The sequence below is a fragment of the Suricata suricatta genome, chromosome 5 (assembly GCF_006229205.1).
Source record: "Suricata suricatta isolate VVHF042 chromosome 5, meerkat_22Aug2017_6uvM2_HiC, whole genome shotgun sequence".
Taxonomy (NCBI): Eukaryota; Metazoa; Chordata; class Mammalia; order Carnivora; family Herpestidae; genus Suricata; species Suricata suricatta.
Window position 1 is genome coordinate 94,845,490 of NC_043704.1, and position 143,838 is coordinate 94,989,327.

General features: G+C 39.9%; 5 protein-coding genes, 1 non-coding gene and 2 pseudogenes across 17 annotated transcripts in view; 4 read left to right on the forward strand and 4 right to left on the reverse strand.

Moving 5' to 3' along the window:
* The window catches only part of LRRC31 (leucine rich repeat containing 31), a 28,334-nt gene extending 20,074 nt beyond the window's left edge, over window positions 1–8,260 (forward strand). Inside the window, exons 8-9 of the mRNA XM_029938745.1 lie at window positions 2,125–2,289; window positions 7,905–8,260. Of these exons, the coding sequence (XP_029794605.1) occupies window positions 2,125–2,289; window positions 7,905–8,260 (521 nt within the window). The remainder of the gene's footprint in view (window positions 1–2,124; window positions 2,290–7,904) is intronic.
* A 1,742-nt stretch (window positions 8,261–10,002) lies between these two features.
* LRRIQ4 (leucine rich repeats and IQ motif containing 4) lies at window positions 10,003–28,901 on the reverse strand. Of its 5 annotated transcripts, none has more exons than XM_029939920.1 (7): window positions 28,840–28,901; window positions 20,879–21,926; window positions 16,276–16,449; window positions 14,813–14,951; window positions 13,895–14,091; window positions 13,540–13,670; window positions 10,202–10,287 (listed from the first exon to the last, which is right to left on the reverse strand). In XM_029939920.1, the coding sequence occupies exons 2-6, from the start codon at window positions 21,896–21,898 to the stop codon at window positions 13,542–13,544; spliced, it is 1,659 nt and encodes a 552-aa protein (XP_029795780.1). In that variant the 5' UTR covers window positions 21,899–21,926; window positions 28,840–28,901; the 3' UTR covers window positions 10,202–10,287; window positions 13,540–13,541. The 5 variants fall into 5 exon arrangements, with proteins under 5 accessions (XP_029795783.1, XP_029795779.1, XP_029795780.1 ...); XM_029939922.1 differs by lacking the exon at window positions 10,202–10,287 and adding an exon at window positions 11,169–11,227; XM_029939921.1 differs by lacking the exon at window positions 10,202–10,287 and adding an exon at window positions 11,770–11,821.
* LOC115293001 lies at window positions 15,860–15,970 on the forward strand (annotated as a pseudogene).
* A 445-nt stretch (window positions 28,902–29,346) lies between the features above and the next one.
* Window positions 29,347–52,700, forward strand: LRRC34 (leucine rich repeat containing 34). 6 transcript variants are annotated; one of them, XM_029939925.1, is made up of 12 exons: window positions 32,500–32,760; window positions 34,160–34,280; window positions 34,782–34,900; window positions 35,001–35,065; window positions 36,366–36,449; window positions 39,437–39,565; window positions 41,276–41,371; window positions 42,953–43,107; window positions 43,515–43,670; window positions 44,629–44,755; window positions 46,186–46,371; window positions 51,507–52,700. In XM_029939925.1, exons 2-12 carry the CDS (start codon window positions 34,171–34,173, stop codon window positions 51,606–51,608), a joined length of 1,329 nt encoding a protein of 442 aa, XP_029795785.1. In that variant the 5' UTR covers window positions 32,500–32,760; window positions 34,160–34,170; the 3' UTR covers window positions 51,609–52,700. The 6 variants fall into 6 exon arrangements, with proteins under 6 accessions (XP_029795790.1, XP_029795789.1, XP_029795785.1 ...); XM_029939927.1 differs by having other exon boundaries at window positions 34,977–35,065; window positions 46,186–46,404; window positions 51,507–51,594; XM_029939930.1 differs by lacking the exons at window positions 32,500–32,760; window positions 51,507–52,700 and adding an exon at window positions 29,347–29,443 and having other exon boundaries at window positions 46,186–46,495.
* Window positions 52,701–56,765: 4,065 nt separating this feature from the next.
* On the reverse strand, window positions 56,766–72,569 carry MYNN (myoneurin). Of its 3 annotated transcripts, XR_003908769.1 has the most exons (9): window positions 72,144–72,568; window positions 71,007–71,303; window positions 66,145–66,938; window positions 64,998–65,157; window positions 63,054–63,232; window positions 62,111–62,194; window positions 61,023–61,109; window positions 59,070–59,390; window positions 56,766–57,475 (listed from the first exon to the last, which is right to left on the reverse strand). XR_003908769.1 is itself a non-coding variant. In XM_029939917.1 (8 exons), the coding sequence occupies exons 2-8, from the start codon at window positions 71,270–71,272 to the stop codon at window positions 59,128–59,130; spliced, it is 1,833 nt and encodes a 610-aa protein (XP_029795777.1). In that variant the 5' UTR covers window positions 71,273–71,303; window positions 72,144–72,567; the 3' UTR covers window positions 58,382–59,127. The 3 variants fall into 3 exon arrangements, 2 of the variants coding, with proteins under 2 accessions (XP_029795777.1, XP_029795778.1); XM_029939917.1 differs by lacking the exon at window positions 56,766–57,475 and having other exon boundaries at window positions 58,382–59,390; window positions 72,144–72,567; XM_029939918.1 differs by lacking the exons at window positions 56,766–57,475; window positions 62,111–62,194 and having other exon boundaries at window positions 58,382–59,390; window positions 72,144–72,569.
* A 1,161-nt stretch (window positions 72,570–73,730) lies between these two features.
* On the reverse strand, window positions 73,731–73,803 carry TRNAV-AAC. Its single transcript has one exon. It is a non-coding gene; the product is annotated as a tRNA-Val (tRNA).
* A 1,672-nt stretch (window positions 73,804–75,475) lies between these two features.
* On the forward strand, window positions 75,476–77,625 carry ACTRT3 (actin related protein T3). Its single transcript, XM_029939931.1, has 2 exons — window positions 75,476–75,780; window positions 76,521–77,625. Exons 1-2 carry the CDS (start codon window positions 75,578–75,580, stop codon window positions 77,437–77,439), a joined length of 1,122 nt encoding a protein of 373 aa, XP_029795791.1. The 5' UTR covers window positions 75,476–75,577; the 3' UTR covers window positions 77,440–77,625.
* Window positions 77,626–110,982: 33,357 nt separating this feature from the next.
* LOC115291357 lies at window positions 110,983–111,249 on the reverse strand (annotated as a pseudogene).
* Between the last annotated feature and the right edge of the window lie 32,589 nt (window positions 111,250–143,838).

The following is a 143,838-nucleotide window of genomic DNA, read 5'->3' on the forward strand; positions in this document are numbered from 1 at the left end:
GGGGCCAAGACCATCATCTTCAAGTTGAGGGAGATACTCTGAGGCAGAGGCACTTTATGTCATTTTACGGAGTTCACCACCCAAGGAAAGTACTTTGGGCGTACTTTGCCCTGTGCTGACAGCACGGAGCCTGCTGAAGTAAGAGTCTCTCTCTCCCTCTGTCTCTGCCCCTCCCTGGCTCCCACTCTCTCATGTGTGCTGTCGAAAATAAATAAAAATAAACTTTAAAAAAAGTAAATTGGATCTTATCACTATCCATTTTAAACAGACTCAGTGGCTGCCCGCATCACCTCTGGGAAACTCCACATCCCGTCATGGGGCCTAAAGGTGCAGGTGCTCACGGCCATTCTCCACGTGCGCCCTGAACCAGCCTCAGTTGGCTTCTTTCGGTTCCTTCCTGGCACTGAGATCTCCTTTGTCTCTAGGCCTTTCCGTTTTCTGGATGGAATGCCCCCCACACCCAATTTTTCCTGGGGAACTCTGACTTCAGCATCAATGCTCCCTGTTAATACAGCATCTCTGATCTAAATTAGGAGCCGTGTATCTTTCTTATAGCCTTTATCAGAATTTGCATTTGTGTATTTATTTGGGTGTTTTTCTCAATGTGCATATTTCCCCCAGTTTATAACCTCCTTAAGGACAGAGATGACACTTACCCTTCACTGTCTGTGCTAACCACGTTTTAGGTATTTCTGATATTAGCTAAGCAAGTAAAACAGAGTAACTTCTCGAAAGGGTCTGTAATCCCTCAAATGGTTAGGTGAACACATGCACACACACAATACATGCCATGCTAAGACTAATGTTCAGTTAGGCAAGCACCGCAAAAAAATAAATTTAGGGACAACATGATTTTTGCTAAAAAATTTTTTAATGTTTATTTTTTTTGAGACAGAGAGAGCACATGTGTGCAGGAATGGGACAGAGAGAGAGGGAGACGAGGATCCAACGCAGGCTCTGAGCTGACAGCAGAGAGCCTGATGAACCTCGAGATCATGACCTGAGCCAAAGTCAGACGCTTAACCAGCTGCGCCACCCAGTCGCCCCCCGCCATGATGTTTTATAAGTATACATTCTAGCTGGAAAAAACTGGATATCTTTTAAAGAAAATTTTGTTTTTAATTTTGTGTCTTCTGCCATCAGAGGATAATAGCTCTTTCCAATTATTGCTGCAAAATGAATCATAATCAGGTAGATATTACACTAAATTATATCAACTTGCTTTAAGAAGTAAACATATATTTCTCCACCTTACTTTTAGGAGAAACAGTTCCATTTCTTATTGATAGGTCTCTGTACCACGCAGGTAGAAATTTTCTTCTTAGATATTATAAAAGGATATATATATACATATACATATATTTGCCCCTTGGACATCTGTTATTCTTTATAAAGAAGATTGGAATTGAAGCATGATTAACTAGATATCTTGGCAATAGGTTGTTTGGTTAATTTCAACATTAGGGGCAACTGAGAATTGAGCAGAACCTCTTTTAATCTCCTTTGGAAATCTCTCCAAAACACACCAGTTCCCTTTCTTGTCTCTGTCACTGCAGGTAGGTAGGCACACATTCTGGTGTCTCAGAGTCCTGAGGAGACTCGGCCCCCTCTCTGAACTTTAGTGGTGACTGTACAAGGGAATATGTAAAACCAGGACAGGGGCACCTGGGTGGCTCAGTCGGCTAGGCGTCCGACTTCGGCTCAGGTCATGATCTCACAGTTCGTGGGTTTGAGCCCCGCGTCAGGCTCTGTGCTGACAGCTAGCTCAAAGCCTGGAGACTGTCTTCAGATTCTGTGTCTCCTTCTCTCTCTGACCCTCCCCTGCTCATGCCTTCTGACTAGCTATCCAGATCCTTTGCTTCTTTCTCCCTCCTGGATGTGAACTGAAGGAGAAAAACCCCAGTCAATAGTGAATTCCATTTCTTTGAGTTTTACTTTTCTAAAGTTTCCAACATTTCTCCCAAATAAAAATAGACAACAGAAGTGGTGGTCATGAATTTTGGGCAAAAGAAAACAGTTTCCACAACTGTCTTAACTTTAGTTCTATTAATAAGTTGCCCTCGTTTGCTCACTTTCAAAGAGGGAAGCCTAAGTGATTGCTCTTCTTACTATTATCGATTTTAGCTGAAGCCTCCGCTCACCTTGCTCTGGAAGTATTCGACCTTTCTTGGAATAAATGTGTTGGTGGCAACCTGAAGCTGCTCCTGGAATCACTAAAGTGCTCAGAGTCCCTTCAAGTGCTGAGACTGAGCAGCTGTTCCCTGGTGACAGAGGACGTGGCTCTCCTGGGTTCGTATCTACTGGTCCCAAAGCAGTGCCGGCACAGGGCTCCCAGTGCGCCCGTCCTGCAGGCGGAAGGAAGGTAGGGAGGGCAGCCAGACCTGTGGCTGAGCCCTCTGTGAAGCTTCCCTGTGCTCTGACACCTGCTTAGGAGAGATCTGGTGAAAACAAATAAGGGCAATTCAAAGGCCAGGAAGACAGTGGTGGGCATTTCACAAAGGGGGAGATGGGCATAGATGTGGTAATGGGTCATTCCAGCTTCTGCTCTGCATCTTCCCCACACCAGGACAGTCTTGGCCTTCCCTAGCCAGTTCCGTGTTGCTCAAATTTCAATTACCTACAGTGTACCTTCACAAAGTTTGCCCTGTCTGCGTTGTACCGGCACTGTTACTTAATTTTTTTTTCTTTATATTACATCTTTAATTTAAATGCTTTTATTTAAACAGGAAACTGAGGGGTGTCTGGGTGGTTCAGTCGGTTAAGATCAGACTCTTGATCTCAGCTTAGGTCATTATATCATGGTTTGTGGATCAAGCCCCTTGTCGGGTTCTGCACTGACAGCATGGAGCCTGCTTGGGATTCTCTCTCCCTCTCTCCCTGCCCCTCTCTGCCTCAAAAACAAAACAAAACAAAAACAGGAAACTGATCATCACTATAACTGAAATACAAGTATCACATTGTTAGGCTGTTGCCAGTTGAAAGCTTTGAACAGGGGTTAATTCTTTGTTAGAAAAGGGGGATAGAGAGCTTTAGAGGCATACTAGCATCGATCTGATACTTTCTCTATGTCACTTGAGAAAGATGGAAAGAGAATTGAATAAGGAGTAACTTTTGCACTGTGGGATTCAGAGTCCAGAATACCTTTTCCAAATATCCCCTAAAACCGCCTCTATATGCCCACTTCCCACTGGGAGACAACGACTTGGAGAGAACACCTGTGTCTGTCATCTGCCCTTGTCCCCACACCTCTGTCACTATGCAGCCGCCAGCTGCCAGGTCTCTGGAGCAATGAGCACCCCTCCAAAAACGTTTTAGTTAATAACAAGCATTATTGTGTGTGAGTAGCCATTGCCCCTTTTATATTGCTTTGATTATTTTAACAACATCCTTTAAGAATTTCTTAATCACTTGTAGCTTTTTTTTTCTTTTATAAATAACAGTACTTTCTCAGAGTAAACTACCTAAGTATTTCCATAACCTATGATCCTATTAGCCAGATTTAGTATACAGAATCTTTAAATATAAAACAGTATAAGAAAGTTAAAACAATGTCTGGGATTTGCTTTAAAATATAGTAATATGATCATCTCAAAAACCATATAATCATCTCAGTATATACAGAAAAAGCATTTGACAAGATTCAATATCCGTTCATGATAAAAACTCTCAACAAAGTGAGATTAGAGGGTACACACCTCAACATAATCAAATCCACATATGCCAAACCTACAGCTAACATCATATTTTTCCCTCAATGGAAAAGAACTGAGAACTTTCCCCTAAGGTTAGGCACAAGGCAAGGATGTTCATTCTTGCCACTTTTATTCACCATAGTACTGGAAGTCCCAGCCATAGCCATCAGACAAGAAAAAGAAATAAAAGGCATCTAAATTGGTAAGGAAGAAGTAAAACTTCAACTATTTGCAGATGACATAATAATATATCTAGAAAACCCTAAAGTTCCACCAAAAACTATTAGAACTGATACATGAATTCAGTAAAGTTTCAGGGTTCAAAATCAATATACAGAATTTTGTTGCATTTCTATACACTAATAATGTAACAGCAGAAAGAGAAATTTAAGAAAAGAATCCCAACTACAGTTGCACCAAAAATAATAAAATACCTAGGAAAAAACTTAATGAAGGAGGTGAAAGACCTGTACTCTAAAAACTATGGAACATTGATGAAAGAAATTGGAGATGACACAAACAAATGGAAATATATTCCTTACTCATGGGCTGGGAGAACAAATATTGTTAAAACGTCCATAGCTACCCAAAGCAGTCTACAGATTGAATGCAATCCCTGTCATAACACCAACATCATTTTTTACAGAACTAGAACAAATAATCTTAAAATGTATATGGAACCCCAAAAGACCTTGAATAGTCAAAGCAATCTTGAAGAAGAACAAAATTAGAGGTATCACAGCCTAGATTTCAAGTTGTAGTAATGTAAGCAGTATGGTACCGGCACAAAAATACATATGTTGATCAACAGAACAGAACAAAGACCCAAGAAATAAATCTATGCTTATATGATCAAGTAATCTATGGCAAAGGAGGCAGGAATATACAACATTGGGCAGAGGCAGTGTCTTCAATAAATGGCGTTGGGATAACTGGACAGCTACCCGCAAAAGAATGAAACTGGGCCACTTTCTTACACCATCCACAAAAACTCCACATGGACTGGAGACCTTCTGAGACCTGAAACCATAAAACTTTTGGAAGAAAACAATAGGTGGTGATCTCCTTGACATTGGCCTTAGCAACATTTTTCTAGATATGACTCCGCAGGCAAGGGAAACAAAAGCAAAATTAAACTATTGGGACTACACCAAAATAAAAAGCTTTTGTACAATGAAGGAAACCACCAAAACCATGAAAAGGCAACTTACTGAATGAGAGAAGATATCTGCAAGTGACATATTCAATAAGGATTAATATCCAGCAAGTATATAAAAATTTATACAGTTCAACACCAAGAATCCCAAATAACCCAATTAAAATTGGGCAGAGGAACTGAAGAGAGATGTTCCCAAAAAAGACATCCAGATGGCCAACAGACACATGAAAGGATGCTCTACATCACTAATCATGGGGGAAATACAAATCAAAACCACAGTGAGGGAGCGCCTGGCTGGCTCAGTCAGTGGAGCATAGTGACTCTGGATCTCAGGGTTGCATGTCTGAGCCCCACAATGGGTGTAGACATTACTTTTTTAAAAGTCCTAAAAAAAATCATACACATACAATGAAGTATCACCTTACACCTGTCAGAATGGCTAAAATCAAAAAGTAAACAAGTGTTGGTGAGGATATGGAGAAAAAAGAACTCTCATGCATTGTTTGTGGCAGTGTAAACTGGTGCAGCCACTGTGGAAAACCGTATGGAGGTTCCTCAAAAAACTAAAAATAGAAATATCATACGATCCAGTAATCCTACTACTGGGAATTTACCCAAAGGAAACAAAAACCCTAATTTGAAAGATACATGCACCTCTGTTTATTGCAGCACGATTTATAATAGCCGAGATATGGAAGCAACTCAAGGGTCCACAGATAGATGAATGGATAAAGAAGAGTGTGTGTATACATATCATAATTATTCTGAGCCATAAAAAAGAGATATTTTTTAAAGAGATATACAAACTTACACCTCCCTCTCTCTTTCTTAATAAAGTAAGCTCTATGCCCAACATGGGCCTTGAACTCATGACCCCAAGGTTGAGTCACATGCTGCACAGACTGAGCCAGCCAGGTGCCCCAAGAATGAGATCTTGCCATTTGTACCTAGAAGGGTTAATGCTAAGTGAAATAAGTCAGATAAAGACAAATTCTGTAGGATTTCACTTATATGTGGAATCTAAAATGTCAAACAAACCAAAAAACAGACTCTTAAATACCGAGAACAAATTTGTAGTTACGAGAGAGGAGGTAGGTGAGGGAATGGGTGAAAGAGATAAAGGGGAGTCAGAGGGACAAAATAAATAAGTCATGGAGATGAAAAGTGTAACATAGGGAATACAGTCTATAACATTGTAGGATAAGTAAAAATAAAATTTAGTCATATCTCAGACATATTGTGATTCAGTTTCAGACAACCGCAATAAAGTAAAGATTGCAAAAAAGCAAGTCCAGTCAATTTTCTGGTTTCCCAGTACACTACACTATATTCTATTAAGTGTGCAATACATTATCTCAAAAAAAGAACATGTATGCCTTAGTTTAAAAATATTGCTGAAAAGTGCAAGCCATCATCTGAGCTTTCAGTGTCATAATCGCTGATCACATAACAAATAAGAAAAAGGTTTGCAATATCATGAGAATTACCAAAATGTGACACAGAGACACAAAGGATACAAATGCTATTGGGAAAATGGTGGTTGATGGTGAGTTGCCACAAACTGCCAATTTGTTACTAAAAAAAAAAAAAACAAAAAAACCCCCACTATCTGCAAAGCACAATGAAGTGAAGTACAATAAACTGAGGTATGCCTCTACTTAAAAAAAAAGTAGAAGGATGGGAAGTAGGTGAAACAAGACTGATGTAATGAAAATAACTGTTGAAACTGAATGGTGGCGACACAGGAGTTCATGCTCCTGTCTACTTTTTGTACCTTTGAAAATTTCCACAGTATAAAAATATTTCAAAAGGAAAAGCATGCGTGTTGTCTTTAACACTTAAGTATTGAGAATATGGTGAATTGTGTTGTAGAGAAAGGAAGAGACACACACGGACATGGACACCCAGGAATGAAGGGCAGCTGTTAAGTCTAGGGAATGCTAAGCTTTCATATGCACAGTGGAACCAAACTGTCGGAAAGATTAAAGTGATGGGGATGGAGCATCCTGCTTGTTCTGGAAGCCAGGACACATGAAGAATGACTGATAGACCTGGGCACATTTAGTCCTAAAGGGGGAGAAGTTGATGGGATCAGATCTTGTCCAACACGCAGGGCTGGTGTGAGGGAGGAGGCGAGGTGTCCAGTAGGCTGTGTGGGCAATTGGTGAAAAGTCACTGGAAGGCAGAAAGGACCCAGAGGGAGGGCTTTCTCCTGCTGAGAGCCACCTCACTCTGTTGGGCCAACCTGAAAGGATGCTTCAGGCAGGAGCAGGCTGGCCCCCAGTAGAGGAGCCATGAAAGAGAGTCCTCTCCAGTCATTGATCTGGAGGTTGAATGAGGAGATCTCCAAGGTCCCTGCCCCCTTGAGATCCTGTGCTACTCATCTGCTCTCTGTAATCCATCCCTGCTTTTTGCTGGCAAGGGAAGCACACACTGTTTGCTTTGGGTAGCTCTCCTGTCTCCCCTTTTAAGTGTTATCATCTTTTCATTGCTTTATCACTATTATTTATTAAGTGCCATTTTAGATAGTACTGTGATATATGCTCTTCAAAGGGAAAGTTTTTGTGTGTATTAGAGGTCCCTAAGGGGGATTAGAAATTACCCAGGTGTGTTTGCGCATCGAAAGTCCTCAGTGAAATACTTGTTGAATAAAGAATGACTGAATGAGCTGTGAACATTAAACAGTATTAAACAGCAAGAAGACTATTTACAAATGGTCCTCAGTTAAAGCCAATGAGCCATCACTCCTCAGGAACCGCTGGGACTCTAGTTGAGCCAAGAACAGGAACTTGACAAAAAAGATATTTTTTGGGTTGGGATTTGGAAAGAGAAAAAGAACAAATTTCAAGCTGTACATGGGATGCACAGAGAATAGATTTGGTACTAACGTAAGTTCAGATGCCCTGAATAAAGCTGCTAGCTAATAACAAACCATTACAAATTGCCAAACTTATCGTCACTAATTTTGGAGTTACTGTGTTACGGGAAGTGGCAAACAGCCACAGTACAAAGTAGTCTTGTATTTTAGCATTTAGTGTGATTTCATTTTTCAGCATCGCTAATACAGACGGGTCATCTGGCCAAGCTGCAGAAGCTTATCCTGAGCTATAATGATAGTATCTGTGATGCAGGATGGGCCATCTTCTGCCAAAACGTGTGGTTCCTCAAAGAGTTAACTGAGCTGGACATCAGCCTTCGGCCATCAACTGCTCGGGACTGTGGACAATGGTTTGGACACTTGTTATGTGCTGTCACCAAACTTCCCAAGATCACGGACATAGGAATGAAAAGGTGGATCCTCCCTGCTGCACAGCAGGAAGAACTAGAACATTTTCACCAAGATCACAGACGTGGCATTCACTTTGAGCTTGGTGAATTTCAGGAAGCTGATTTCCCAAAGCTAAACTAAGCTATAAACCATTATCTGGAGGAGGAAGAGAACATGAATGAATCCCAGTGTAATCAAAGGAGTATCAACTTCTGGACTATTTAATAGGATTGATGTGAAAGCTTTGTAAATATGTATATAGTAATCTAATATGAGCATGTCTTTATTCTCATTTAGGATGGCATTTTCCCCTGGAGTTTCATTTGTTTTGAAACTTACTACTTAGAAGGGTTCTGGTTACACATTTCCTTTTTTTATTGCCCTGGAGATTTCTCCACTTCTTTTCCTACATGATAAATATTCTCAATATAAGGGTGTGTAAGTGTGTGTGTGAGTGAATATGAAATCCAGCAGCTATGTAATAGTTTCATGTTATCATTATTATATGGATCTTAATGTAAACTACTTGCATTTTTTCAGGAAGTGTGCCCTTCTGTGGTTTATTATTTTGTGTTCTGGTGCTTTTTATCACAATTATAAACCATGAACACTAATCATGGTCACTAACATAGATCTTAGTAAAAAGTGGTCAAAAAATTTGACCCAGCATCAAAAACATATCTTGATAAAATTTTTATTGTTAAAAGTAACTAACATACTGGCTCTGGGCATCTTTTGGCATGGTTTTTGCTACAGAAAACCTATTTAATTCATTAAAGTTTTTGCCTTGCTTTAAGTGATTTTTGAAATTTTGGGGTATCTTTTCCTGGAGCATGGAACTCACTGCATTGCCAAAGTGTGTGTTTGCTCACACATCTCTATTCTCATACACTCTAATCAATTATGTTTTGCTTTCTTGTTGCAATTATTGCTTGAAAGACAGGTAGAATTTTTAATCAATATTACTCCAAAATAAAGCCATCTGAATGAGAAGCTTGTAATGTAAGTGGGAAGGTTTTAGTAATTGTGGTATTCTTCATTCTCGGGCATCCCCATGAATTCCATAAGCACCTGTGCTCCCGGGTTTATGTGAACACATGTAAAACCTATGAATTAGCCAAAAAGCTGGAAACACCAATATCCTTCAGCGGGTGAATGGTTAAACAAAGCATCAGACTAGGTGATGAGACTACTCAACCAAAAATTGATACATCAACAATGTAGATGGACTTGGACTTCTGCTGAGTGAAAAAGCCACTTCCCAAAGGTTATGTACTCTGTGATTCCAGTTATAGGACATTCTTGAAATAACAAAATGATAGAGATGGAGAAAAGGCTAGGGAGCAGAAGAGGGGTAGGTCGTAGGTGTGACTAAAAGGAATAGAACAAAGGAGACTTGTGGTGATGGCCACATGAACTCCATGTGACATAACAGTGTTGAACTACACACACACACACACACACACACACACACACACACAAGCACACATACAACAGAAAGAATCTGAATATGCTCAGTTGGTGGCACCAATATAAATTTTCTAAAATTATCAGAGTTATATGAGATGTCAACACTGAGGGAAGGTGAAGGGGGCACGGACTTCCTGTCCATTTCTTTGGGACTTCCTGTGAGTCTCTATTTCAAAATTAAAAGTTGCAGGGGTACCTGGCTGGCTCAGTCAGAAGAGCACACAACTCTTGATCTCAGGGGCATGAGTTCAAGTCCCACATTAGGTGTTGTGATTACTTAAATCAACAAACTTTTTTTAAAAAGTTGTAGAGAGGGTAGTACAACGAATCTCCATTTGGATCCCCCATGCTTACCTCTCCTTGATACTATTCTGCTGCAGTTCCCAAGCATCATATTATTTCATCCATAAATATTTCGACGAAGTGAGAATCTTTATTTTTATACGTAACTATAATTCTGTGAATAACCTCAGGATGGTAGGTATCTAATTCCTAGATGTTTTTCCTTCTTAATCCATCAGGGTTCATTACCTCAATTCATTATAGAATTATTTCTTATTTTTCTTTACAGCTTTTCCTTTTCCATTTTTTTTCCCTTTCTTATCTTTTGGAGAAGTCTTTCCTTTCTTTTGCAATTTTAGTTCTTCAAATCTCCCCAATCCTTTCCGGACCATTATTCCGCGCCACCATGCCTGAATCTGAAAAAAGATAAACCCAAACAACATCAGCTGGTATCACTCTGGACTAGGGATGGTGATCTCTTTGTTCTGGATATTTAATTCTAAAGATGTGGAGAATGGAATGTCATTAGAACTTCACCTTATTTTCTCTCTCAACTGGCCAGTCATCTTGGCAATCTCAGTTCCCCTTGGCTTGAACTTTTTTCAATGCCGCTTATCACTTTCTAACAGACTATATAATTTTATGTTTTATATTTCAGGTCTTCTTTTCCATCACACTAGACTTTAAGCATTAAAAGGACAGAAAAAAATCTGTTTTGTTCACTGATGTACTTCCAGTGCCTAGAACAGTGCCTGGCATATGGCAAAAGGTCAATAAGTATTTGCTGAATGAATGAACAAATGAGTGAACGAAGCGGGTGAGCTATGCTGTTTTATGTAAGGGGGCTCACAGGGACGAGGAGATGTGCGCAGGGACTGAACAACGGACTGAACAAAGTGAGGGCCAGAGTCCTGTCCATATCCGGGGCAAGCATCTCTGAGCAGAGGGAGGAGCAGGCTTGGGCCCTGGAACAATTCTAAGGATCTGTTTGTGATGTGAAAACGGGACAGATAAGATGGGAAGTGACAGCAGTAGCACATCCGTTCAGGTGGGAATTTTCCCAGGGAACAGTATCGCCCTCTAGAGGCGTTCTAGACATTTACGGGGCTTTCTGCGGTCTCCAGATTTAGCAGTCTTCAATTGTGTAACGTGTACCCTGGTCTACTGAGACTTTTCCAGGGGATGCAGGCTTGGATAAGCTGGAGGCAATCCATTTCCAGAGCTTCAACTTGCATGCGCACCCCTTCCTACGATGTGTTCCTCGGAACCCAGCTGCTGGTTCTCCATTCCCACCTCTGCCTTCACAACTGCCACCTGAATCTGACTAGAGTGTGTTGCTCTAGACTCCAGAAACCTCTGGAACACCACAAAAAAGATAATACAAGGCAGTAGTATTGAAAAAACAAAACAAACAACAACATAAAACAGACTCTTAAATACAGATAACAGTGGGGGCGTGATTGGACTAGGTGAAGGGGTTAAGAGTATAAACTTCCAGTTGTAAAGTTAAGTCATGGAGATGAAAATTACAGCACCAGAATATAGTCAATAATATTGAAATCACATTGGATGGTGACCGACGGTGACTGTGGTGAGCACTGCATAATACACAGAATCGTCAAATCAATACATGACGTACCTGAAACTAATATAAAATTGTGTTGATTATATTTCAATAGTAAAAGACTAGTAGTATTGATATTGGCTCTAGAGACTAGGTAACCAATTCTTTTGTAAAGCAAGTGGTTCATAGCTCTTTGCCTTCAAGAAAATTGAAAGAAGACCAGTTGATTTGCTGGCTAAGAGCCTGTTGTCTGATTTTTTGGGACATAAATCTGGAAGAAGTTCAGAGATGTGTGAAGCAATACTATTTGAAACAAAAAAGGATGGGCAAAAAAAAAAAAAAGCTTCTTCCATTCTTGTCAACTTGGCCATGTAAACAAGGTTCATCTGTAAAATGAAAAATGGGAATAGAACTGATGTCAACACTGTCTCATTCTAGCAATAAGTAACATTTATGTGGGGATATACAAACTATGTGGAAAAGTCTCGTCTGTGTATGTATTTCTTCCCCCAAATCCTAGAAGTCAAATAATTATCCACCAAAATTTTTAATAGATTTTATACTCTTTTGGTCAATTTTATACTACTAATGACTCAATCCAAGACATAGGAAAACTTATGACCACAAAAAATTTTAATTTTAGAACTTAATGTGTATAAAAATTCGTGTTGCCTGAAAGTATGAAAGGTCATCTATAAATGACTTAAAATTATATATAATATATATATAACATTAACATCAATTCACATGAAAAAGTGAAATATACATGTTCAAGAAGAAAGTGAACATAAAATTTCTGCCAAAAAAAAAAAAAGCTTGCTCAGGTATTTGTAAATGGACATAAATTGATGTGACTGACATATCAAATCATAGTGTTATTTAGATTTCACTGGGTACATTTAAGGTACTGATATAAAAGTCCTATTTTAAGATGTCAATATTTAAAACTCACTGGCAAGTAAATCCTTGGCAATAATGTAAACTTAGTGGCAAAAAAATTAACAATTTTTCTATTTTTAAAAATAATTTTTAATGTTTATTTTTGAGAGAGAGACAGAGTGCAAGCAGGGGAGGGGCAGAGACAGAGGGAGACACAGAATCTGAAGCAGGCTCCAGGCTCTGAGCTGTCAGCACAGAGCCCAATGCGAGACTTGAACTCACAAACCATGAGATCATGACCTGAGCCAAGGTTAAATACTTAACTGACTGAGCGATCTAGGCGCCCCTAAATGTCAATTTTAAAATGTGCAAAAGGGCACATGGTTTTTTGCAATACTTTTAGGAAGTACCCAAAAAGTATTATTTTTATTCTTCCAGTGTAGCCATTCCTGAGAATATACATATTAAAATAAATAAATTACTGTGCTTTTTCCTTTATGTTGCAGCTTGGGCATTATTTTCATTTATTAAAATTATGTTTGGGCACCTGGGTGGCTGAGTAGGTTACATCTCTGACTCTTGGTTTCAGCTCAGGTCACAGTCTAACAGTTGGTGAGTTTAAGCTGCTGCTTGGGGGTCTCCATGTCTTTGTCTCTGTCTCTCTATCAAAATAAATAAATAAACATTTTTTAAAATTATGTGGTTTTGGTAGGTTATATTATCTGAGTTTAATTTCAGAAGAGGAAAGAAGGTATCAGATAATATATATCACCAAAGAGAGGATGTTAGGTTTGATACAGTTAAGGGCCATTGACAGCAGAGACTGAAGACTGACTCTTGCTCTGGGTCAAAAGGAAAATCATGGATTTCAGCAGAGCAGTGATATGATCTGACCTATGTTTTAACAGCATTGGTCTGACTGCTAAGTGGAAGATATACTGTAGGCAGCACAGATAAAGAAGCGAGGGTACTAGTTGGAGGACTAAGGTGGTCATCAGTCTGAGGGGCAGTGGGGGCTTGGACAGTTGAACAGAGAATACTGCACACCGACTGAAGTGGACACTGGCCGGGCCGGGCCTGTCTGGGAGCATCCCATGTCTCCATGGGCGAGGTGGGCAAGGAGGAGATGACAAGGTTCTTTGCTCTCCCTCCTTTTTAAAGGCTTTTCGATCCTAGCTAATGGCAGAGAAGAACTCTGGTCTCTATACCCCTGTTCCATCAATACCTTCACTTCTGATTTTTAAGCCTTATCTTAGTGACTTTGAAGCTTTTCAGTCCTTTGAAGAGTCCAAGAACTTTAGACTGTTTGGGGAATTTGAAGTTTTGCTTTCTTTCCCCTGTTTGTTGTCTTCTTATCTGACAAAGACACAAAAAACAAAAATGCAAAACTGCTAAGTTGGTATTCTGAGTTTCCCTTGCTTCATTCTGAAGGATATAGAGGAAATAAGAGTCTCTACTCTCGGTGAGGACAACGTATAGATGTGTAAAGAGCAGCCCCAGAATAGTCTGTAATATGTTTAACGTTAACCCCTTTCCAAAGCAACTGTGAGTGTGCTATCCAGAATATTTGCTGATTTTACCTTTGTTGCCTTTATATTCATGTTTCTTTTCATCTTCAAGTATTCCCAGATAGCCTGGGTGCCTTCAGCACACACTTCTCCTGGGGGTTCCTCCATAGGATTGTTCATCAGGGTCAACACCTTTAGACTCATCAGGCTGTCCAAATCCTCTGGAAGACAGGTGATCAAGTTGTCCTCAAGCAGCAATTCTTTCAAAGCTGAAACAGTTTTCTTTTTAATGATCAATTTATCTTAAGAACAAGTAAATTCAAACTGTAGATTTTAAAGAACAGCCTGGGTGGCTCAGTTGGTTAAACGTCTGACTTTGGCTCAGGTCCCTATCTCACAGTTCATGGGTTTGAGCCCCGCATAGGGCTCTTGGCTGACAGCTAGCTCAGAGCCTGGAGCCTGCTTTGGATTCCGTTTCTCCCTCTCTCTCTGATCCTCTCCTGCTCATGCTCTCTCTCTCTCTCTCAAAAATAAATAAAACTTTTTTTAAAAGTTTATTTAAAAAAAACCCAAAAATCCCCCCTTGCTGATTTCATCTCTCTGGGTCAACACTTTTCCTTTTATTCAAGTAACTTAGTGACCTAGTGCAAACCTACTGTAGGACCCCCAGCTCCAAATTCTGGCATGTAGTAGGTGTTCAGTAAATTATTGTTAGTAGTGTAATGACTATCTGGATGAATGCTAATTTTTTTTAGCATTTGCTATTTACTCCTCTATTCAATTTACAATAAGCAGTCTTATGGCCTTTGTGAGGTTCTTAGTGGTACTAATCAGGCATGTGGCTTTCCTTGTCTCACTAGTGAGGCATGCAAGGAGGTAATACAGTAGGGCAAAGCTCTCTGAACGTTGAGATTGCTCTTTGGTGAATCAAGGAAATGGAAATGCTGGCCTCACACTCCACTAGGCTGAGGATCTACTAAGATTCCTCACCTTGTGCTTGGCAAATGGAATCTGGAAGTTGCTTAAGCAAGTTGTGGCGGCAGTCAAGAACTTCCAGGTGAGGCATGGATCCCAAGGATGTGGGCAGGTACTCCAGATGATTGTTCTCTATATGCAGCTCTTTAAGATTCTGAAAAACATGGCAGTAGACCATAGTGATCCTTACGGTGATAAAAAAAAAAAGAATTGTAATAACCAGAATCAGTAGTGATTTCTCATGCTCTTTCAATGGGGATACTATGCATTAGGGTAAAGGGGAAAACATGCTTAAAAAACCAACATCCAAACATAAAATTATTTTTGGGTAAAACCATTAGACATGGTTCCCATCTATGCAGGGAAAAGAAAACGGGAATCTAGCATTTGCTTCACAAGAACTTTATGGGAAAATAATTGATAATATAAGTATATATATCATTTGCTGGCTTTCAAAAGCTAATTATCTGTAGCAACTGCTACAGAACTGAAATTACCTCAAGTATCCATCCAGCGCTGCCCAAGCAGAAGAAGTCAAAATGTGTAGATAATGGGTTAACTATTTTCAAATTCGCCAGATAAAAATATAATGTTTGCACATCACCCTACGATTTCAGAGAGCATGGTGTGGCATGGCATGTCAAGGAGCAAGATGAGGAGGAGAAGTCTGAACACAGGGCAAAGCAATGGAGAATCAGAAAGAGGACCTCCGTGCCACAGGTGAGAAGCACCTGTGCTTTACAAACATGCTGTTGCTCAGTTCCACGACTGGGGGGTGGAGGTGTGTGTGGCCCGCACCTACTTTATCATTAGTAAGAGTGCAGTACCACCGACATGGGAAAAAATATCAATTCTTTAAAGTAAACATTAAGACACAGTGGTAGGTCTCCTTTGAATGACGTTATCTTGTTGCTTTGTTAGGATTTAGCACAGGGCTGTGGACCCATAGCCACAGGAAACTGGGGCAACGTTAAAGAACCCTGATTTGCTCACCATCATGCAGGAAGGGACCCATCCAAAATGCAGGCTCCTAGCCATGGGCACTTCAAAATAGCACAATTTAGCTTTGCGCAGTGGCAGTATCGTAGCCAATGAGGTTTATCCGAGGCGCGATTATTGCTAATTGAAAACTTTTCCCAAAATAGCACAATTTTCAGGAGCCTCCTACAAAAGCTAGAAATTAAATGTGAAGCGGTGGGGCTCAATTTATGCAAGTGAAACCCGCCAAGCTGTACAGTGAAAAGGAATATGGCGCAGCACAGCCAACAGCAAAATCACGTTCTCTGAGTACAGATCCGGGGGCTCAGGAAAACAGCGGAAACTGCAGAGTAGAATAATGACTGCTTGTTAGGGGGTTGAAAATCTAGTGTGGGTGATTCTACACGCAGCCTGTGGGGACACCACTGTGTGATCTCAGTATCAGCCAACTTAAGGAATCAGTGGGCATGTACTTTGCCTAATCATTTGGGGAGGCTTACCTGTAGTTTACTAATGTCTTCTGGCATATAGGTGAGCTTGGCTCCCTGGTCTTGCCCAATGTATAATTTCTCTAAAGACTCTAAAGAAAGGATTTCTTCCGGAAATGAAGCAAATTGATTTCCTGTTAATCCAAGCATCTTCAGTTTTGAAAGGGAGCCAAAATCTGGAGGTAGCTAGAAGTATTCCAAAAAGATGAGTTTTAGGTCAAGATTATTTTTAACAGTGAAAACATAAATTGGGCTTTTATTTTTGAGGTAAATTGATAAATATCAAGTAGAGCAATTTAGCAATTCCTACTGATAAAAAGTTTGCACACATGTTTGCATATAGAAGATTTACACTTTGTAGATCTAAAGTCTGGAGGGGCTCTTGGGTGGCTCAGTCAGTTAAGCGTCTGACTTTCGCTCAGGTCATGATCTCATGGTTCATGGGTTTGAGCTCCGCAGCAAACTCTGTGCTGAATGTTTGCTCAGAGCCTGGAGCCTACTTCAGATTCTGTGTCTCCTTCTCTCTCTTCCCCTCCTCTGCTTGCACTCTGTCTCACTCTCTCTCTCAAAAATAAATAAATGTAAAGAAAAAGAATTAAAAAAATAAAGTCTGGAATTTTCCTTTTTCCCTTGAGCCTCTCTGCTCTTCACTTTCATGCACTGCTTTACACTGAAGCGATTTTAAACCTACTTTATTGCAAATTTTTGAATGGTAAGGTAACAAATGCTTGATACTGCTGAAAAAGTACTAAAGTTATTGGTGTATTATTGCAACTATTATTGCAAGTTCCGTTATTGGAACTGATCAATTTAGTAACATGACCTCTCACCCCGAAAGTCTTTCGCTCAGCAATTTAGAAACATCAGGTGAAATCTCAGTTGGAAGCAAACCATGAAAACTATTATGATTTTATCTGGTCATATTCTGCCTTCCAGTCAATCCCAAGGTTTACAGCCCTTTACAGGTATTAGGTAGACGTTTCAGAGACTCTCAGACTGTCAGGGCTGGAAGGCCTTAGAAAGGTCATCTGTTCTAATCCTTTAATAGGATGGCTGAATACATTCCACAGCCAGCCAGCCAGCACACGGTTAACCACCCCCTCCTGGAATGAGAAGCTCATTACTTCGATGGAGACCTCTAATCACCAGATTTCCTTCTTTTGTCAAGTCAAAGTCTCTTCTGTTCACCTATTGGTCTCTTTCCGGCACTCTGGAAGCACATGGAAAAATCTCATTCTTAAAGCATGGGATGGTCTCCCTAGTGATTATGTCACAGAGACACCTGTTTTCTCACAGGAAAAAAAGCCCAGCTATATATCTCAAGAGCTTCTTAACTCCTGAACTGCCTTCCTTTATCTGGCTTTACACCTAATGGAGACATTGTTTCCCACAGTTCCCTGTCTCAGCCCTGGCTTCTCCCCCGCCCATTCCTCAGTCCTCACTCTCTGATTCAGGAGAATAGTTAACAGTTCAGCTCAGCCTGACCCCTCGATAGATGGTGGGATAGATAAATTGGGGAATAGGTCAAAAGAAGGCCCCCTAGATGGATAACATAACAGTAAGTCACACACCTGCAATCTTTCATATTTTTCTCTTTATTGGGCCGGGGGAAGGCCGATTGTCCTAAAAATGCTAGAAAATATTTATTAGTTTTATTTATTCATTTACTTATTTTTTTAAGTCAATCTCCAGGGAAGCTGCTATTTAAGCTTTCATTCCTGGCTGTTTCAAAATTCTTCATCAGGCACTTAGATCCTTTTAGAACAAAGCATCCAAAAATAATAGGGAAATGTTTTTCAATCTAACCCCTTCATCATAACCTAGTAATTTCATATCGCTGTTCAGTCAGCTCACAGGCTTAGCTTTTCTTTTTCAAAGCACATTGAATGTTAAAAGATTTTTTTAAATTTTTTTAGTGTTTTATTTACTTTTTGAGAGAGGGAGAAACAGCATGAGCAGGGGAGAGTCAGAGAGACATGGAGACATAGAATCTGAAGCAGGTTCCAGGCTCTGAGCTGTCAGCACAGAGCCTGACGTGGGGCTTGAACCCATGCACCATGAGATCATGACCTGAGCTGAAGTTGGATGCTTAACCAACTGAGCCACCCAGGCACCCCAAAAGATTTTTTTTCAGGATATTCAAGATCCAATAATTAATCCCATCACAGTCACAGTAAAGTACAGTGGAAGTAAATCTGGATGCCTAGAAAACCTACAGAATGTCAAATGAGGACAATTATTACCGATGTTCTCACTGAGCTCTACCCAGTCTATGGATGAGTTCTCCCTTAACAGAAACGTACCATACAAATAAAATCCATCTAGACACACACTGAAAGCTACTTTTGCCTCCACCCAGGCAAGAAAAAGCTACTGGCCAGGATCCAGGAGCCAGAAACCCATCAGGAAAGTCTTTGGGGTGGGGAGGTAAAGAGCTGGTGTAAAGGTCACGTGTCACTATACAGACAAATGCACTGGGAGGCTACTGGAGGGATTAGCGTAATAGGAAATGAGAAAAACAAGCAAAACCCAGAAATACCATCATAAGAACTGGAGAATAACAGGCAATGGTTAGAGATTTTCACATTCAGTATAATAATATTGAACACGACCACATTTCAGTGCAGCTTGACTTGTGGTAAAACTTGGTATTGGATGAGGCTTATCTTTGTTAAGGAGCCATCTGTATATGATTCCCTCTTCTATTCTGACCTCTTAAAGTGTTTCACAGGAAAGGATTAGGTATCATTCATGATTCAATATGGAATTAAATCAATGTGTTATTTTTGCCAAGAACACTTTATATTTTGAGCCTTTTGCTCCCAATGTGGAATGGCAGACTTTGTCTACTGTAAAAGGAATTTCTTACCTCAGCAGTGCAATGGGATGGGCAGAGGGCCTGCAATAAACCTCTAAAATCCTCCAAAATGGGTTGCTGCCTAAGTAGAGATTAAGCCCAAGATTCTCTTCCTAAATCCTAAATTACTAGCAAAACAGTAACTTCCTGAAAGGCAGTTTTAAAACTTTATAGCAACTAGGGAAAACAACAACCAATGCCCCCCAACAAAGTTCTCAATTAAAAATCAAATAAGAGATTAAACAAAAACAAAAATGCCCCCAACAAACCTTCAAGGCCCATGACTTCTATAAGGTATGGTGAACACAGGAGATCGGTGTCCATGGCCAGGAAAAACAGACCTATTATTTGATCATGGTTGTCGATTTCCAGATCACCTGATGTCTCCTCTACACTTGTCTTTTGCCTTTAACAGAACTGTTCTTTTTGATTTTCAAATATTAAGACACATGTGTACCCAAATCTTTTGTCAATAAACAAAACGAATGTGTGTCAACTGTAGTCAAATAAAAATATTTTTTAAATAAAATCAAATACTGCAATTAAAATTGAGCTCCCTGGGATCCTCTCCTCATTTCCTTGACTTTCTCTCTCTTCCCAGAGGCAGCCACTACTAAGAATTTAACAAGTTTTTTTTCTAGTTTATAATGTTTTAAAAATAAATGTTGATTCATTTTTGAGAGAGAGATTGAGGGCAGAGGGCCTGAAATGGGCTCTGCACTGACATGGGCTTGAACTCACAAACTGTGAGATCATGATCTAAGCCAAAGTCCAACTCTCAACCAGGGGCCCCTCTAGTTCATATTTTTATACTTTTGTTACAAATATTAAATATACACAAAGTATGTGTTATGTGTGTGTGTGTATATATATATATGTAGTTTTGTGTGATTAAAAATTTACAAATGGTGTAAGGTTCTGCAATTTGTTTTCCTTTTTAATAAACATCACAATTTTAAGATCTGTCTACGTTGACACATACTGGTTGCTCCAGTTCACTCACATGTGTTGGTTTTTAATTTTATGAACATAGCACAATCTATTTGCTCATTGCTCTACTGACACCATCTCCCATACTTCATGACTGTCAACAGTGCTGTGATGAACATTTTTGACCACGTCATCCTGCACACCTGTGAAAGAATTTGTGTAGGGACAAATCTGTTTTTGCAGTTCACCATGAGTGGAGGCCTAAGGTTGTGGGTGTCAGAAAGAAATCTGCTGTGTGAGGAAACCCTGTTAAGAGATGGTCTTTGTTAAGAATATAGACTGGGGGGAGGGGGGGCAGGGCAGGAGCCTGGGTGGCTCAGTCCGTTGAGCATCTGGTTTCAGCTCAAGTCATGATCCCATGGTTCCTGGGTTCAAGCCCCGCGTCAGGCTCTGTGCTGACAGCTAGCTCAGAGCCTGGAGCCTGTTTTCGGATTCTGTGTCTCCCTCTTTCTCTGACCCTCCCCTGCTCACGCTGCTTCTCTCTCTCTCTCTCTCTCTCTCTCTCTCTCTCTCTCTCAAAAAAAATAAAACACTAAAAAAAAAACAAAAAACAGAACATAGACTCTGGGGCCCAGCAGCTCTGGGTTGGAACTGGCCTCTGTCACATAAAGGGGCGTGGCCTTAACGCGTTAGTTAAGCTCCCAGTGCCTAGTTTTCTCCACGTATCATCGAGAAGATAACCCACGTCCAAATGAGGACATCAACATCGACTGAGGGCAGGAAAAGCCCTTGTGAGAGCACAGTGACAGCCGGGAAGGGAATAGGTACCTGGCATATTTCATTATCATCCAGCGCCAGGATCTCCAGGTTCTTGAGCGCGCAGATCTGCCGCGGACAGCATTCCAGATAGTTCTGGCTGAGATCCAGGAAGCGCAGGTTGACCAGCCGCCGGAAGGAGCGTCGCAGTGTCTGCAGGCCGGTGTTGCGGAGGTAGAGCAGGTGCAGCGAGGTCCACTTGCAGATGGGGCGCGGCACCTTCTCCAGTTGGTTCCCGCTCAGCCCAATCTCCATCATCCCCGACAGCTCGGCCAGGGTGTGCGGGATCGAGTGGAGGCAATTGTGGGACAAATCCAGCACGGACAGCTTGCTGCACTGGCACAGCGACTCGGGTAGGAGGAGCAGGCCGTTGCGAGCCACGTAGAACTTCTGCAGCCTCGTCAGGTTCCCAATCTCCTCCGGGATGTCAGTTAGTTTGTTGTCATCCAGGTCAACGATCTCCAGGTTGTAGAGAACACAGAGTTCGGGAGGAAAGACTTCAAATTGGTTTCCCTTCAGGTAGATCTCCCTCAGTTTGGTCTGGTTCACAACTTCCTTGGGCAGGGATTTCAGGTTGTTTCCGTCCAGTCCGAGCAGCTCGAGGTGGTGGAGGAGTTTGCAGAGGTCCACGGGGATCTCCGCCAGGTCGGTGCGGTAGAGGCGGAGCTCGCGCAGCCGCCGATTGCCGCTGAGGACGCTCAGGGACGAGGGCAGGAGCGGGTTGTCGCTCAGGTCCAGGCCCTCCAGGCCGCTCAGCCCGCCCAGCTCTGGGCACAGCTTTCTCAGCTTGTTCTTGTTCAGGTAGAGGATCCGGACGTTCTTTAAATGCCGAATACCCGGGGGGATTTCTTCAATCTGGTTGTTTTCCAGGTGCACTTCTTCTAAGTCTTCTAATTCTAAGATCTCTGATGGAATGGTGGTCAAGCTCTGATTAGAGGCATCAATGAAAAATGTTCTAGTAGTGGCCCGTTGTGGATCAACTTTCTGATGCATTTTAACGAAGTGTCCTGATTTTATGATGTCATTTGACATGTTGATGGAAAGTTCAAATATTCAAAATCTGAAATAGTGGGAAAAGGGGGGGGGGGGAAATCCGTTTATTCACCAGGATTTCTGTTATTAAGAGAGATAAATTTCAAGTTTAGTTGCTTGCATCGAGGGCTTGATGTTCTAACATAGCATGACATGTAGGTTTTTGTGTTTCATGCTGGGAGAAGAATTCAAGTATAAACTCCTAACAGGTTGACTTATGTGAAAAAAAAGATTGTCTATATTCAGTTTTTAAAAATCCCTATTTTGTTTCTATTTGCAGGTAGACTATAGAAGGTTGCAAAAGTTTGCTCTTACCACGAACACTGAGAAAATGCTTGGAAAAAATAACATTTTAAAATATTACATATTTTTCTTGAAGCTACCAGAGAGGATGCAAAGGAGGCTCAAAGAATGAATTCTAGAGAAGAAATCATCCCTTCTCTAAGTTAGTAGAAGACCAGTGGGCACTTTCATGCCTGGTGGCATTTTCAACTTTGGGGACTGGAAGGCAGAGAAGCTAGCCTTCCATATGCACAGGCAAAGGGACTTCTGAAACCAGGAGAAACCAGTCAAACTTTTAAAAGCCATGTATGAGGAGCACCTGGGTGGCTCAGTTGGTTAAATGTCCAACTTTGGCTCAGGTCATGATCTCTCAGTCCATGAGTCTGAGCTCCACGTTAGGCTCTGTGCTGACAGCTCAGGGCCTGGAGCCTGCTTCGGATTCTGTGTCTCCTTCTCTTTCCACCTCTCCCCTGCTCATTCTCTCTCTCTCTCTCAAAAATAAATAAAACATTAAAAATTTAAAAAATAATAAAAGAATAAAAGCTGTGGATTAGCATAGCAGAGTCTCAAATGCAGAGCCACCTCTCCCCAAGTAGACTGGGGCTGACTCAGTGACCTAGGAAAAGTTGCAGGCGATCTGGAAGTGCAAAGAGGTCCTGTCCTCTCATGCTTTTAGATCCCTAAGTCTGACTGGAGGGCGGGGCTTAAATCCCTAAGTGGGACATTTGAAATTGCTGGAAATCAAAATGAACTACAGCTGCAACCCAGAAAGAAATTAAATGGAGAAATAAATCATGTCCATGGATTAGAACACTCGATGTTAAGATGTCGGTATTACCCAAATGGATCTATAGTTTCAGTGCAACCTCAATCAGAATCTCAATAGGTTTTTTTTCTTTTTCAGTAGACGTTAGCAAGCTGATTCTAAAATTTATGTGAACATGCAGAGAACCTAGAATTGCAAAAGGCAATATTGAATAATCACAAAACTGGCAATCTTGCACTACTGGATTTATAAATCTTGTAAATCTAAGATGTTAATACTGTGTTACAGAAGACTAAGTTGTTGGTCATTAGTATACACACACACACACACACACACACACACACACACACCACACACCACACCCAAAGCCTAAGAAGGAAGGCAGAGCAGACAATGATGTGATGATGGGTAGGTTGACTGTAGCATCTTTGACTTGTCTTCTAAGACGAGGACACTCCTACGGGAGCATGGGGCATCCCATCCACACAGAGCCCCAGTCCCTAGATGGAGGCGATATGCTTTGAGCCCCACACTTAATATTACTGCACCTTGCAACGCAACACTATGTGGTTTAGATCTTCACTACTATAGGGGCGCCTGGGTGGCTCAGTTGGTTAAGTGGCCAACTTCATCTCAGGTCATGATCTCATGGTTCGTGGGCTCCACCCCCACGTCAGGCTCTGTGCTCAGAGCTTGGAGCCTGCTTCGGATTCTGTATCTCCCTCTCTCTCTGACTCTTCCCTGCTCACACTCTGTCTCTCTCTCTCTCAAAAATAAATAAACATTTAAAAAAATTTAGATCCTCATTACCATATGCCTAGCCTCCAAAAGAGCTCTGGGACAGTGTTGCTCTCTGTTATTTAAAGAAAAGACTTATCATTGATTGATTATGCCTAGAATGAACTGTTTTGAGCATTTGTCATTTGATCATTAGGTAGATTGATTTAATACTGTTCGGTCCTGCAGGATAAAACTTCCAGTGTCCTAAATATAAACTACTGACAATACTGAAGGCTCCTAGAAAATCCATAGTACACAGCTTGAGGTGATACTAGAAATGAAAATAGAGAACACCCAGGATACTATGTGTGCTAAGCTCTACTCAGTGCCTATAATCTATCACTAGGACCCTGAGAAGCAGACACCGTTATGATCTGTTTTACAGATACAGATACTAAAAGGGCTTTTCTCAGAACATAGTAGGAAGTGGGGGTCGAGGGTAGAATTTGTCTTAACCTTACCAAGGATATTTACATTGTTTACAAGAAGCCTGGTTTTGATTAAAACCAGTCGTGGGTGTAAGCATTCGGGTCTGATTTTCCTTTGCAGCCCTTCAGGCAGAGTCATCTGGGGAAGATTCTTGCGGACGAGCCATCTGATTAGGGTTAATGAACTTATTTTTCCTAATATTCATCTTGATCCATGATGAGACCTGCCTAGAATGTCTGAATGTGTGTGTTCATGTGCTATCTCGGCAGAATCATAGAGCCCGCATGTGTCTGGATCCAATTTGATAGCCTCTGAAAGCTATATATATTATACATCCATCAGCAGACTTAATAAAGGAGGTTGTAAAGTCAGGATTTGCAACAGCTTGGCCAGTAATTCAACCACAGTAAATAAGAATGAAGAAGATTGATTCCTTATTTGGCTATTTTCTTCATAGGGATTGCTACCTCAATGTGGTCAAATTAACTTGTTCCAAATCGATATCACTGTGGAATGTCTAAGTGTCATAACTGCTGTGTCATTTCAGGAAGCCGGGGTTTGAGTAGTTTAATAGTTAGCTCTTTTTTTGTTTAACTTTAATGCCTGAGAAAACCTTTTAGGAAAATGATCAACCCTCTCACATTTCCATCAAGTGTTGACACTTTTGTTTCCAAGTCTGATTACACCAACTGGATAGATAACATTAAGTTCCTGCGGTTAACGTGACTCTGAGACCATAAATAACCACTTCTAGTTAAATTAGTTTCAACATTTTACTTAAAACACCTGGGAGACCTTCTCCCTTTCATACAGACAAGCAAAAAGCCTCAATACACCTAGGACTTGAGAATCATGTAATGGTAATCCTTTGCTTTGATAACAATTTCTGGAAAACCATAAAATTCCTTGAAAAATGTTTAAGTCTCTTCTCAAGTACTACTGAATGAAGATTCATAAAATTCAGACTTGAGTGGAAAACTATTAAAAGCAAGCAACTTGAGATTTTCAACAGAGGCAAGGAAGAATCTAATTTGGTCGGACAACAATAAAGGAAGATCCCGGGTGTTACATTGTGATACAATATATATTTGGTCTTTGTTCCCGAGTTCCTGATACAAGAGCTTCGAAAACCTTTGGTTATTGCTTAGTGGTTGCAGAGGAGCATCTTTTGTTATTCATAATAAGCCCCATTCAACCACACCTGAGTTCTCACGCTGCCCTCACTCTTGTTTGGCACCCGGATAGCTTCCTGACGGCAGCTGGTTGCAGAGGAACCGCCCACGTGATTAGAGGGGAGGAACTTTCAGCCCCGGACCTCAGGGGAGGGGAGAAGGGCTGGCGGCGGAATTAATCACCAATGGCCAGTGATTTAATCAGCCGTCCCTACGTAATGGAGTCTCTATAAAAACCCTAAACGGGAGGTTACCGGAGAGCTTTTGGGTCAGTGCTGTAAGGGTCATGTGCCCAGGGAAGGCATGGAAACTCTGCGCCCTTTCCCGATGCCCTCTCTTCCACACATGCATCTCTTCCGTTTGGAAAGAAACTTCCTGAATGGTAGTTTTTCGAATACAGCGGTAACAGTAAGTAAAGTGTTTCCTTGAGCCCTGTAAACCATGAAAGCAAATTCTTGAACTTGAGGGACCCCCTGACTGGTAGTCTGTCGGTCCTTGTGACAACCTAAGACTTGCGGCTGGCCTCTGAAGTGGGAAGCAGTCTTGTGGGACTGAACCCTCACCCGGTAGAATCTGTGCTAACTCTGGGGACAAAGTCAGAATGAAACATTTCGACACCTACTTGGCGTCCTCAGAGAACTGGAGACTTGCTTCTTTGGAAAACACGCAGTTGGTGTTAGAGTGTTTTGTAAGTAGAAACTTCATAATTAGTCCTGGGATACTGAGACACGATATGTTTTCTTAAGAGAAATAAGAAGAAAAGAGGTCTATAACCTGATAATGAGCTTTGAAAGGTTTGTAGGTGAAGAGCTCTACCAAGCACAGGGCCAGTAACCCTATCCTTTTGAAAACCTCAGATCAGTCACTTAAAGGTAAAAGAGGCCTTAGAGAAACATTTTGTTTGCTGGAATTGTTAGCTTGTGCCGCACCAGTGTGCCTGTATCACCGTCGGCACCATCTGAAATGGCTGCTCAGGACTTGTCTTTAAAAAGACTCAAAATGTCACTTTACCCATTTTCCATATCTACCACACATATCCCCAAACTATAGATCTAGTCATTCACAGACCATACCTTTTTTCTTCTAGAATGTGTTTTTCTTTTTCCAAAGTATTGTCTTGCACAATGGGCAACAAGGTTTGAGACACTATTTACTACTGGTCACTAATTTACTTTCTCATCTCCTCAGACAATAAGAATGTAAACTTTTCTGACAACTCACTCCACTCTTCTTTTATCCATGGGCCAAATCGTTTCTTTAAAAAAATTTTTTTTTGATGTCTTTATTTTGAGAGACAGAGACAGAGAACGAGCTGGGGAGGGGCAGAGAAAGGAAGACTTAGAATCTGAAGCAGACTCCAGGCTCTGAGCTGTTAGCACAGAGCCCTATGCGGGGCTCAAACTCATGGACTGTGAGATCATGACTTGAGCTGAAGTCAGACACTTAATTGACTGAGCCACCCAGGCACCCCCCAAATCAGTTTTTCAATAACAACTCTCATTTTTCCACCTGCATATTCGGTATCTAAATAACATGTATGCATGGTCAATACCAGAAGTTGGCACTTAAGAAATTCACCAGAAAATTCAACCAGGAATTTACTCTGTTCTGACACTTGATAGCAGCTCCGTTGACCTAATGGGTGTGTTAAATATTAATTCTCCCAGATCCTTTGACTTCTATCTCCATGTTAGCAGGAAACCACTTACCTAGACCCTATTATCTCAAGACAGGACTTTCTTAGATCATAGTTAAACACCAATCTGTTGGCCTTTTAAATAGTTAAAAGAATCATTTCAAAAATATTTCTATAAAACAATAGTCAAGGATGTGTCTGTTAAGTTACTTATATAAAGATACACCTACTAAAGCTTCCTCCTATACGGTGCCAGAGAAAGGTAAATACTGCCTTTTACAGGGGTGCCTGGGTGGCTTAGTCGGTTTAAGTGTCCAAGTTCCGTTCAGGGCATGATCTCACAGTTTGTGGGTTCGAGCCCTGCGTCAGGCTCTGGGCTGACAGATCAGAGCCTGGAGCCTTCTGTGTCTCCCTCTTTCTCTGCCTCTCCCCGACCTGTATTCTGTCTCTCTCAAAAAATAAACATTAAGAAAAATTAAAAAAAAAGAAAAATAGGTACTACATACTCTCGTATATATATATATTTTTTGGTTCTGACTTCTAGAAAACCGAGATGCAAGTTAGACCTCCTGACACATAAGCACCCAGTGAATCCACTTAAGTTTTCTTTAAGCCAGCTCGGCAACATCTGTTTCCCCCACCTCTCTGCCCCACCGTCAATGATTCTCAAATGGAGGGTCTTTAAAATTACATCCCTCCTCCATTTGGAAATCATTGAGTTAATGAAAAATGTACTGATGGAAATGAGTAGTACATGTGGTCAGTATTTTTTTGAGCATTCTATTTGATATGCGTTTTGATACACAGGCTGTAGTTCTGTGCAAATATTGTTTCGTTTTGTTAAGGTGGATAGGGAGAACCATGCTTTAAGTGCTATTTGGTGAAAAGCAGCTCTTTTCTGTTTATTCTGTTCTGACCTTTGTTTATTAGATTGGCGCTTCTTGCTTGGCCTCCCTTCCCCTAGAGCAGCAACTCATCCCTAACCTCTCCTTACTTTCCTCTACTTGACGCCAAATACTTGGGGGAGGGATGGGGAGGGGACAGCAGGTGCTGAATTGTGCCCACATTCACCCTGGAGTATTTCAAACTACCTCCAGGCCTTGTTTGTAGAATGGGGCTTAAATGAAAACCGTATTTTCTAACATGTTTAACCTGAAATAATTCAAGAGATGCTTACAGAGACCCCTGCCTTCTAGCACAATGCTTAATAGTGGAGTGCTCTTCTGGAATTGCCTAGTGGGGTAGCTTCAGGGAGAGAGGTCTTGGACACTTCTTCACCTTAGAACTGTGCTCCTAAGTGTCCTGGTTTCACCGTGAGGGTCTTCCTTCTATTCCAGGCATGGAGTCTCTGGTTGGTTCCAGGGCCCTTCAAGCTGCTTCCTCTGTGGTCTGTGGTAACTCCAAGCAGAAGACCTTTCCTTTCCTCCTTCCTCTTTTTCTCTCTCCCACATCCAAGTACCAAATCCTGAGCATGTTACCCTGTAGCCCTTGCTGGGCTTTGTCCCAGTCTTCTCCTTTCACTGAGTCCAGCCTGGGCTGAGGCCCTCTCTCTGCTGGGCTACTGTGGCTGCTTCAGCGTCTCCCCTAGGGCCTGTCATCCACCGTCCACCAGCTGCTTCCTGTCTGAGGGCTCCCAGCACCCTTGCCCTCCAACAGCTGTGCTTCTCAGAGGATGCACAGAGCTCCATGTGGATCTGGCCCCTGCCTGCCCCGCCCCCCAACATACTCATCTGGGGAGCCCCAAGTGCCTGTGTGTCTCCAGCACCTACCAAGCAGTTCCGCCTGGTGCGGATTCACTGGGACCTGTCGGGAAGTCACCTCCCACTAAAAGCCCTCCCGGATACCCCTTGCCCGGACACAAGGCTGATCTACATACCCCATTAAGCTCCCTGGGCTCCGCAGCTTATCCGTCCCGGTGCTACCATGTGCTTCTGTACTTGGCCCCCGCAGGTATGTGCACACTTTTGGGGAGGGGACTGTGTCATAATTGTCATTGTAGCCCTGGCTCCTACCCCATCAGCTGTGCCCCCTAAACCTCAAGAACTTCTCCCTGCAAAGGAACCGGAGCACCCTCCGTCTGTGTGTTTTGTTTTGTTTTGTTTTTTAACCCAGGCCAGGGTGACTCTGAGCCGGACAGAGTGACCGACAAGCCTCCATATCGTTGTCAAGTCTCTGCCTGCCCGGTCAGGCCTCAGGGCCCAAGTGGGTAATGGGTGCACAGCCTGCTGGAGGTGGCGCTCAGGGTCTGGGAGGTGGCGCTCAGGGTCTGGCCGTCACCGGAGCCCTGGTGCCACGGAAGGGAGTCTGGGGACTGGGCCGACGCATGCGCACGGTCGTCATGACAACTTCACCGCGGCCTTGGCAGTGAAGAGGAACTTGCGAGGCGGCAGGAAGGTGGCAGCCGGGGCCAGGTCCGGGTCTCTCCCTCTCGCTCCCACTACAGCCCCTACTACCTCCTGGGCCCCCGGTCAAAAGTAGCGGTAAGAAATAGGGTGTCCTCCGGTGCCTGCCTGACCCAGATGAAGTGGGCGAGGGGCGCTAGCCCCAGCTGCGGGCTGACTCCCACCAGCCCGTTCCTGCGAGCAGGCTGCCGGCCAGAGGCTGCTTGGCAGGAGGGTGGCCCTGGGAACTCCAGCTGTGACCAGAACTTTGGGGGCCTCCACTTAGGGGGGGAAGGGAGCCCCAGGTTCTGCCCCCTCCCTCCCCAAGGGTCTGCTCTTCACACCACAGGTTGTCCTAGAGGAAGGTGTCTATTGGTTTTGCTCTTTGGTCTTAGGGAAGGGTGTGTAGATGTTCCTCTAGGGCCCTTTTTTGTGGAGGCTCCATAAAGCAGGGCCTAGGTGAGCAAGAAGGTCTCGAACATAGCCTGCACACCCCTCCTCCTGCCATCCTGTCCAATTTTTTTAGTTTATTTTTGAGAGAGAGCACCCAAGCAGGGGAGGGGCAGAGAGGGAGGGAGAGAGAAAGAGAGAGGGAGAATCTCAAGCAGCCTCAGTAGGTAGGAGCTCAAACCCAAGAACCATGAGATCATGATCTGAGCAGAAATCAAGGGGGGTTGCTTAATTGACAGCCACCAAGGCATCCCTCACTGTTACCATTTTGGATGCTTGTTTGCTTTTTTTTTAAATATATTTTTTAAGTGTTTATTTGAGAGAGAGAGAAAGAGAACAAACGAATGAACAAGCAGGGGAGGGGCAGAGAGAGAGAGGAAGAAGGAATCCTAAACAGGCTCCAGGCTCTGACCTGTTAACACAGAGCCTGATGTGAGGCTCGAACTCATGAGTGATGAGATCATAACCTCAGCGATGTTGTACCACCCAGGCGCCCCTGGATGCTTGTTTTAAAGTGTTGTGTGCTTGTAGATATGGAACTGCTAGAAGATTTACCTATTCCTTACTGTGTCCATGAGATGGGCATTGAGCTCTGCCTCTAGCATGAGAGGCAGTTTAAGATGGGAGACTTTAAATAACTTGTTCAATCACACAGCTCATCATGGATAGGCACTTACTCTGACTCACTCCCAACCCTTGGATTTCCCCAGTACTTGGCTGCTTCCAGTGTAGGAGGGCAGAGGGGACCACCTCCAAAATGAGCACCACCCCCCCCCTTTTTAAAGAAAACTTAAAACATGCTCCTAGGTGAAAAATATTTGGAATATAAGACTTTGGCATGGATGAAAGACATTTGAGTTAGACCTTGACATTTTATTGTGTAACTGATTATTCCTAGTCTTAGCTTTACAATTGGATCCTTGATTTATTATTTCCCCCGAATATGAATTAATGCCATAAAATCCTGACATATAATACTTCGTGAATTTTAAAGATTGCATTACAGAAAAATATACCAGAAACTTTTAAATACTTTAAATCCATGGTCAGGTAATAAGAATTTTTCATTTAACTTTCTTTAGCTATATTTAGTGTATAGTCTAGGATTCCCTCCTACTTTCAGAGAAACAGGAGTTCTAAGTCTGACTTATTTCTCCAAAATCCTTGGGTGTGTTGCAGCCAGCTGAGGGCAGGCACTGAGCCTCTGAGATTCCAAGGCAGTCTTCTCTTTTTAATACCAAGGATGAGGTGCGTGGGTGGCTCAGTTGGTTGAGGGTCCGACTTTGGCTCAGGTCATGATCTCATGGTTTGGGAGTCCGAGCCCCATATCAGGCTCTGGGCAGAAAGCTCAGTGCCTACAGTCTGCTTCAGATTCTGTGTCTCCCTCTCTGTCTGCCCCTGCCCCGTTCATTCGCTTGCTCTCTCTCTCAAAAACTAATCATTAAAAATTAAAAAAACAAAACTAAACAAGGTTACTATCTACTTCCAGAAGGGAGGAAACAAGCCATTGGGAGCCCAGTTCCAACAAGTAAATGTGTTTGAGATCTGTTTGCTATGCTTCCTGTCCAGAATGCTAAAGTAGCATTTTGTAGATTGAATTCCATGTGAACCACGGTCACTTAAGTCAGGGAGATGGAGTGGGGTTTTTTTCTCCCTTCTCTCAAGGCTCAACAATTTGAAGACTCTTCATGCTCCTGAGTGTTTTTAATGTCCAGGGAAGTGTTATATAGATAGGGGTCTGCTTAGCTTTGTTTAATGCAGCACTTCCCAAGCTTATCTGACCATAAAATCTATTCTACTTAGAACATCTTTTTTAAAAATGTTTATTTTTGAGAGAGAGTGCATGGTGTGGGGATCCAGACAGAGGGGGATAGAGGGTCCAAGTGGGTTCTGCGCTGACAGCAGCGAGTCCTACATGGGGCTCGATCTCAAGAACCGTGAGATCATGACCTACGCCAAAGTCGGATGCTCAACTGACTGAGTTCCCAGGAGTCCCAGATCATCCTTGATCATCTCATAGATTAGTATTCTAAGGAATACAATTTGGGGGGCACCTGGGTGGCTCAGCCAATTAAGCATCTGACTTCAGCTCAGGTCATGATCTTGCAGTTCCTGGGTTTGGGCCCCACATCAGGCTCTGTGCTGACAGCTAGCTCAGAGCCTGGAGCCCGTCTTCAAATTCTGTGTCTCCCTCTCTCTCTGACCCTCCCCTGCTCCCACACTCTCTCTCTTGGTCTTTCAAAAATAAATAAAAAACATTAAAAAAATTATAAAAAAATACAATTTGGGAAATATTGTGCTGAAATGTTATTTAAATACATGAAAACTTCCTAAAATAAGTGAAAGGTTTCTTAAGTACATCCAGACACAAGAGAGGAAATTCTGTTGACATTAAAAATTTTCAGAGAATAATGACATGGGAAAACTCACAACATAATGTTAACTGAAAAGATCTGGAACTGTACTGAAAGATTCCAATTTTGTTTAAAAATGCTAATATGCACATATATGAGAAAAACAACAGGGAGGAAATACCCTCAGACCTCAGTTGTAATGGTTCTTTGGCAGTGGGATGGCTGATCAATGTTTATTTCTTTTTGATACTAAAATTTCCAAGTTGTCTGGAATAAGTGGGTTAATTTTTTTTAAAGCTTATTTTTTTTAAAACTGTTGAGAAAAGTTTTCTGCTTTCCTTTTTAATATAGTGTTCCTCATCTTAAATCTTGTTTTGCAAATTTGCTTAGCAAACTCTTCGTTCATATAACGTAGAAATCTATTCAGCAAAAATCTACGCAAAAAGCACCTGTTGGGATCCAGAGATTCAGAGAGACTAGTTTCTGAAGACCCTAAGTTGGCTAAATAGTGAAATCTCTGAGCACAGATTTTTAAAAAGAGACTAACACAAAAGATAGGACAGAAAATAAAGATACTGGTATGTGCTTCTAAGAAGAGAGTATATAACAAAGGTAAGCAATTTCAATTCCTTTGTTTCAGTCTTTGATTTTGGTCTGTTCAGTCCTTCATAATCTTTAGAAGGAGAAAAAGGTTGGTGGTGGGGGGGGTTGGTGCCTGGGTGGCTCAGTCAGTTAAGCGTCCGACTTCGGCTCAGGTCATGATCTCACTGGTTCATGAGTTTGAGCCTTGCGTTGGGCTGTGTGCTGACAGCCTGCTTCGGATTCTGCGTCTCCCTCTCTGTCCCTTCCCCACTCACCCTCTGTCTCTCTGTCTCTCAAAAATAAATAAAAATGTTAAAAAAAATTTTTTAGAAAGAGGAAAAGGCAGTGCATGGGGTGGCTCAGTTGGTTAAACGTCCAACTTTGGCTCTGGTCATGATCCCAGTTTGTGGGTTCAAGCCCTGCGTTGGGCTTGCTGCCGTCAGTGCAGAGCCTGCTTTGAATCTTCTGTCCCCCTGCTCTCTATGTTCTTCCTCACTGGTTCTCTCTCTCTCTCTCTCTCTCTCTCTCTCAAAATAAGTAAATAAACGTTAAAAAAAAAAAAAGTAGAAAGAGGAAATGGAAGGCCAGGGTAGGTGAAGAGCTTCTATGAGCCAGGCCTCCACTTACGGTTAGGAGGAACTGACAGCTATATTCAGAGATGCATCGACTTGCATGAGGGTGTCCAAGAAGCCTATGGGACCTGGTGATTCTTCAGATCTTTAAAAAAATTTTTTTAATGTTTTTATTTGTCTTAGAGAGAGAGAGAGAACAAGTAAGCAAGGGAGGGTCAGAGAAAGGGAGACACAGAATCCAAAGACAGGCTCCAGGCTCTGAGCTGTCAGCACAGAGCCCGATGGCAGGGCTCGAACCCACAAACCGTGAGATCATGACCTGAGCCGAAGTCGGACACTTAACCGACTGAGCCACCTGGGCGTCCCTCTTCAGATCTTTTTAAAGTTTAGATTCTCTGGTAGAATTTTCTTTATTTGAAGTCCTGATAAGAATGTGTGAGTCATCCTAACCTAATGTGGCAGAGTAATAAGAGGCTTTGGGCTCAGTTTTTATACTCTGCCCTCATTAGATGTATGATTTTGGACAAACTATTTAATTTTTCTGAATATCCTTTTCCTCAGTGACCAGGTCTATTAGTTCTCCCACTGTGTTACCAGTTACAGTCTGCCTACCCTCAGTGGGTGCTTCTAGGGCTCTAGTTCTCCAAATGGCATTTTCATTCCCATCAGTTTCTTCTATCCAGCCCCCCACCCACTTTATTCTTAATTCCATCTCCTTTTCTTCCTTACCCCTGACTCTATACACATACACATTCATATCTTTGGAAGAAATGTAATTGGAGGAGGGGGTGTAGAGGGGAAGGGAAAGGTCCTGGTATAATTCACATGTGAAGAGTAATGCATTTCTTTTTCAAAAGTTCTAGAAATTATGAGCAGTCTCCAGGAAGATTATTATAATCTGTGTATGGAAAAGTCCAGGAAAATTAATTCTTTTGTATGGCATCTTCTCCAAGAAGTGGATGAAAAAATTGAAAAGGGGTAAGGAAGACAAATACTTGGTTACATAAGTAATACTCACGGATAATCAATCTGTATGAAAATCCTGGAATACTGAGTGATTTGTTTAAAGGCATTTGCAAATGCTTTTTAAAATGGACATGCTTTTCGATTTAGAGAAGTAGATGGTGGACATTGTTAGTCTTGGAGGTAGTGGAGTGTACATGAGAAAGAGCACCTGACCAGCAGTCTCCCAAGTCTAGGCTCCAGATTTGTGCTAAACTCCTGTGGGCTGGATTATTTATGAAAATCATTATCTATCAGGTGGAGATACATTGTTTTGTGAGTGTGAGAGAGAAATTCCATAATATAAAAGTGTCTGTAAAATCTGTAGAATATTCAGTCCTTTTAAGTTACTTGGTGTAAATCTATATTGTGATACATACTTGGTTTCAGCAAATGCTATTCATGATGTTACTATTTGCACGAGGTGGGGAAAGTACTTTTATTTCTTTACTGGGTTTCTTATTTGTATTTTAACAGATTGGAAGGAATCACATTAAACATTGCTGGTAACAGTCACTTAATGCCAGTAGAAAGAATGACGGGTGAAGATTTTTGGATTCTTTCCAGAATTTTAAAGAAGAATCCATATATTAATGGTACATGCCTCCTTAAGAATCATTACCTCTTGCTTTTACTTTCCTGGTTTTAATTATTCATTATAAGGAATATCAGCCTCTATTTATCCATTTTCTTCAGGTTTGGATGTTAGATACAACCTCATAAGTGATGTTGGTGCATACTATGCTGCAAGATTGCTTCAGGTATTTTACTACAAAGTGTTCTTACTTCTTTTTGTTTTCTCTCAGGAGCCAGTGAAGAACTGGTCCTTTCTTTGGAATGTGCAGGGTTCGAGTCCGCCAAGCCTACTAAGTTAACCGTTTATTGCGACTTCACCATCACTGCCCAAGCTGAAATGCTACATTACGGTTGCATTTTATTTAAGAAATACAGGGCAGTCAAACAAAACAAACAACAACAAACAAAACAAATGTGTGGCCCACCAATCAGAGTAGGTGCACTTTAAGGATAGGCCTTGTTTCAACCTCAGACAACTGGCAGATGAGTGTCTACGTCTGTTTTCAGCTAAAATGTAAAGCAGCATATATCATTTACTCAGTACCCCTCTCAAACGGGCTTTTTAAGTTCCTACTTGCCCCAGTCTCAACTGCTAAACATGCTTCCAACGAGTTTAAAAAGGATTTTAAAATTCTCATATCCATGAGATGGCATACAACATAAGGGCAGAGTGAAGATTAAAAAAGAATATAAACCAAATAATTTATTCTCAACAGTTACAAAAATGCTGCATAAATCATCAAAATGTTCGGTTTACAGTGAAACCACCTAGGCTCATGGCACCCAAAATGATAGTTTTGTAAAATGTCCAGGGTCCTGACCTTGCTCTATATTTATAACAGTTGAAACCACTGAAACCCTACTTGTGTATTTTTTTTTTTCAAAGCCAAAAAGCAAGGGTCGTTTATTGCAGGTTCAAACCCGGGCCTCTGCTCACTCCAAGCTGGTGGAACGGGGAGAGCCAGAGAGCCCCTACTTGTGCATTTTATCAGTAGACTGTTACCTAGAGCTCCTGAGTCCTTTTTTTGTAAACTTGTACACTATCATTAAATACATAAAGCACATTCATACTTTGAATCATTGATCAAAAATATAGTCTTTCTCATTTATATTACAATTATGTTTAAATGAGACTAGTAATCTCCCCCACCCCCATGGTAGTTTCTTTTTCTGGACTTTCAGATTTTCTGTGTTGCAGAGATTTTCTTTGGAGGTAAATACTCTTACACAATTTTTTAAAATATTTTATTTTTGATACAGAGAGAGACAGAGCATGAGAGGGGGAGGGGCAGAGAGAAAAGGAAACAGAGAACCGGAAGCAGGCTCCAGGCTCGAACGTGAGATCTGACCTGAGCTGAAGTGGGAGGCTTAACCCACTGAGCCACCTAGGTGCCCCTAAATACTTTTATTTAAATAAATCAGCTCCTAGATTTTTTTTCCACAATAATTACATGTATAATAGCTTCTTTTCTCTCCTTATTATAGAAACAACACAAACTCATTTATTTAAATCTTATGTTTAATGATATTGGGCCCAAAGGTGGAGAACTGATTGCTAAAGCACTACACGTAAGCATTTATATCTTAAACTAACATTTTCTTTGGGAATTTTAACTTCTGATAGCTTGTAATCAACATAATCTAATGTTAATGTGAACTTACATTATTGTGGAAATGTATGTTGTACTTCAATTTATTAAAATGTAGTACTACAAGCACTTTTGAACTCATTTTAAAAAATACTATTTATTTTGAGAAAGAGAGCACTAGAAGGGGAGGAACAGAGAGCTCCACCAACTGAGCCACCCAGGTACCCCTTGAACTCATTAAAAAAATGTTTTTATAAGTTTATTTTGAGAGCATAAGTAAGCAGGGGAGGGACAAAGAGAGAGGAGGAGAGAGAATTCCAAGCAGGCTCCACGCTGCCAGCACAGAGCGTGGTGTGGGGATTGAACCCATGAACCTGAGCCTTAAACAAGAGTCAGACGCTTAACTGACTGAGCCACCCAGGTGCCCCTAAAAATAAACAGCTTTAGTGAGGTATAATTCACACACAAATATGTTTACTTTTTTCTATAAAAATTTACTGTTAAGGTGTTTGGCTCTGTGATTTTTGTATATTCAGAATTGTGCAACCATCACTGTCTGTTTTTAGAACATTTTCATGCCCCAAAGATGCCCTATACCCATTAGCAACCCTTCTCCATGCTTCTTTCACCCCCTAGTCCTTGGCAGTCATTAGTCTATGTTCTGTCTACAGATTGCCTATTCTGGACATTTTATATAAATGGAATCTTAGAATATGTGGTCTTCTGTGACTGCCTTAATGCTTTCAAGGTTCATCCATATTGTAACATACTTCATTCCTTATTACCCAATAATATTCCATGATTTGGATAAATCCTATTTTGTTCATCTTTCAGTTAATGGATATTTGGGTTTCCACTTTTTGTCTATAATAATCCTACTGTGAATACGCACATTTTTGTGTGCATAGGTTTTCAATTTTCTTGGGTACATATCTAGATCATTTGGTAATGGTGCTCAACATCTAGAGAAACTGCCAAACTTTTCCAAAGTGGCTGTCCCTTTTTACAATTCCATCAGCAACGTAGGAGTGTTTTGCTACATCCTCACCAGCACTTGTTACTGTCCTGATTTTAGACAACCTAGTGGATATGAAGAGTTTTTATGGGTTTTGCATTCCCCTCATAAATAATGATGTTGAGCATCTTTTCATGTGCCATTCTTTGGAGAAATGTCTGTTCAATGCCCATTTTTAAGTTGTTTTAGTTGTCTTTAAATTGTAAGAGTTCTTTATATGTTTTGGATGCAAGTCCCTTATCAGATGTATGTGTTGCAAATGGTTTCTCTCATTCTGTAGGTTAGGTTGCCTTTTCACCTCCTTATGGTGTCCTTTGAAGCACAAAACTTTAATTTTAATAAAGGTCTATACATTTTTTCTTTTGTTTGTGCTTTTCATGTTATATCTAAGATGGCTTTGCCTAACTCAAAGTCATGAAGATTTACATTTGTGTTCTTCTAAAAGTTGTTTTAGCTCTTTCATTTAGTTCTTTGATCCATTTTGAGTCAATTTTTGTATATGATGTGAGGTGGGAGTCTAACCCCATTCTCTTGCATGTGGATATCCTGTTGTCCCAATACTATTTAAGACTGTTTATCCCCCATTTTCTTGATGCCCTTGTCAAAAATTGATTATAAATGGTTTATTTCTCTACTCTTCATTATATTCTAATAACCTGTATGTTGATCCTTATGCCAGCCCTACACTATCTTGATTACAGTAGTTTGTAGCCAGGTCTGAAGTCCTTTTTGTTGTTTCAAGATGTGTTGGGTCTTCCGAGTCCCTTGCATTTCCATATGAAATGTAAGATCAGCTTATCAATTTCTGCAAGAAAAACAAGGATTTTGAGAGGAATTGCTTTCAATCTTTAGATCAATTTGGGGAGTATAGCCATCTTAAGTCTTCTGATCCATGAACATGGGATGGACTTCCATTTGGTTTTTCATTTCCTTCAACAGTGTTTTGTTTTTAATGTACAAGTCTTGTTTTTGCTAAATTTATTCCTCATGTTTTATTCTTTTTGATGCTCTTATAAATGGGATAATCTTAGTTTCAATTTTGCTAATGTGAAGACATACAATTTATTTTTTGTTTTAATACAATTGATCTTTACCCTGCAGTCTCCCCTGAGCTCACTAGTTGTAACAGCTTTTCTGATGGATTCCTTAGGATTTTCGATAAAGATCATGTTATATGCAGATATGGTTTTACTTCTTTTCCAATCTGGATGCCTTTTTTTCTTTTCCTTGCCTAATTGCTTGGTCTCGAATCTCCAGTACAATGTTAAACAGATGTGTTAACAGTGGACATCCTTGCCTTCTTCCTGCTCTTAAGGGGTTTGAATTAACTTTAAAACTATTTGCACTTATATGTCTTCTAATATTTACTCATTGGGATATTAAAATATCTTGTAGTTTTCTTTGTGAAAGAACGATCAAAAGATTGGAATGAGAGGAGTTAAACTTTGTAGATGTCTGAGAAATTCTATTTCTTCTAAAAATGATAACAGAGAATATGGGATGATTGCTTAATGGGTATAGTGTGTCCTTATGGGGGGAGGGGTAATAAAACTCCTTTGGAACTAGCTATGTGATGGCTGTATAACACTGTAATCTATTAAAATCCAGTGAATTGTACACTTCAAAATGGTTAACTTGGGGATATGTGAATTTCACCTCAAAAAAAGTGGCATAATTTTCTTAGAAAACAAACATTTCCCAAAGAAAGGAAAATTTATTAAAATCTGCTTCATTTACTGGGCATATGTTTCCTGGGTTCTCTCCACTAAAAAATTAGGCTAGATTTTTATGTGTTCTGAGTAGCTGAATGGTACCTTTTAAGGAGTATATCCTATTCTATCTCCATGAAAAACTGATGAGTCTGCAAATAGTAATATAGTCTAACTCCTGTAATCAAATGAGAATTCTATGGAATAAAAATTTAATGACGTTTTGCTTCTTTTCCTTTTCAGAAGAATACAACTCTGAAATACCTAAGAATGACTGGAAACAAGATTGAAAATGAAGGTGGAATGTTTTTTGCTGCAATGCTACAAATCAATTCATCCTTAGAAAAATTAGATCTGGGTGACTGTGATCTGGTGAGTAAATTGGTTTTGAGAAAAATTGCCTAGGTAATGCATCATTTTCCCTGGAAACCAGAATAGGGAATTGTTAAAGAGACCAGTTACATGACAGTCTTATGAATGATTAAGCTTTTCCTTGATATCAGGAAAAAAGTTGTTTGTTTACTATTAGGCATAGTGCTGTTAATAAAATCAGATTGTATTACTCTGTAAAGTAATACATAGAATAAAATTCTTCCTAAGCTTCCAGCTACAACCCTTCTTGACCTGCATGGGATTTTTTGAGAAAAATTTTGTTTTAAATTAAACAAATACAACTTCATTAGAAAGCTTATATTCTAGTTGGGAAAACATCAACAAAGCGAAGTGCTACAAAGATTGCCAAGTGGGAGGTCATCTGCAGGGCAGGGTAGTTTCTAGTATCTGAGGAGGTCCTACTTGGTCACAAAGGATGAGAAAACCCCGCGTTGGAAGCACCCATGGCCGAACATTCCAGGCAGGGGTCCAGCACACGCAGACTCTGTGCTGCCCCAAGTGTCATATGGGTGGCATTACTAATACAGACGGAGGTGATTTTAATACTCAGGTATTTATTTTTAGAGATACTTTATTTTGAGGATTTTACTTTGAGGTTTTCCATTTATGGTAGTAATAGAGTTCTAAAAGTGGAAAAAATGAATTGAATTAATGGAAAACTATTAAGTAAATGGCAAAACTGATCTTCAAATATGACAAGAATGAGAGGCACATGAATAATGAAATACTGACTCCAGCAGGTTTTAAGAACTCAGAAGCCAAAGCAGCTGGACAGGGGAGCTAAGAGTATCTCCAGAGTGAAGGTGGAGGGGTCTGCAGAGGCCTGATCCAGCAATGTTGCATGGGTTGTGGGTTCTACGCCCCCTACGAAGAGGAGGGGACTGTGCTATAAATGTGTGTCATGGAGAGGCTTTGTGAGGAGACATGATCTGATTGATCCTTTAAAAAGCTCTCTGGTTTCTCTGTAGGGGAATTAAAGGGTGACAAGAGGAAGCCCACTGACCATTTAGGAAGTCACTACAATAGTCCAGGTGGGCGATAAGACCAGGGGGTGGGGTGGTGGCATACAGATGGGCTAATCTGAGATCTTTTGATGGCAGGATTTCTTAAGACTTACTGATTGACTGGATGGGAGGGTGACTGGACTGGTGGAGTGCGAGAAAGCCCAGGTTTTCTGGAGTAACAGAAAATAACACAGCTGGGTGTGTTTGGTGGTGTCCATCCCAGAAATGGGGGAGAACTAGGCTCTTCCAATAAGATAAAACAGGAAGGCCTGTGGAAGCTGTGAAAAATGACTATTAAACCTTTGTCACCACTCACACACCCCGAGGGTACACGTATACGTAACACTTGCACCAGGGCGCAAGTCCTCAGTAGCGTAGAGTCCTAGCTGGGACCTGTATGTTGTGTCTATGTATGTATCCGAGGTATGCCGCACACAGAACCTTGAGGACTGAGGAGCAAACCTGGAGGGGAACATCCCAGGAAATGGATACTGAAACTTTAAGAACTCCCCATCATGTTCTAGACAGATCTTAGCCCAGGGAGAAAAGAACACAGTGACCATTCATTCTGAATTTGACCATCCAAGGTTTATAACTCAAAATATAATTTAATTGAATGCAGATTACAGATTTTGAAATAGATTCTATACGTTGTCAGTTTCCTTAATGAATTTACTGTTTTTAGGAAATGCAAAGTGTGATAGCATTTGCTACAGTCCTAACTCAAAACCAAACAATTCAAGCAATAAACCTAAACCGACCTATACTGTATGGTGAACAGGTATGTATTCAAAGTGATGATAGCTAATATTACTACATGTAAATAAAATGAAGGTACTATTTATGTCAAGTTCATGAATGCATTATATCTTTAGAATTAACTGCGTTTACAAAGAAAAGCTTATCTGAAGAAAAATTGAGCAGTATACATGTCGTTTTTTCCCCCCTGTAAACTCAGATTAATAGTGGGTAAACCTGGAGAGGGGCAAAGTAGTTCAGATGAAAAATGATTAAAGTTTTATTTTATTTTAAAATTTTTTAAATGTTTATTTGGGGGGAAGGCACAAGCAGAGTAGGGGCAGGAAGAAAAGGAGACGCAGAATCCAAAGCAGGCTCCAGGCCCTGAGCTGTCAGCACAGAGCCGAACGTGGGGCTCAAACCCACCAACTGTGAGATCATGACCTGAGCTGAAGTCAGACGCTTAACTGACTGAGCCACCTAGGTGCCCCCAAATGATTCACGTTTTAAAGGCTGGATTATAAAAGCTCAGTGTGAATTGTTTTGTTTTATATTGGTATCACTAAACCACTTTTGAAATCATTAGTAATGCAAAATGTGAGTGAACAGCAGCCTGGGAAGTCTGGACTTGATCCTACAGGTAAGCTCCCTACTGGAGACAAGAGGGGTAAAAACATGGTACCTGCTGTGAAGGCTGCCCCTGGACGGTTTCATTATAAAGCTCATGTACTTCTATTATAAAACTCACATAGTATCTGCTATTGCCATGTGGCTTCAGTTAACTTTTGTAGTTTTTCTCAGAGTATTATGTAGAAGTACATGATTCGAGCACCCATAGTTATCCATGTTTGTATTCAGCATTTCCAGTGACTATAAAACCTCTTATAAATACAGCAATCACGCCAGAGGGCTTCTTAGCATAAAATACTCTGACCCATTCATTTTAAGACCTGCTTGGACTCTGTTAAAAATCTAGTGGCTGGTATTCAAATCCTCCTTGTGGCTATATACTTTGTGCCTGGAAGCAGCTAGATTTTGGAATGAAAAATTAAGTCTTCCAGTGACTAGAAGAGTAAAACATATTTAGAGATTTGGGATGATTATAAAAGGGAAGAGCTGGATATTACAGGATTGATGAGTGTTTTTAAATAGAATCAACATTGGCAAATGTCTTTGTATTTTGTCTAAAGACTATGAAGAGTAGAAATCAAGAGAAGAAAAGTTCAGGAACATATGGAAGGTGTAAGAAGAACTGAGAGACTGAGAGGACAACAATAAGGGAGCGTATTAATATGCTCACTACATCATGGGACCAATCTTTTTTCCTTCTGGAGTGACTGTTAAGGATTCTGACTTCTTAAAACCAGCCTCTTTCACATCACTTAGTCACTGTACCCTGCAAGTGCCTACTGCCTATTTTTAAAATAAAGTATCATTTGTGGCAAAAATGATTTTTCTTAAAAGCCAAGCCAAAATGAATTATAGACTAGCAGTCTTAACTGGTATTTTTTAAAAGCTAACTTAAATAACTTAGCAGATGTTTGGAATAAACATGTACAGTGTTTGGAATAAACATGTACTGCTTCAAAATTGTATTTTAGAAAAAGATTTTACCTATTTTTAGGAAGAGTCCACAGTACATCTAGGCCACATGCTGAAGGAAAATCACTGCCTTGTGGCACTACACCTGTGTAAGCATAATATGAAAAACTGTGGTATAAAACAGTTATGTGATGCACTGTATCTGAACAGAAGCCTGCGCTACCTTGACATCAGCTGGTAAGTGATAATCCATTAATCCAGAAGTCCTGGGAATAATCTAGGTAAACATTTACAGTACCTAGTGTCTAGCAATGTATCCTGATTGCAAAGATCAGAAAAATGCAACCGTTGTTGTGGACTTTTTATCCAAAGCCTTACTATTTAATTTATATGTCCTACAATGTGGATGAACAATTAATCATGAGTAATCCAGAATGGAAGCAACATTTTATAGCAAATTTTCATTAACTTTTTGGGGAACTGATTAAAATCTTTTAGTAAGCTACAAAGTACCATTCTATATTAAAATCTTTTAGTAAGCTACAAAGTACCATTCTATATAACAGTTTTGAAGCATGTTAATCTCTATGAATAAAAAAATACCTCATATTTTCAAATGTAACATGTATTTTTTCCTTTCCCAGCAACAAAATAACTCGTGATGGAATGGTGTATTTGGCTGATGTGCTGAAAAGCAATACTACCCTGGAAGTAATAGATCTTTCTTTTAACAGAATAGAAAATGCAGGAGCAAAGTATCTCAGTGAAACTCTTGCTTCACACAACAGGAGTGTTAAAGCGTTAGTATGGCTTTATATTTAATCAAAATAACAAAAACCTTTTAAAATACTAACCAAGTCCCTTAACTCAAGATGCATGATGAAATATAAAAATAGTCTCTAAATGGAGATATTAAACATTTCACCTTCTTTTTCAAAAGTAAGGTCTGTTTTAAAAAAAAAAAAAAAAAAAAAAAAAAAAAACATGGGTCTCTCTCTCTCAAACAGAGTGTGAGTAGGGGAGGGGCAGAGGAAGAGGGAGACACAGAATCCGAAGCAGGCTCCAGGCTTTGAGCGGTCTGCACAGAAGCTGACGCAGGGCTCGAACTCACAAACCATGAGATCATGACCTGAGCCGAGGTCAGATGCTTAACCAACTGAGGCACCCAGAGCCACCCAGAAGCCCCAAAAAGTAATGTCTATTAAAAATTAAATTGATTCTAGTTGTGACTGTGTAAGGTTGAGAACATTCTTACTGTGTATAGTATTGATCCTGAATTTTAAAGAAAAATCACAATCATTCAGTATGACCAAGACTTAAAATATGAAAAATCCTGAAGGGTGTATTTGTAATCCACCCCAAACATTTACTGAATGATATAAAAGACTTGATTTCTAAAATGTAGGTAGCTATACTGGGTACATGAAGCATCCAATTAGAGAACTAAGTTTCTTGGATTCTAGGATTACATTAGATGCTTAAGGATAATGCTAAGATTGTGTACAATAAAATGCAATAGAGGCACCTGGGTGGTTCAGTAGGGTAAGTGACCGACTTTGGCTCAGGCCACGATCTCCTGCTTCGTGAGTCTGAGCCCTGCATCGAGCTCTCCGCTGTCAGTGCAGAGCCTACTCCAGATCCTCTGTCTCCCTCTTAAAATCACAGACTTAAAGAGAAACATAATAAATGCTGTTGGCTAACTTATGCATCTTCTTTGTGGATTTACTGGCTTTCAGGGTTATTCTTGTTTCTCCCTAGGTTGTCAGTAGTCAGCAACAACATAGAGGGAGAAGGACTTGTTGCACTTTCACAGTCCATGAAAACAAACCCCACACTCTCTAATGTCTACATTTGGGGAAACAAATTTGATGAGGCTACATGTGTGGTAAGTTTTTTTTTTTTTTCCTCCTTCACTGAAGGCTTTTTCTGGGGTCTTTAACATCAGACATTTACAGGTGGTCTTAGAAATAATTATAACATATTGGGCCACCTAGGTGGCTCAGTGGGTTAAGTGTCTGACTCTTAATTTCAGCTCAGGTCACTTTCTCAGTTTGTTGAGTTTAAGCCCTGTGTTGGGTTCTGCACTGACAGCATAGAGCCTGCTTGGGACTCTCTCTCCCCACTCCCTCTCTCCCCCTCTCCCTTGCTTCCTTGGTCTCTCTCTCTCAAAAATAAACATTAAAAAAATGATTACAAAATACAGTAAGACATCTTAACATAAGCCCTAAAAATTAACGACTGGAAAGTTCTGTGGTTGACACAGCAAAAGATCTCAAATACTATATATTACGATAAATGAATTACACAGTCCTAACTCCTCCCAAGTTAAAAAATTTTTAAATCACAATTGTTGATTTATTCTAAATTTGATCAGCACAATCTCTAATCTGCTGCCCAATAATTAAACCAAGATATGGTTTTGGAGACTTGTAGAACTTTTATCTGTTGCTTATGCAAATAGAACCCTTGATACTACTTTCAAACCAAAAAGCATAGTAACAAATAGTTTTGATTTGGAAAGAAAGAAAGATGCTAAAAATCTACATTTGCAAAAGGCTAACCAAAACAAAAGAGTAATAAAATGTACTATTTAAATCTTGATTCCAGAAAAACATTCTACACACTAGAAACTAATTGAGCTTGGAATAGTAACGAACTAAAGCAGAAAGCAACTAAAGGTTTCTATCCTTTACTGCCTACGTTTCTGCCTATCTCAGCACACAACCTTACTGCCAAACCAGTTTAACATGTTTGTGTGATCTTACATAGATACCACTGATCCACGAGACAGACAAAATTCCACCATGAAAAAATTAGGCGACCAGCCAGGCCGGCATCTATTAATATGGAAATGGTCTCTTAGCCTCAGACTATAAATTAGCTTCAGGGAGTTCATGAACTCAGAGTTGAATGCCAAAATCTGATTGTTTATCTTTCTGAGAAATGGGTCCCTGGCCATCAGATTTTTAAAGGCATATACAACTTCTCTTTCCCTCACGTAAGAACCCCTGTAGGACTTGGAAATTTTTGACCATGGGACCTTTAGCCTACAAAATCAGTAACAGTGAGAATTGTTAATTCTGGGAGTCATAAAATGACAATATACCTTAAAGCATAGGAATGAATTTTGCAAGATTATATTGTCATTATGAAATTAAGTGAACAAAAATCTATAGAATTGAAAAATACTAAAATTCAATAACTTAGAATATTTTAAAACGAAAATTAGCACAGCTAATTTGAATATAGAAATTTGTTTACAATAAAATAAATGAGCTATTTTATTAATGATAGTTGTTTTCTTAAAAATCCTAGGCATACTCCGACTTAATTCAAATGGGCCGTCTAAAACCAGACAACACAGATGTGGAGTCATTTGTGGTGGACGGACATGTGTGTCTTGCAGAAGTCTCCAATGGCCTTAAAAAGCATTATTACTGGAGACCAACTTACGGAGAAGCTTGCAGTCAGTCATCGAATGCAGGTTCCAGTCTTGTACCAGTAGGTCCAGATCTATGAAAAACAAGCTCTAAAGTAATTTTCACAAACTTGCCTTATGTTAATATTTTATAGCCTACTACATTTTTATGACTATATTAAACTTTAAATGTTCACTGTGGAAAAACGGAGTAATAAAACTTTTTAGAAAAAAAATTTTTATAGGAAAATGAAGATGGCAGAGTAAGAGGACCCTGAATTCACCTCCTCCCCCAGCCCTATCAAGGCAACTGCTCCCAGTACTGCAGCCCGCTCTGCAAACAACTGGAAGACTGGCAGAACAGACCCTCCACAGCTAAACTCCAGGGACAAAGTCATAGGCAAGGAGAAGCGACCCCACACTGGGCACTGACGGCCCTGGGACGTGCACTGGGAAGACCAGTCTCCATATGTCTGGTTTTGAACATCAGTGGGGCTTAATTCCGGGAGAGCTGGAAGGCTAGAGGATACCAAGGCTCCACCCCTGAAAAGCCAACACACTAATAACTAAAAAGCAGTTTGAAAAGTGCCTGGGGTATATGTGAGGGAGATTTACTGCCTAGTTTAAGGAAGAGTACAGGACGGGAAAGCTAGGAGCTCTCTCCAGGAAAGAGACTGGTGGGTGCCAGTCTTCTTGTGCTCTCCCAGCCTAGACTTGTGGAAGCCAGTTCTGACATTGGCAATCTACCTTCCTAGCACGGTGTGCCCTGCCTTCTCCAACCTGCCCACCCTGGCAGAGCAGCTCTCCCTCTGGAGAGGAGGGAGCTAACCCCACACACCTGCAGCTGCTGCCCTTCTCAGCTGGCTATAGAGGGAGCGAGCCCTACCCATCAGTGTGTCTGCAGCGGCCACAGAGGCTCCTAACAGCTGGGCCACGAGCCAACCCTGCCCTACCAGCAAACCCATGGCTGCAGCAACCAGGTCTCACAGCCAGCCATGTAGGAAGCAAACCCTACTTACCAGTAAGCCCACAGCAGGCAAAGCAGATCACGGCAGACAGGCTGTCCACATGTAGAGGTGGAGCAGGGCTTATCAGCCAGCTGTGAAGGGGACAAGCCTTGTCCACCAGTGTACCCTCAACACTAGACGAGGACTACTAGTCAGCTGGGTAGAGGGCGAGCATCACCCACCAGCATGCCGCCATCAGTCACAGATCACCCACAACAGGTTCTGGTGACAAAGGAGGACTGTGCTGCAGGGAGCCACGGGACCCCTTTTACCCAAGGACACTATTTTCTAGACCAACAGAAGGAGCTGACCTACCTAATTCACAGAAACAGACAAAATGAGACAGGAATATGTCCCAAATGAAAGAAGGTAAAACCACAGAAGAAAAGCTAAATGAAACAGGTAAGCAATATACCTGATAAGGAATTCAAAGTAATGGTCATAAAGATACCAGACTTGAGATAAGAGTAGATGAATTCAGGGAGAACTTCAACACAGAGAGATAAAATTTAAAAACTAGTCAGAGGTAAGGAATATAATAACTAAAATTAGAAATGTGCTAGAGGAAATCAGTGGATTAGAGGATACAGAAGATGAGATTAGTGATTTGTAAGATCAGGGTAATGGAAAACACCCAAGCTCAATAGCAAAAAGAAAAATATGAGAATAAGGGACCTCTGTGGTCTATCACGTGTATGAACATTTGCATTATAAAAGATTACAGAAGGAGAAGAGAGAAGGGGGACAAAACTTATTTGAAGAAATAATAGCCGAAAACTACCTTAACCTGGGGAAGGAAAGTAACATCCAGGTGCAAAAAGCAAAGAGAGCCTTTTGATGAACCTAAGGAGCTATAATTAAAATGGCAATATGTATAATTATGTATAACTATATGTATATAATATATACAAAAACAATTAAAATGACAAAAATTAAAAAGCAAATCCTAAAGGCAATAGAAACGCAAACTTATATACATGGGAAACCTCATAAGGCTATGAGCTCATTTTCAGCAGAAACTCCACAGGCCAGAAGGGAGTGGCATAAAATGCTGAAAGAAAAAAAAAAAAAACCCCAACAAAACAGCAAACCCCCTGCAACCAGAATACTCTACTCAGCAACATTATCACTCAGAATTGAAGTAGGGATAGTGTCCCAGACAAACAAAAGTTAAAGAAGTTCATCACTACTAAACTAGTTTTACAAGAAATGTTAGGAAATTATATGAATGGAAAGAAAAGGCCATAACTAGAAAATTATGAGGAAATTTCACAGTAAAAGCAAATATATAGTTTAGATCAATCACTTATAAACCTAGTATGGAAGTTAAAAGTAGTTTCAAATTATAGCTATAAAAATTAATCAAGGGATACACGAAGAGGCAAAATATATATACATAAAACATGGAAGGGGTAATAAAAATAGCATCAGAAGAATACAGAACTGGGGTGGTTGGCTCAGTTGGAAGAACATATAACTCTTGATCTCAGGGTTCTGAATTTAAGCCCCATATTTGGTGCAGAGATTACTAAAATAAATACTTAAGGGGTGCCTGGGTGGCTCAGTTGGTTAAGTGTCCAACCCTTGATTTTGGCTCAGGTCATGATTTCTGAGTTTGAACCCTGCATCAGGCTCTGCGCTGTGTCCCCTTATCTCTCTTTGCCCTTCCCCTGCTTGCTTTCTCTCAAACAAACATTATATAAAGCAAAGAATAAAATACTTAGGAATATATTTAACCAAGAAAGTGAAAACCTTATACACTGAAAAACTAAGATGTTGATGAGGGGCACCTGGCTGGCTCAAAATCAAGAGCACGTGACCCTTGATCTTAGGGTCATCAGTTCAGCCCAATATGGATATAGAGCTTAATTTTTAAAAATAATTTAAAAAAGGTGGAGTGCCTAAGTGGCTCAGTCAGGTAAGTGTCTTGACTATTGATTTCGGCTCAGGTCATGAGCTCATGGTTCAAGAGTTTGAGCCCCATGTCAGGCTCTGCACAGAGAGTGGAAGCTGCTTGAGAGCCTTTCCTCTCCCTCCCTCTTTCTGCCCTTCCCCTGCTCACTTTCTCTCAAAATACTTTTTGTTTTAAAAAAGGTTAAAAAAAATGGAAATGAGGGCTATACAAATGGAAAGATAGTCCATGCTGATTGGACGACTTAATATTGTTGAAATGTCCATACAATTCAATCCCTAAAAAAATATCAATAGCATGTTTCACAGAAGTAGAACAAAAAATCCTAAAATTTGTATGGAGCCTCACACGACCCTGAATAGCCCAAGCAATCTTGAGAAAGAACAAAGCTGGAGATATCACAATCTAAGATGTCAAACTATACTACAAATTAGTAATCCCTGCTTGGGATTCTCTTTCCCTCTGCCCCTCCCCTGCTCATGTTCTCTCTCAAAATAAATATTTAAAATAAGTCAGGAGAATGAAAAGTACCAGCATAGAGAACATAGTAATATTGTAATAACACTGTATAGTAACAGATGGTAACTAAGCTTACCATAGTGAGCATTTTGTGTATAATTGTTGAATCACTATGTTGTACCCCTGAAACTAGTGTGTCACCTACACATCAAACTATATTACAAAGTAGTAATAACCAAACAGTATGGTACTGGCACAAAAACAGATACATAGGTATCAAAAGGACAGAATTGAGAGCTCAGAAAAAAATTCATGCTTATATGGTTAATTATTCCATGACAACAGAGACAAGACTACATAATGGAGAAAAGACAGTCTATTCAATAAATGGTGCTGGGAGATCAGGACCACTTCCGTATTATATCCCACACAAAAGTAAACTCAAAATGGATTAAAGACCTAAAGATAAGAGACCCAAAACCACAAAGCTCCTAAAAAAACAACAAAAAACACAGGCTGTAATCTCTTGGACATGAGCCTCACCAGCATTTTCCTGGATATGTCTCCCAAGCAAAGGAAACAAAAGCAAAAATAAACAGTTGGGTCTATGTCAACCTTAAAAAGCTTTGCACAGTGAAAGAAAGCATCAACAAATCAAAACCTACCGAATCGAAGATATTGGCAAGTTGCATATATAAGTTAATAACCAAAATATATAAAGAACTACAATTCAACACCAAAATTCCCAGATAATCCAATTAAAAATGTGCAGAGGATCTGAATGGACATTTTTTCAAAGACATACAGGTGGCCAACAGACACATGAAAAGATGCTCAACATCATTAACCATCAGGGAAATGAACATCAAAACCACAATTTTATCACCTCACACCTATCAGAATGGCTACTATCAAAAAAAAAAGACAAAAGTGTTGGTGAGGAGAAAAGTATTGGAAAAAAGGAAACCTTAATGAACTGATAGTGGGAATGTTAATTGGTACTGCCACTATGGAAAACAGTATGGAGATTCCTCAAAAAAAACTACAAACTACCACATGACCTAGTAATTCTGTTTCTAGTTATTTACCGAATGAAAACAAAAACAAATGTGAAAAAACATGCACCCCTATGTTGACAGCAACTTTATTTATAATACCCAAGATATGGAAGCAACTTAGGTGTCCATGATAGACGAATAAAATGTAGTGTACATATATACAATGGAATATTACTCCACCATAGAGAATGAAATCTTGCCACTAGCAACATCAGTGGACCTAGAAGTTATGTATGCTAAGTGAGGTAAGTCAGAGAAAGACAAATAACATATGCTTTCCCTTATATGTGGAGTCAAAAATAAATGAAAAAGAAACAAGAACAAAAACAAACTATGTGGATGGAGCTGGTGAGCTAAGTGAAAAATTAGAGAAAGACAAATCTATGACTTCATTCCTATGAGGTATTTAAGATACTAAACAGATGAGCATAAAGGAAGGGTAAGCAAAAACAATATAAAAACGGGGGGGGACAAAACATTAGAGACTCTTATGTATGGAGAACAAACAGGGTTACTGGAGGGGTTGTGGAAGGGGGAATGGGTTAAATGGGTGAGGGGCATTAAGGAATCTACTCCTGAAATCATTGTTGCACTATATGCTAACTAACTTGGATGTAAATTAAACAATACATAAACTTAAAAAAAAAAGGATTCTCCCTCTCTCTTGTTGCCCCTCCTTGGGTCAGGCACACTTGTGTGCGCACACACTCTCTCTCAAATAAATAAATGTAAAAAAGATTTCCTATGATGAGGAAACTGACACTACGATGCTTTGATTACAGACCTATAACATGAATTTATTCATACATACCAAGAAGAGGATGCTTCATCTGGATGATTTACTTGTCAAGCAAAGCATGAAAAGACGACATGGACAGTTTTAAAAGGTTACTTTAAATTGAGCTGAGGTTCTGCAGTCTAAAACACCATCTATCTCTAAATGTTGACAGCAAGGAGGCGGAATCAAGGTGGTGGTCAACTTTACAGATGTCCAAGTATTGGCCTTCACTTAAAGTACTGTCAATTTCTAAAATAGTAGCTATGTTTATTTTTAAAAATTAGCAATAAAAAACCCACATCAGTCCATTCCTTTAAACAATTAAGATAAATATCCCTTACTCAGTATTTAATGATTTTTTAAGTTTTATACGTCTTTCTATTTAGCACCTAAAACCATGTTCCTGTACTCCCTGGGGGGAAGTGAGGGGGGGGGGCACAGTGGTTATGTAAAGGGAAGAAGATCTGAATAAACTGTAGGAGGCATTATTTTCACTTAATGTTACAGAGTCATTGAACGAGAAAAGACCCAAATGCCTTACCAAATCCATTCTCATGCTTTCAGGGATGAATCTGAATCATCCAGGACAGGACAGATGGTTGCTATCAGGCTCTCTGCTGAAAAATAAAATCTTAAAACATCTGGAATTGGTTGAAAAATATGTAATAGTTCATGTTAATAACAATGTGTGAAATGGATTTCAAGGGTTTTTTTTAAGCTAAATATTATTTATATGTTATACCAAAGAAAACTACCACAACCTGGTAATTTTTAGAAATAACATGATTTTCCATTGATGCAAAAATCACTTAATGATCTGCAAATGTTTACAAGGGAACCAACAAAACTATACTGTATAGATTACAGAATTCTATAAATGACACTATGAATTCCAGATGATTAAACTGACTGATTTCACTAGTTATTGACTCTACTTAATATGTTTTATCAAACTTTACTTGGCAACATTCTTCTCTATGTGTTCAAATCTTTTTTTATTTTCATTTTAAGGTCTCTACTATGCAGATATAGAGACTGATTTTTTATTTATAGAGTTCTTTTAACATTATTACATGCTGAATAACCTAGAACTGTTAGTTATCTGTAACTAAAAGGCTGTATTTCCCAGGAAAAAAGCAAATGTTTTTGTTTTGTTAAAAATGCAATAGAAAGTGAATAAAAATTTTTCATTTTTTAATGAAATTTGAAAAACTGCAGAGTTCAGTGGATGCAATAAAACCAAGCTATAGGAAAACATAGGAACATTGTAAACAACTGTCATTACATCTGTAAAACATTAAGCTGATGAGGAAATTGCTCCCAGCAATTAGAGATCCAATAAATTCAGACTTGAGTAACAATTAATATGACAAACCTCTTACGCTTGAGAGAGTTAAGAGTCGTTCATTAAACTATAGATGCTAAATCAGCATTTTTAAAATGTGGAGCATCAGAACACACTGGGACAAATGTTAAAATTACAGATTTCTTAAGAATGAGACCTACTGAATCAAATTTTCTGAGGACAGTCTAGGGAATCTGCACTGCTACAATCCAGGTCATCTTTAATCTCATTAAAGTTTAAAGACCAATGCTCTGGTTTTCTTATTCTTCAGTTTTTAAATATATACTTTTTTAAACGCAAGTATAGCAATCATATGGAAAAGTACACAAATCTTAAGTGAACAGATAGGTGAGTAATCATTATAATGCTAACCCATCTGGGTTGGCCATGACTTAGATAAAGACAGGAAGTGCCACATGCTTCCCAGAAGCTCCTCCAATCTTCTTCCAATAGGCAACCACTTTCCTGATTTCTAACCCCACAGTAACAGTTTTGCCTATTTTTGAATTTTATAGAAACAGAATCTTACAGTATGCACTTTGCGTAATATGCTGGGTAGTAGAGTAGTCTACCAGATTCTGGTAAGAGGTGGCCTCTCATGAGGCGAGGAAACGGTCACATGAAAGTAAACCTTGGTAACGAGGATCTGTTTGTCCAGGCTAATCTCTGTTCTTGTGCGGGATAGAGGAGACCCATAAGTTTCTACATTCTCCCAAGGGGAGGCTCCGAAGGTAGCTTGAGTGGGAAGCAAGTTCATGAATGGGAGGCAAACAGGCTTACTACAGCCTGTGCGGGGATGGCACAGGTTAAACCTGCAGCCTGATCTACACTGGCCTGCTTGAGACAGAGTTGCAGAAGTCTGAGCTCTCCACATTTGTTAGCACTAAGGCGAGGCCAATTCAGTAAAGAATCACTGGGTTCTGACCCAGCTAGGAAAAACCTGATCACATATTTTACAAGCTGTCACCTACTGCATCAGAGGCCAGTAGAATGCCCAGAGAATGAAGACCTCAAGACACAATTTTCCCTGATGCCATATGTCAGGTAAGCCCCCTCCAGATAACTGGACACCGGTATGAGAAGACAAAGGGCAGAAATAAGACAAGTGTTTTCCCAAAAACTTCAGCATTACCTTAAGATATTATAAACTGTGACTCCTTTATATTAGATTAAGCTTTAGGCTGGCTGAGACTAAAGGTTCATTTTTCTCCAGACCCCCGCACTGGGTGGGAGCTCCAGAGTAAACACATGCACATTCTGTTGGAAAACTCTCCTTCCTCTGCAGATCTGAACCATAATGAGTAAATCAGTGACCATATGTAGGTTTCCTTCTATTTTTTCTCTTATCCTTTAAAATCAGGCTCAAATACAGCCTCTGATTATGGTGTTACAAATCATATTATGCTTTTCATTTTGCAATGTTTCAAATTTGAAAACAAAAAATTTGGTTTTTCTTACATATTTGACAAAAAATGATCTTGCTCTACACTCTGCTTTTTAAGCTAAATAGTAGTATTCAGTGTCTTAACTACTACTCAAACCATATCCACCTACATTATGTATAACTGCCTTCTCAAAGGATCATCATGCTCCAATTACCCAATCCAAAGCTGTCTTTGATTCACACCCTACTTAATATGACCAGTATAAAACCACTTTTGTCTTTGTGAAACTTGCCCCACCCTGATTTTCTTCCTTTTTATCTCCTTTCCTTCCTTCTTTCCTATCCTCCCTCCCTCTTTTTCTCTTTACCATCTCCTAGGGCTGCCTTACTCATTTCTATCACTGTAATTATCAAGATCTGTATCTTTAGCTCTAACTTCTCATGGGTTTAAGACTCCAACTACTGCTAGATATTTTCACATGGCTGTTTTATCATCAAACTCAGTGCATCTGAAATAAAGTCTTCTCTTTCATAAGCCTCTTCCTTATCTTCCCTATCACAGTTAATGGGATCACCATCTTCCCAGTCATTAAGAATCAAAACGTGGGTGTCTAAGTTGGAGCTAACTGCAAGGAAAGGAAACTAATTCATGGCTGTTTAAGAAAAGGATTTAGCATAAGGATCTAACAGGAAAAAAAAATCACTGGCACCCAGGGATAAGGAAACAAAGCACAGCGCTGTGCCACCTAAAGACTGGAACTGCAAAGCCAGAAACCCAGGCCTCCTCTCTCTCTCTCTCTCACAGGGAATCCGTGGCTAGCTCTGTGAACCTACCTCATTCCCTTGCTTCACTCTGGATCAGTTTTGTCTGCTTATTCATAATTTTCTTTAGACTTTGGCTTGCTTCACTGACTCTGGGCCAGTTCTAAATAATCTTTTCACTCACATGTCTACCAAAACCTAACAGTCTCTGAATTTCATAGCTCAAATTCTTGAGACTCTAATTGCTCAGTCAGGCCTAAGAATTGTTTCTCCCTGGTAAGCTGTGGACATAGTACGGAATCATGTGTTATAAATGTGCCTCTCTAATCCCTGCCCTTCAGCAGTCAACCGTGCTTGGGTGTGTGAGATCATGGGTTCTAAACCTGGCTGTCCAATCCTACTCCTCAGCACAGGCAGAGGACTGAAGACTACTTCATGTAAGATGGTACAGGCACAGCGCTGGACAGGTCTTTCACTCCTATCTCCTGTTTCATACTTTCTTCATTCTGCCTATTTCAGTTGGCTGCGTGCACATTCCTTCCTATCATCCGTTTCTTCTTGTTTGCCTATCCATAGGAGTAATGGCCCCTTTTCTGTCCATTCAACTCTGGTTGCGTGCTCAATATTTTCTTTCTTGCCTTTCCCTGTAACACTTGACATTCTGTCTTGTTTAATGCCAGTTACATTCAGGCTTTTCCTTCCCATTTGACTGAGGGTGGTGTTTATTTTGATAGGTTTATGTATTCTGATTTCAACAATTTTCTAGCATTTGAAATACTGGCCAGACATTTAATTCGAATATTTATTTACATCCATGGTGTTTATTTTAGTGTAGTCTTCTTGATATTAAATACCCTATTTCTGGATGGTTATTATGTTTACATTGATAATTCTCTAATTCCTTAAACAAATAAACCAAACCTCTCTTTTTTGAGAAAGTGCACACACAAGGACATGTGCAGTGAAGGGGCAGAGGAAGAGGGAGAGGGAGAACCTTAAGCAGGCTCCGTGCCCAGCACAGAGCCCTACACAGCACTCAATCTGATCACCAGGAGATTGTGATCTGAGCCAAAATCGAGTCAGATACCTAACCCCCTGAGTCACACCCACATGCCCCCTAAATTTCTCTTAAATGAATGGAGGCAGGGTTTGCAGAGGACAAAAGAGTAACTAGACCATTGTCTCAAGAAACTAATGCTCCAATAACTAAATCTCCATGTTGTCCATAAATAATGAGTAAAAATGTAGAATATACAAAAATCACATTGAAATACAATTTCTTTTTACTTAGTGGTATTTCTATCTAATGAAGTTCTAAAGACTCAAAACTGAGTACAAGGTGGAGAATTGCATCAAGAGTTTCATTTTTAAATGCCTTCCAAAAGAACACCAAGAAACATTTAGGATATTAGTTCTCAGTGTCTGGTTATATTGAAATCGCCTATGGGGCTTTTCCAGCTCTGTATGTCCCAGAGATTGTATGACTCAGTAGGCCTAAGGTGAAGTGGGGCTTCGCTAGTGTTATTTTTAAAATGTTTCTAATATGCATCAAATGTTAGAACTATTATTCTAGGATATTTTTAAAAACAAGTACATGTACATTGTTTTTATACATGTACATTTCAACTACTCTCACTCAATTTCTGTAGAACTGAAACATACAGAAACTCTAAACTACTTTTGCAATACAAGGTTAGAACCATTTAAAAGATTTTTTCCTAAAATTTGTCTATCAAAATCATCCTATGAAATTAAACATAAAACAAATACCATTTAAAAACAGCAAAAAATCATTTATATATAATCTATGGTTTCCTTTTAAAAAGTCTAAAATCTAACAATACAGTAGGAATAATCTAACATACAAAATTATTTTAGAAAATAATTTCTCAAGTGAGATCTTCAACATCCTAAACAGACTTTCAAAAATGTAGTAATATTTAATTAAAAACAGACCTTTCCCAAATTGCATTGTAACAAATATATTTATAACTGGACTTAATTAAAATTATGACTGTTAGAATGACACCAAATACAACTGAAATATAAGCATATTATGATGAAGAAAAGTACAGCATTATGAGAAGAAAGACAAGACAGGGACCTCAGCCTTCAAGATTTCTCACATGTCACTCTGGGAGAGCCATGTCAATTTAAAATAATAAAAGTACTTTGCTACGAAGCAGATAATGTGATGGAGAAAAAGCACAGTAAATCAACCTTAGCCATCCCAATCCAATAATATTAATAAATTTGAAGACTAATCTATATAAAATGCTAATTACCACCATTATTAGAAGAAATTTGGTAACTACAGCTCACATAAAATTTTGACATCACTGTAGCAGTTTTTGAAATGATATTCTTTAGATGCTTGGATTAATGAAGATATGAATTAAATATAACCTCTCCATTTCAGCAGACTTCTTAAAGAGGCTGAGTCTTTTAATTTTCTTTAATTTCTTCACATTCCAATAAATTCCTATTAAATTTAAGCCAGAATAGATTAGGTGAACATTTTATAACTCTGTAAATCATATTTAAACCCAGCATATTAATACACAGGCATAATTAAATTTCTTAAATAAATAATTAAACCCTAAGTCTGATGTAGATTACACAAAGGCACTATTTCAAACTCTGTTCAGTCACTCCAACTAGTGGCAAGCTACTGGGAAAATGCTGAGTGTGCTGTGAAATGGTGGCCATCTCTACAGTGTACAAGAATTAAGTAGTCTCACTACAGCCTTTTCTAATTGGTTCCTCCGCTCAGGATGCCAGAGAAAATACAATTAAAGAAATCAATACTGAAAAAAAAACCCATATTAACTTTATTACAGAAAACAAGCCACAACTAATGCATGGCAGAAATAATGTCACCATAATGTTTGATTAGGAGCATAGGAATTGACTCTGTGGAACTGGTAATTTAATGTCCAAAGATCAGGCAGTAATAGAAATGAATTATATGGGAAAAGTGGCATGGGGAAGTAAATAGCAGAATGATACTGAATTTTTTACATTCAGTAAGAAGAAGACAGACTACTGTAGGAAGTCTGACAACAATCAAATGTTGTTTAATTCATAAAATTTTAAAACTCAAAACTTAAAGAAAAATATAAAATATTTAGAAAATGGGCTCTCTAATAAGTTAAATGTTCACTGATAAATGAAGTTAATTTCTTAATTCTTTATGTAATTACAAAGTGTCAATTGAGAAGCCAAGTGATTTAGAGTATGCATTAAGTTTGTATTTAAAAATTCTTTTTAGAACTTAGTATTTTAAAAAGCGCGTAACAGATATAGGAGAGGCTTATCAAAAATCTTCAAAACTCATTATATTTTCCTCATCTCCAGTAACCTAGAAACCTATTAAAACATAACCTGATTCAAATTTTGAAACTGTCTTTATTAAGATAAAAATATCAAATGATGTATTTAAAACCCATTTTGCAAACAAAGTAGACCCAGAAAACTCAAAAGTACTCATGACTGTTTTTCTCCCAGAATACTGAGTTCTAAATGAACAAAAATGTATATATAGTTTTCTAGCTTTTAAGAAAAACTTCTTTTTGTGTCATTAGAAAAGTTACCTCCAATGGAATATATTAATAAAGAGCATAGTTCTTATTCATTACCTAAGTTCTTTTAAACAAGAATGAAAATTTACTTTTCCCTCATAGTTTATGTACTGGTCTATGAGGCTTAGTAACAGCAACATTATTTGCCTGATACTTTGAAAGATTTTGCTTAAATTTTGAGGGGAAAAAACTAAAAAATGCCACAGGTCAAAACTGACTCATATAAATTCCACTTTAATAAATGAAAAGCAATTTAAAATGCAAAATAAAAATGAATTAAGGCAGCTCTAAGAGAAAAAACTCAACCATCCGAAATAGTGCTACTACAGTATACTTCACTTCTTAACATGTCATGTTTATAATCTAGGCACAGAAGCCAAAAATCAAAACAAGCATTGCAGTTATGACATGGCATCAGGCGTTTACTTCAGTGAATGAAAAATAAAGGTCACAACTCAAATGAATGGTAATTTAATATGAATGTATGCACCTTACCAGAGATGTTTATGTTTACTACCAGAGACGTCTTAGCAATTCCATATTCCTCACAAAGTCAGTATAATTGCTGTAAAAAAATCAACTGTGGTTCTGAATACCCATTCACAGCTGATCTCAGTAACGTATCTGATGTGGGAGACTGATTATCTGTGACAGGCAGAAGGATGTGGTGGTCCTCAGTTCCAAGAGGAAGAGAGAGTGGTAAAGTCATATCAGAGGGCTTCACATCCAGTGTTTCTGATAAAGGACTTTTTTGTACGGAATCTTGTTCACTCAATGGATGATCCTCTATACTAGAATCTAGAAGTTTATCTGCACCTGAAATAGAAGACAAAGAAATTTATGCTATCCTTGAAAACAAAACAAAAACTCTTAGATAGACTAAATCTGCTTACCATTCCCAGAACTTGCATTCCAACCTCCACAGCTTTACTCATGCTGTTTCTCTTATACTGATTTACCCTCATCATTTACACAAATCCAATATGGGCCTCAAGCTTAGGTTCAAGCACCAACTTGCACTTAAGAGGGATTTAACTGTTCTAGACTAGGGTGAGCTGTTATCTACCTTGTGACATCTCTTATTGCTAAAGAACATTCTGCTTTGGTATGCCCTCTATTCTCAGAGACTGTAAAATCCTTTAGGGTAAATGTCAAGTTATACTCGAATTCCTTCAAAGTACTTAATAATAGTGCTATACACATAACAGCTTTGTTCCCTGAACGTATTAACGAATACTATTCTCTGAATTCAAGTTCAGAGATATGGAACTTTTGTATATTTTTCACAAGTGAGAAATTCTGCTGTACTTAAGGGCATAATTATCACACTGATTATGATACGCTTTTGCCTTCAAATTTTCCACAAGCTTTACCATGATTCTGCCATTTCAAAGTATTTACACGATTTCAATCTGTTTCATTAGATAAAACTGCATATTTGCTCTCATAAAAGTAGAATTCTCTGTTCTTGCCAAAATACTCTTCAGTTCAATCGGCCAATACAACCTGCACATCCTTGTCCCGGTGACTCCCTTTACAACACTCTCTCTGCCTGGGACAAACCCTCCTTTTCCCATCTCCCTTCTCTGAACTCCTCTCTTTCCTTCAGGTTTCCTAGAATTAAGTAAGATTTTCCAATACTCACCTCAAAAAGACTTAATCTCTTCTTTAGCATTTGTCTCTACTGGACCCTACATTTTTGTCTTGTAGTCAGTTATATATTTAGATTTCTGATCTCCTACACCAGATTGTAAACTCCTTGAGAATTGAGACTGTGCCTTTTTAAACTACATATATACTGCAGTTATGTTTAGAGTTATGTTTAGAGGCAGAGGCATTTAATGTTTGTTGAATTAATGACACTACAGTTTTCATACGTTACTGCCTTAATCCTTATGATATTGCTATTTACTATTAAAGACTTGTTAACATGTCTATACACTGAAGAAGCCTAGGATTTTGTTTCTAATCAGGACAAACATAGTAAAACTTTTTCAAAGATTCACGTTAAGCAATGGACTTAAAATTTTGTAGTCTGACTTTTCATTTTTACCTAACAATTTGGGGCTACCCACTTCCTTATCTTCTTATATGTTTCCGGATTCATGTGTTCATGATGCCCTCTTCATCACATAACTATAGTAATCCCCAGGTAAGCCAGACTCCAGTATGGGGAATAGTGATACATATTTTGTTTATATATTCTTTCTTTCTTGAATCTTCATAAATCAGGTTTTTAAAAGAGGGACTATTTCAAGGAGTGTTTATTAGAAGGTCAATATAGAAAGAAATTTCTAGTGAACTTAGTTAGCTACCTTTGTAATATGTATTTGTCTACTTTTTAAAAATATACATCTAATTTAAACTGTTATAATGTGCATCTCAACATTTTAGGAGTAGCACCAATATGAGAGAACTAAATTAAAAAAAAAAAACGTAAACATTTACCAGAATGGACTTTTGTCTTGTGCTTCTTTAAATTTTTAATATCTGTGTAGGAATTTCCACATAATTCGCAGATAAATGGCCTTTCTCCTGAAAAGTTAAAAAGTTTAAACTCAGTACTTTCGAAGCTAAGACAAAAATATCTATGTTTATGAATGAAATATAGACATTACTGTACTGTTTAAATTTAGTTCCAAATTACCATTTCAACCACTTGGTTATAATATAGTGAAACAAAAACTTCTTTACACACTAGGCACTCCTTTACACTAAACATCTCCATTTCTGGGAAAATGGAGCCATTTTATTAACAGAAATGTAACTTACTCTTACTTCTATGAGACAGTTAGTGAGTGCCAGTTACATGCCAGACCCTAAGAGGAACAGCTGGGGAAAAAATGTGTAAATACAGTTTCTGCTTTCTGATAGTCTACAAATGAGAAAATCCTTTAAAAACAGTGACATAATAAAATGCTATAAAATTATAATTCCTTTGAATAAGAACTGTTCAATGCTTTGTAAACTAAGGAGCCTTAGAATAGAGAAGTTGCCAATAAACTAATTAAATGTCTACTAGGTGCTCATAGTATTCTAGATAGGAATAATGAGAAATAATTTTTAAAATGAAAAGGTCAGAAGAGTACATTTTCAAAGTGGCATTTCCCTGATTCTTTTGTTCCAAATTTTCTTCATACTACATAATACTCTTCCAAGAAACATGTCAGTTCTAACATTCGTTCTAAAAACTTGCTTACTGAACACTATTTGATAAGAAAATCTGTTATTATCTTGGTATTATCTATTCCTTTTCATTTTTTGGTACATCTTTGCAATTTAACCTAAATCATCTAAAAATTATTATCTGGCATATTTTTTAGAAAATCTATACAATTCTAGACCAAATTTAATTAAAACTACGCCAAATAACTAAAGAAACAAAGCAAATAGAAAGTTGATAGTTATACATTAAAATATTGCTATAGGTAGAGTACAACTAGATACCATATAGTCCATAATGGTTTAAAAGTCAAGGTTTACAGAAAAAGAAATTAGAGAGAACAAAAAATAATACGTTCTCCCTAAACACAGACCTGTATGGGATCGAAAGTGTTTGTTGAGCTCTCCTGAGGAAATAAAACTTTTCCCACAAATACCACATATGTATGGTTTTTCACCTAGATGGAAAATAAAAGATAGCGAAGTGGTGTACTATACCAATAAAATATTTTATCAATTACAATAATCTAAAGTAACCTGTTCTAAAATATTGAATTAAAACCTCTTTATGTTGTAGAGGTATCTTCAGTGTGATCCAACTTAGAAGATTAGAAATTATTTTACATTATTCATGTAACCTGATGCTTTTCATAGAATAAAACTTTATTTCTGCAAACACCTTCTAGAAGACTAGAGTTGGGCAAGAAGTTCAATTTTTATGATTACAAACATATGATTAAAAATTCATCAATCCATTACTTTAATTCTTGCTATCTACTATATTATTAAGAGGAGTAAGATTATTTAGGAAAAATCTATTTTAAAAGGTACCCTATTAAAACTGAAAATTTTTGAGTACAACATACTTCAAAACTGATATTTTGCACTTGAAGTAGCTGTTTGTGAATCTCAGAATGTCTGCGTAGGAAAAGTCCTAAAAAGTCATAAAAATCAATGTTCTGCCTAAATCCACCTTCACCCCTTAATTTCATTCTACAGTTTTATCCAAGGGAAGTGAAACAAGAGGCTAAGGGGTTTTTCTAAGATCATAAAATACATTTCAACTCAAGTTTATATATTGTCAAAATTACCTGGCTTTTAATGTATATAGTTACATAATAAAAAAAACTCCATCCACTGTGTACAATTCTAGAAAATAAGTCTGCTTTTATAGCTAATATTTATGTGAAAACCAAAAACACAGAAGCACACACACAACAATATACAATACAAAATCTATAATCTACTTTCTGTAAGGGCTTGATTTCCCTTTCATTTTACAACTTTCCTTATTTTAAACATCTATCAAATTCTTACCTGTATGTTTTCGAGAATGAGTGATAAGAGAACTAGAGACAGCAAATGCCTTCCCACAAGTATCACACACATACGGCTTTTCTCCAGTGTGCCGACGAACATGATAGGTCAACGTGCTGGCTTGAGCAAATCTCTGTCCACACCTATCACAGACATATGGCTTCTCTCCACTATGCTTCCTATTAGTAAATAAATAAAGTTATACGGTGGTAAGTAAAACAATTTGGGTCCAAGCTATATAATAAGCAATTTTATGTAATTTTTCATGTAGTATTTTATTTCATATTAACAGGCCAAGAATATGTATTTAAAAATCAACAGTGTCAATGTATACAAGTCAAAAATAAATGTTTCAGCTGTTATCAAAACATTAGTTCTAAGATCAGTTAAAAAATTTTTTTGCCATCATCTTTATATGGTTGTCAAGTGTCTCTCTATACCATGGGCAATTATTTTCGCGTGTTCATCAAAACTTTTTCCTTAAACCTGAAGCAACTCCTCACCCATCCTCATCCTTAGCTGATGTCCTTGCTTCCTGTTTTACTGAGAAGAACTTAAGCAATCAGAAGAAAATTTCCACCATCTCAACCCTCCATCTATAAGCATCTGTAACTGTGTATCTGCTGATCTTCTTATTAACTCTAACATGAAGGCAACAATTCATTTGAATCCAAATACTCCCATTTGCATACTTAAGATATGATCCCTTTGCCTACTCAATGATCCCACTCCTATAATTTCCTCCACCATTCCTTTTCCCCATCCATTGTATTGCAGCATACAAATATAATGTCTCGGAGCTTTAAAAAAAAAAAAAAAGATCTTCGCCTCTCTTTCTCCTCCATTTCTCGGCTCCTCTTTATCAAAGATTTGAGTCTCCAACTGTTCTACTTTAACGTTTCTCTACTAGTCGCAACTAACATTGCTTTTGTCAAGAGCATTGCTGACCTCTCACTTTGCTAAATCCAACAGTCAAGTCTGTCTTTTACCTATCACCAAATTTGATACAACTGATCGCTCCCTTCTGGAATAATTTCCTTTACTTGGATTCCAGGACTGTTGACTAATTGGTTTTCCTTCTATATTGGCTGCTCCTTCCTAGTCACCTCTGCTGGTTCTTGACTATCTCCCAGAAGTTTTAAGATTAGAGTACCTCATGACTTAGTCCTTTTGACTGTTTCTCTATCCACATTCATTCTCTTGGTGACTTTATTCAGTGTGCTTTAAATATTATGTGTAAGCTGAAGACTCCCAAATGTATATCTTCTGCTCAAACTAGTCCCTTGAACTACAAACTTACATAACCAACTTATTGTACATCATTCAGATGTTTAATACTTGGCTCAAATTTAACATGTTGAGATCTCTGCTCTAAATGCCTATACCCCCTCTTAAACTGCTCTATCCACAGCTCTTTTCCATTTCAGTTCATGGTAATTCCATCTTTTCAGGTGCTTAGGCTATAAATCTCAGAATCTTTGATTCTACTCTTCTTTCATACCCCACATCCAATCTGCAGCAAAATTTTAAAAAATACTTTAAAACTATATCCAGAACGTCACTACTACTTACCTCTTTCACTGTTACCACCCTGGCCCAAATCATTGTCATTCTCTTGGGTTTTATCTATAGCTTCTTAACTGGTAATTTTGCTTCCATTCTTGCAATCTTACAATCATTTTCCAATACAGCAGCCAAAGCTACCCTTAAAATGCAAGCAAGATCATACCACCTATTTCTCATTCTGATCTTATTTCTCTCCCTCACTTATTCCCCTCCAGCCACCATGGCTTCCTTCTGGTTCCTTCACTATGCCAAGAACTTTTAATGGTGGAACCATAATTAGAACTCTACTGTCCCAAATACAAATACAGGAGTCTATTCACAAGACTAAGGTGAATGTCAGCGTCAAAGATCAAACAACTTATTGTTTTGATTTTTTACCTTGCATGAATCTTGAGATTGCTAGAGGTTGCAAATTGTAAATTGCATACATCACATTTATAAGGTTTTTCCTCACCATGATGCATACGACTATGGAAGACTAGCTGGCATTTCTGAGCAAATCCTTTATCACACAATTCACACTTATATGGCTTCTCACCTAAAAGAACAAGCAAATAAAATTTATATTTAAAAGGAGATGTTTTAGTTGCTTAAGCCACACAGACTTTCAAAAGAGTTCATCAACAGTACTATTTTCAGTATTCAGAAATTGTTAACTGCTAGAAGAAATAAAGCAAATAGGATCTTTCTTCCAGATCAACTATCAAAAACATTGATAGAATTAAAAGAAATCAGGGGCGCCTGGGTGGCTCAGTCGGTTAAGCCTCCGGCTTCAGCTCAGGTCATAATCTCACAGTTCGTGGGTTCGAGCCCCACATGGGGCTCTGTCCTGACAGCTAACTAAGAGCCTGGAGCCTGCTTCGAATTCTGTGTCTCCCTCTCTCTCTGACCCTCCCCTGCTTGCGCTGTCTCTCTCTCTCAAAAAAAAAACCAAAAACAAAAAAAAAACATTAAAAAAATTTTTAGTAAAAGAAATCAGTGTTTCTTAGTTCTTAATAGTAAAAAGATGATCAATGAGAGAAATACATATTGCATCTTAAAAAGCACAAATCTAAGTGCACCAAACAAAGGTAAATGCAGAGGCTGAAGAATGAATGTATATGTAATTCTAGGAAACGTGTTCAGAAGTTGACAAAATCTCGGAGGCAGGAGGTGAGATGTATTGGCAAAATCTGAGAACTTCCGGAGTTGTAATTACTTTTCCCCTTTATCAGTTCTCTTAGTCTTTGTTTCTGTTAACTACTTAGCAAACTAGAATCAAGTTTATTTTAACTATGAAGAAAAATGGTATAAACAGCTCATGCATTAGGACTTCAGAATATCAGCTGCAATAAAACAAAACAGCCATTAAATACTTGGTCACAATTACAAAGAAATTTTCAACAGTCTAACATGCTACTTTTGTGAATACAAGTATATACCAAATGTTGGTCACAGTCAACACTGTATGTTAATATGTACTGTACAAAAATATTATTTCAGTCACAGTATAAAAGCAACTGTATCTCCCGCAAACCAGTCTTACCTGTATGAGTTCTTACATGCGTTTTCAGCTGGTTACACTGGGTAAATGCCTTTCCACACAAGTGGCAGACATAAGGTTTAACTCCTTTATGTATTCTCATGTGCCTTCTCAAGCTGCTGGCTTCCGAAAACACTTTCCCACACGTGTTACACATTGGCTTGGCCTTGGAATACCTCTGATCCAGCTCTTCCCCAGAGCTCTCCGGCTCATAAGAATTCTTGACACTGGCTATATTGGACATAGAATGTTCTTTCAGAGCACAGTTTGGCTGTGATTTTCCACGCTTCCGTTTCACTGTAACAGTTTGCACAATATCTTGTGCTGGAAAAGTATTTTCCACGACTGATGTCAACTCAAGTTCTGAATTATCATTTCTTTGTGCAACTTGTTCTACTACAGGGCTAGACAATTTATTTGCATCTAAGAATAATTCGACAGATGCATTCTCTAAAATGTCACTGGGATATTGCACTGTTTTATTCTGTCCTGTTTTCTGGGAGTTGAAGGCCTTCTTCTTCTTTTTAGTTTGAGATGACTTCTTTGCTAAAGCCCCTTGTTTAGAATTTGCCTGAACTAAATCTGTAGACACTTCTGATTTTTCCCGACTGTTATAATCTCGTAGAGTAAGGAGACAAGTCTGTTGATTCAATTCAATGTTTCCAGTAATACTAGATATCTCTGTAGAAGAGGGATTAGCAATAAAAGCAAAATCTTCCATCTTTATTTTACATTTAGTGACCACCTCTTCCACTTTGAGATAATCAGCAGCCTGATGAATTTCTTTAACATTCCAACTGTAAGGAAACAAGGCTAAATGACAATATTCTGAACAAAGAAAAACTATTTGTGAAACAGAGCTGCACATACATTTCAATGTCTTTTAAAGACCTAATGAAGCAGAATCATGAAAAGGACAGAACTAAAAGAATAAATTTACAGAAATTCATTCATTCATTCAGAATAATGTTTAAGCAAAAATCTCATTTTACAGAACTTGAAAAAGTAAAAAATAATGGTTATTCATAACTACAAATGCACCACTTTAAAAAATGTTAAAATTTCTGTTTTAAAAAACACTTGGAACACAGAAGTAGCTGTTGACAACTTATTGCCTCCTCTCATTCATGCTGAGGCCTATTCAGATAGCAACCATCTTTTCTAGATTGTCAATAGCATGAGTCTAAAAAATTGTTTCCTGTTATCATCCTCTGCTCCCCTGTGAGGGACTTAAACAGTGCTTCTCGAGTCACCCTTGTTAAATGAGGATTCAGATTCAGTAGATCTGTGACCGGGCCTAAGGGTCTGTGTTTCTAACACAGTTGCTGGTGATGGCAATGCTGCTGGTTTATTGATTACACTTGGAAGGAACAAGGGTTTAGAAAGCTCTACCAACCCTCCCACCTGCGTGTGATACTCAACGCCTCCTACCTGGAGAGTCTGTCATTGTTAGAACTATATAGAAAGACTTAAGTTCACCCTGTTCAACACCCTGGCCAGTGCTTCCTGAACATCTACCATGTGTGGTACCGAAGAGGATAGTAAGAAATAAGAACGAGTCCCTGCCATCCAAAAGGTTACAATACAGTGAGAATTTGTTTGATTACTCTAGCACTGGCTCTGGCATTACTAGGTGAATTAATTAGGGTAAGTCAGCACCTTTGGGCACTTTGCTCTCCTTAGCCAGAAAATCTGAGAGTTGAGTTGGTATTAACACGAAAATAGGACCCTTTTATAATTATCTGAGGATGGATACACACACACAAACACCCTTCAAGTAATCTTCCTGCCATTTCCCCCAAATATTACTTAACTCTTCAGAAAAATTTTAAAAATCTCTTTTCCCTTTTCCCACCAAATTATATGTATGAGCCAGAAAAAGGTTTTAATCATAGCTGATAATGTAATTACAGTGCTATTAATACATTTTTATTTCTTTTAAGAAAGGAGTAAAATTTGAAATGAAATTAAACATTAACTAGCATTATGAACCACTCAGGTCTTTGAAAGTATACTACAGTATTTACAGATCTCTATCCATTTTCTCATCATCTGATGAAAACTTCAAGTGCCACCTGTACGCTTTCTCTCTTTTAATTTAGTACATTGGCTTTTTAAAAAATTGCCTTTTATTATACCATAATCATTTTCTCAGCTCATTATATATCAAGTATATTTATAGACAGTTTGGAAACCTATTCACAAGTTTAGAGAACATTTTATTCTCTGGGAAAATATACCTCAAGTTCCTAAACATAGTATAAATAAATTTTAAGAATATAATCTATTTGCAAATGGAGTCTTTCCGCAAGATAAGAAAATATTAAAGATTTCTTATGTCCCGTGGCTATAACTGTGGAATATATAACGAATGATCTTTGTAACGAAGTTAATTCTGTATTTGCAAAGATATAGCACAAATGCCCCAAATATAAACACAATCTTGTTCTTTTTCTATACAAAATATTTTTTGCATATATACAGTAGCATTATCACTTTCTAAAAATGTTGCCTTTGTCCTTAAACATTTTTAGTAATTTTGTTACACAGTTATTATGAAATTACAATAAGTGAGAGACACCACTAGAATGAAACCAAATTTACCACTTATTATACTTAGGTCTCAAACTATAATTGTGTCTAGTGCTCCATACAACGAACAACCAAACATAACAAGGCCTGGGAGTCTTTAAGACCAATACAAACTAGCACTGGGAGGTACACTAATTGTTCAGTACTGACACAGTATTTCATACAATTATTCCTCTATTTCATAGACAAACTGTAATCTCAGTTACAGTTAAGAGAACCAATCAGCATTCATTTACATCAATAACTAATCTGCTTTTGTTTACAAGCATGAAGTTACAGTGCTTGCAAACTTGCTTTCATCTTTTGAACAGTCACTGAAAGTTACTTAATTACATACTGCCGGGCTTATGGCTAAATGTTTTACATGAATAGTTCATTTAATCCTCAGGACAGGTCTATGCAATCTGTAATAATCCATTTTACATACAAATGAAGGCTCAGATGTCCAAAGACAGTAAATAATTTGTCCAAGATCATAGAGTGTTAAGAAATAAGATATGACCAAGGTAACCTGGCTCCTGAATCCACTTAATTCTCTATTATTTTGCTTCCTTCATTAAGTTTAATCACGAAATTGTAAAACCTTTCTACTTTTGATGTAAGCCTTCTCACATCTATGGCTGGGCTCAAACAACTAGTTCCCAGAAAAGATATGTATCAAAAAAGATTAAACAAAAAGCTGGCTCTTTTTCACACTAATTCTTTGCATGAAGGCTCAAAGCAAGCTGCTCTTCAGTGGGTTCAAATCAATTCAAGTTTGTTCTGGAAAAGTTAATTGAGAAAGGGAAACCACTAAATTGAAGATCAACCAAACTTCACTAGTTTTGTGGTTATTTTGCATACATGTTCTAAAGGTTTAGACAAGAGGCACCTGTAGAGTCAACTATTCAGTAAATTTAAATAATTTGTCATGTAGATTAATCCGACACTGGTCTATCCCTTTAATCAACCCCTGCAAAACTGACTCAAAGGTCTCATTAAGTTAAAATGTAAAAATAATCCCCAAAAGAATTAAGGAAAATCTTGACTCTAGCTTATTAAAGAAGTATATTTACACAGTAAGTTGCAATGTAAAACAGAAAGATTCTGCTTAATGTCTCTGTGCACATATATAGAGAGATCATCTGGAAAAGAACAAAAAAATTTTTTTATCAAAATGTTAATAGTTATCAGTGGATTGCAGAATTTCAGGTGTTTCCTTTTTGTTTTTTCCGAATTTTTCTCCAAAAAATGGGGAGAGAGAGTAGAAGAGAGAAAATAAATGAAACTAATGTTCCCTGGGAGGTGGGCCTTCAAGTAAATCCTTGATCTTCACAGGAATACCAAGGGGGTTACTACCATCTCATTTTTACAGATGGGGAAACTGAGGCCCTCAGAGGTTGCATCTCGTTCAGAGACACAGTGACTGACAGGCTAGATCTAATTCTAAAGCCCATCCCTTTTTATGTCAGATTATGATCTAGTCATTCACATTTCCATAAGAGATGGAGGAAAGACGACAGGAATAATTTGACTGGTTTATTTTCCTTTTATCCCCTCTTTCTTCCCCTCCACAACTAGTAAACTCATGAGTATTAAATTATATAGTTCACTAGGCATGGGAAACACACAGTGCCTGCATTATTAAATTCCTCAGAATTTAATAATTCCTCAGAATTCCTGTTAGTGGAGTGACACCGTTAAGCATTTCAGAGAAGCGTTCTAACACCTTGGATCTGGTGTAAGCATTAGTACTAATAGCTTTACAGAGGTAACAGGAATCACTGTCATTTACACTCCAAGGAAATTATTTTCTTGAATCAAGATCAGGAAGAGGCCCTGCACATTGTTATCTATGATTACAAACAGGAATACATTAAGTGAACACAGAGGATCATCCTTCTTCAGCTACACTCCCCTACTACCTCAAGTACCTTAAGTGGCAGGGGACAGAGTGAGGGAGATCAGAGGAACATGAAGACCAAGGAAACTGGAAATCACCTTGAATCCATTAAGTATGATCTTCACGTTTCTATAACTGAAACAGCAGGCTTTGCTTCAGTAGATAAACATCTCAGAAAAAAGGCTCTAATATAATTAACATCTGTGCTTGGGGCTTAAGATATGTAGTCTGTTCATCCCAAATCAGTAATACTGACATCTTTACTAAAAACAACTGCACTGTGCACAGCAATATATGAAGTTAAGGGACTGAATGGAAAAGCTACAAACATACATTAGCTCTAAAGACTGTTGACTAGCTTTTATAAGTGAAAATAGAATGTGTACTTTACCTGTCAAGATTTAAAGTTCCTGTGTATATAAACTCCAACAGCTTCTGAAATCCATCAGCCTTCACTTGACTCTGATCAAGGAAGACATTGTTCTCAGAAGTGCTTCTGTAGATCGCACCAAAATACTCACTAAATGAGGCAAGCACATTCCTATGAGCTTTAAACTGGAATTCCCCAATCACTACGGTGCAGTCACAAAGAAAACCTGCTTCCCGCTGTTTGTTCAGTCTCTCTAAAAGGTGCTCACAGTGGTGCGAATACTGCATTTTGATATCAGAATGGAATTTTACCCTTGTTCTAAAAAACAAAAAGAAATGGTAAGTCAGTAACCCTAAGTTTTCATTAAACATTTCACCCAAGCAATTGATAAGGGGAGAAGGGACATAGGACATAACACGAACAAGAATAAAGTCAGTCCTCATTCATCCCCACAGAAAATTCTTATCAAACAGATTAATTTAAAATGCTAAAGGTTAAGAATCTTTGGCTAACTAACACAATCCTTTGGACACAACAATAAATGGCGATGCGTGAAAACACTTCCACAAACTTAAAAAAAAGCATCGCAAGATTTCACGCTTTTGCAAGCAGATGAACCTTCAAACTTTCAAGCTCAGTACGCATGCATATGTGGGGGGGGGGATGAACAAACCACTAAGAAATGACTCCTTTGGACAGATGGAGGAGGAAAACACAGTATGAGTTCTTTAAAACTGCTCTCAAATCACCGCAACTTAATAGTTTGTCGTGGTGCACACAGTTGCTTAAAAAACGGGGCGGGTGTCCAGGAAGCGGAGAATGAGCAGAGCCAGAGTTGTCAAGGTGCCGTCACTCGCCCGGAGGAGGCCACACCCTCTCTCTACCCCCTTCTCTGCTCCCGACGGCAACGGAGAGTGACAACCATAGCCAGTCTCTCCTGGCTTCTGTAGCACTGCCCTTCGCCCAGCTCCCACTACTACCGCGAGGTCCCACAGCAGAGGTTGTGGCCAAAGCCAACACCGGGGCTACCTCGCCCAAGCTTTCCACATCAATATGTTCGCGTCGACCTGAATTCGAACTCCAAGAAGTTTGCCCACTCCTGACCCCGCGTCCGGAGAGAGCAGGATTGGCAAGCTGGGGCGTGAAGAAAGAACTCACCTAGTGCAAGGCAAGGGGCAACAGTTTCTTCACGCTCTCTCCGCCATCTTGGAAGGACGTCACCGCGCCCCGCTCCGCCTCTTCCTTTTTCCTCTACGGCGACATCACGTCCGACCCCGGCGTCCCGAGGAAACGCTGGAGGCTCTGGGACCGTGGAGGTCCGTTGTCAGCGAGCACGTATCGTGCTGGCCCATAGAGATTCCACTCCCCTGCATACCAGGGTCTCTGCGAAACCGCGAACGTCATGGATACGGGACTTAAGGGGTCATTCATAGCGCCTCGCTTGGCTTCCTCATTCTGAACATTTTGGTCGAACGACAGTCAACATCTCGCGTTCAGGGCCAAGGCCGGGCAGCACCGCACGGAGGTCCTCGTTCCAGGAGCCAGATTGCGCACTGCATCCTGGGGCTTGTAGTTTCTTGGTTTCTCCCATCATCCTCTCCTTCCTCGGGACCCGGAGAGTGGGAACAGCTGCTTTCTGTAGTTAGGCTCCTGGCATAGGGAGGACTGAGACTGATCACCCCTTTTTAGTTTATATACCCGAAAGCTCTTGGGACCCCGGGATTGTGTTTGCATTAGCTTAGTTCCCAGAATATCCTTACCTGGTGTTAAAAGTGAGATGCACGAAAGCAGGCAAAGCAGTAGGGCACGCTGGGCACGCGCAGTATTTCTGGAAGGTGGGCTTAATACCGGAAAAGGTACTGCGTTTGAACCAGAAACATTTAACAACGTGATTTACATCGAATTCAGATTTTGTACACAGAAGGAAAAGGATGACAGTTATCAGCGTAACATACAAAAGGCACAGAAACAGATAAGTCGTGTTGATATTTTAAGGTGAATTCCCCCCAGATATCATAATTCTCAGAAAACCAGAACTACATTTTTTTTCTTGTTAAAGCTGTGTCAGGACCATAGAGTATTGACTTCTGACTTCATTTTAAAAGAAAATCTCAACTGGAATTTACCCGTTTCTTCTGAGATTTTTGTTCCACCACACTGTGTGCTCTTTAACTTCTTTTTTCTGGTCGGTAAGAATCATATTAGTGAATAAAGCCACTACCATAAGGGGAAAAGTTGAGGCTGGGTCTAGAGTACATGTTTATGAGTCCACTTTTATATTTTGTTGAAACATTTTTTGGTAATTTATTCAGAAATATGGGTCTCTACCAGGTGTTAAGCACGACACTAAGTATGTATAAAATAAGAGTTAAACATGGCCTGGCAAGGAGAGGAATTTGCAGTCTGAAGGGGGAAACTAATGGAAAACCACATGACTTGAAATACAAAAGGGTGCTTAGAAGGGAACTTGGCTAATGGTTTTTACGCTGTGTTTGAGCTCCTTTTCTAGGCTGTACATTATATTTTTCAGTAGTAGGTTGTGATTTGAATTTTTTTTTTAATTTTGAAGTACTTCCACATGGCAAGCTGTCAGTAAAAACATCACCTGAATAAGATAACCAGGGTGAAAGCTTAAATTCCCACTGTTCAGCAGGTTGCTATTAAGATTGTCTTTTAAAAGTCTAGGATAATTGCTGAAAACTCGTGGCTCTTTAGCAAAAGACAGAAAGGAAAAGAAAGCGAAGCTGTTTCCGCCCGGTTTCGAACCGGGGACCTTTCGCGTGTTAGGCGAACGTGATAACCACTACACTACGGAAACTCAGCTGGTTGCTCTGGCTCAGAAAGTCTTCCATATGGAAGTAGTAATGTGAAGTTCACAGGCATTTAAATATTAAAGTAGCTTTTAGCAAGAACAAAGCTAAAACAACCAGAAAAGGAAAATAACTATATGTCTAATTGTATAGTGCTTAAACTATTTTGAAAGTTGGAATTTGCATGCACTTTTTTTTTTTTTCCCCCCAGACTCCTAGGTACCGCTGCAGAAACCAAGCGCTTACTCCTTGTCCTTCCTTTGGGTACACATTTTCTGGGAGAAAGAAATGTTTCATTTCGTATCCTTTGCTGGAGAGGCATTGCTAAGAAGGCACAGGGTGTCGTGCGGGCTTCCGTGGCCTCTCTCCTCTTGCAGAGGCTTGCAGCACCAAGTGCCTCCGCTGTTAGGCGACCCTTTCAGCCTGTGGTGAAGAGGCAAGTAAATAGCTTTTGAATTTCCGCCCCTGCTTTCAAAGACCAACCAAAGGTTCGAACTTGCTGAGGTGTTTTTAAAATTGAGGGGGTAAAAAATCAGACACCAAAGATCCACTTTTGGCACCAATGTACTTAAATATTTTAAACCTTAGGAATATCACTTTTCTTGCAAAAAGGCAGACACATCTTTATGCCTAAAATTCAAATCTTTTTAAAAGTTTTTATTTTGAGAGAGACAGGGACAAAAGAGTGGTGGAGAGGCAAAGAGAGAATCTTTTTTTTTTTTTTTTGAGAGACAGAAAGCGTGAGCAGGGGAGGGTCAGAGAGAGAGGGAGACACAAAATCCAAAACCGGCTCCAGGCTCTGAGTTAGCGGTCAGCACAAAGCCCGATGAGGAGCTTGAACCCACAAACCGTGAGATCATGACCTGAGCTGAAGCCAGCTGCTTAGCTGGCCGCTTAACCGACTGAGCCACCCAGGCGCCCCAAGAGAGTCTTAAGCAGACTCTGCATGGTCAGTGCAAAGCCCCCTGTGGGGCTCTAACTCAGGAAACTGAGAGACCATGACCTGTATTTTTTAGGAAATAGGAATGACCTTCCTATCACATGGGGGATAACCGGATGAGATTGCTAAAAATCAATCAATCCAAACAAGTGAGCTTCTACCATTTTGGTTTTGACTACATTTTGCTTAGAAACTACAGGAAAGAAGCCCAACAAAGTATTTGCCAGGTGTATAGAAACAATAATTAAAACTATATAAAACCCACATTAAATTCTAGCATTCTTTGTCTTTTCAGAAGGTGACAAGGGTTTCAGAAGCACATACCGGGCTTCTTCTGCAACAACTTTCTCCAGTCAAATCTCTCCACCTTTTTCTAGGTTCAAGGGCACATTCTAGAGCTTTCCACATGCCCATGGACAGACACTTATTAACCAGAATTCAAAGGCTTTGGAAAAGAAAACTTTTTATGATTCATCAAGGTTATTAGGGAAAGCCATTTGCGAAGGGTTAGATTTGTATCATTAGGGAAGAAGGCTGAGTTTTCCTGATAATCGTATCCGGGGATTACAGGGGCTGGCAAGTGACTCAGCCCCTGTGAGATGCAATTGTAGGGCAGTACTTTGGAGGGTCAATGGGTCTGGGCTCTCCGGGGCGCACCTGCCAGGCGCAGGTCCTGTGGCCAGCCCATGGCCTCTGTGACGTGACGTTCCAGGCCGTGGGCCTTTCGATGCTGCCTAGGGTCTGCACTGCGCACTTTCTGCGCCCCTGCCCCACCCCCCGCAGCGCAGCCCGCAACCAGTGTGGCCGGCCTGACCGGTCAGGCGACGGTAGGCGGCAGCGGCATGAGCTACTACTACCAGCTACCAGTTGTGATCGACAACGGCTCAGGAGTGATCAAGGCGGGCCTAGCTGGGTCGCGGGAGCCCCAGTTTGTCTACCCGAATATTGTCGGCCGGGTCAAAGGACATGGCCGTGTGCCGGAGGGCGGGCTGGAAATGTATGTAGGCGACCAAGCGCAGGAACGGAGAAACTCTCTGTCTATCAGGTACTGTCTTCTCCCAGCGCTCAGGACTCTAGTGGAGAGGAAAGAGGGAGAGTCTAGATGAGGGGCATAAGGGTGAGAGGATAAGGAAGACAGGAACAGGAAATTTTTAACCTGCTGGTGCAGGCCACAAATTTCAGAGGGTACCAGACATCAAAAGGGTGAACATTACTGGCTCTCGGTATCTAAACAAATGTATTCAAATGTATAAAGTTACCCTTCATAATATACAGGTTTTCTTAAGGATGTCACTTTCTCCTTGTGGGTTATTTTCTCCAATTAATTGATATTAAAACTGTACTATTATGTAAAGATTTCCTAATTTTTTAAACTTTTTTTTTTTAAGTTTATTTATTTTGAGAGAGAGGGAGAGAGAGAATTCCAGGCAGGCTCTGCATAGAGCCTGGGACTTGATTCCACCAACTGGGAGTTCCTGACCTGAGCAGAGATCAAGAGTCAGATGCTGAACTGACTCAGCCACTCAGGCGCCCAAAGACTTCCCTTTTTTTTTCTTTTTTTTTTTTAAGATTCCTTATCTTCCAAAGCCGGGGGTGGGGGGGGGGGGGGGGGGTGGTATTGCTGCCAATTACCTTTCGCTGACTGGCTGTGACAGTCACTGCCCACAAAGGGTACTGTTAATAAATATGGGGATTAGCCCAGGTTTGAAGAGAGTAGATGCTGGAAAAAATTAAAAGCTGCCATTAAAAAGAAATCTGACATTTATCTTATTGCTTTTCCTATAGCTACCCAGTGGAGCGTGGTCTCATTACTTCCTGGGGGGACATGGAGGTCATGTGGAAACACATCTATGATCATAACCTGAAGCTAAAGGCCAGTGATGGCCCAGTGTTGATTTCGGAGCCAGCACTGAACCCACTGGCCAACCGACAACAGACCACTGAAGTGTTTTTCGAGCATCTGGAGGTTCCTGCCTTTTATATGTCCATTCATGGGGTGCTGGCTCTCTTTGCTTCTGGCTTCACAACTGGTTTTGTGCTGAATTCAGGTGCTGGGGTTACCCAGTGTGTGCCCATCTTTGAGGGGTACTGTCTGCCTCACGGTGTCCAGCAGCTAGCTCTGGCAGGCCTTGACCTCACCAACTACCTCATGATGCTATTGAAGGAACGTGGCATCATGCTGCTTAGCACCGCAGACAGAAAGATTGTTGTAGACATTAAGGAAACGTCTTGTTACGTGGTAATGAACTACGAAGAGGAAATGGCCAAGAAACGCGATTCTATAGAGAAAGTTTACCAACTACCTGATGGGAAGATGCTCAAGCTCCATGACCAACTCTTTCATTGTCCAGAGGCCCTCTTCTCTCCACGTCTTATGAATCTTGAGAGCCCTGGCATCGATAAGTTGTGTTTCAGCAGCATAATGAAATGCGATACAGATCTGAGGAATTCATTTTTCTCCAATATTTTCCTTGCTGGAGGATCAACCTCTTTCCCTGGTTTAGACAAGCGGCTAATTAAAGGTGTAGCAAATATGGTACCTGCCAATACACCTGTGCAAGTTACAGTTCCCCCAGAAAGGAAACTATCAGTGTGGATGGGAGGCTCTATTCTTGCATCCCTGTCTGCTTTCCAGGACATGTGGGTCACTAAGGCAGAATTTAATGAAGTTGGACCCAACATAGTACATCAAAGATGTTTCTGAATACAGATAAAATGGTTAGAAAAAAATGTTTTGAGTATATGTGACAAAACTTTGAATATTATATGTATCTGGGAGAACAGAAAGTATTTGTTGTTGGAATGTCCATGTCTCTTGCATTTCTGTGATGGGTGAAGCAAACAACATGTTTCTTGAGTAGAACCAAATTAAATGCTAGAGGAAACATTATTCTTGACCTTGGAGATCTCATCTTTCCCTTGGAAAAAGAGCAATTTGTAGTACAACATGTGTGCCAAATGAGTGATAGAGATTTAAGTTTGTTGAGGTTTATTGAAAGAAGGTTTCCAGGAGAAAAGATATTTCATTGCAGGTGTATGGATGGGGTGGCCTTAGGACGGCTGTGTGATGAAAGAGAAGGAAGAGAGCAGATATCCAGAAAAGCATAATGGAAATGACCAAGGGGCTAGAGATGAGAATAAACAAAGCATATTCAAGGTATGTGTGGTAGACCATTTTTATTGAAATAAAGAGCTCATATGGAGCAGACTAAGAGCAAGGACTAGGAAGGTAAATTAAGGCCGAGGACTGAAATGGAAGGCTTTGTGTTATATGTCCTACAGGCAAAGGGGAACAATTAGGGAATGTAAAGCAGGAAACATAGGAACTTAAGTTAAGATGAATGTGGCAGTGGTTTGGAGGATAAATTGGGCTGGGAAGGCCCTGGATTTTGGTGATCAGTTAACCAGTTATTAGTTTAGATAAAAAGTAGTCAAGTCATAAGACTCAAGATTACAGACAATAGGAATTCAAAAGAAGAAATTACAAAAAATTGACAAGTCTTCATATCTAATTAGATATGACGGGGGAAGGGTCTGAACTGATCTGGGTTCCTGAAAATGATGGCAGTATTTCGTATCTGCTCTGTGCAAAGCACTGTGTTAAGTGCAATGAATACTAAATCAAGAGTAAGATTCTGTCCTTAAGAAGCCAGCAGTCTAATATAAGAGGTGAGATTTATGCCTTAATTATAACACTAGATAGAAAGTGATTTGGTGTTCTTAAATATAAAATGGTCTGTGGTTCATAGGGAGGAAAATACCTTTTAGGTCTTACGGAAGACTTTCTGGTAGATTTGGCTTTGGGGCTAGAGTTGAAAGACAGCTGGAATTTAAACCTAATGCAATGCTCATTCCTCAAAATTGAGGGGCAGCATATGTGGATTTAGGTCTAGACTCTACCACCTACCAGCTCCATGAACATCTTGAAGATCAATTTCCTCATCCTTAAAGTGGGGCTGCTAATCCTGGTCTCTCACAGAGTCATTGGAAAGTTCAAATGGGATAAAGTCCGTAAAGATACATATATATAATGCTTATTTTTGAGAGAGAGAGACTGAGTACAAGTGGAGGAGGGGCAGAGAGAGGGAGGCGAATCAGCCTTCAAGCTCTAAACTGTCAGCACAGACCCTGATGTGGGCTCAAACCCATGAACTATGAGCTCATGATCTTAGCCAAAGTCAGACACCCAACCGTCTGAGCCACCAGGTGCTCCTACTTTTAAAATACAATGAAATCTGTTATTTTTTGTTATAGAATTAGATGCGACTTCCTCCATGCAGTCAAAATTCATTGAATCCTCCAACACATTGTTGTTTGTTCTTCTATTGACCACTTAATTTATGCAGTCTTATCTTTTAGTTTGCTTGTCTTTCCCCACACTAAATATATTCTTAGAAGATAGGGATTGTGGGATTTCCCTTTTCAGCTCTATCCCCTCCCTGATGCTCTATGGTGCACTCACAGTAGGTATGTAAATAGAGAGAATTGACCAGAAGAAAATTCTTAGCAGAGGGAACATTAGGGCAAAGACTCCAAGGTGTAAAAAATCATGGGCACATTGCACAGGTAGAAGTTGGCCTGAATCAAGCATTTGTGAAGAGGTGCATTTCATTCCTAGGTACTTCTCTCCCTCTTTAGTGACTGTAAGAAAAACTAGCTTGGATACCGTGTAAAAATGATTATCTGAGGGCAGTGTGAACAGTTGATTCTGCACTCACCAGATTCACAAGCACTGTAGAGAGCATGAACTCATTCTTCAGAATTCTGAAACTTTTCTAGAAGAAAATAGGGCTATCCATTTATCTTATTTAAACTTTAATGTCCCAGGGGAGCCTGGGTGGCTCAGTTGGTTAAGTGTCAGACTCCTGGCTTCAGCTCAGGTCATGATCTCACAGTCCCTGGGTTTGAGCCCACAGTTGGGTTCCATAGAGTCTGCTTGGGATTCTCCTTCTTTACCTCTACCCCTTTCTGTTTCTCTCTCAAAAATAAACAAACAAAAAAAACCCCATGAAAACTTCAACATCCCAGAGTGATGGGCAAGACAAATATTATTTCCATTTTACAAATTAAGAAATTGAGCTTTAAACAGGTTAAGAAATTTAAGGTTAAAGTAATTCCAACGTAGCTTGATTGCTACATTAGGCAGGCAAACAATCCTCACCCGTGGTCTCAGATAGTTAACCCAACAACCAACCTGGAATATTCTGAACTGACTCAAGCCTCTAACAGGATCACAGATGATCCTTTTTAAATAATCCAGGAATAATCAAATGGAAAATCAAGTTTATATTTTCCCTGATAGAAACCAACCCCTCTAACATTTTACCTTTCTTTCAGATTGAGGTGTCAATAGCGACAACTCCACAGAATGCACCCAACTGAACACGAATTCTATAATTAGGATCAGCCAGTTATATGTACAACAGTATCATACCATTGCAGAAACTCTACAATTTATGGTGGATTTTTAACCTAATCACGACATACATTAAAGCAAAGTCAATGACTGAAAAGTGTTTCTTTCCTAATAAGAAGTAGATTCACATCTTGAATGTTAAGATTAAGAATCTTACTCTTAGTTAATAAAACTTAGTTATACTTAATAAAACCCATCCTATATTCAAGGAGAAGTTGCAGAGAGGCCTTCTAAGGAGAAGGGAGCAGGGCAGGAACTCCAAGGCAGTCCAAGGAGCCCAGCCAACATTCCGGTTTTGCCAAGGCTGTCCAGGAATCTATTTTCTTAAAAGTCTCGGACAAATGTGATTAGAGTTGAGAATCACTGTCCTATTTCCTGGCCCTAAAATTTTTGTGAACTTCATTTCTTTAAGGTGATGGAGCGCACTGAGCCCGGTCCTTAAGGCATGGAAAACGCAGCTGCGCAGTAGGGGAAGTTAGTTTTTACTTTCAAAGTAGGTCGGAAAAGCCCTAACGCTCTCCTTAGGGAATGTGGGGGAGGGACGCGACTGTCCTCTTGGCCGGAAATAGAACTCCCTCCCCACCCCCCCGAAAAAAATAAAAAAGAGGTGAGGGCGGATCTCGCGAGAACCGCGACGGCGGGCTTTAGCCAATCGGCGCGTGCGGCGGCCGCTCTCTTTATAGGGAGCCGCGGCGGTTTGCACCTCGGGTTGCGGAGGGTGGGCCTGGGAGGGGTAGCGGTCAGATCTTGTCTAACCCTAACTGAGAAGGGCGTAGGCGCCGCGCTTTTGCTTCCCGCACGCTGTTTTTTTAGCTGACTTTCAGCGGGCGGAAAAGCCTTGGCCTACTGCCGTCCACCGTCCAGTTTGGAACAAACAAAAAAAATGTCAGCTGCTGGCTTGCTCGCCCCTCCCGGGACTCTGCGGTGGCTCGCCTTGCTTAGCCCCCGCGTCCTGCCTGGAGGCCGCGGTCGGCCCGGGGCTTCTCCGGAGGCACCCATTGCCGTCGCGAAGAGTTGGGCTCTGTCAGCCGCGGGTCACTGGGGGCCAAGGGCGAGGCTCTGGCCGCAGGGAGAGAAATGGAGCAGGTCCCCGCGCGCGGTGCGCTTCCCTGAGCTGTGGGACTTGCACCTGGGACTGGGCTCAGACACGCGTAGCCTGCTGAGGCCCGCATTCGCTTTCCCGAGGGAAGGGGTGGGGGCGGGGGGACTCTTTGTGCGCGTTGGCCTCCCTTCACCATCAGTGGTGGGACTGTGGATCGCCATACCTTCGCTGCGTGCAGATTAGCAGAAGAATGCGTGCAGAACATTTATGAAATTGGCTCAGGTGAATGGGCAGTGAGCCAAGCAGCCAGCGAGCCATTCTTTCGTAGGGTTTTTGTCCTAACCCCGTTTCTGGTTTTGTTGCCCATTTGTACCTCATGTATTAACTGATCTGCAGATTTTGTTGAGGTTTTGCCTTTACGAAAGGAGATCTCACAGCCAGTCCCCTCCATCGAGTGCGGGATTGTTAAATATTTCGTAAGTATTTGTTAATTAGAACTAGTGTGATGTCAAAACAGTGAAAATTGTGTTCCTTAACGGTGCTAGCTTATTAGTTTTCTTTGCCTCTGCCTGTGGATGCAAAGTATTAAGTGGCGACAAACGGCAAAGCAGTTTACAAGGAAATATATTACCACCCCGGCCCCTCATTTGGATCTAGCTTTCTTTCAGAAAGGAAAATGGCCTACTAGGTTAAAGGAAACAATTTACAGGCCCTTCTGCCCACTAATCCCCAAAGATTAAGTCCAAACTTGCATATGTATTCATCCCAAAAGAGTGCCTTCATTTCCTTAAGACTGCTATTCAGGGGCTGTTGCTGGGAGAGACAGTAGCCCAGGGCCTTCCTTATAAAGGCAAATTAGTAGGTTGGGTGATAACGCTGATCTTATCCTGACCTGACAATGGAAAGAGACGGTTCGGAGGACCCTGTTAGCAAATTTGTAAATGTGTAGGTCTGCATACCTCCGCCCATTACCTAAAATATAGGTCCCTCAAGGTTCTACACAATTCTTAGCCCTATTACCTGTGAAAAAGCAGGAATTCACTGCTCCTGGTAATGTTCTCTAAGAAGAAAAAGAATTTCCCCCAGTCAGCATGGTTTTGTGTAAAGCACACAGGGTGAGTAACTGCATGAAGTTCTTTCTCGTTCCGATTTTCTAGATTCTTGCAGTGACTCAGCTTCACTAAGCTTCCATTTACTCAGAAGGTGATCTTTTAAGATCTCTTGAAGAGTGCCAGTCTTTCTTGATCTATAAATAAATGTCTTTTGTTCCTGCTCCATCTAGTGGTTCTTTTGCTTCTCCACATTCCTAAAATCTGTGTGATGTATGGGGCTGGAGGCAAGGATGGCCATCTGCCCGAGTGTTTCTCATTTTTAAAAAGAAGTCCACAGCTGGTGTTTAGTTCTTATATTTGAAGTCCTCCCTCCGACTAATGTAAACATTCCAAAGGAAAGCTCTTCTTAGTATTATAAACAATTGATATATTTATTCTATTCTGGCAAAATGATTCTCTTAAATTATACAGTTTTGGAGTAAAAAGGGATCATCAAGGTCATCCAATGAGATAATTCACATGGAAACCTTTTGTGGATAATAATTATGGCAAATGTGACTTCCTGCTACATGACTTAAATCCCTCTAGCAGATAAACCGATGTTTAAGATGGGTTTAGATGACTTGCCTAAGTTAATTACCTGCAGAGTTGGGACCAGCAAGGAGGCCTCCCAACTTTAAGTTCACCGCTCTGTTTACTATGTGGCGTCTTAATGCAGCATTGGTTTGTCAGGGAAGGATGACTGGCATTGACTCCATCATCATTTTCTGGTTTAAAACAAAATAGCATCCTTGATGGTTCCTAGCCTGTGAGCTTAGTCTCCACCCCCACCCCCACCCTCTCCACAACCGCCTTTGATGTGATTTTGTGCTGGAAAGTCCCATGTGTGCTTCACTGTTTTACAAGTACAGTTGATTCTTGTCATTTGTGGTACTTATGTTCTATAAAGTCATTATCAACACTGAATTAGTAAATACTGAACCATTTCTCTCGGGAAATATAGAATTAGGTTTCTGTGAGCCTCTCTGGTCACAGCATCTGCACCAACTGATTAATGCATAATCTGGTTTTATGTGTTTCGGTTTAAAGAAATATATTAATATCTTAATATGCGTTCAATATATTATTGACTTACTATTTTTAATACTATGTAATGCATATTATTTAATATATATCATTGCATATATATTTAATATGCATATATCATTAGCATGGTACTCGTTCAACAACACTATAGCTCATGCCTGTTTGAGGCTTATCTAGCACATGCATTTCCTCTGTGGGTCATATCGCAGCCTTCCTTTTTTTTTTTTTTTTTCAAGTTTTTATCTATTTTGAGAGAGAGGCAGAGCGAGCAGTGGAGGCCCAGACAGAGGGAGAGAGAGAATCCCAAGCAGGCTCCACACTGTCAGCGCAAAGCCCAATGAGGGGCTTGAATTCACAAACCATGAGATCATGACCTGACCCAAATCCAAAAGTTGGAGGCTAACAGACTGAGCCATCCAAATGCCCCCATATCACAGTCTTCTTGCACTTGAGAACACCAGATAGTACTTCAACCCTATGCTTGGGGGTTGTTTACAAGAAGCACAAAAGTACCCCTACATAGAACACAAAAAGGGCAGTTATTTACAGTGTTTTTTTTGGAACAGAAATGTAAAATGTCCCTTTGGTCTCTGCTGGGAACCTTCATAATCAGTTGACTCATATTTTTTACTGCTCTGCACATGTGTGAATGACTATGAAAACATTGCAGGTATTGGTTTTGGGGTTACAAATTTTAGTGAGAAGATAAATTCCAAATATGAAATCCACAAATATTGAAGATAAACTCAAGGTCTGTGTGACACTTGTACCTAAGAGAGACTATAGGTCTCTGTCCACATGGCCACTGACGTACTTGGGGCTTGTTTCATGCCTCTTACAGTTTTTAAACACGTGATTTACAAAGGGGTATAGTGGGAGGAGGGGTCTGTAAATTTTGAAAATAATAGTATTTGCCCCACTTATTTTTTTCAGTTAATTATGTTGAAGATCGAATAATAAAGGAGGATGTGAGAATCTTATGCTTATGAAGTAAGCTATCGCTTTAAAAATATTGAGAAATGTAGCTTTTGCTTTGTCTTTAGAATGAGAGGCTTCTTTTCTAAGGTCCTCTGTTGGTTATAGTTTTTGACTCTGAAGATGACATGGATTTTATTTCAGCTTATTCTGGTTCTGCAGCCAAACATTTCATATTAGCCTGGCTCAAGACATAAGAGACATATATGGCACGGGCATGCACAGTGCACACGGGCACCCAGACTCATGTGAAGGGTTAGAAGGAGAGTAGCCTGAAACTAAGATAATGAAATGGCAGAAGGTACTTGCCATCCCTTCCCCATTTATTCCTTTAAGTTAATAATGTGAATTGGAGTAAAAACAACCAAAATACCCAAGGCGTAGGCCAGGGTTTGCAAACTTAAATGTTTGCAGTGGATGTGAAGGAAACAAAGAGTGAATCACCCCAAGAATAAGAAAATAGAGACTAGGGAGACTGTGGGGAGAAATGAGTGTCCCTTTTAAAGCAGGCAGCAGGTTTGTGGGAGTGGAAGCCTCGGCCAATATTTTAGGAGAGGACCAAACATTTAGATTTTTTTGTGAACACAGAGTTTTAAATGTTGGTAGCTAATCTGAAATAACATTAAAGTTTTTTAAAACATTTATTTATTATTGAGAAACAGAGACAGAGCATGAGCATGGGAGGGCAGAGAGAAGGGGAGACACAGAATCTGAAGCAGGCTCCAGGCTCTGAGCGGTCAGCACAGAGCCCGATGTGGGGCTCGAACCCATGAGTGTTGAGATCATGACCTGAGCCAAATTCAGATGCTCAACCCATTGGGCCATTCAGGCACCCCTGAAATGACGTTTAATTATTGTATGGGTGTATAAATAATTGGGACTGGTTTTTGTTTCTGAGTTTTGGGAAGTGGCTTCTATACCCTTGGAATTTCCCAGGTGGTAGGAGTGCCTTTCTTATTCATGGTGGGCCTCTCACAGTTTGTGAGATGACTAATAGTTTATGAGATGACTCAGTATGAAGCTGGTAGTGCCAGAAAGAGCAAACGTGGGCTTATCAAACCAACCCCCTGGGAAAGGGGTGGGGTGGGCAGAGACTGATACATGATTTAACCAATCATACTGGTATAATAAAGCCCTAGTAAGAACTCTGGACACATGGAAGCTTGGATGAACTTTCCTGGTTGATAGAAATCCGTCTTGTCACATATCATTGTATTGGGAAGATAGTATGTCCCTGAGGACACAGGAGAGAACAATGGAAGCTTCAGATTTGGGACCTTCCCAGACCTTACTCTATGCCTTCCTGCAGGTCCTGTCCTTTTGCTATAAATAAAACTGTAATCATAAATACTGCATTTTCCTGACTTCTGTGAGTCATTCTAGCAAATTATCAAACTTAAGGAAGTAGCAGGAACCCCTAAATTTGTAGCCAGCAGCTTAGAAGGGAAGGTGGCCTGGGATCCTTGAACTTGTGACTGGTATCTGGAGTAAGGGCAGTCTTGTGTAGGATGTTGCCATTTAGCCTGTGAAATCTGGCCTGACTTAGGTGGTTGGTGTCAGAAGTCATTGTCCTGGGCCAACTGAAAAGCTTTTTGAGGTAAAATCTGGATCATTATAGGCCACTAATTTATGACCTTCGGCCTAGGTAAATTCAAAAATACCAGATACCAGGAATGGCTTCCCTAGAGATGGGAGATTTTGGGCCATCCTACCAGTTTAAGGCCTACCCAGGACAACTGTATTTGAGAAGATGCTATACTGTTGGCATCTTTTATTGGCCCCTGAGTATATCACTGGAGGCAGAAATTTCAAAATTAAACTTTCATAATATTCTGAAATACTAATGCCACTCCCTCCCCATAATATATAGGGCCGAGGACATTTGTTCCTGGGGTTCTGCCTGAGGGAGAAGGCCTATTGTTCATCAGTGTCCATTCTGTGAGATCCTGGTGGGGCTGTGAGGAGGCTTCTCCCATCCCTTGGTAGAACTGAGGCCATTTTATCCCTGTCTTTCCTCTATCCTGGGTTAGGTCTCCCCTCCTAGAAAGTTATCAACGTGTACAGTGTCTTCATTTGTGTTGCCTCAAATTCTAATTTCTTCCTCGAGAGAAAAAGGAAAGAAGAAGGAACGGGAATGATGTTATCCTTGTGGTCAAGCATTTTTAGCCTGTGTTCTAATCCAGCTGGGGGATCTGGTGTAAATCAACCAGCTTCAGATTCCACATCTGTTGAGTGGGTATAGTAAGACTTACCTGGAAGCATGTTATTTAAGAGAGGAGAGGTAGGTTTTATTGTCTTACTTTGCAAGGAATGATTTTGCAGCACTCCACTGGGAGTGTTTTGGCTACTCCAACAGAAAGAGGTTTGATTTGTGTTAGGTATATAGGTAAGAGATGTATGGATAAGAATGGAAGTGCTAATGGTCTGTGAGCTTTTAAATAAAATACTCATGAATTAGCATTCATAATTTCAGTTGGCCAATTTCAGTTGGTCCAGTTGATGCACATCTCTAATAGGAAATGTTCTAGATGATGTTTACTGTTCTGTATTTTATCTTGAAACCTGTAGGTTTTTACTTTGGTGATATTTATGTGTGTACCATGGCTGTCAATATAGATCCTCCTTGACTTACGATGGGGTTATGTCCTGATAAACCCGTTGTAAGTTGAAGATATCTGAAGTCAAAAGTACACCTAACTGTTAGTGAACATGATAGCTTTGCCTCGCCTACCACTTACATTAGCTTACCCTTGGGCAAAATCTCTAACACAAAGCCTATGTTATAATAAAATGTTGAATAGCTTATGTAATTTACTGAATATTATTCTGAAGGTGAAAAACAGAATGGTCGTTTGGGTACAGAATGGTCGTAAGTGTATTGGTTCACCGTGGTGATCACGTGGCTGACCAGGACCTGCGGCTCCCTGTCGCTGCCCAGCATCTGGAAAGAGCATCCCACCACTCATTGCTAGCCTAGGAAAAGATCGAAATTCAAAACTGCAAGTATGGTTTCTAGTGAAAGCATACATACTGCTTTTGTACCTCCCTAAAGTAAAAAAGTTGTAAGTCAAAACACTGTAAGTCGGGGACCGTCTGTGTTAGAAATGTTAAAATGTGTAATTATAGCTATTAAAAGCAATTTTAGGAAAACCATCAGGAAAAAATACAACAGTGAGGAAATAAAAATACTGAATTTTCATATCAATTTTTGAATGAGGATATTGTAGCTAAAATGAAAACCATTATACATCTCATTGGCAGAAAATAGTTATATTCACCTCACAATCACTTTTTAGAGTGCAAGTAGCTGACTAAAGTGAACCAAATGACTTATTTTCAACCTTGGAAGAAAAACTCAATTAAAGCTGCAATTGAACTGTAATAGCACCAAGGAGTTCAACTTGACCTCACATGCCAGATGATAATCATCTTTCAAGTGTACAAACAAGGAAGCATAGTTATCAAAGAATGAGAAATCCATTTGTTCAAAGACCATTTACTGCTTTAACAAGAGGTGAAAGCTTGCCAGAAATGTATAAACACCTAACACTGTGCTATTCATAGGCTTAACATGTTCAAAGACTTGGGGGGCAATTTAAAAATATCTTTGAAGTTGTGAGTATTCATCATCATCTCTAATAATGCTTACTTTCTGGAGCCCCTTTCCAAGGAGGGCAAAGCAATTTATCTGACTTATTTTCATGACATCCTTGTGAGATAAGGCAACTACCATTATCTCCCTTTTGCAAATGGAGAAACTGAAACACTGGGAGGTAAAATCACTAGAAGTAGGTCAGTAGCCGGCCCAAGAATTTAAGCACACACATTAAAGCTTTTAATTCCCATTTTAGTTTAACTACAGAAAACTAAACAAACAAGAATTTAAAAAATAAGAATCTCCTACTTTTTCTTTCCCTTTTTTAGTTAGTGGCCAGTTTTTCTCCTTGTCAGCCTTGGTAAGGAAAACTGTCTAAAATAGGGCTTTTCACAACTAGAATCTTATTATATTGGAATGAATGAAATGCTTTCTAAACTTTGAAAAATGTTTTATTTTTGAGTGAGAGAGAGACAGAGCATGAGCAGGAGTGAGAGAGAACAAAACACAGAATCTGAAACAGGCTCTAGGCTCCAAGCTGTCAGCACAGAGCCTCATGCAGGGCTTGAACTCACGCTGTGAGATTAAGACTTGAGCTGGTCAGGCACCCAATGGACTGAGCCATCCAGGAGCTCCTGAATGATGCATTTGCGAAGCTGTGATGTTCATTTAACAATTGCTTACTAACTGCCCACTCTGTAACATGTTGCACTGTTCAAGACGTTAAGATTTAAAAGGTTAAAAAATATGTTCCCCATTTTAAAAAACATTTTTATTTATTATTGAGAGACACAGAGAGACAAGAGCATGAGCATGGGAGGGGCAGAGAGAGAGGGGGAGACACAGAATCTGAAGGAGGCTCCAGGCTCTGAGCTGTCAGCACAGAGCAGGGCTGACGCAGGGCTTGAACTCACAAACCGCAATATCATGGCCTGAGCTGAAGTCAGACGCTTAACTGACTGAGCCACCCATGTGCCCCAACATGCTCCTCATTTTTAAAGGTATTCCTGAAGAGAAAGATTATATAAACGGATTATATATAGTAGTTCAGTGTTATTTAAATTTAAAGTCTTCCTTTTATGCCCCAAATCAATTTCTTTCTCTGTTTTCCCATCTCTCTCAGTGCCACTGCCATACACCCAGTTGCTCAAAGTATTAATCTGGGCACCATCACTAGACTCGCTTTTTTCTCACCCCACCATATCCTGTGGTCCCTATTGAAAACTTACCCTGAAGCCTTTTCGACTAATTCATCTCCATTGCTACTGCCCTAATCTATTTGGCTGCGAAGACCTTCTAACTAGCCTCTGCTTCTTGTCCCCTATGTACAGCCAAAACATTTCCCACAATGCAATGAGTGATCTTATTAAAGTGCAAATAGAACTATGTTTCTTCTGTATACAACCCTTCAATGGTTTCATGTTGCATTCAGAATAAAATCCAAAATTCTTATCAAGGTTTTGCAGGATCTGGTCCCTGCTTACCTCTCTAACCTCATTTTAACCCCCTTTCTCCTCTTGCACTGTGTTCTAGCCATGCGGGTCTCCTGATTTCATCCCCAGGACATGCTGAGCTCTTTCTCACCTTAGGCCCTCTGCTTAAGCTGCCCTGCCCTGGCACTTGGGGTTCTCAGCCACCTCTTTCTCATCTCAACTTAGATACTACTTCCTTGGGGGCTTCTCTGACCTCCTTTTTTTTTTTTAATTTTTATTTATTTTTTGAGAGACAGAGAGAGACAGCACAAGCAAGGAGGGTCAGAGAGGGAGATACAGAATCTGAAGACAGGCTCCAGGCTCTGAGCTGTCAGCATAGAGCCTGACGTGGGGCTCGAACCCATGAACCTGTGAGATCATGACCTGAGCCTAAGTCAGAGGCTTAACCCACTGAGCCACCCAAGTGCCCCTCTGACCTCCTTTTAAAGCCGGTTCTCTCTCCTTTTATTTATAACATTATTTGGTTACCTTCATCCCACGTTTTCCTCATTTGTAACAAATTATTTGCTTATAGTCTGTCTTCTTCACTTAGGCTGTAGGGATAGGTACAGACATCATGTCATTTACTCATTGATACGTCCCGGGTGCATACATAATAGTTGCTCAATGATTAGTTGTTGAATAAATGAATGAGTGCTGTTGGGACAGAGACAGGTCATTTAAATGTGACTTCTGTTTTTTTTGTTTTTTTGTTTTTTAATTTATCTCTACACCCAGTGTGAGGCTTGAACTCACAACCCTGAGATCAAGAGTCACATACTCGGCCCACTGAACCAGCCAGGCAGCCCTGTAATTGCTATTTTACCAGCACAGAGACAAGCTGCTAAGTAGATATCTGCCAAGTAATGCTTGCTTTCTTTTTTTTTCCTCAGTCACAAAATTATTGTAATGGTGTTACAAAAAAGTTGAGAAGTAAAAAACAATCACATTTCAGTAAAACTCTAGTATTATTCGATATATTTCCTTCCAGTCTCTTTCTACGTGTACATTTTACATGATTGTATCTGATATGTACATTTTACCTATTTTCCACATTCTGCTTTTTTCATACGATAGTAAATCATAGGCATTTTTTTTGTGATACTATCAAAACTTCAGATCCATTAGTTAATATTGTTGCCTCATTTTCCATTCAATGGATGTATCAATCCTACATAACACTTTGCCTATTAATGAATATTTAGGTTGTATTCAATTTTTTCTTGCTATTGTGAATAATTATTATGTACAACATTTGCCATGTTTTTAGATTATTCTTTTACTTAGTTACTAAGAATGCACGACTGTGGCCCCTGGGTGGCTCAGTTGGTTAAACGTCAGACTCTTGATCTCAGCCCAGGTCATGATCTCACAGTGCGTGAGATTAAGCCCTGTATTCAGCTCTGTGCCTGCTTAGGATTCTCTCTCTCTCCCTCTCTCATTGCCCTTCCTCACCACCCACACATGCTCTCTCTCTCTCTCTCTCTCTCTCAAAATAAATAAGTAAATTAAAAAAAAAAAAAGAATGTGTGATTAACATAATGGTATTTGGTTTGAAGGAGAATTGCCCAGACTTATAGAGTGATTTTGAGTAATCTACCTATTTACTTTGTCTTCTAAAATTTTCCAAAATAGAATTTTGTCAGTGCAGAGCCGGCTTCAGATCTTCTGTCTCCCTCTCTCTCTGTCTCTCCCCAACTTGTCCTCTCTTTCTCTCTCAAAAGTAAATTTAAAAAAATTTAAAAAACAGTTATATTGAGAGCAAAGGAGAGGAACAGAGGGGATGGTTTGAGTTAACGAAGTCTCTCTATTCCACTCCTGTCTTCATTTTGCTTTTTCCCAGCACTAACATTGACCTTCCTTGGTTGTTTGGTCTTTGTCTCAGAGATTCAGATGCTGATTTTTTAATAGAGCACAAAGACCCAGCTATATTATTCTCAATTTCACACTACTTGTTTTTTTAAATTTTAAAAGTTTTTATTTATTTTTGAGCGAGAGAGAGAGAGACTGAGTACAAGCAGGGGAGGGGCAGAGAGAGGGAGACGCAAAATTCACAGAGCTTGATGCAGGCTTGAACTTACAAACCATGAGATCATGACCTGAGCTGAAGTCAGACGCTCAACCAACTGAGCCACAAACTACTTATACCAGTATTTCCCGAAGGTGTTCTGAACGAAGTTTATTTTTTTCTATTTGTTTATTCATGTATTCATTCATCCAATAAACGTTTACTGAGCACCTGTTATGTGTCAGTTTTTTGTTAGGTGCTAGGAATGCCAGGCACTGGGCGGTTAAATTGGGGTGCTAGCAGTAAACTAGAGAAGACACATAGTGACAAGTAAATTAGCAAATATGTAATTTCAGATTGTGAAGGAAGTGAACAGGGTGATGGACTAAGGCACAATGGGTGAAAGAAGAGGTTTTCCATAATGGATGGAGGAGAGAACTGTATATATTTGGATTATACTTTGTAGGTAGATCTATGACAGATATTTTATGAAATGGTCATTGGAGAGTGGAAGAGGGAATTGGGCATGATTCCCAGATTTCTGGCTTGAGCAAATGGTATAAGTATAGATGGGATTTAATAATATGAGGAAAACAAGTTTTTTAGAAAAATCAGTGATTCAGTGTTTTCATGTTGAGTGAGATGTGCAACTTCTAAGTTTGTATGGAGGACCAGGCCTGTTTGTGTATATTATTCCAATGTAATTATTAATAATATTCTTTTTAGTCTCAAAAATCCTAGTTTGTGCAATACATTACAGGGTCATCCTGTGCGTTGGTGAGAGTAGTTTTGGTAAATCGGAGAGGTGCGTTATTGTTATTTAGAATAAGAAATACATATTGGTCTTGTACCCCATTTCTGGCACAGATCTCCTAAAACTTTTGAAATTTCCTAAGTGATAAGAGGGATAAAGATGTCCAGATATTCACAACAAACCCGTTTTAGGCACACCCAAGTTTACGCTGATAAGGTAACTTTTGGAAAGCACCCGAGGTCGGGTCTGGTTGCTAGGGGAAACCCCACATGGTCAGGGGGCCGGAACTTTTCAGTTCCCCTTCACGCCACCGTATGAAGTTAGAGCCTAGGTCATGTGCAAGGATTCCTTTATTCTTCTAATCCTCAAAGCATTCTGTTTAGAATAAGTGAAAATAATTACCTTATTTAGCAGTACAAAAACACTGTACTATAGCTACTACTATCTGAGTTTTATGTAGGATGTAATAGGGGGTGAGCAAGGTCTGTGATACTCACTTGAGAACAGCGCTGTTTTTGTACTTCCAACTTCACTATGCCCCGTGTAACTGTCTCACCCTTTCTTCTTTCCCGTCTTTTGTGATTGGGGGGTGGTGGTGGTGGAAGGAGATGAGAGACAGACATCCATCCTTTCATTGCACTGAAATTTCGACTATTAGCTTGAGTGTCTGAACTGGGAGTCCTCCCACAATTTGATCTTAGTGCTTATGTAGTCCCTATATTTTTTAGTTTTTAAGTCCTCTCTATCCTCAACATAGGGCTCAGACTCACAACCCCGAGATCGAGAGTTGCATGTTCTCCCAACTGAGCCAGCCAGTGCTTATGTATTCTTAATTTGAAAACCAGCTCTTATATTCCAACAATGTATAGTATAGTAATGGGGAGACTGTGGTTTTACATGTGAAATCTGACTAGCCAGAGAAGTCAGAACTTACTGTCCCTGAAAATAGAAAGAACACTAAAATGAGGGATATAACATTTGGGCTTAAATCTCAGTTTTGCCATGTAGATTCTCACTGATGTTTCACTTAAACTTGAGTCCATTTCCTCCTTTCTAAAATGAGCTTATTAATATCTGTTCTTTTTAAGTCACAAAGATTTATAAAGATTAGGCAAGCCATGTGAAAGTACACTGCTATGCAAATTTAAGTTATACAACTTCTTTCCTTAAAAGAAATATTTTGAGTCATCATTTCATGTTCTGAAAATAAGAATAAAGAAAATTCATTTACACCTATGAAAGTGGCCTGATCCTCATGTTAGAGAGGAATCTTGGGAAAAGTATAAACTACAAAGAATGATGTAAGGAAAGATTTCAATTAGTTAGCATTCAACTAAAACCTTTAATTAATCAGGATTAGTTTTTAAATTTTCTGATTCTAGGGCCACCTGGGTGGTCTAGTCAGTTGAGCATCTGACTCTTGATTTCGGCTCAAGTCATAATCTCATGGTCTATGGGACGGAACTTTGGTTTTTTTTTTTTTTTTTTTTTTAAATTTCTTCCATTTAATTATATTTGTATTTTGTATGTTTACAGCAATTTTGTTAACAAGTACATTAAAATAGTCCAGATATGCAGCTAATATCTTCTTCTAAAATAATGTAGAACATTTTCTGATTTAGTTTTATTGCTATTATTTAAGTGATTATTCTATAGATGAAATGTAAATATGATAGGATTACAGTTCTTAATTTTTAAGTAAATGCACATTATATAAATATAAATCTTGTTAGTGGGTTGTTTCTATTTTATTTAATTTCTAGATGGTTTAAGTAAAGTATTTTTGTTCCTGCTGCTTAACATATCCCCTCTGATTCACAATTAGTGAATTTTTGTCCTATTCTAAAGCATGAATTTTCTCATATTTTGCTGCCGTTGTTAAATAATTGTCCAATTGCTCATATGGAAGTAATATCTGAATTATAGTCCACAAGATAGTGTTTTATGAATGTAGTTTTATTCAATAGTGAGTTTTTTTTCCCCTCTTATTCTATTTCTAGGGAATATTAGGAGGGTATTTCATTGTTGAGGTTCCTGAAAATTTCCTGAAAATCTGCACAGCAGGAAGAGTTTTACATGGTCAGCCCCACATTTGTAGATATTTGAAACTTAAAATTCATATCTGTGTTTTAAGTGTTGAATTTACTCCAGTTATAGGGCTAATATATTTGTACTGGGCTCTGCACTAACAGCAAGAAGCCTGCTTGGGATCCCCTCCCTGGCCCCACCCCCCCACTTGTGTGTGGGTGCATGCTCTCTCTCAAAATAAATAAACTTAAAAATTTTTTTTGATTCTCAACCCAAAAGACATTTCTTGAATTTATCCTGTGATTTAACCCATCGTCCATCTATCTACATTACCTTGCACCGGGAGATGTGAGGAAGATGGCAGAGGGAAATGTAGGACAGATGGGGCTCTTGAGGACACTGCTGAGTGCTATTTTGACTTGCTCTGGAATCCCCTGCTCTGGACTTTGTTACATGAGATTATACATTTCTTTATTATTTGAGTATCCTTCAGTTGGGCCTCATTGTTATTTGCATCCAAAATACATTTGCATCTACTAATTTTACATGAGGTAACCTAAGCCTTTATTCTCCTCAAAGATAGGCTTTTATGAGTCTTTGATTTCTTCCTGCCTCGAACTAACACCCAAAGGCACAGGGCTTCACAGAGGCAGCACACAGGAGAAAATAGATAAAAAGCAATAGTTTGTTCTAGAATCAGAAATTCACCCCCTGCCACTTGCTTCATCTAGTCTGTGGAGCTCCTGATAATTGACTCTGGTTGCCTGGACTTGGGTATATCTCTGCCTTTTGGTGCCTCTGCTGGTGATTTGAACTTGACCGCATATTGTCTAAACCAGTACAGTCTCTGCTGATTTTAATCTCATCTTCTCCTACATTCTCAGTTCTATTCAGTCCAGCTTCTCTTTTCCTTACTTGGTAACTGCATAATTACACATTTCATCCTAGGAAACCTACCTATCCTTATTCATTCAAGCAAAGCAAGAAATTATCATTCTGGGGCTTTTCTGAAGCCACTAAAAGGTTACAGAAATTTACACATGAAAGAAAATGGCATATAAATATAGCAGGGTTGTACGGTTTACCGAGTCTCATGGTGGGTGATGGCAGTGCAGGATTCAAGTCCAAGTCTATTTGTCTCCAAGTCTTATTGGTTGCTATTCATCATGCTTTTCATTTCTTACTTTCAAAACAGGAATAAAATCATACTTAACTTGAAAGATAAGCCTTATTTAAGTTCTTTAAAAAATTAAACATATACTTATCATATGGCCCAGCATTCATACTCCCAGACATTTATCCCAGAGAAAGGAAAACTTATGTTTTTACAAAACTTATGTTTTACAAAAACCTGTACATTAGTGTGCATAGCAGCTTTATTTTCAATGGCCCTGAAGTGGAAATAACCAATATGTCCTTTAGTGGGTGAGTGGCTACCAAGCTGTACCGTGGAATGTTACTTAGCAATAAAAAGGAGCAGACTAATGATACATACAACAACTTGGATAAATGTCAGGCATTATGCTAAGTGGAGCAAGCCAGTCACCAAAGGTTGTATATGGTATGATTCTGTTTACATGACCTTCTCTAAGTGATAGAATTATAGAAGCAAAGAACAGATTAGTTGTTGCCAGGAATAGGAATGATGGAGAAAGAGAAGGGTGGATGTATCTATAAAGGGGTAGCATGGAGGGGATCTTTGTGAAATAGTTTATGTCTTGATTGCATTGTGGGCTACACGAGTTACATTTGATAACATGACAAAGAACTGTATACATACATTGTATCAATGTACTTTTCCTGGTTTTGATATTGTGCTGTAGCTATATAAGATGGTTCCTTTAAGGGAAAGTGGGTGAGAGGTGTATGGGACTTCTCTGTGCTATATTTGCAACTTCTTGGGAATCAATAATTATTTCATAATAAAACGTGAAAAAAAATAGTCTTATTGTCTCTCATCTCCCTCCCCACATCTTCTTCCCCAGTCCAGCCTGTCACTCAGCCAGACACCAAGCAATATTAGTGTAGGGTCCCAGGACCAGCCACCTCAAAATGTACCCCAATGGCATACTGATTATTTTGAATTGAAACTACTTGGTGAAGGGTCGATGCAGGGACACTGAGACCTTCTCTGCCCCTTGAAATCAGGAAATAAATCTCCCATATGAAAAATACCCTCCCTGTATTAAGAAGTAAAATGATATCCTTATCATCAGCGTTAGGAACTTTAAAGCTGAGAAAGCGATAGAGACAAACCTTATTACTTTAAAAAAAATCTATTACCTCAGCCTAAATTCTGCTTAGAATTTCTTACTACTTAAAGCTCCCAAACATTTGTTTTCTTTATTCTGTTAACTCCTCACAAATTTATTGTCTCTTCGTCTACAGTGTATAAACACTCCTTGCCCTGGTCATTTCTTTGGGTCTCAAATTCACTGTTGGACCTCCATGGGTACGTACTAAAACTTTGTGTTTTTTTCCTCCTGTTCGTCTGTCTCATGTCAGTTCCTAAGCTAGTTAGAAAAACCTTGGGAAGAAGAAAGGAAATCTTCCTTCTTCTACATTAGACCCTTTTCTTTCCCTTCCCCCCAAATCTAACCAGTCTGAAAGTCCTGTCTGTCCATTCTGTCGTTCATGTCTTGACATTCATGTCACTCATGAGCATGCATTTCTCTGCTCCGAGTCACACCCTCCAGCCTGCCCTTCCGCAGTATCTCCCTGGCTGACTTGCTATCTGCCACTTATCTTTTTTGATGTGGTGACTTCTTTAAAATATGAATCAGATCCTTTTACTTCCCTGCCCAAGAATGGTTGGTGGCTCCCTGATGCCCACAGTTTCCAATCAACTCAACTTGGTAAACAGGAGCCTTCCGTTCCTGTTCTTTCCTCCTAGGAGTAATAAATCAGCATGCCCTGGAGTCTTGTCTTGTCCACATTTTTGGTCGATTAGTAGACAGCTGGTTTAGCAAGTCAGAGTGCACCAGAAAGACAAGCCGATATGAGTCCAGGGGCTTCAAAGGTTCTCTCATTCTATCAAGGCTACTGCCCTGACCAGGGGCCATCCGTGGTGCACTGATGTGTCCTGTTCCCTAGAGTATTATCCCTACTGTGAGGTTAGCCCTGGGGCATGTGGACCATCTCTGTAGGGCCTGAGCTGTGGGATAATGAGAGTTCAGGGGACTCTGAACACTCCACTGCTTCTCTGCTTGTAAGCTGTTCTCCTATAACCTTATTTTATATCTTCCCTGCATATATGACACTCAGGTGTATGCCTGGAAACTACTCTGCATGATGCTCTCTCACCCGACTGACTGGCTGATGCCAGCTGAGCACGTGGCATCCAACAGTGACCCGTAATTCTCAGAAGTGTACCCTCTGCTGGCGCATGTGCTGTTGGCTATCACCTACACTTTCCTGATTCCTGCCAGGTTCCTCAACAGAAAGCAGACCTGTTAGCTTTCATTTTTACACAGTGCTCCTTCATTCCTCCGCCAGGGATCTCCTAATACTGTTTTATAAGCCCAGCGGTGAGGTTGCTTCCTTCTCATCTCACCCAGACTATTAGACTCTTTGAAGGATGAGATGGTTTCATTTTTAGCTTTGTATTTCTGATGCTTGTGAGAGCCTTGCTCATATAGCTGGTGTTCAGTACCCGTTTGTGAAATGAGCAAATGACGGGACGTGTGCGAGGGCCCTTTAAATGGGAAATGCTAGACCAATGTTAGTTACGATGAAAGCACCTTAAGGAAGCCAGCAAAATAAGCCATATGAACCATAACTGTTGATATGGCAAAATCAGTTACCAATACATCAACCCCTCCCCAGACTCACAGACACAGACACATGTATACACGCATGTCTGCACCATACATGGTGCATTGTGTGCAATCAGTTTTCCTGCTGGGACTAACACACTGCAAGATTGGGGTTTCTCTCCTTTCTCTTCATAGAAGGGGCTTACTCTGCACCATCCATACATCACACTTCACGTTCACTCCTCTAGACTGTGAGATAGCGGATGCAGGACGTGGTGTGGTGCTTGGCTGCTGACAGAGTTAAATAAATACTCTTTAAAGGGGAAAATACTTTTTTATGTGCAAACCCAACTGAATTTTGGCCACCAAATCGTGTCCTCTGGCTCAACAGCAGCCGTCAGAATAAGGACAGGTCATTCTTCACATTGATAGATCTGGAGTCACAGAACTCTGTCTCCCCTTACTACTAGGCGAGTTTTAATGTGCTGGATGTCTGACTCAGATGCATTGCTTTTGTAGTAGCTTTTTGCCCTAAAGGGGCTTTCTCTAAATCTGAACTTAAGTATGTACCATTAGAAGCCTAAAGAAGGCTAAGTGTTAACTACTCTATTTTTCTAAAGAACATTTATTTATAGCTAAATCTAAAGTCAAAAACTGACTTTGTCTTATGCATTTCTAGTGCCTTTATGAAAAAACAAAGAAAATAAACTTTACCTTAAATTTTGAAATGAAGTTAAGATAATTTAAAAGGGGTAACTTACTTCTATTTCATCTTTCGTGTAGCATCTAAAACTGTGTACCACATGGAGACTGAAAAAAACGATGATTTGCTTTCAGTTTTTAATCCAAAGTGAGAATAATCACACAGAACAATTTTTCTGATGTGAGGGAAGAAATTTTTCTGGTTTGCTGTATTTTCTATTTTATTTAGTTTTCAAACTACTTCACGAAAACAAAATAGCTGTACAAGCGAGGAGAAGCTCCCTATTTTCATAAAGCCATTTTTTTCCATTTTAAATTTATGATCTGTCAAAAGCTTAGTGAGGTTGGTTTTGGTTTAGCCGTTTTATGTTTTCTCAACAGTAGATGGCAGTATCTGTTCACCTGTAGCCAAAACCTCGATCACAGTAATGACCAAAACTTAGAGATTTTTTTCTCTCCCTCCGCCCCGTAAAGTGGAATCAGTCTCCTTAAAACGGTAAAATTGAAGACAGAAGCAGTTTGCATGTCAGTACAATTTTTTCAAATTTTGGTTGAAGGGGCACAAAAGTATATGAGTAGATGAAAACTATGCCTTCTTTCACTCCAGGATAGAGAGGCTGGTGGGTCTAGGAAAGGCTGCTGGATCCAGTGAACAAAGACAGCCTAGGAGTAGACAGTCTGAGGCAAGAACAAGAGGTTAAGCTAAGAATTTTTAGCTAGTTCTGTTAAAATTTATGCTCAGATCTTGTTACATACCCATAGAGATTGTTTGCTTATTTTTTTAAAAATTCCAATGTGTGGTTTTTTTGCCGAGAAATTCTTAAGCTTCATACATTTTTATTTTTGAGAAATAAAACAAGAAATAAAGAAATAAAACAATGTCAGTTTTGTACCCCACTGCCTCCGTTTATGCTTCCGTAAGCGGCGGCCGCAAGACTAGGAGTTGGGAGAGGTTTCCCTCCCGGACGCTCCTTCTCATCGCCTCCGCTAGGGCAGTGCACGTCTGTACAAAGTGGATTTCTAACATGCGCTTGAAGAAATGTCTCCACAGTCTCAAAAATTTCAAAAAATTGCAGTTAATGGCCTAAAAAAATAACTGTGCTACAAGTTATACAGCTTTACTTCTGTGAAACAATAAACAAAACTTTTTTTTCTAAGGGAGCAATATGTAGTTGTGTCCTCCTTAATATCTAATATCATCTATGCCTTTGAAAACTCTAAGTGTGGTGTTGTGTACTATGATGAGAGAAATATATTGACATACCACAACTCCCCAGCTTTTGCTACAGGAATTTCCATAATGAGCGTTATCTTCATTAGAAACTATCTTTAATATGGAACATTTGGTACTCACTGGATTGCTTATTGGCTATAATTTTCAGTAACTATAACTTTTCTAGGACTTTCTGCTCTATATTTTATTTATTTATTTTGAGACAAAGAGAGAGTGCGAGTGCAGAAATTACAGAGAGAGAGGTGGAGAGAGAGGAAATCCCAAGAAGGCTCCGCACCGTCAGCAGGGAGACTGATGCAGGGCTCGAATCCACAAACCGTGAGATCATGACTTAAGCTAAAGCTGGATGGTTAACCTGACTGAGCCACCCAGGCGCCTCTCTGTTCTGTATTTTAAAGTAAGTCATCCTTTTGCCAAAATAGTTTCACTGATTGTACACCTGAAACTAATATAACATTGTATGTTAAATATACTGGAATTAAAAAAATGGAACAGGCTTGTCGATAGTTTGCTCTTTAGAGGCCCTTGGATAGGAAAACAGCTATTTTAAATAGAGCAGCGTGGGAGCGTGGCAAATGCCAGCTACTGCTACTGCGGCCCCAAGCGGCATGCCGTATGCAAAGTACAAAGAAAAAGAAAAAGTGGAGCATACCTCATGGTATCAAATAGGTCTAGCTTCCTTGACATCGTACTGATCAAGACTTCTCACGTTTTTATGGACCGCAATAACATTGGGCCAATTTTCATTGAAAAACGACTATTTCCTTGTTTTTATAGTGATGATCATCCTACTGGAATAAAAATATCCAATTGTAGTATATAAAAGGATTACAGTTCTTTTGGATTCTTTTAAAAAAGTGGTTCACTTTAAGTGGTTAGATTTTAAAAATAAATGTTTTGAGGAGCCAAGGAGGAATGAGATATAATCCATTTCTAGGTCAGTCTGTCGGTGACTGTTGATGTCAGTAGAAAATTCCTTAGCATTCTGGAGATTTTCACTGATAGTCGAATTCCTACTAAAGAACAGGTCCAACGGCAGTCTGTCTGTCTCTTTCATTATTTAAGAAGTCTACGGCATGTGTGGTTAACTGAACACAGTTACTGCATAAATAAAGTAACCACATTCCATGAAGTTTTGATGGGTTTATGGTCAAATGAAGGAAATTATCTTGGCCATTTCATGGTGGATCTTTTCCATAGAGTACGGCTGTGTTTCTCTCATTATTCCTGTGAAGTGATGGGTTTCACAGTAGAAGCTTAACTCTTTTTAGGATCACTGGACCTCTGGCCAGTTTTACTATTTATAACAAGTCTTCTTTAGGCAAAGAACCAAATCTCATCATTTCTTTTATCATATTAATATATCTGTAAACTAATGCATTATAGGATCTATTATATTTAGCTGAGGAATATCTACAGTGTATGTACGTCTATGTATATTTCATCATAAGAAGCAGCTTGAATTTCTTTATAACCCATGGAACTCTCATTTATCTTGTTTCCCAACAGCCGTTCGCTGTTCACCTGGTTTTATGGCCCCTACTATGTACAAAGAAAAGTGTGAACCTAAGGATAGGCCTTATGATTGTAAGCTCCCCCACATCAGAATACATTAAAGGTTCAATTTAATATTATCCATCTGTGGGCAGCTTTGAACAAATAGAGCATGATGATTCTGAGTGTGAACTGGTAAAGCCTGCTAATTTCTCTTCCCTTCCATTCACTCTTATCTCAAATTCTCCAAGGTGGAACTTTTATCTGCATATTTCCAAGAAGGAGTTCAATTAATAACAGAGAAGAATTAAGGCTGATATGATCATTTCATGTCTTAATTTAACTCTTTTAAATAGACTGCTGGGAAGAAAATACCATTTTCGTGGTTTTTTTTTTTTTATGCCAGGGTTTTTTCCCTTTTTTGGAGGGAGGGGCATGTTACAGGTTAATATTTCCTCTTGGTAACTTATCCTAGATAATATGGTATCTGATCACTTACCCACTTAGTATATACTAAATTTAACTTTAGGTAAATAATATTTAAAATGTAATCAGTGTAGGGCCTGCTCAAGTATGGGTGCTACTTCCTAGTCAGAACAAACTCCGGTTAAGGTCTCCCCATTTGATGCCCCATTGTATCACCCCTCCCAAGCTTTCTCTTCTAACCCCACCTGTGTTACCCTTCTCCTGTCAGCCAGGGTTTGACGCTCTGGGACCTGCTTTAGCTTCTCCCACTATTTTTTTTTTTTAATTTAATGTTTATTTATTCTTGAGAGAGAGAGAGAGAGAGAGAGAGAGAGAGAGAGAGAGAGAGAGACAGCATGAGCAGGGACAGGGGCAGAGAGAGAGGGAAGCACAGAATCTGAAGGCAGGCTCCAGGCTCCGAGCTGTCAGCACAGAGCCCGATGTGGGGCTCGAATCCATAAACTGTGAAATCATGACCTGAGCCGAAGCTGGATGCTTAGCCGACTGAGCCACCCAGGCGCCCCAGCTTCTCCCACTATTGGAGAGCCAGGGTGAAGGAGAGCCGGTGCAACCAACATACAGCCAGGTCACTCGATTTCGAGACTTCATCAGATTGGCTTAGCCCTTCCTGCTGTATGTGGTGGGGAAGGAGGAATCCCTTCCCCCACCCTCATCCCCACCATGTCTGAAGGGTTTTGGAGGAGCCTATGTCCTAAACCAAGACCCTTAGATTCTGCTTTTCTGTTTCTGGAAGTCTCTACCATGTGTTTATCTTACTGTCTGTATTTCTTGCCTGCCTTTGCATGTGCCTTCTTCCTGGACATCACTCAAATCCCTTCACTGCCCCACGTCCTGACAACTCAGGGTTCCATGGGAGATCTTACGAAAGGGTTGGGGCCACGAAGCTGTGTAAATACAGCTCTGTTCTCAAAAGCTCTTGGCCATTCCTGCCACTGGGTAGTTGTTCTCTTCTGGACTGGGAGGAAGAATCAGAGCTCCCTTTCTTCTTCCTTCAAAGTCTTGCCTTTTACTCAGACTAGCATGTGTCCTTAAAACCCACAAAGCCAGCTTCTCTTCTTCCACAGAAGAGCTTTGCTCTCTTTGTCTTATTCCTGCCTCATTCAAGCTGTGCCCCAAGGACTCTACAACTGAAAGGCCATGTCAAGATCCTATATCTTGGGGCACCTGAGTGGCTCAGTCAGTTAAGTGTCCGACTTTGGCTCAGGTAATGATCTCACAGTTCATGGGTTCGAGCCCTGCATCAGTCTCTGTGCTGACAGCTAGTTCAGAGCCTGGAGCCTGTCTTTGGATCCTGTGACTCCTTCTCTCTCTGACCCTCCCCTGCTCGCACTGTCTCTCTCTAAAAAAAAAAAAAAAGATTCTGTATCTCACGAAGCAGACTGTTTTCTAAGATGAATTCTGCTACTAGCTATTAAAGTAACATCTATTTAATGTACTATGCTAAATATTAATAATTATTAGATTAATGTCTTTCTAGAATTATTTGCTTGTTCACAGCGGATTTCTCTGAGGAATCAGGTGACTTCTCAAAGAGAGTGTTTGGACTATTTGTGGGCCTTGTTGGTGAGATGTGTCTGACTGGGAGGGCCAGGGTTCATAATGAAAATAGAGTTGAAGTAGGTGCCTGTGCTAAACCATTTATGTGCATTATTTTGTTTAATGAACAATTTTATGAGGAATCTATTGTGGGATAGGAAACTGTTACCTATGAAGCAACTCACTCAAGGTCACATAAGCGATGGATTCAATCTAGATGGGTCTTACTCCAAAATCCTGTGCCCTTCAGCACTAGGCACTGTGGAGCTTTTATCCATAGACCAGTTCATTACATTCAAGGGCAGAAGGCCACTGACTTCAACGTGTTATTTTTTCCCTAATCAGTAAATAATGCGTTGTTTAAACATACATTTTTTAAATGTGAACTAGAATCACCTTGTTGTGGTATATGCTGGTTGTGTGACAAACTTAAACCAATGATAAGGTTTTGAGATAGTGCAATATTGTCTAAAAATTAACTTCAGTTCCTTTATCAATATGTATTGTGTATAATATACAATATAATACAAAATCTATTTTCCCCTGTATCTTCTTGCACCTGTCTCAATATCAAAATATTTGGAAATTTTTTGTTTGTTAAACTATGGTATTGTGATATACTTTATGTTAAATATGACAAAGCAATTAATACTTCTAATTGAAATATAATTGCCTTTACCATGGTAAAAAACAGGGATTTTCATGAATACAAAGTTATTTCATGATATAAAAAAAGATGATTTGCAAATAATTCATAAAGCAAAAAATGTCCAGGGCCACCTGGGTGGTTCAGTTGGTTAAGTGGCTGACTCTTGATCTCGGCTCAGGTCATGATCTCACGGTGTTGTGAGTTTGAGCCCCACATCAGACTCTGTGCTGAGAGTGCAGAGCCTGCTTGGGATTCTCTCTCTTCTCTCTCTCTGTCCCTCCCCAGTTCACGCTACCTCCCTCTCTCAAAATAAAGCAATAAACATTAAAAAAAGAAAAAATGTCCAACTAAAATTTAGGTAAAATTTTTCCGGTAGGTAATACATTCACACTGTTCAAAAATCCATAAGTTATGAAAAGGTAAATTGAAAATTTCCCTTCCCTTGTATTTCCTGAAACTTATGCCCCTTTCTTCCAAGTCACCATTGTCATATATATATTCTTATGTACTTGAATATGTATTTTTATTTCCCCTTCTTATGCATAAATGTTAGTATATTTAAACACTCATGTACTTTGCTTTCTTAATATCAGTACATAAAGAATTTTTTCCTTTTCTTTTCAGGTAAATGATATTTTTATATGGATGTACCATACTTTTTTTTAATCAGTCCTCAACCAAAGGATATTTAGCATTTTCCAATCTTTTACTATTTTAAACAGTGTTTCGTCAATTAACTTTGTGTCATTTTGCATGTTCCCCAGTTTGTCTGCAGGAACTGAAATTGTTGAATCAAAGAATACATACATGTATATAATCTTAATTTTTTAATGTTGATTTTAGAGAGACAGAGAGAGAGATAGAGAGAGAATGAGTGGGGGAGGGACAGAGAGAGACAGAGACACAGGATTCAAAGCAGGCTCCAGGTTCTGAGCTATCAGCACAGAGCCCAACGGGGGGCTCGAAGTCACAAGCTATGAGATCATAACCTGAGCCAAACTCAGATACTTAATGACTGAGCCACCCAGGGACCCCTATAATTTTAATAAATATTACACAATTGCCCATCATAGAGATGTAACTAACTTATAACATACAAGTAATATAATATTCAACCAACGTAGAAGAGTTTCTATTTCTCATAGCCATGTTAACAGGATGCTGTGAAACTTTGGCTTTTGCCAGCCTGGTGAGTGAAGAATGATATTTTAGATGTGTATTATTTTACATTTATCCTATTACAAACAAGACTAAGCCTCTTTTCATGTATTCAAGGCCAACTTGTATTTCCTCCTCTGTGACTTGTTTTTATCTTTTGTCCTGACCCAGAGGAGCGCGGGGTCCTCCTCCCAGTCGAGAAGAGAGCCAGTGGCAGGAATGGCTGAAGGCTTTTGAGAACAGAAATACCTGAAATTCAATTGTAAGTGAATTTTTTTCTATTGAAGTATTATAATTTTTTTTCTTAGCAATTGCTATTTGGAAGATTTGTCTGTCATGTATGTACTGCAAACATTTTCCCCCAACCCCATTCCTCAGAAGTAACCACCACTAATAGTTCAGCATTAGAATAAACACATAGACTAGTTTGGTATTGTTAACATTTTTTTTCAGAATTGGCCTCTCCTATCCAGGAATAATGTCTGTGTTAGGTTTTTCTAACCCCATCTATTGTTTTTTTAAAAAATATTTATTTATTTATTTTGAGAGAGACAGAATGTGCTGTCAGCATAGAGCCCTATATGGGACTCGATCCCACAAACCTTAGATCATGACCTGAGCCGAAATTGAGTTTGATGCTCAACCATCTGAGACACTGGGTGCCCCTGGTTTTGTTTGTTTTATTTTTGTGCTTATAGCAGTCTTGAACATTTCTTCCATATTAACTTTTAGATACTCTATGAATTTTTGTTGTCACTATTTTTATTTGGCCCAGAAATATCCTCTCATCTTTCTCCAGTTCAATCTCTTAGTGTTCTGGTATGTAGGTCTGTCCCTCTGTAACTGCTCTGAACTTTTTGGGGGAGGAGTATCTGAATGCTCCACATGGACATTGGTCATTGAGGAAGAGCAAGAGAAAGGCTGGTGTGGCCCTTATTTATTACCGTCAAGTTGAAGAACTTCATTACCTTCAGCATTCTGTGATTAGGAAGGAAAGGTTCCAATTCTAAAAGTATCATTCCGGGGGGCTCCTGGGTGGCTCAGGCAGTTGGGCATCTGACTTCAGCTCAGGTCATGATCTCAAGGTTTGTGGGTTTGAGACCCACGTCTGGCTTGGCGCTGACTGACAGCTCAGAGCATAGAGCCTGCTTCAGATTCTGTGTCTCCCTCACTCTGCCCCTCCCCCACTTGCACACTGTCTCTCTCTTTCTTTCAAAAATAAATAAATATTAAAAAAAATTTAAAGTATCATTCCTTAATATGAAAGGGCTAGATGCCTAAAAAGAAAACACAGTACAATTATTCCAGTTTACTTCAAGTGGGTTAAAACATAGACAGTAGGCTTGAAAGTTTTTCTTGGATTAATATAGACTGTAAAATAGAATTATTTTCATGAAATCAAGATTTTTTTTTTCCTTAGGGCGCCTGGGTGGCTCAGTTGGTTAAGCATCTGGCGTCAGCTCAGGTCATGGTCTCATGCCTTGTGGGTTCGAGCCTTGCATCGGGCTCTGTGCTGACAGCTAGCTCAGATCCTGGAGCCTGTTTCAGATTCTGTGTCTCCCTCTCTCTCTGACCCTCCCCTGCTCGTGCTGTCTCTCTCTGTCTCTCAAAAATAAATAAAAAACAGGAAAAAAAAAAGATTTTTTCCAATGGTCAGATTTCTAAAAAGTCTACCTCTTATAGAACGAAATGTGAACCTTAATTTTACTCTAAGAACCAGCTGTTTTAGAGAATAAAAACCTATATTAAGTTGGTTCTGTGTACTGGGACATTCCCCTTTCTCAGAACTGGTAAAAAACTCATGATATTAAGACCTTTAATTGGTCAGGGGCGCCTGGGTGGCTCAGTTGGTTAAACCTCGACTTTGGCTCAGGTCATGATCTCAAGGTTCGTGGTTTCGAGGCCCGCATTGGGCTCTGTGGCTTCCAGTTCTGTGTCTCCCTCTCTGTTTGCCCCTCTCCCTCTCATGCTCTGGTTCTCTCTGTATCAAAAATAAAATAAGACATTAAAAATTAAAAAAAAGACTTTTAATTACTCAGATGATCACAGTAAGGCAATTTCTCTTTCTGCGAGAATTCCAATGCACCAAAACAAATAACAGCAGCAGCGACACGCCTTGGGGGAAACATCTCAACACCTTTGGATATGGTAAATTTTCATGCTTGTCAATGCCTAGTCACCCTACTTTATCGATTCATAATATATATCATTTATGTTTATATAGGTAGCTATGAATTTTTAAGAATTATGCCATACCTTTTAGTTTATGTGAAATAGTAGTTTCCAAAAAAGTTTTATTTACAATAAAAAAAAACCACCCGTGATAGTATGAATTCTGAATAGTTTAAATGTTAAAAATTTTTTTTAACATTTATTCATTTTTGAGAGACGGAGCACAAGCTGGGGAGAGGCAGAGAGAGAGGGAGACACAGAATCTGAAGCAGGCTCCAGGCTCTGAGCTGTCAGCACAGAACCAATGCAGGGCTTGAACCCATGACGCGAGATCATGATCTGAGCTGACGTTGGACACTCAACCAACCGAGCCACCCACGCACCCCGTAAGTTGCCCTTTTATTCTTGCCTTTTCCTTCTTCTTTTGAAATTCTTCATTTGGCATATTTGCCATCAACCCCAGCTTTTCATGTGGTCTGTTGGGCATGCATGCCCCCTTTGCTCGCTATGTTGAGAACGTGTTTTTCCGCAAGCGAGGATGTGGCTTCTGGGCGTCAGAACGTGGTAGCTGGTTTAGTGATTTATCTGATGGGAAATGTTCTCTGGAGGAGTAATGTTGATGATGTCCCTCTAATTCAGTACCTCTGCTTCATTGAACACAACTCAACCAGATTTGAAAGCAGATGGGAGACAATGTGGTAAACCACTGGCAGAAAGACAGAGCTCTTGAGTATTCCTGACCAAATAAAGGCCTGACAAGGAAGAATATGTTGACAGCGTTTCTTAGGACATGCTTCAAGGATTACATTAAAACGTTTCCACAGGGTACAGGCTTCAATCAGCAGAAGGTGTTCTTGTATCCCAAGTACCACAGGGTCGAGTTTTCCAATGACCTCAGCATAGCAGCCAATATAGGGGTTGCTGGAGTAATTAAACAGATTTCATTAAGTGTCAGCAAAAGCTCCTGGCCGCCTATTAGAAAAACTTTTATGCATTATTACAGTCAGGTCCTTCCAAAAACATCCAGGCTAATCTAATTGAATTGGGTATTGCAGTAAGGAAACATTTATTAAAAGGGAAGATTTGTTCTTCTGCCTTACATGACAATGTTTTAAAAGATTCTTCTGCTTTCCTTAATTTGTAAAATATATAAGTTGCTGGATAAATTCTTCCCTAGGACACTTTTCAGACAGATGTATATATATATTCTCTTCTAGAAGTTTTACTGACCTTTGGATTCATATTTACCTAATGGTAATTATCTACTAAGTTAGGCATTGAATTCTAACAAACTCTAGCATAGCTATTGTTGTCTCAATTTTGTAATTGAGGAAACGGGAACTCAGAGAGGTTAAACAATTTATCCCATATCACACAGCCAGACAATGGGAATAAACGCAGGTTGAATCATACAAGCTATTTATGTTCTCTTCTTACATTTGTATATGTTTTTAAAGAGCCATTGGTAATATGTTGGGTGTGTATCATGCTCATCTCATTACTGAAACCAAATTCTATTTAATGTGAAAAATCTCTATTCTAATCACACTGAGAATTTGTGGAACAATAAAACTATTCTTTTTTTCCTGGTTAGTCTACTGTAAATTTTCCCATTGACTTTACCAATGTGGAAGAAGTGGGAGTAATTTGAATATGAAGCATTCTGCAGAGACAACAAGTTGCATGGTGGCCATTAGCTTTCAGTACTTTTCAGAGATCATAGCTCTTATTTTCCTTTCAGAACTCATGGGGCGCTGGAGAGAAGCATGATAGGGGAAGAGACAGCATGACAGACAAGAGCCTATAAACAATTTGGTTTCTCTTAGAGATGCATTGGGTTGTTTGATGGTATCTCCTGGATATTTCAGTCTTGAGAATTCACTGAACTCAGAACATGGAAAGGAGACTATCTATTCCCCTCGCCTTAAGCTATCCTCAAGTTAGTTATATTGAATAGGCAAATAATTATCTTAGAAGCTACAGAAAAATAAGTTCTTCAATTTTTCTGGTAATCTATAAATTCTAGTGTCAGATATTTATTTATTTATTTATAGCTAGTTATTTTTTCTATATTATTCATTTTATTAGTTCATTATAAACACAATTAGCAGTATCATCTTACTAGATAAAATACCTGTGAAAGTCCAGTGACTGAGCTATTGAAAGGACATCTGTATCTGTAAGAAAATAGAGGTTATGGAAGATGCAAGAAAGTTGTGTCAAATGTCTGTGCATGAAAGTTGTTGATAACTATTCAAAAGACTTACATTTCTTTGCTTAAAATAGTGTCTAGAACACTATCTAGCACATGATAGGCACTTAAATACTTAGTGAGTGAATGGAAGACCAAAACATGAATCCATTTGTTATCCTCAGAGGAGATGGAATGACAAGAAGCGTCCTTGTTGAAAGTAAGATAAATTGAGACTAAAGGAAAATTGGATAAAAATCAGTGTAAAGTGGTGAAAAATGCTCTTCATCTGTCCTGGCTTTGCTGTCATCATGGAGCCTGCTTTGGGTCCTCTGTCTGTGTCACCCTCTTCCCCTGCGCGCACTCTCTCTCTCAAAAATAAATACACATTCAAAAACAAACAGGGACATCTGAGTGGCTCAGTCGGTTAAGCGTCCAACTTCGGCTTGGGTCATGATCTTACCGGTTCATGAGTTCAAGCCCTGTGTCAGGCCCTGTGCTGACAGCTCAGAGCCTGGAGGCTGCTTCAGAATCTGTCTGTCTCTCTCTGCCCCTCCCCTGCTTGCGCTCTGTTTCTTCCACTCAAATATAAACATGAAAAAACAAATAAATAAAAAGCCCCCACATTTTAAAACATAATTCTTTCAACAATAGAAGAAAATAAATTTTAGTAGTTTTGCGATTCAAATAAAAATCGCAATTAAGTAGACGTGGCAGGAGAATAACAACAATGTATTCTTTTTATTTTTATATATTTACTTTTTTATTGTTGAGAGAAACAGTGTGAACGAGGGAGAGGCAGAGAGAGAGGGAGACACAGAAGTGAAGCAGGCTCCAAGCTCTGAGCTGTCAGCACAGAGCCCAGTGCAGGGCTTGAACTCACAAGCTGTGAGATCATGACCTGAGCCGAAGTCGGACAGGCGCCCCAGACAATAACAACAATGGCACAAGAAACAGTAATAAAAAATACTTTAGAACACTATTATAACATCCATATCATTCTTAGACTTGATGAAAGAAAACACCGTATTGGAATCTTATGTCTCAAACCTGAGTTTTGTATGCATAAAAACGGTCATTGAAAAGTGGTCTGTAACGTAATTTACTGCATAATTCAAAGACATATTCCTAAGAAGCACATGTGTGGTATAGAAAAAAGCAGCAGAACAGAAGATTTGAAAACAAAACTGACACTGAAATTGACCAAAGGAGATAGAACTTAGTCTGAAACTAACCATGTGACTGGCCTATTAGATTTTATTTATTTATTTATTTATTTATTTATTTATTTATTTACTTACTTACTTACTTATTTATTTATTTCCATGTACCAGTCATCTTTTATTGGGTGTTACTTCTTAATTAGGACATGAAAGGGTTCAAGGGTGCTCGGCAAAGGCTATGGTAAGGAATGTAGAATGTGCCTCCACACTGGGCCCTCCTCAGTGGTACTTGTGTAACTGCTCACGTTTGAATTCCTTGCTAAGAATAACAGTAGCTGCAAAGCATATAAACTCCCAGCACCGTAGAAATCCTAGAGACGACCCCTTTCTTCACATTGACGTACTTGCCGTAATACAGTAGTGACCTCTTTGAAATGCTTCAGCAGTGACGTTAGAGGTGAAATCCCTCATCAATATCCGGCTTGGCAGCTCTCCTAGTTTAACATCCATGTGCTCTTTCATCTTCACTGGTACGGATGATGCCATCTTGGAGTTCTGGGTGTCTGGCCAATTAAAATCTTTAAAAGTCAACATTCTACAGAGGATTTTAATAGGACCTGGACTTTCATAATACAACATATATTCAAAATGTCCAGAATACCATCCAGAATTACTCAACATACAAAGGAGCAGGAAACTATGACCAATTCTCAAAACATAATCAATGGATGCCAACCCTGAGATGATCCAGATGTTGAAGTTACTAGGCTTTAAAACAACTATTATAATCACCCTCCATGAAGTAGAATTGAACACATTTGAAATGAAAAAAAGATAGTAATTTTGAGGAGAGGAATAGAAATTATAAACAAAAGAGCCCAAAAGAGATTTTAGGACTGAAAAATACAATGTGTAAAGTAAAAGTGAGCCCACTGGATGGCAGACTTTAAAGACTGATGAATAGAAATCATCCGAAATAAAGAACTAAAGAGAAAATATTTTTAAAAACTGAACAGATTATAAGGTACCCATGGGATAATATTTTAAGATACAACATAGGTGCCATTGCGTTCCCTAAAGAAAAAGAGATTGGTTCAGAAAAAATATTTGAAGAAATAATTGCTGAAAACTTTCCAATATGGTGAAACATCTAAGGTTACAAAATAAATTCAAAGAAAACCATGCCAGACACATTATAATCAAACTGCTGAAAACCAGAGGTAAAGAAAAAAAACGTCTTGAAAGCAGAGAAAAATAACACATTACACAGAGCCTAGAAGACAGTGGAACAACATCTTTAAAGAAAAGATCTGAGAATTAACCGAGGCTTTTACATCTAGTGAAGATATCCTTCAGGAAATGACAGTGACATAAAGATATCCCTAGAGTAAGAAAACTAACAAAATTCATTGTGGGCAGACCAGCTCCAAAAGAAATGATAAAGGGAGTTTTCAAGCTAATGGGAAATGATTCAAGAGGGAAAGATGGAACAGGAAGGAGGAACAAACACATGTTTGGATACATGTAACAGAATATTTTTTCCTCAGAAGTTATTTCAAAGCTATATGACTTTAATAGCAAAAATGTAAGATCAGTGTGGGTTTCTTTTTTTTTTTTTGTAAAAATTTTTAAACGTTTATTTATCATTGAGAGACAAGAGAGAGACAGAGCATGATCATGGGAGAGGCAGAAAGAGGGAAAGACACAGAACCTGAAGCAGGCTCCAGGATCTGAGCTGTGGGCACAGAGCCCAAAGCGGGGCTTGAACTCACAAACTGTGAGATCATGACTTGAGTTGAAGTCGTATGCTCAGCTGACTGAGCCACCCAGGCGCCCCTGGTGGGGGTTTCAATGTATGTAGATGTAGTAATGTAAGCAGCAACTACAACATTAAAGGGGGGAAGGGTAAAGTGAAACTTAGGAAATTGTAAGGCTTCTTCTACATTTTCCTTGGAGTGTTCATATTAGCTCTAAATAGATGGCTGAACGTTCTGTAGGTATATTGTGCCCCGTATGGACTGTACACATAAAGAGTGAATTTTACTGCATGTAAATTACAGAAAACTTGATGGCAAAGGAGGAGAGGGGAAATGAAAGTTTTATATCTGTACTTATCCTGTTAGTTTTGAATTTCACATCATGTAAATATATTATCTAAAATTAAAACAAGAAGATAAAACCAGGAAACAACCCAACAACTGAGCACTGAAGAGTTTTCTGAAGGCTGTTGATGCACACAGCTCCGCTCTGCTCCTCCCTTGAGAGTCCTTGGACGTGGCAGAACCTATCACACAGAACACCACAGCTCACATTGTTCTCACCCTTGTGTGCCGCAAAACACTTCCTCATGAAGAGCAGGACGTACGGGCTGCCAGAGAGAGGGTGGAGGTGAGATCTTAGCGTCCCTTTGAGGAATATGCAAAAGGAGACACGGAAGGATAATTGTACCATTGAGGATGCTTCTCCCTCCATCATTTCCCCTGTTCACCTGAAGAACAAGGTCCCTCTCAAAGAATTACGTTCTTGCACTGTCAGAAATGACTTTTGTGTGTTCTCATCAAAGACTACACTTTTGAAATAGTTTGGTAATATTTATTCAGCCAATACCAGTTACGAATATGGGAAATGGGGGAAGGAAAGGGAAATTGATAAAAGGAGGCCCCAAATGAAAATAAGGCATAGCCTCCCAAAACAAATAATCCAGTTAAGAAATGGAAAGACGACATAAATAGACATTTTTCCAAAGAGGACATCCAGATGGCTAACAGACATATGAAAAGATGGTCAATATCACTCATCGTCAGGGAAATACAAATCAAAACCATGATGCGTTACCACCACATACCTGTCAGAATGGCTAAAATTAATAACACAGGAAACAACAGATGTTGGTGAGGATGTGGAGAAAGGGGAGCCAGCTTACACTGTTGGTGGGAATGTAAACTGGTGCAGGCAACCTAGAAAACAGTATGGAGGTTCCTCAAAAAGTTAAAGTTAGAATTACCCTATGACCCAACAAATACACTACTAGGTATTTACTCAAAGGATACAAAAATACAGATTCAAAGGGGTACGTACACACCAAAGTTGATAGCCACATTATCAACAAGAGCCAAACTATGGAAAGAGCCCAAATGTCCATCAACTGATGAATAGATAAAGAAGATGTGGTATACTTACACACAATGGAATATTATTCAGTGATCAAAAAGAATGAAATCTTGCCTTTTGCAATGACATAAATGGAACTAGAGTATATGATACTAAGTGAAATAAGTCATAGAAGAACAAATATCATATGATTTCACTCATAAGTGGAATCTAGGAAACAAAACAGATGAACATGTGGGAAGGGGGAAAAAAGAGAGGGAAGCAAACCATAAGAGATTCTTAACTATAGAGAACAAACTGAGTTGCTGGAGGGGAGGTTGGTGGGCGGATGGGTTAAATGGATGATGGGCATTAAGGAGGACACTTGTTATGATAAGCATTGGGTGTTATATGTAAGTGATGAATCACTAAATTCTATTCCTGAAACCAATATTATACTGTATGTTAACTAACTAGAATTTAAATAAAATATTGAAAAATAAAAAAAAGAAAATAAGGCGTAGCAGGAAAACAAACTATACAAACAAGACTGGTACCTCTGTCAGAAACAGATGAGAACAAGTCAAAAACAGGAAAAGATATCCACACATTTGGAGATTCAGAAGAGGTTATAGATCAAGACCCTTGGTTGCAAGTAGAAGAGACATATTTCCAATTGGCTAAAATAAAAAAGAATTTATTGGATCATGGAGTTGAAAAGTCCTATGGTACGAGAACTTCAAGATAGGTGGATCTAAGAGCTCTAGGATGCCACCAGGACCAGGTATGTTTTCCTCTGGCTTTTCCTTAGGCAGGCTCTTCCCTTGAACGGCAAAATGGAGTCTTACAGCCTTTTTCTTTACAGATTGGCAATCCCCAAAGAAAGTTCATAGCACCCTCCTCCCCTCCCCCAAATAATTCTGACAAGGGTTTCATTGTTTTGGCTTGGTTCATAAGCCTATGCCTGATTTGTTTACTGTGCACTGGCCAGCCTGAGTCACACACCCAGCTTTGGAGATGGGAACCAGTCCGCTGGAGCTGCATTGACTGGAGATGGAAGAGGGGCCATTCCTCCAGAAAAGATTGAGGTATAATCTAAGTAGGTAAAAACAAATGTCAGCTCTAAGGGGGAAGTTTAGGGGCTACAAACTTGATCAACATGAAAAGAAGGTCAACAATTCATCCTCAGGGTGTGAGGAGAAATTAAGAGGAAGGGATATTAGGAAACTAAGAGAGGAAAACCTTTGGTATCAATGCAGTGGGAGTCCACAGAGATTAGTAAACTAGTCACTGAGCAGCCCTGAGGGCCCAATTAAAGTTAGATAGTGTGGATTTGTCATTAAGTCATTAAACCCAGTTTTCAGTAGGCTCATAGCAGCAGGAGGGAAGGAAGGACTTTTTACTGTAGCTTTCCCAGAGCTGGGGATTGGCCTGAGGGTGGAGAAATCAGGTGCTAGCAAAGTCATGGTTGAGATGGAGTCCAGGCTGTGGCATGACAATAGGGAAACTAGATGGTGGCTGGTGGACTCTGAATGGGGGAGGGGCAAGGGCTGAAGGTCATGAGGAAAATACCAAGCAGTATTAGCAGAAGCAGTGAAGTACAGAGGAGGAAGAACATGTTTTCTCGAGATGCAAGATGTGGGCAGAAACAGAAGTTGTAGATAGAGTCACAGCTAATTATCAGGGTCCTGCTGTAGATTGGGCTCTTTGGGGAGCAGGTCCTGAAATGGAGTGAGGAGCACAAAAGGCTTACTAAGACATTAACACCAGTGAATAGAGAAGGGTGAGAAGTAGGGTTGGCCAGGGGGAGCCATCAGACCATGATGCAGACTTGTGGCCAGGCAGAAAAGAACCTGAACTCCCCTTGAAAGCGAGGCTGACTCTGAAGGAGCAAACAGCTGGAGGCTGTCAGCTAATTGCACTCCTCACAGCTGGACAGCTAGTCCTTTCTTGAAGGGGAATCTGAGCGTGCCCACCACAGGTACCTCTGTGCAAATTAGAAAAAGGTGCCTCCTCTAGGAGTTTACAGCCCCATGGCTACATGTCTTGGTGAACATAAGGAGACTCTGATTGTATTTGGAGGTGAGGAAAGGCAGACCAGGATGCACAGCTGGGTGAACAAGCAACCCTCATTCATCCAGGCACCTTGGACGATGAAAAACAATGCAAAACCATATGCAGTGATCCTGAGGGACACACTGTGAGAGCAACGGTTGTATTTGCCATTTCCATTTGCCTCTCAGCAGACCCAGGATATGTTGCCCCTCTACCCAGGCTGGGCAAAGTGACTTCCTCTCAGGTTCCGAAAATCTAAACCAATCATCCGATTCCATCCTCTTTGCCAAAGATGGGTTCGGAAAGTTGGGTTTCAGACTTGGAGCCTTCTCTTGTTAGTGAGGTGGGCATATGACCGACCTAAATTGGTTCACTCAGACAAGATTGGAGGAGAGTTCCCACCCCCACCCCTCGGGGCAACAGCAAGGGAGCACGTGGCACCAGGTCTCCCAGCAGCCGCTCTAAACTCTTGAGGGGGCCCAGCCTTTGGATCAAGTTTACAGAGTGGGGAGACCCTTGATCCTTGGGTCTTTTTTTAAAATATATTTTTAATGTTTTTTATTTATTTTTGAGAGACAGAGAGAGACAGGCAAGCAGGGGAGGGTCAGAGAGAGAGGGAGACATAGAATCCAAAACAGGCTTCAGGCTCTGAGCTGTCAGCAGAGAGCCTGATGTGGGGCTTGAACCCATGAACTGTGAGATCATGACCTGAGCCAAAGCCAGATGCTTAACCGACTGAACCACCCAGGTGCCCCGATCCTTGGGTCTTGATGGAATTGCTGAGTTGCTCAATCAAGTAGCCCTGAAATGTGGTCCACCCTTATCATTCCTATTACATAAGATCAATATCCTTATCAGTTAAGCCAGCCTAAATTGGAGTTTAGATTGTTGCAGCCCAAGATACCCTAACGGACACAGGGCATTTGAGGAGTTTTCAGAGGTGTTAAGCTTGGAGGAGCCCCAGAGGGATGGCAGAAGCACCAGTAGAGCGTCAGCTTTTGGTTAATATCATTGAGTAAGGTGGCAGATGTTCCTTAAAGTTGGTGAATAATAGTGATCTGGGCAAGGCATTGTGTAAAGAGAGGGTGGGACATTTTAAAAGAGGGGTACTGCTAGGAGTTGGGAAGCAATATGCGGGGTGATTAAAAGCATGGGTTCTGGGCTTAGAACGCATAAATTTACATTCTGGCTCTTGCATTTAATAGTTGTATTAACTTTGGCAACTAAATCTCTCTGGACCGTAATTTCTTTGTCTACAAGACGATGGCTGTAAGGATTGAATAGGATAATATTTATCAGGCACCCAGTACATAGTAAAGCTCAATAATAATTACTTTAAAAATTTATATCAGATGAATGGAGACTATTTCTCAACTAAAATCACACTCTTGAGTGAAAACTCTTATCACTCTGTTTTGTATCTAGGAAAATGGCTAAGGGATTGGAATAAAAGAGCTGGAAATGCTGTTCCTAAGGAGGTAAGCTCTGGGAAAGAGAGTGAATTTATGGGATTTGATTTTGTCTTGTCTGTGGACTGGAAGTTGAAAAACGCGGGCTCAGAGCAGCTTGGGATGCAGAAGGAGCTGACTAGTGCTTGCCTTTGAGAACAGGCATGGGTGCAACTGAGGAGTGTGGGTGTGAGCGTGGCAAAGGCAGGGTCTACTGCAATATGAAGGAAGGGGTAACAGTTGCAGGAGGTGAGCTGGAGGGTCATACAAAAGGGCGGTAGAGGTGGGGTGATAAATGAAGGGCCTGAGTGTTGGAAGACTTTACACACTGACCACATCCAGAGTTCTGGAGTCCAGCCGGTTCCTGACTCACGCACTGGTGGAAAATACCCACCCTGATGTTAGTGACCTGCAATAGCCTAAAAAGGGGGGCATCACATCTCCCACTTCAAGGGAATGCATTTTGTTTTTCTACCTCTGTTCAGGCTGCAGAAGCTTGCACGGCACCAACATTCAGTGTCTGAAGTCAGCCCGATAAATAGGGCATCCGACTCTGCAGTTTTCGGGGCTGTGGGGCCAGCTACTAGGGAAGGGAGGCTCGCTCTCCTTTTCTCCTCAAGGGGCTTGTGGTTAATGTGCTGCCAGGTCACTAGCAGTTTGTAATCGTGTTTGTGTCCACTGTGGTGAGTTCCCCAGGGAGATGCGGGGAATTCCGGAGACCGCGGTGCCGAAGAGCTGTGTGTGTCCAGAGGTCACGCGGCTGCTCTGCTTGGGGTCAGAGAAGCAGTGAGAAGAGTCGGAGGGACATGGAGTGCCGGCATGAGAGCGTTCGCCAAGATCAAAATGTTCCCCATTGCTGCGAGCAGATGAGATCTTGGAACCTGGAATCACACAGTTTCAGGTCCAGCAGGGCCTCTGGCAACAGCCCCAGTGTCTTCAGCTACAGACACCACCTCTGTGAGTGCCAAGAAAAGCAAACACAGGCCCCAGATCTCCTGTTGCACCAATTGGAAAGAAGCCCACAGCAGAGGATTGAGCTGTGAGGACAGTCTTCCCGTAGCTCTTGATTTTCCGCCATCCTTTCCCCATCCCAGTCGAACAAACAAACGACACACTTGTAATAAAACTTGCAGGTGTGGCTGGTTTACATTCTGGTATTTTCTTCTGATCGAATTCCTATAGGACACTTGGATAAAATGGTGAATAAAACTGGATAAAACGGTACATCCCAGACGTTTGAGACTGAATAGGAGGGAAGGAATCCTGGAAAAGCAGAGATTTCATTCTGGTCCTGGGAGTTGGTTCTTTTTAGGGGTCCAGGATGGTATCACTCAAATGCCTTCCAGCCAGCCCTTGGGAAACGGATTCCATGTTCTCTTCTTAGGGGCAGCGGTTAGGGGTAGGTGGAACAAAGTGTTCTATAAAACTTGAAGAGCAAGCCAATAAAGTGGCATCTTAGATAAGATTCTGACCGTCTCAGATTGACAGTAAGAGCAGAAATCCATTTGAGGGAAAACCTTTCCTCAGCTTTAGGAGAAGAAAAGTAGAATTAATAATATCAAGAGTTACAACAGGAGAGGAAGATGTCTGTAATTTGCCAAAGAGAATCGTAAGCCTCTAGTGGCACACGAGTGAGTGAGGAATCTGCGATCAGAAGAATTTGAAGTTCTAGAAAACAAACAAGGGACTGTTGGTGACTCAAGTTTTCAGATATTCCTAAAGTTTTAGTTTCCTGATTAAAGAGTTTAGTCCTGTTTCCAGTCAATTACTGTGTTTCTAGATTGAGATCAATCGACAAATGAGCATTGGTCACATTCAATGGGTGAGGCACTGGGCTTTCTCTGGATTATTCCTACGAGTTTGCTCTCTGTCAGTGTTTCCATGAGTCCTGGATACCTTTCTGTTTCTAATTTTTATAATTAGAGAAAATTTCAAACATGCAAAAAATATAAAGAGAATATCCCAAAGGCCACCATACCCATCTCTCAGCTTTAACAATTAAGAATCTTCTTCACTTTAGGGGTGCCTGGGTGGCTCAGTCGGTTAAGCCTCCAGCTTTGGCTCAGGTCAGATCTCACGTTCGTGCGTTCGAGTCCCGCGTCAGGCTCTGTGCTGACAGCTAGCTCAGAGCCTGGAGCCTGCTTCCGATTCTGTATCTCCCTCTCTCTCTGACCTTCCCCCTTTCATGTTCTGTCTCTCTCTGTATCAAAAATAAATAAAAAACATTAAAAAAAAAAGAATGTTCTTCACTTTAAAAAAGCAAATCCACACACTATATCTTTTTCATCCTTGAACATAATTTCTACTTTGTCATTTCTGTTCAAAAAACATGTTTTTCTGTTTGAAAATTTTATTGTGAAATATACACACAATAGAATGTTTAAAATGCATTAGGATTGCTTAAAATAAAACAAACAACCCCCCCCAAACACTCATGTGTCTACCTCCCAGCATAAAAATTGAACATTGATCCTTTTTCAAAACCAAAGAGAAAATTTAAGTTGCCGCTCCTCCTGGATGGTAACCTATGGATTCTTTTTGGCTCCCTCCCTTTGCCTAAAAACCTGGCAGGAAGTATACGCGTGAGGGCCTCACTGCTGCTGCCATCACCCCCAGCAACACTGGGCTCTCAATTCTTCCATATTCACCCTGAAAAATCAGGCCGTTTGCCTCTGTGCATTATCCCATCGATAACGCAATAATCCTTGGTGGGGCATCTGATTGGCCAAGCCTAGATCACATGACTGTGCCTCTGCCCTAAAGAGCACAGAAAGGCAGTCAGTCGGCTCCCTTGATAATTACTCTGATAGGAGGAGGGGCCCTGCCTGCATTTGTCTTGTATTTTCCCCAAATAGGAAGGAGATTCAAACAATGAGCACAAACATGATAACAGTCCACTCTACCTGGCATATGCGTCCAGCTCAGGCCAGTCTTCTAAGCTCCGGCTGGTATAGCCAACATCCTGCTTCGCAACTCCGCTTGGCTGCTCCTCAAGCATCTCAGACGGAGCATATTCAGCTCTGAGCCCGTCATCTTCTCCCAAATCCTCCTTCCCCTCCTTTAGTCCTCATTTTAGTGACCTGGCATTGCTGTTCCCTCGTTTCCCAAATCAGAAACCTGGAGGCCATCCTGGAATCCCAAATGTTTTGCTTATTTAGTTTTAACGTCTTTTGAATGCAAACCCAGCAGGCTTCCTTGGTCTCCAGCTCAGTGTTCCCTGCTTGAATCAGGCCCTAGTTATCCTTTATCTACAGTGGCCTTATCTTAGTTTGAGTTCCCCTAGAAGCAGATCCGGAAATAAATATTTGAGTACAAGTAACTTATTTGGGAGATGAAGTATGCAGGGTAGGGGACAGGAAACAAGGAAGAGAAAGGTGCCAGGAGGCCTGTTACCAAGCCTGCTTCTGCCCTGGGCAAATGGAGCTTAATCCCATGGATCATAGCACACACCCCAGAGTTGGGCGCGGATTGAGGGTGTGGCTGGAGCATGAATTCTCTGACACTTCAAGCCTGCCACAGGCAGCAAAGTGAGCTCCAGCAGCAAAAGAGCAAAAGAAAGCTCCCAGGTACCACAGTCCATGTGCTGGGAGTTAGGGGACTGGTGTGCAGTAAAGTCCTGAGGGTGAGACACTGATAGCAGGTGACACAGGCTTCCTAACTGTATTCCTTGCATATATTGTACCCCTCCACTAATTCACGTTTCCAGTTTTTAGCCACAGTGATGCTTTCTAAATTGCAATGTGATCATGTCATGGCCCCACTGAAAATTCTTATAGGTCTTTCCATAGCTTTTTATATATGGCCCAAATAATTTAAAAGTGTACAAGACCTTTCCTTCATTATTTGTCTCTTGCTTACTTCTTTAGCCTTATCTCTTACTGTCTCCTCTCTCTATTGCCTCATAAATACAATACAGTAAAACCTTGAACTGTGAGTAACTTGTTTTGCAAGTGTTCTGCAAGAGGAGCAAACATTTATAATACATTTGAACTTGGTAAATGAGTGATGTCTTGCAACATGAGTAGCAAATGTCACATGATCACAACTGAGCCAATGGTTCTTGACATTTGCTTGATATACAAGTGCTTTGGACTACAAGCATGTTTCCAGAATGAATTATGCTTACGAACCAAGGTTTTACTGTATTCCATTCTTTTTAAAACATTTTTTGAAGTGTTTATTTATTTTTGAGAGCGAAAGAGAGAGCGTGAGGAAGGGGCAGAAAGAGAGGAATAGAGGACCTGAAGCAGGCTCCGTGTTGGCGGCAGAATGTCAATGTGGGGCTCGAACCCATGAACCATGAGATCATGACCTGAGCTGAAGTCAGAAGCTCAACTAATTGAGCCACCCAGGCACCTCTCCTGTATTTCATTCTCACTGGACCATTTGCAGTTCTCAGAATGTGCTACATTCTTTTATGCTTCTGTATCTCTGCAGATGGCAGCTCCTCCCTGGAAGGCTGCTTCTGGCTCTTCTGTCTGGCTCCTTCCAGACTATAGAGATGCTGAGCCTGTGCAGCTCTGGGAACACTACTGGAGTTTCAGTCAGAACAGAGAGAGGAGCAGAGGTATCTATATACCTATGGACCTATGTGTGTGTTCCTTGCAAGACTTAATCCTGAAAATGTGCCCTACCACTGATAAAATAAAAATAGAAATAAGAAACGACTGAATTGGACTGTCATAATCCAGTGCTATCAAACATTTGAATCATACAAATAACTCCCTTCAAACTCTTCACTGCTCACCAAGCAACCTTTGGTTATAGTATGATTTAAATATTAACTGCCTACAGGGAAAGTACAAGCCATGACAAAATGGGAATTCCTTTGTGTGTGATGGCTATATTTCTTATTTAAATAAATAAATTATATTATGACTTACATATCATCCCTGTGCATTTTGTTGTCATGAAGTTGTCTCCTTGAGTCCATAATGCTGGTGTCCTGTAAAGATAAAATTTTAGAATCGATAAAGCCAGAGTCCATGCATACCTTTGACTCCTATAATGTTACCAAGATAATGCCCACCTGTCAAGTAACCAGCCAGTTGGTTTTCCTATGGCAACACGCTCTATTATCCTTCTTTTTAAGGTGCAATGATTTAGGTCCAACTAATTGTTGCTGATTTATTGATTCCTGCAGCCATGTTTTAAACACCACCTTCTGTATCCAAAGATGTTGCCAGGAACTGCTGGAAAGACATTTTTTAAAATTTGCCTTTCTGTGAGTAGTTACATGTGGAACTAAGCCATGAACATCTTCTCATTTAGTTACCTTAGACCCACATATTTTTGAGATTGCTGACCGGACAGGCTTCACTGTTGAAAAGAACTTATCTTTGGGCAATATGCAAAGTGGCTGTTTCACACAGACTGACTCTGTGGCCTTATTCAACAGGTCATCTTAGATGAGATGATTGAATCCTCCATTTAAGAACAGAAGGTTTCTCTTTGTTTTTGTTTTCTTTTTTTAATCAGGAGATTTATTTTTTTAAATCAAGAGAGACTACTGTAGGGGAAGATTAGCCTCCTATGATTATATGGTTCCATAGGGATATTAAACTAGTAAATAGCAAACTGAGAAACACTTTTTGATCCCCCAAAAGAAAATGAGCTGGCTAATTATTTTAGGTTAGTGACATATGGGTCTATTCACTCCCTTTGTGCAAGCTGAAGGATGTCTAAATAAAATGTCACCCATCCACAGTTCAATTAATTAATGAATTAGTTTCCAGTTATGTTAATAGCTCTGAATATGTACCCTGAGAAGTTTTGTGCTCTTGAACACATTAACAATTCCACACTAAACTCAGTTTAGGAGGTAATTCTAGATAGATCATCACTTCCTCTGGTTAGATGTGGAACAAAAAACATATTGATGCAAACACTTGATTTGCAAGAACCAATTTGGTGTTCTATATATAAAAACACCAAGAAGTTTATCCAGAATTTGATCTATAGAGTGTAGCCAACTTTCAGAAGGGATATTGTTGAGCAGTAAAAGTGTCCCATGCTTGCTTCTCCTTGTGTTTTCTTTTTCCTCAGGTTGGATGCAGATTAGGCACCAAAAAATGACAGTAGAATTCCATGATATGGACAAAGCTTGGGTCTCTGAATTATCATGTGGAGGAGAGCTAATGCACTGGCCTAAATTCCCCACCAAGACAGGATCAGGAATAACTATTCTATTGTTGGAGCCATTGTGGATTTTGATCTATCTGTCATGTTGATCATCTACCCTAACTGACATATTATGAGCAATATAATGTGTGATGTTAGTGAATCAGGGGAACATGCGAAGTCCTCAGAAGCCTGTGACAAAACAGAGAAACAAGGAGAAGGGAACTTCAGGATGCTTACAAAAACAGGAGTTTGACCAAAGAGGGGTGTGGGTTTGGTAATTGCAAACTGTGGTGTATCATTCCTGGTTATGTTGGTAACTGGTGCCCAGCTGATACTACTGTAATGAGAACAATCCCATAAAACAAAGTACACAGGCATCAGAGGTCTCGCATGCACTGGTTCCAGCTAGCTTTAATTGGAGAAAAAGTCTAGGGTGGAGTCTTAGTGGAAAGGGATTTGTGCTGAGACAAAAGATGGGTAAAATAAGAAAGAAGCTGGAGGATGTATGCAAAGATAAAATTGAGCCTGTGTGTCTTCTTAGGAGTGCTGAGGGTGTGTTTTGCAACAGACTTTTTTTTTTGTTCAACATCAGTGAAGATAATAAACCATACAGTGCCATGGCTACTTGGTCATCATGATTCACGTTGCTGCCAGGAATGAACCTTGGGCTAGAAGATGGTAGTTCTCTTGGTGATTTGTGTACTTTGTCTCAAGACTGTGGCATTTGTGGCAGCTACTGGTTGGATAGCAAGATATGCTAACAGGAGGTCAGGCCCATGGAGGGTTGGTGAGAGTAGAACAGGGAGTTAAATAGTATGTTTTACTGTAAACAGTTTAGCCACTCTCCTATTCAAGGACATTTATGTTTTCACTTTTCTGCTAGTACAAACACTCTTGCAGTGAACAACGCTGGTCATTAATATTTCTCTCGGCATGGGATGTGAGTGTTTATGAAGATTGCAAATTCCTAGACATAAATTGTGTTTTGCTCTTTTTATCCTGTAACTTTTTTGCTGTTATTTTCCTTAACCTCTCAACATTTTAATAGTCTAATTGTTTTAATGGTTAGAAAAACCCAGTGGGGGCCCCTGGGTGGCTCAGTAGGTTGGATGTCTGACTTCAGCTCAGGTCATGATCTTGAGGTGTGTGAATTCAAGCCCCACATGGAGCTCACTGCTGTCTTTTTGTTTGTTTGTTTTTGAGAGACAGAGAGAGATAGCACGAGCAGGGGAGGGTCAGAGAGAGGGAGATACAGAATCCGAAACAGGCTTCAGGCTCTGAGCTAGCTCTCAGCACAGAGCCCGATGCGGGGCTCGAACCCACCAACCATGAGATCATGACCTGAGCTGAAGCCGGACACTCAACTGACTGAGCCACCCAGGCACCCCAGAGCTCACTGCTGTCAATGAAGAGCCTAATTCAGATCCTCTGTCCCCCTCTCTCTGCCCCTCCCCCACTTGTTCTTTCTCAAAAAGAAATAAAACATTTAAAAAACTTAAAAAAAACAATAAAATATGTATCAGGATCCTATGGCAGCCAGTAACAGAAAATCCACTTCCTAACTGTTAAAAGGAGAAAAAAGGAGATGTTATTATCTTACATAAAAGTCCCCTAGGATGATGACTTCAGAATTGATTTATTCAGTGGCTTAACATCACTGAGGACCAGGGTTCTTTCCATCTTCCCACTAAGCCCTTCTCAGCGTGTTTCCTAATCTTCAAGTGAGCTCACCTCCTGGTAGCAAGGTGATTATAAGAGATAATAGATGGTCTCTCTCTTGTGCCTCTTTTTTCTGAGTGAGGAAATTCTTTCTAGTTGCTTTCCAGCAAACTTCTCCTGAAATCATGTAAACATATGCCTGGATCATCACTGATTGGGGAATGGGACCGTGATGGTCTTAGACTAATCAGGATTCATCCTCTGGGACTGGGGCTTTGCCAGTCTTTCCTGACGCAGGAAGCCTGGGAAGAAAAGCACATATCTGTAAGCAACCAAGGTTCTATAAGAAAAAAAAAGAGAGACGAGGAATGGTTGTTGACCAGACATCTAACAATGTCTTTAAAGATCATGTGTGTTATATCTTCTTTTATTATAATTTGTGTTGTTAACCTGTGGTAAAAATTTCGTAACTCTGTATGGGCACTTGTGTGTAGTTACACTTATCTGGTGGGCATCGGGTAATGGAAGAACTGTTGAATCACTGTGTTGTACACATTGCACCGATGTAACACTGTATGTCAACTATACTTCAATAAAAAGAAAAACCCAAGTGGAATTTCTTATTTTGAGTAATATTTTTATCAGTACGTCATGGTGGTATTGAACTGCTGACAACCACATATACCTTCAGAGATGTATTCAAAATAAAATTTCTTCCAGTTTAAGGGATTAAGACACTGAATATAATTTAAAAGATATTAAAAATGGTTATAGAAAAAAGAAAGAGCAAATTTGTGTATGAGAAATCTTGTTTAAAGCTTGTAAGTATGTATGTTGATTTAACATAGAAATACCATCTTAATCTGCTAGTATGCTAACTCATATGTATTGGCCAACTCATATTTTAAAATGCTAATTTGACCTTGAAGATTTATTCATACGCTTTTGGAGTAGACAAATGCTGCACATTAATTAAATTTGACTTAGGGACAGCTTATTGGCTTCATGTACGTTTGAAAATTTAGATGTTGGTTTTCATTATAGCTGCAGGTTCCAGTCACAGTTCATTTCAAACTATTGCAATTTAACTCCTTGTCTTGGTGTTTTTTTTATTTTTTATTTTTTATTTTTTATCTTGGTGTTTTGAAGACACTGATTATCTGAAAGAAAGAGGAAAGGAGACATTAAGGAAATAAAAGTGTAATAAAGACAATCTGTGATAGGATGTATTTGAAAAAAATTTCAAAGACAGAGTCCTTTGCATATTATAATTAATACATTTTTAAATGTAAACAAAGATAGGCCTGAAGATTTTAAATATCACTATCTCCAAGGCAGTGATCTGTTCTTTTTTTCCTTTTTCAAATTTTTATTTACATTCTAGTTAGTTAACATGCAGTGCAATATTGGTTGCAGAAGTAGAATTCAGTGATTCATCACTAACACACAACCCCCAGTATTCATTGCAAGAGTCTCTTGGAGTGGTCCATTCTAAGCATTAAATCTAAATGTTTCCCTCCTTGCATTATCAACAATAACCAAACTAGGGAAAGAGTCCAAATGTCCATTGACTGAAGAATGGATAAAGAAGATGTGGTGTCTATATATAATGGAATGTTACTCAGCCATCAAAAATAATGAAATCTGCAACAACGTGGATGGAGCTACAGTGTGCTATGCTAAGCGAAATAAGTCAGACAGAGAAGGACAGAAATAAGTCAGACAGAGAAAGACAAACACCATATGATTTCACTCATGTGTGGAATCTAAGAAACAAAACATGAAGATATGGGAGGGGGGAAAAAGAGATGGAAACAAACGATAAGAGACTCTCAATGATAGAGAACAAACTGAGGATTGGTGGAGGGAGGTGGGTGGGGGGAATGGGCTAGATGGGTGATGGGTACTAAGGAGGGCATTTGTGCTGAGCACTGGTTGTTATATGTAAGCGATGAACCACTGAATTCTACCCCTGAAACCAATATTGCATTGTAAGTGAACTAACTAGAATTTAAATACAAATTTGAAGAACATAAAAAAAAAAGTTTTCCTACTCTCTGCTATTTCTTCCTCTCCCTTGGCTTGCCAGGGAGTATGGTTGTTTATTATTACTATTGGAAACATAAACAAATATTATATTATTAACTGCATAATATTATAAATAAAGAATAAAATTATTGTCATTATTACTAACTTCCACCTTTTCAGTTCCCTCTCATCCCCAACCTGAATATCTGTGTATAGTGACCAGCTTACTTAGTGCCAGCATCATACCCAGATACCCAAAGCCTCCATTCCAGTGTCATTTCAGAATCTTCCCTGCCCCTCACCAAATCATTCCTCATGTTCCCCCATGTCTTGTGCATTACACCTTCTACATCCCATTAAAATAATTTGGTCTCTGTAAAAATACTTGTCACTTTGGCCTGTTTTATTTATTCCCAGTTTTCCTTTGGAGAAGTTCTTTTCTCACTCTTAGTTCAAGTGGTTTGGGTGGGGCTCCAGAGGTGGGCATGGAAGGCAGCCTTGCCTGGTCAGCAAATCCCATTTGCCTGTCCACATCGATAGATCAGAGTGATGGGCACATGTCCCACGTTCTTCCAATGAGATGCATACTCAGAACTTTATGGGAATTTGAGGGGCTGCTTACAGGATGAGATATATAAGCCTGAGGCTGCTTATTGACTACTGTAGAATCAAAGAGAAGAAAGAGAAAGGTAATGAGTTTTGGTGACATCATTTGAGCTGTTGGAGTTAGCCACACCGGAAACCTTGCTTCAGTACTTTTTGGTCCAAGTTGCAACTGAAAATGTTCTGATGACAGCCATTTTTCCATGCCCACTTAGCCCCCTAGTCCCTCTCCTAAGGTAGTCCATCATTTTGTCTACTCTGACAATCTTTTTCTTTGAAATTCAGTGTAGGTGTTATTTCCACAGTGGAACCCACCATAACATCTCCCCCTTACAGACAGTCTTGTGTTCTGCAAAAGTGTGCTATGTGCAAAGCATGCGACAGTAGAATTGTCAATGTAAGTGTTAGTCTGTGTAATTGTTAGCCTATTATCAGACACTACTCATTGCCAATTAATTTCCATTCTCTCTTTTTTCTTGTAGCAGGATTCCCATTTGGTTTGGAGTGGTAATATACTTAGCTTACATACTTGTCTTTCCAGAATTCTTTGCAGTACAGGCTATCTTGCTGCACAATTTTGACCAGGGGACATAAAAGAATGTCTACTAGAGATTTCTGAGAAAGACTTTGGTTTCCTGGTTCAGGCAATGTTCTTTCTCTCCTCTATTCTTTCCCTTCCTTCTCTGTTGGCAGGAAGTATGAGTTTAGAGGCAGAGCTGATACCTGGCAGCTTTGAGTGACAAGCCATATGTGAGTGATAGTGGAGCAGAAAGATACTTGGAGCTACAGCCTGTTGACTCTGAACTGCCCACCTCTGGATCTAACTTTGGGAGGAATATACCCTATTCAGTTAAGCCACTGTAAATGGATTTTTATATTTGGATATTTTATTTGGTTTGCATCCTAATAGTCTTGCTTAAGTCTATGATCTTCTTAAAAACAGAGTGTAGGCTTTTACTTTTGAACCCTGAACATATCTAACTTGATACATAGTAAAGCTTCACTCTAGTGTTAAAAATGGGATTCAAGTCTCAGATCGATTTCAATCCTGAGATCTCATGGTTGTGTTCTGTAACCCACTTATAATAACCCACTGCAGCATCTACTTCCTTTCTCCAGTCTTTTTTTTTTTTTTTTTTTTTTTGCATGTTATTTTAAACGGAGGCCCCAGACCAGGAAGCAGAGGCTGGTCTCCACTCTTCTATCATATGGGCTGCTATTGATATTACCTTCCTTGCTTAATAAACTTTTAACCATTTATCCACATTTGTTCTTTTTTCCATTTCTTATACGGGACCTGTAAAGACTTCAACATGAGACTAAAATTTCCGATCCCTTAGAATATGGTTTCACTTAGAAAACACTTAAAACAGTAATTCTGACTTAGGAATTCAATATATTAACAGCTGCCAGTATCAGGCATCAAATTCGGCTCCTTGAGGGGCTGCCTTGGGCCTCAGGTAAAATTCTTCATCATCGAAGATAAAAATGCATTTCCTTAGGCCCTGACTCTTGCCCCAGGGGACCGATCAAGCTGATGGTGATGATTATTGTAATGAGCAGTAATTACTGTTGGCTGAACACTGATTCCAGAATTTCTGAAAAAAGAAAGAAAGAACCCCCCCCCCCCAGCTATTATTATAGCAGGGAAAAGAACTTTATTCCTTATGACATGTGCTTTTTAACTCCCATTAGCACTACAGGAAAATTATTCATGTATATTTCTCATTCATCAATGGCATCAAAGAATTCAAAATGGGGATCCCCCAATTAGCTTTTGAAAGCACAAGTGGTGTTATCGCCCAGAAAGAGGCAAAATTAGTTGTGTCCTTTCATTAAAAATAAGTTTGGTGGAAAATTAGTCATGTCTGAAATTAACCATAGATGGGCTTTTACAGTATGAGAAGCAAGGACCAGATTACTTAGATCATCACTAAAGTCACTCCAAGTCATAGATGCTACTAGGTTAATCATTTACAAGAGAAAAGAAGTCCCCCTGGTTGGTTGGTGGCTTCTTGCTGAGACAAAGGAACATAGAATCTGTGATCTGAAATTCGTTGGACCATGTGACTTAGTTGGAGAACCTAGATGTTGGAGCTAGAGCCAAAATCATGATTATAGTCATCAAATTTCAAACGTCTTCAAAGGACATTCAAGAAAGCCAGTAACATTTACCTGTGCAACCCAGGCACTGCCCTTAGAGATGAGGTATTGTTTTTAGATTTCTTCAGAGTTCATCTTACCCAAAGACTTTTCCTTATTAAACTCTTCCCTGGAGAATATCTTTAAAACTAGCTTTATTTACTCTTGAGATGTCAGCCAAAATCACCTTACTTGTTAAAAAAGTGCCACAAAGAAACAAAAACTGAGTAACACAATAAAAAGTGATGGTTGGTTGGTGGCTGCTTTAGAATGAATGGTCAGGGAAAGAAACTGAGCTGAGATAGGAAGGAACTGGACCATACAAGATCTGGGAAGCAAGCACTGTAGACAGACCAGTAGAAGTGGAGCCGTGGAGATTGTAGTGCACAATGGTGAGGGAATGAGAAGGAGTTCCCTGTGCTGGAGCGAAGGTGAGGGTTGGTGGGAGGAACCATTTGAAGTAAGGTTTGAAGAGCAGGCAGAGGCTGAGTCAAATGGGCCTTTAGAAAAGAGTTTATATTTATTGTAAGTGGAATGGGAGGCTGTTGGACATGAACTCATCTATGTTTTTCAAAGACACATAGGCTGCTGTGTAGAAAATGGATGTTGTGGGGTGAGAGTGGGGATTGGAGACTGTCAGGAGGCTGTTGGGCGAGTCCACGTGAAGTCCCAGTGGTAGGAAGTGGAGAGACATAAATGGATTCATGATGCATTTTGGAGGAACAGCCAACAAAATACTTCGATGAATTGAACACAGGATATGAGAGAGAAAGAAGAATCAAGGCTTGAATGGAGTGGATGACGTTGCCACTTGAGTGAAATGAAAGACTGAAGAAGGAGATTATTTTGTGGAGTTAGAAAAGAGAAAGTGTGGACATATCGAAGTTCCTTTTAAATATCCAAGAAGGGTGGTTTGGAAAGGCAAAGCTGACCTTGATAACAATGTTTTCACTTAAGTATTAGGGAGTGAAGAGAGACACTAATGACAATTCTTTTAAAGAAGCTTTAAAGCGAAGAGAAGCAGAGAGATGATGTGATAGCCAGATGGATGTGGAGTCAAGGCAACTTCATGTTTTTAAAGATAGAAGATACTGAAGCATATTTGTGAGCTGTGGAAAGAAACTGGCATTCCTAGGAAGGGAAAGATGAAGTCCCTTAGAAGATGAGAGGAGAAGAGATCAAAAGCAAAACTGGAGGGTTGATCTTTGATAATGAGCGGGAACTCTTTATCTATAGCCAGAAGAGAGGTGCAGAATGGGGGCACAGATGTGAGTCGTTTTGTAGATTTGGAAATAGGGAGATAAGGAATTCCCTTCACTATCTGTATTTCCTCGGTGAAGTATGAGGCCATGTCTTTGGCCAAGAATGGTGGGAAAGGGAAGGAAATTTATGAGACTTAGAGTAGAGAATAAAATGTGTAGGGTGGCAAACAGCAAATCTGAAAGCATAATAGGGTTTTGAATTGTACTGTGTACCCTACTGAGATTTGTGATCATGGCTTTAAAATTAAAACAACCAACTCGGTCAGTTACATGTTTTTCCCTAGGAATCTTCGAGAGACTTGGTTTAGGCATAGAGTATTTGTGGCAGTGAGTATAATGGCCTTAGGGGACTTCACCAGGGAAATATAATGGTGAGGGGCAGGTGAGCATTTGCACATGACTAAAATTATGGGCTACAGGAATCTGGATTCCAGGACATGAGAAAGTGATGAATGGTGAGAAGGCAATTGGGCCAATGGATCAAAGATATCTTTAAGGTCAAAGACTTATTGCAGAGAGCTCTTGAGTAAGTGAGTAGAAATCATTTGGAGAGGTATTAACACATAGTTCATACCCTACCTTCAAAGATTCTGATTTAGTTGCTTGGTCTGGAACCTTAGCATCAATGTTTTTAAAAAGCTTTGTAGGGGCGCCTGGGGGGCTCAGTTTGTTAAGCATTGGATTTTTGATTTTGGCTCAGGTCATGATCTCATGGTTGTGGGATTGAGCCCCGCACTAGACTCCATGCTGTGTATGGAGCCTGCTTAAGACACCCCCCCACCCCACCCCAACTTGCTCTCTCTTCCTTCTCCCTCTCCCTTCCCCTCTTCCCCTTCCCTGCTGCACATGCTCTCTCTCTCTTTCTTAAAAAATGAGATAAAAAAAATTAAAAAGTTTTGTAAGTGATTATAGATGCAATTTTGGTTAAGAACCCTGTGTAGGGGCGCCTGGGTGGCTCAGTCGGTTAAGCCTCTGACTTCAGAGAGGCTCAGTCGGTTAAGCCTCTGACTTCAGCTCAGGTCATGATCTCACAGTTCGTGGGTTGGAGCCCCGCGTGGGGCTCTGTGCTGACAGCTAGTTCAGAGCCTGCTTCCGGTTCTGTGTCTCCTTCTCTCTCTGCCCCTCCCCCTCTCATGCCCCGTCTCTCTCTATATCAAAAATAAATAAGAAACATTAAGAAAAATAAAAAAAAAAAAAGAACCCCTGTGCAGCAGGAAGATGGACAGTCAGTTCAAGCGTGAGGATTAGTAGTTAGCTGGAAGGGGTGGAGCCATGATCAACCGGTGATTGTGTGGCGGCCTCACAGACCTGACAGTGAGCAAAAGTTTCTGCCTCCTCTCATTAAACAATGTCTCCAAGGGTAGATCTGCATGCCCCTACAGTAAATAGTAACTGGAACGTAATCCCACCTGTTCACATGGGTACATTCCATGTTACAAGCATTCTTCAATGGGCTTTCTCAGCTTGCTGTGAGGTGGCAGCTCAGGAGAGCGAAGGGCTGACTACCGCACCAACACGGCAGGGCTCTGTGAAGGCCCCCCCGGGGCATCTGAGTCATAAGTCCTCTGAAGTCTTTCATAGGGCCACTCCCCTCTTGGTGTGTGGGCTAAATGTTATCTTCTATGTATATGGTCAAGAGTGAGAAAAGAAAACAACAGCAAAGCAACCCAAAGTGTAAATTCCCTGTCCCCCTCTTTCACTCATTTTATTGATTAAAAACATGACAAGGTGTTACATATGGCCTAGTGAGATAACAAGAATCTTCTTTATGTCAATCAACAAAAATATTATGATAGAATACTTTATAAAAAGTCCTATAAATAACAAAGAACGTTTGTGATACACAACACTAGTTCCTAGTCTTGCTGAACTTGCTGACCCAGAAATTGTCAGGATCACCCCCAGAGCCAGCAGAAGGCTAGTTTCATGTGAGGTCATACATGGACAGGCTTTTCTGTTCTGGCTCCTGCTAAGACAGGAACCACAGAGAAAAGCTTCCAGGTTATAAAGTCAACATAAGGTCTCTTACCTGCATGGCCACAAAATCCAAGTGGCAGAAAACAGATGTGAAATCAAAGAAAATTAAGGTAGAATGCCATGTAGTGTTCAGCCATGACTGGGTCTGAAAATTATAAGCACCAAGTAAAGTCAAACGTGGCCAAAGAATTTACAGTGCTTTCTCAAGCCGGGCTTTCACTGCTCATTCCCATCACTATGCGGGCAGGGTGGTGGGGTGGGGGGTAGGGGTAGACAGTGGGGGAGTGGCAGGGGTGGGAAGAACATAAACATTTTAAAGGGAAATAAACTGCACAGTTTAAAAAATGTTAAAGGATGCTTTCTGTTGGTTTTAACCTAAAATGGAATTTATCAAAAAGAGATGAAAATGATCAAACTGTCCAAAGGGTAAATTAAAAGGTAAATTTGAATGTAACTATGGCAAATATTCACTGGCACGATAATCCTAACTGTTAACATGACTATATTTCCATTGTTACAAACATTTGGTTTAACTTAATCCCCAGAATATATTACTGCCAAAAGGAATCTCATTGACAAGAGCTAATGCATTGGTTACTCCTAAAACTGTCCCTTTTTAACTGTTGACTTACTGGTAGTGTTCGTCATGGAAAAGACTATTTTTATTACCATTGTCATCAGTCTTAGTGAACTTCAGAGATATTTGCTTGTAGTCACTACAACTTATTCCTCTGCTGGTTACACATGTGTGAACAAGAGCCCAGAAGTTCCGGTGAAGCTACATTTCTATCGGATGACAGCGTGACTGTGATTGGATCTGTTGACAGTGTTTGGCGGAACTTCTAATCCAGATTCTTTTGACTAAAACCAAAAGGCCAGAGGAAACAGAAACAACACGCACAGTGAACTCATTAAAAAATTTTTTTTATGTGATCAGCCTTGCTTGGAAGTACTGAGGGGTGAGTGGTGGGTAGGGAATCTATAACACTTCTCTCCAGTTTCTCAGATGTTCCCTAGACTCAGATCTGCAGACATCTTGCAACATCTCAAAACTGCACAGGGAACACAAATTAGAAAGCATTGCCAGACTCCTTCAAAACCAGCATTTCAACAAAATAATGCAATATGGTGGGAAGACCTTTGGACAAAAAGAGAATCAGGAAATGTAGGTTGAGTCCCAGTTATGTTATCAAATAGCAAAGTTGTCTTGGCCAAGTCATTTCCTTTCTGGGCCTCAGTTTCCTAATGAGAGAGGTCTAGTATATCAATGGTTTGCAAGTAGTGTTCTTCGGAGGCCTTGGGAAAGAGCAGAAGGGGAACCCCACTAAGCTACTCTTTATTTTAGTATTGGGGCTTTATTTGAAAAAAATTCTGCCATTAAAAAATTTTAAAACTACTAGATTAGATGTTCTTTAAGGTCTCTTTAAGAATAAATACTTTGAGGGGGTACTTGGGTGGCTCAGTCAATTAAGCATCCAACTTCGGCTCAGGACATGATCTCACAGTCTGTGAATTTGAGCACCACGTAGGGCTCTGTGCTGACAGCTCAGAGCCTGGAGCCTGCTTCAGATTCTGTGTCTCCCTCTCCTTCTGCCCTCCCCCATTCACGCTCTGTCTCCCTCTCCTTCAAAAACAAATAAAAAATATTTAAAAAAGATAAATATTTTGAATTGACAGTGGTTTCTGAATTTTTTGATCTGCAGATTAATCGTTAAAAATAATTTAACCATGTATTCCCAAAATAAATATTCATATATTCAATATATGTATTGTTGTAAAATATATTCTGTATGAAGCATTCCCCCCAAAATAAAAATGTTAAGAGGGAGATAAAAATGAAACTTTTAATGTAAATTACAAATTTATTTTTTAACCATTAAAACTTTTCATTATCAATAATGATATTTTCATTACTTAACATTAATATAAGTATTACAGCTTTTAGTGAAAGTAACACTATTTGAATATGCCATATCTTGATTGTTTTCCACATTACTGCATAGTACCTGTCAATTTTCTACTACTACAGTGGGCTTAAGGTAGATCTTTGGTATTAATAGTGCTCTGTGTCAGGATCCACAAACAAAAATTAAATACATGGTTTATAGGCCCGGGATTTTTAAAATCATTCAAAGATCACAAGATGTTGGAAGATGGTAAATTCATTGTTCTTAATTTTACACACAATATCTCGCTCTAGTATATGCAGAGACATTTTATTAAAAGATAGTAGGATGTTTACATATCTTTGAGAGGACAGGAGAACCAGGCTTGGACCCTTTACCTAACTAGAAGAAATGCCCTCCCATAGCACAAGATTGACCTAGCAAAACACAGTGGTTGTCTTTGCCTGCTTCTCAACATGATGCTTCGGACTGGATGCTAGAAACTCCAGCACCGCTGCCCCAGGAATTCTGGATGCCTCTGCCTCTGGGCTTGTCTGGACATGCAGTTGTCTCCTAGTGACTCCTGCTCACTCTGCCTCCATATCTCTGTCAGTGTGCCGTTAGAAGACCTGTGCATGACTAATTGCAATGCACAGGACAGGTCTAATCATGCTATTCCCTAAGGACTTCTGGTAAGGAGAAGAGACATATTGGGGAGGATGCTTGAAAATGAAGATAGAGCTATCCCCATCTCCTCTCAGGAAGGGTCTGAGTCCAGACTTTCAGGTCCATGAAGGTGAAGTGTGGCTGGCAGCCTGGACTGGGCTGGTCTTTGGGTGGTCCTCAACAAGAGAGTAGAGTGGATACCAGGGCTTCTAGGCCACCTCAGGACTTAGCTTCTAGTGAGTAGTTTGGCTTCTGGGTTAGGTCAGCTTCTCAGAGTTAATATGATGGATGGCACAGGCCAGGTCCAGCCCCAAGAAAGAGGAATAGCAGTAATGAGTTGGGAGGTCACTGCTCTCAGGCAACTAGGTTGGTCTCAGACCCAAGTGAAGACAGAAGGCCAGTCAGACAGACTCAACACACAGGTTTGGAACCAAATGCTTAAAATCTGTCTAGAAACCAAAACCCACTTGAAGCACATTTTTGATTCTGGACATAGGAGCAGCCATCCACCGCCAGATCCTTATCATTGAGGGAAAGGAGCTCCTTTATACCACCAGCCCAACCTCTGAAGTTCAGAACTGACCAGGCTGCAGGTATTCCTAATCCACAGGCCGGATGAAGGCAAGGCTCCAGTTGTTTACTGCTGTAAACAAACCACCCCAAATGTACTGGTGTAAAGGAATCATCACTTTATTATGTTCACAGAGTATGTGGGTCAGGGCTTCAGACAGAACTGAGAAGGAGGGCTTATCTCTGTTCTACAATATCTGGAACTTTAGCTGGTGAGATTCAAATGCCTGGAGGTGTCTCAGTCAGCAGGAATCCAGGGGCTGGGATCACATGGGGACTTTTTCACTCACCTGCCTGGCCTCTGGACCGGGATAACTCAAGGGCTGGGCACAGCTGGAACTGTTGGCCAGAGAACCCACACGAGGTCTTTCTATGTGGATTGGGCTTCTTGCAGTGTGGCCACTGAGTTCTGAAATAGAGCACCCAACTGGGAGCAGTAAGTGAAAATGTTCCAAGACACCAAGATGCATAGGCAGAATCTGCGTGGGTTTTTATGGTCCAACATAACATCACTTAGGAAGCCACGTAACATCACTTCTGCTCTCTTCTACTGATTGAAACAGTCACAAACTTGTGTAGATTTATGGAGAGGAGACAGAGACACCCCCTCTTGATGGAAAGAGTATCAAAAATTTGGGACCATATTTTAAAATTTCCACTAAGAGAAAACAAGAAAAAGAGAAAAGTTTAACTACAACTACACATAAATACTGACCGATGCTTCCTAATAAACAAACTCAGCTTAGTTTATTTAAACAATAAAATAATTGAAGTCTTGTCATGTAGTAAGTACTCTCTTAGGTGCTAGGGATACCAAGCTCAGGTACAGCCCTCAAGGAATTTATAATCCACTGGAGAAGACAGATGAACATACATTGTTGTTAACTGAAGGCTAAGTAGAGAAAGTGAACCAAGACAGAGAGTATACAAGTGCTCCAAGAGCCTAGAGGAAAGGGTAATTAATACAGTAAAGAGTCTGTGTTGTCCAGGGGACAGTATATGAAGTTATAAATTAGTCAGACCTGAATTTGAATCTCGTCCTCAACATTTCTTAGATTGAGCTATGTAAAAATGCCTTATTTGTGTGAGTAAAAAATAGTTATTTCATATGGTTCAATCCAATACTATAGGTGACCTTGAGTAAGTCACTTAACCTCTAGAAATATCAGTTCCTTTTGCTGTACGATGAGGTTAAAAATATCATAGGATTATTTGGAAAAATAAGATAACATTTGCAACGTATCAGTGTAGTTCTTAGCACAAAGTAATCACTTGAGAAATAGTTGTTTTGTAATTATTACCATTATTATTGTGGAAAGCATTAGAGAGAGGGCAGAATCTGAGATGACATTTGAAGGCTAAACATGATTATGATGGCCAGATAAGGGAAATGAGATGAGTGATTTTAGGCTGAGCAGAACCATGTTCTAATGTTTTAGTGATTCTACTTATATATGACATTTGGCTCTCCATTTTGGGACTTGGACATTTATTTTAATAAAATAATTCATGAAAAAATATTGAAACTGAAATTCACATGATGGCAGACCACCACAAGTATTTTTAAGTCTAGATATCTTCGTGATTTTATGGATTATATAATCTGCAATCCCTCCCTTCTGAAATCACTGAAGCATTCTGCTTAGAACTAAAAATGTTGCTGAAAGAAAGAAAAGGAAGTCCTTGGCACTGAATACAAAAGGAAGTACAAATCCTGGCAGCCGGTAGTTGGGAATGGGAAGCTGATAGCTTTGAGATCTCAGGGCTTATGTTTCAAAACCTTCATAAAATCAGTACATACAGTTCTGGTCCAACATTAGTTGGGAAGTTAGAACTGATATCCTTGCATGAAGTTGGGTTTTAAAGGGTTACACTATCAGTGAAATGCTGGTCTAGAAAATCATCAACTCATCAGAAAAGGACATAACAAGAAAGCTTCTATCTCATCTGGTTTCTAGGTTATAAAGAAAAACATCTTCCCTGACCATTCTTTCCAACAGACCTACTATCACTTGTGTCTGTAGTTCTAATTATACTTCCTCCATCTTTTGGAAATCCCCGGGCTGATAAAAAAATTTAAAAGTTGATATTCCTGGGATATCTGATAAAAGCAAATGTAAAATCTCTTTGGAAGGATAAATCTTCAAGTAATATTAAACATAATTCCCATAGGTAAAATCTTTCTGAAGGTGAACTAACAATCCAGAATTCTAAAATATGGGAAAACAATTTATCTGAGCAGTGGTCAGTGGATACAACAAACAGCAGGAACAGGCCTCCAGCAACCTCAAATAATAGAATTGTCAGATAAAAGAAATATGCTTAAAGTGTTTAAAAACTTCACCTGCAGGGCACCTGAGTGGCTCAGTCGGATAAGCATCTGACTTCGGCTCAGGTCATGACTTCACAGTTTATGTTCAAGCTCGATTGTGGGCTCTGTGCTGACGGCTCAGAGCCTAGAGCCTGCTTCAGATTCTGTGTCTCCCTCTCTCACACTTGGTCTTTCTCTTTCTGAATTAAATAAACATTAAAAAAATAAAAATAAAACAACTTAACCTTAAAACTGAAAATAAGAGGACAACAAGGCAGTGTGAAAAGATAATGAAAACATCTAAAAAAACAGTATAAGTTATAAAAATGAAAAAACATAATAAAGATGGAAAAAATTACCCAACACATTAATTGATTAGACATAGCTAAAGAGAGAATTAGAGAGCTTGAATATAGATCTGGGAAGTCTGTCAGAGATAGAATTTATGAAAGGCATAAGATAGAAAGATAGAATTTATGAAAGAGAGGCAGACAAATATGGAAGATAGCACAAAAAGATTCAACATATACTTACTCAGAAAGAAAGAACAAATGGAGAGGCTGGAGGTAAGGCAGTTATAAAAAAGGTAATTGTCGAGCATTTTCTAAAATTGTGGGAAACAAAATCCTTACGTTTAGAAAAAGGCACTAGTTGTTAGCAAGATGTATTTTTAGCACTGCAGAACAAGAAGAGTTGAATACAAATACCCCTCAAGGGACTTCCAGTCTATTAAGAGGCACTATAGAGATACACACAGAAACAGCACGTAGAGAAGTTGCAGTATGTTGGTGATGAGGAGAGACTGTTTCCAGTTGGGAGAACCATAGCAACAGTTTACTGGAGGAGGTGATGCTTGCCTCGGATCTCAAAAGATGGGTAGACCGAACATGTGAAGAAGTGTAATCCATGCTGCACACCGCTGTCGGCTTTATTTTCCTAAGGTACAGTTCTGATAATGTCATCCCTTTCTTCAGAATTTTCAAGATCTTGCAATTATTTTCAAGATAAAACCCCAAAATTTTGTTTTTCATTTAAAGTCCTTTCTAGAATGTGCCCAGCTTATCTTTACAAACCTGTTTCCCATAAAGCATCTTCTTGAATCTTGAATCTTTTAACTTGCTTTACTCATCACATCTCTTTCTCCAACCCTGCCCGTTCTACCTTTCTCTTATAAAGAGGCTTGTGATGCTATTGAGTCCACCTGGATGATCCAGAATATACACCTATCTCAAGATCCTTGACATAATCATATCTGCAAAGTCCCATTGCGTCTTCTTGAATCTTTTAACTCAAGCAGAATAAGATTCTTAAACACTTTTGGTCATACCTGATGCTTTCCCACCTCTCTTGCTATTTCCCCTATCCACAATACCCTTGAATTAAAGGCAAGATTTGGGGCTTTATCCTGAAAAATAACAAAAGGCTCTGGAAGATTCTGAGTAGGAGAAATATTCTCAGAACTGTGCTTTAGGAAGATTAGTGAAACTGTGGCATGTAGAGAGGATTGGAAAAGGAGGTTCCAGGGCACCTGGGTGGCTCAGTTGGTTAAACGTCCAGCTTCGGCTCAGGTCATGATCTCATGGTTCGTGGGTCCGAGCCCCGAGTCAGGGTCTGTGCTGACAGCTAGCTCAGAGCCTAGAGTCTGCTTCAGATTTTGTGTCTCCCTCTCTCTCTCCCCCTCTCCTGTTCACACCCTGTCTCTCAAAAATAAATAAACATTAAAAAAATTAAAAAAAGAAGAATGCCAAGTGTCCTGATGAGTACAATATATACAATTTCAGAGTTTCAGTTCAATGCCAACTAGCTAAGTGAAAACCTGGATATGAGTTGGATGGTAATATTTTTGCCTGTAGACTATCATTTCTAAACGAGCATAAGCCCAGTCCAATTTTAGAATTATTCAGTTTCTCTATGCAACGGAAAATTCTTCTTCAGCTTTGAAAAGTATTTTTTAAGAGTGTTTATAAAGTTGATTTGAAAATATTTTTGTTAAAACCCAGTACAACAGCATTGCATTTTTAAAAACATTTGAAATCCAAATCTTACCATATATCAGACTTCTAGTAAATCTACATGAGCTCTCAAAGCAGATAATTCAACAGATCAATTCCTACAGTTTCTTCCGGGCACAGTTGATCTCCGTACAGAAATTGTTCCTTTCTCAGTATCAGAACTGTGGTATGCTTCCTTACCTTAACCTTTGAAAATGGACTGCTTATAAAACATTTGCTAAGGGACATGCATCATCATTAAAAAAATAGAGCTTTACCTCCATAGGTATGTTTCTGGGAAAAGTGAGTATAAATCAAATTTTTGTAAGTCAAATCATATTTTAAATGTCTCAGGGGAACTCATTATTTAATAAAATAGCATGGAGAGAATAATCACATTGTGATGTGGCTTTTCATAAAGCAGGGCACACCTGCATCCCACTCTGTCATGGCTACGGGCTTCGCTAGAGCTGAGTTTGAGGGTAGCCAGGTCTGCGTGGACTCAAGTCAAGGGAATTAAGTTCCTGAGTGTGCTGAGGATTTTGTTACAAGGCAGAGTCTCCTTTATAAGCTGTGTCAGCATGGGTCCTATAGTTAGTGCTTTGTAAAGACGTGGAAAATCTGCTATATCTATATGTTTAAAAGTACATTAAGCAAATTAATTTGCTTTGATGATGTCTATATTTTCTTATGTCCACCACAATCATTTGTTTGAGTAAAGACTTTTTCAGTGGTGCATTTGCAAATTTCACAGATGTTTTAGTTCCTGGCAGGGATCTAGACTCAATCAATAGGTTCATGTATGGATAGTGAGGATAGCAACTGGATTCGTGGACATCAAAATTTAAAAACACTAAGCAAACAAAAAATGTAAACAAAGTATTTTTGAAAAGAAAGGGCGCTTATTAATCCCATTAAAAACCACTGTCTCTTTGAATTGTCTGTGTGGCTTCCGTCTTCCAGGGAGAGAATATGGTAAAATAGATACATTAGCGAGCTTTGAATTATGACTTTGTATGTATTATGCAGAAAGGTTTGCAACCAGGCAGCCAGGGGAGCAGCAATGTCTCTCTGTCAGTGAGTCTCAGTGGCCCTAATCATGTGGCCTAGGTCCTGTTTCCTCGTCTGAGAGAGAGATGGTCAGGACACTGCTTGTATGGGATGAACTGAGTATAAGCCCAATTCATCGTGGCAGTAGGAACAAGTACACAATAGTCCTTGAGAATATGTAGCTAAAATCCAACCGTGCGCGCCCGCGCGCCCACACACACCACACACACACACACACACACACACACACACCACACACACACACACACCACACACCACACACACACCACACACACACACACACCACACACACACACACCACACACACACACCACACGCACACACACACACCACACACACACACACACACACACACGCACACACGCACACACACACACTGGTGCCTAGTCAAACTGCAGTGTTAAGACTTAGTTGCCCCAGCAAGTTTTATATACACCAAATGCCCCAGGCTTCAGCAATTTGAGGGAACCATTTACTGAGCAAAGAAAAAGTATGTCATTATAGATTGGAGTGGAAAAGGCATCATACAGAGGAGAAAATGCGGACTCAGAGACATTTGGCAATTTGCCTAAGATTACACAGGTGGTAAAAGGTAGAACTGGGATTTATTGATTAAAAAAAATGTTTATTTATTTATTTTTGAGAGAGAAAGAGAGATGGAGAGAGAGAGAAAGAGAGAGAAAGCAGGGAAGGGCCAGAGAGAGAGGGAGACAGAGAATCCCAAGCAGGCTCTGCATCTGTCAGTGAAGAGCCTGATGTAGGACTCGAACCCACAACCCATGAGATCATGACTTGAGCTGAAACCAAGAGTCAGACACTTAACCAACTGAGCCACACAGGCGCCCCAGTAGAATTGGGATTTAAACCTCCAAACTTTATCTTGCTATTCCAGAACTTAATGTGTAATGGCTCTGAAATCTAAATACTCCTATCTTTTCCTGACACTGGCAACCATGGCTTCCAGAAGAGTTCCAGAATCTTTGATGGTATTTGTCGTTCTTTGTAGTCCCCCCAAAGGGCTTACTTAATTGTATTTACAAAAGCTAGTTTTTAATTTTTGAAGATCCCAATTTGTAGCTAGTGACCACTTAGAATGCTGACAGCTTCCAGGCCCCAGAACCACCTCTCTGAGTAATGAAACTAGAATACGCAGGTGTCACCCAGACCCGTGAATTCTTTCTATCCCAGAGTAAGAACATCTTCTCTAGAGAATTTTATGGAAGAGAAAACGAGAACTTAAGTGTTCATACAAAAAGCTTTAAACGTGGCTGTGTTCTAGGTTCAATATATTAGGTATGTGACTGAGTTCAGGAACCTTTCAGAGAGACAACCTCATACTGGGTACTTAGTGATATAAAACAGTGTGCTAGCCTATGGGAGGGGGATTATGGGTAAGAAAAAGAGGTAACAGTTACTTTAGCTTTATAGTTCACAAAACATTTTGAGATGTTAATCCCATTGAGGAAGGAATGACCATTTTCCTGCTGCACTGAAAAAAACAAAACTTGGAGAATATAAGGCATGGTCTCCTTCAAGAAGCCTATGGGTGAGAGGGGAAGGAAGAAGTAGAAACAGAACTCTAATGTAAGGAGGGGGAGATAAATTTCAGAGTTGACAGCAAAATACTTAGGTGGGGGTGAGAAGGAAGTGGAGGTATGTGTCATTCTGGGCGATGACCAGAATCCATGAAAGTGTCACTGATTGGCTTGTCTTGAGTCCAACAGTCAACTGATGAAGAGGGCAAGAGTTTCTGTGAGGGGGTAGAGGAGTTGTAGCTTTTGAAGGGATAGGTTCATCGACTCCATCCACTCATACCACCAAAGTAGACAGCAGGATGTGAAAAGAGGCTCATGGAGGCGTCCTGATCTAAGACAGAAGGAAAAAAGCCTGGCCAGGCACATCCTTCCACGTTCAACTGAATCTCTAGTTAAAATGCCAATTTTGCTTTAGTAGGTTTGGATTAGGAACTGAGATTCTGTGCTTCTAATAAAGTCCAGGTAATGCTTGATGTTGCAGATCTGTGAGCTACACTTGGAGGAGAAGCATCCACCTCACCCAGCAGTCTTAGAAACGCAGACTGCTTGGGGTCTCACTCCAGACTTAACTGAATCTGAATTCGCATTTCAGTAAGATCCCCAAGGGATGCATATGCACATTTAACTCTGAGAAGCACTTTTCTAGGTTATTATTTGATCGGTAGAAGGGGCTCAGGGAGGTCCAAACTTCCCCCGGTATCGCATACCAGCAGTCTGG

Bases quoted from the DNA above. Each gene is read 5' to 3' on its own strand.
- LRRIQ4 (XM_029939919.1), bottom strand. From the start codon at position 21,898: ATGTCAAATGACATCATAAAATCAGGACACTTCGTTAAAATGCATCAG. The intron at 14,952-16,275 runs GTAAGCCTCCCC...CATGTTTTTCAG, and splicing joins AAGACATTAGTAAACTACAG to AATCTTAAAGAGCTGCATAT. The intron at 10,288-13,894 runs GTAAAATCAGCA...ATCTTTTTTCAG, and splicing joins TGAATATAAAGGCAACAAAG to ATTCAGGCATGGTGGCGCGG.
- MYNN (XM_029939917.1), bottom strand. From the start codon at position 71,272: ATGCAGTATTCGCACCACTGTGAGCACCTTTTAGAGAGACTGAACAAA. The intron at 65,158-66,144 runs GTAAGACTGGTT...TTGTTCTTTTAG, and splicing joins GCATGTAAGAACTCATACAG to GTGAGAAGCCATATAAGTGT. The intron at 59,391-61,022 runs GTAAATGTTTAC...CTTCTATTTCAG, and splicing joins CAAGACAAAAGTCCATTCTG to GTGCAGATAAACTTCTAGAT.
- LRRC34 (XM_029939925.1), top strand. From the start codon at position 34,171: ATGAGCAGTCTCCAGGAAGATTATTATAATCTGTGTATGGAAAAGTCC. The intron at 34,901-35,000 runs GTACATGCCTCC...CATTTTCTTCAG, and splicing joins GAAGAATCCATATATTAATG to GTTTGGATGTTAGATACAAC. The intron at 46,372-51,506 runs GTAGGTCCAGAT...CTTTGATTACAG, and splicing joins CAGGTTCCAGTCTTGTACCA to ACCTATAACATGAATTTATT.
- ACTRT3 (XM_029939931.1), top strand. From the start codon at position 75,578: ATGAGCTACTACTACCAGCTACCAGTTGTGATCGACAACGGCTCAGGA. The intron at 75,781-76,520 runs GTACTGTCTTCT...CTTTTCCTATAG, and splicing joins AGAAACTCTCTGTCTATCAG to CTACCCAGTGGAGCGTGGTC.